Raw genomic sequence first — 144,179 nt, forward strand, 5'->3', positions numbered from 1 at the left:
AGCATACCCACTCTGCCCCTGCCTGAACACTGTGGTCACAGCTCAGTGTGCCTCTGAAAGTCTAACTTCCAGAGTTTGCGGATGGACCCTTTGCAGTGGCCTCTGCTGCTGCTGCTTGCCTCTGCCCTGCGCCAGGCTACAGAGGAAGTGGAGAAGCCTTGCACTTCTGTGTCTCCAACAGCAAAACCCAGCGCTGCTTCTGTGGGAGGAAACTGTGAGTGTACTAGGTACCTCACAGCTGCCACGTTCCATTGCCTCAGCTGAGAGGACCAGCCCTCCCCAGTGAATGGTCCACAGCACAGCTTTTTCTGGGAGCCCAACTGCCACAGGCCTGTGATCTGCCCTTGGGTCCTGACTGCCTGAGCATTCTGCCTGCCTACACCTAAGAGTTCTGTCAGTGACTCAGAGACCAGCCGAACCCACCCCATCACAGCCAGCACCTAAACTCTGGTCTGGCCTGACCCCAGTGCAGCCCCTTCAGAACCGACACACAATACCCAGCAGGCCATCTAAGGGCCTGGGAACTTGGGAAGTACCTAGTCCAGTATGACACTCCTGGCACTGGACCACTTCCCCAAGGGTTTGAGATCAGGCTGAGCCAACCCAACTAGCCAAGATCACCACAACTGATACCCACCTTCACAGGCTGAGAGACAGAACAGCATTATGAACCAGCGACATTGCCACATTAGAGAAGAGGTGAACCTTAAAGCTGTCTCTATTTGGCTAAATAAAGAGATTTCATCTCAAAACAATTCCCATAGAGAGTCACAAGACAGACATTTTCTGTGGCTCTCAGACACACTGTGGCTTGGAAATAGACAACAATGTGCATCTGAATGAGTCACAACCTCTGGTACAGGAGTGTGATAGGCAAACAGATTACATTCCTGCCTATGTAGGACATGGACCCACTGTAGCTTCCTCACCCTACACAGAGACCTCAGAGCATTTCACCAGGAGCTCTCCCAGCCACCTCCATCAACAGGTGCCTGCACTTGTCATTAAGGTATTCATGGGCAAGCCAGGGGGACCAGCTGTGATCAGATGTGTTCCCCCAACCACTGATGAACAGGAAGCTCAGGCAACTAGGCACTCCACTGTCCAGCCAATCACCTGAAACAACAGACAGAACTTCACAGTACAAAAAGATCAAGTATATATCTATCTGCTTGTGCTGCAGCTGGCTCATAACCTAAGTACCATCTACTATTCTGCAGGTCAAACTAAACCCAGCCTGATATAAAACCTGCTGACAGAGTCCGTAGGGATATATAAATAAAGCCAAAGACCCTACATACTCTATAGTCACACCCCTTTGGGAATGGAGGGATGCAAAATAAAAAATAGGGAAAGAAAAATATTCCCATCTAAATGAAAATAATTTCAAAACTAAGAAGTGGTAGCCTCTCCAGATGAGAAATAATTATCATAAGAATTCTGGCACCATGAAAAATGTGAATATTGTGACACCATCAAAGGATCACACTAGCTCTCTATCAATGGACCCTAAGCAAAATGGAAGCCCAGAAACGACATAAAGAATTCAAAGTATGGATTGAAAAGAAATTCAAGGAGATTCAAGAAAAGGTTGAACACCAACACGAATAAACTACAAAAGCAATCCAGGAAATGAAGAAAGAGATAAATATCTTTTTTAAAAAAAGCAAGCAGAATTTACAGAAATGAAAAATACACTCAAGTCATTTCAAAATACAGTTGAAAGCTTTAACAATAGACTGCATCAAGTAGAAGAAAGAATTTCAGAGCTTGAAGACCATTCTTTTGAACTAAGTCAGACAAAAAATAAATAAATGAAACAGAATTTTAAAAAACAAAACCTTCCAGAAATATGTGATTACAAAAAGTGACAAAGCCTATTACTTATTGGCATTCATGATAGAGAAGAAGAAAAAGTAAACAACCTGGAATCATATTTAAGGGAATAACTCTCAAAAATTTTCCTAATCCTGCTGAAGAGGTAGACATCCAGATACAAGAAATTCAGAAAACACTTGTGAGATACTATGCAAGATAAGCATCACCAAGGCATATACTAATGAGACTATCCAAGGTCAACACTAAAAAAAAAAAAAAAAATCTTAAAGGCAGCTAGATAAAAGGGTCATATTATCTATTTAAAAATTGTTCAGACTAACAGCAGATTTCTCAGCAGAAGTTCTATAAGCCAGAATCAATTGGGAGCATGTATTTACCATCTTTAAAGAATAAAAGAATGACAGTCAAAAATTTTATGTCCTGCTAAACTAAACTTCATAAAAAGGGAGAAATAAAGCCTTTCCAAGACAACCAAATGCTAAGAAAATTTGTCACCACTAGACTGACCCTACAAGAAATGTTCAAAGGAGTTCTAAACATGGAAACAAATGAGTGAAACCCATCAATATAAATGACAGATAAGTATAAAACTCACAGATCCTATAAAGCAACTACAAAATCAAAACTGCAAAATGACTGGCTAAGAATACATGACAAACCATGACAGGAACAAAACCTCACGTAAAAATATTAAACTTGATGCAGAAAAAGAATTCAATAAAATCCAACATTACTTTATGATTAAAAAAAAAACTCAACAATCTAGGTGCAGATGGAACATGTCTCAAAATAACAACAGCCATATATGACTAACCCACAGTCAACCTCAGACTGAATAGGCAAAAGTTAAAGGCATTTACCCCAATAACTGAAACAAGAAAAAAATGTATTTTCTCATCATTCCAATTAAACACATTGCTGGAAATCTTAGCCAAAGCAATCAGACAGGAGAAAGAAATAAAAGACATCCAAACTGGAAAAAAGGGAGTTAAATGATGTTTGCTGATGACATGATCATATACCTAGAAAATCTTAAAGATTCCTCCAGAAGAAACCTAGACTTGATAAGTGACTTCACTAAAGCCTCAGGATACAAAATTAACCTACAAAAATCAGTAGCATTTCTATACACCAATAATATTCAAGATGAGAACCAAATTAATAACTCAATCTCATTTACAATAGCCTCATACACACACACACACACACACACACACACACACACACAAAATACCTAGGAATATATTTAACCAAGGAAGTGAAAGATATGTGCAAGAAGAACTATAAAACATTGATGGAAGAAATAGTAGACAACACAAAAAAATAAAAAACATTCCATGCTTATGAATTGGAAGAATCGATATTGTTAAAAATGACCATATTATCCAAAGCAATCTACAGATTCAATGTAATTCCTATCCAATTACCAATGTCATTTTTCACAGAATTAGAAAAAACAATTCTTAAGTTTATATGGAACCAAAAATATAGCCCAAATAGCCAAAGCACTACTTAGCAAAAAGAATAAATCCAGAAATATCACATTACTTGACCTCAAATTAAACTACAAGGCTATAGTAACTAAAACAATATGCTACTGATACAAAAATAGACACATTTATTAATGGAACAAAATAAAGAACCTAGAAATGAAGCCACATCCCTACAACCGCCTGATCTTCAATAAAGTCAATAAAAATAAACAATGGGGAAAGAATACCCTATTCAATAAATGGTGGTGGGAAAACTGTCTAGCTATATGCAGAAGAATGAAACTAGAACTCTATCTCTCACCACATACAAAAATTAACTCAAGATAGATTAAATACCTAAACTTAAGACCTGAAACTAAAAACATACTAGAAGAAAACCTAGAAAAAAATATTCTAGACATTGGCTTAGGCAAAAAATTCATTACAAAGACCCCCCAAAAATGCAACAAAACAAAAACAGACAAATGGGACTCAATTAAACTAAAACCCTTCTGGAAAACAAAAGAAATGATCAAGGGAATAAACAGACAACCTACAGAATGGGATCAGATATTTGCAAATTAGGCCTCCAACCAAGGGCTAATATCAAGAATCTATAAGGAATTCAAACAACTGAACAAGACAAAACAAACAACTCTATTAAAAACTGGGCAATGGGCATGTACAGACATTTCTAAAAAGAAGAAATAAAAATGGGCAACAAACACATAAAAATATGTTCAATATCACTAATCGTTAGAAAAATAAAAATTAAAAGCACATTGAGGTATAATCTTATGCCTGTCATAATGGCTATTATTAAAACGTCAAAAAACAACAAATGTTGACACGGATGTGGAGAAAGGGGAACACTTATATATTGTTGGTGTGGATGTTAGTTAGTTCAACCTCTATGGAAAAAAATGTGGATATATCTCAAAGAACAAAATATAAAACAGTCATTCAATCCAGCAAACCCACTACTGGATCTCTACCCAAAGGAAAAGGATTCATTACATAAAAAAGATGCCTGCACTCATATGTTTATTGCCAGACTAGTCCACCAATGGTTGACTGGATAAAGAAACTGTGATATATAAGTGTATATATACATATATATTATATATGTGTTTGTATATATATCATATATATATATACACACACACACACACATACATACATACACCATGGAATACTATTCCACCATAAAAAAGAATGAAATCAGCCAGGCACGCTGGCTCATGTCTGTAATCCCAGCACTGTAATACAGGGAGGCTGAGGTGGGCGGATCACGAGGTCAGGAGTTTGAGACCAGCCTGACCAACATGGTGAAAATCCGTCTCTACTAAAAATACAAAAATTAGCAGGGCGTGGTGGTGCACGCCTGTAATCCCAGCTACTCAGGAGACTGAGGCAGAAGAATCACTTGAACCCGGGGGGCAGAGGTTGCAGTAAGCCAAGATCCCTGGGTGACAGAGTCTGACTCCATCTCAAAAAAAAAAAAAAAGCAAAAAAAAACAAATGAAATCATGTTCTTTGCAGCAAAATGGATGGAGCTAGAAACATCATTCTAAATGAACTAACTCAGAAGCAGAAAATCCAATATCACGTGTTTTCACTTGTAAGTGGAAGCTAAATAATGGGTAAATATGAACATAAAGATGGAAATAACAGACTGGGGACTCCAAAAGAAGGGAAGGTGGAGGGAGGTGAGGGTTAGACAATTACCGATTGTGTATAATGTTCAATATTTTAGTGATAGGTACACTAGAAGCCCCACCATTACACATCTAATTCCTATGTAACAAACACATGTACTGCCTCAAACTAAAATAATTTTTTTAAAAAAAACAAAGTCAATATTATAAATCTCATGGAAAAATGCCTGCCTCAGAGAAAGCAAAAAATTAGTCACAATCTACATGATTAAAAGAATACTTATAATGATAAATAGCTTTTCAAAAGCATCAATTTAATCAAGCCACTTTTTCATTGTATGGTCTCCTTCTTTAATCTAGTTATATAAGGTTTAGCTTGTCCACATTAATAATGTTTCTAAACAAAAACAAAACAACCCCTGAGTTTTTTTATATATAAAAAGTGATGGACTGAATGCTTAGTACCCTTCACTCCCTCTCAACATCTACAGAAACTCCTAAAAGTGGATTTTTAAAAGAAATTATAAATGCACAATAACAAATTGAATAGAAAATAAGACAGATTTTGATACAAATTTGATGGCTGGAAAGCAGATAGGGGCAGTGACTAATTTGTAAGACAACAGTGTTGAAAGCTGTAAAGCAACCCATTAGTACCATGGAACTCTGAAGAGGATTAGCATCTCTGAAGTAGAACAACTAAAAATAAGAGAACTGATTAAGACTTCAGAAGCTTTTAGACCCCCAGGTAGTCTTCTTACTTTATGTATCTGAAGAAATTCCTCCATTCCATATGGAGAAATAAGGCTGAAAAGTTATTTTCTAAAACAGTTTTAATAGGGGATCTCAACACTGGCAATTATTAGACATAGCTGAGCAAGAACCCAGTACTGAAGACAAAAGGATTAAATGAAAGATTACCAAGGAAATGTAGACAGTTCCAACTTTATTATTGTTAGGGAGAAAACAAAATCCTCTTCTTTGTTAAATTCTGCATGTGGTGGCAAATGAATTAAACTGACAAAAGGCAAATTAATAAGAGGGGAAAAGGTTCATTCATATGCATATGGAAGCCCACAAAAAAAGTAGCGAGCTCAGGAAATAGTTAGAGGCTTATAGACTTTTCTGAAAATAACAAATAGACTTATTTAGGAAAGATGTATAGGTTTTTACGAGAGCAAATGAAGACAAGACTTTTTTATTATATGTGTTTATGTGACTGCAGTGGTTTCTCTGTCTTTGTGATGGCTGCAACATTCTTCTGGAGAGGGCATTTATAGCAGCTTGATTTCTCAGAAGCTGCTGTTTTTCATCAGATAAGTGAAGTTCCAAGTAGATTTTATTATGCATCCGTTGAATCTCAAATATCTTCAGCCAAAAATAATTTTCATACCAACTCTGAGGTTCTGAGCTAGTCCCCATATTATCACACTAGATACCAAGAATTCTGGCCACCAAGTTTGTACCACCCTCCACAGTGAGTTAGAAATGAACATTTGACCACATCAAGATGAGACAGCCATGTAAAAAGGGCTCCCTAGAGAACCCCCAACTGGCCTGCCCACTGGGAGTACAGGGTGCAGCCGCAGGAATTTTGCACCCATTTCAGCGGGGAAGAGTCTGGCCTCTCCTGCTCAGGGTTGGAAACCTAGGATTCAATTTGTGGATGGGGGCCTGTTAACAGGAACCCCTCTCACTTTGCTATGTTGTTTTTCCTTTTCACCCAATAAATTCCGAAACCCCTCACACTTCCAAGTAGCTGTGTGCCTAATCTTTCCTTTTCATGTGACAAGAACACGAATTTACCTACAACAAAGATAACCCCTCACCCTTCAAAGTGTCTGCATGCCTAATCTTTCCTGGTCGTGTGATAAGAACCTGGATTTTCCTACAACAAAGATAGTGGAATCTAAAGATAATGAAATGTTAAGGGATAGCCAAAGAACCATCCAGCCTGATTACCTTTCCAGGAAACCCACTCAGCATGCATACAGGTCTTCCAAACAAGCTTTTCACTGTTCCACTCTTAAATATAAACCAAAATAAAAAATTACCAGATATTTGTAAAAAAATAAAAAACCTGTCACATATAGAGTATATTTAAAAATAAAAGAAAGAATTCAAGAAGCATAAACCAAAAAAGAAGAGAAAAATTTCTTTTAGAAAACCATATATAGTTAATATCTTCAGGAGATGAGAAAAGTTATTGCAGCTACTAAATAAGAAAAGGATGTGATTCAAAACAAACAAAAAAAAGAGCATTCAAAGTACAAGAAAATATTGCCAGGTATTAAAAATGTAATAGCCAAAAAGGAAAATATCAGGCCTCTGAGCCCAAGCCAAGCCATCACATCCCCTGTGACCTGCACGTATACGCCCAGATGGCCTGAAGTAACTGAAGAATCACAAAAGAAGTGAATATGCCCTGCCCCACCTTAACTGATGACATTCCACCACAAAAGAAGTGTAAATGGCTGGTCCTTGACCTAACTGATGACATTACCTTGTGAAAGTCCTTTTCCTGGCTCATCCTGGCTCAAAAAGCACCCCCACTGAGCACCTTGTGACCCCCACTCCTGCCCACCAGAGAACAAACCCCCTTTGACTGTAATTTTCCTTTACCTACCCAAATCCTATAAAATGGCCCCACCCTTATCTCCCTTCACTGACTCTCTTTTCGGACTCAGCCCACCTGCACCCAGGTGAAGTAAACAGCCATGTTGCTCACACAAAGCCTGTTTGGTGGTCTCTTCACACGGACGTGCATGAAATTTGGTGCCATGACTCAGATCGGGGGACCTCCCTTGGGAGATCAATCCTCTGTCCTCCTGCTCTTTGCTCCGTGAAAAGGATCCACCTACAACCTCAGGTCCTCAGACCCACCAGCCCAAGGAACATCTCACCAATTTTAAATTGGGTAAGCGGCCTCTTCTTAGTCTCTTCTCCAACCTCTCTCACTGTCCCTCAACCACTTTCTCCTTTCCACTTTTCAATCTCTCCCTTCTCTTAATTTCAATTCCTTTCATTTTCTGGGAGAGACAAAGGAGACACATTTTATCCGTGGACCCAAAACTCCGGCGCCGGTCACGGACTGGGAAGGCAGCCTTCCCTTGGTGTTTAATCATGGCAGGAATGCCTCTCTGATTATTCACCCATGTTTCAAAGGTGTCAGACCACGCAGGGACACCTGCCTTGGTCCTTCACCCTTAGTGGCAAGTCCTGCTTTTCTGGGGAAGGGGCAAGTACCCCAACCCCTTCTCTCCTTGTCTCTACCCCTTCTCTGCTGGGGTAAGTACCCCTCAACCCCTTCTCCTTCACCCTTAGCGGCAAGTCCCGCTTTTCTAGGGGAGGGGCAAGTACCCCAACCTTGTATCTCTGTGCCCCAATCCCTTATTTCCGTGCCCCAACCTCCTATATCTCTGCTTCCCCAATCCCTTATTTCCATGCCCTGACCTCTTATCTCTGTACCCCAATCCTTATTTCTGTGCCCCAACCTCTTATCTCTGCACCCCAATCCCTTATTTCTGTGCCCCAACCCCTTATTTCTGCACCCCATCCCTTATTTCCATGCCCCGACCTCTTATCTCTGCACCCCAACCCCTTTTCCCACTTTTCTGGAAGGTAAGAACCCCTGAACCCCTTCCCTCCATTTCTCTACTCTCTCTTTTCTCTAGGCTCGCTTCCCTCACTATAGGCAACCTTCCACCCTCCATTCCTCCTTCTACTCCCTTGGCCTGTGTTCTCAAAAACTTCAAACCTCTTCAACTCACACCTGACCTCAAACCTAAATGTCTTATTTTCTTCTGCAATGCCGCTTGACCCCAATACAAACTCGACAGTAGTTCCAAATAGCCAGAAAATGGCACTTTGAATTTTTCCATCCTGCAACATCTAAATAATTCTTGTCATAAAATAGGCACACAGTCTGAGGTGCCTGACATCCAGGCGTTCTTTTACACATCAGTCCCTTCCTAGTGTCTATGCCCAGTGCAACTCATCCCAAATCTTCCTTCTTTTCCTCCCGCCTGTCCCCTCAGTACCAACCCCAAGTGTCACTGAGTCTTTCTAATCTTCCTTTTCTACAGACCCATCTGACCTCTCCCTTCCTCCCCAGGCTGCTCCTCTCCAGGCCGAGCTAGGTCTCAATTCTTCCTCAGCCTCTGCTCCTCCACCCTATAATCTTTTTATCACCTCCCCTCCTCACACCTGGTCTGGCTTACAGTTTCGTTCCGTGACTAGCCCTCCCCCTCCTGCCCAACAATTTACTCTTAAAAAGGTGGCTGGAGCTAAAGGCATAGTCAAGGTTAATGCTCCTTTTGCTTTATCCCAGATCAGATAGTGTTTAGGCTCTTTTTCATCAAATATAAAAATCCAGCCCAGTTCATGACTTGTTTGGCAGCAACCCTGAGACACTTTACAGCCCTAGACCCTAAAATGTCAAAAGGCCATCTTATTCTCAAAATACATTTTATTACCCAATCTGCTCCTGACATTAAATAAAACTCCAAAAATTAAATGCTGGCCCTCAAACCCCACAACAGGATTTAATTAACCTCACCTTCAAGGTGTACAATAATAGAAAAAAGTTGCAATTCCTTGACTCCACTGTGAGACAAACCCCAGCCACATCTCCAGCACACAAGAACTTCCAAACACTTGAACCTCAGTGGCCAGGCATTCCTCCAGAACCTCCTCCCACAGGAGCTTGCTACACATGCCAGAAATCTGGCCACTGGGCCAAGGAATGCCAGCAGCCCAGGATGCCTCCTAAGCCACATCCCATCTGTGTGGGACCCCACTGAAAATTGAACTTTTCAACTCACCTGGCAGCCACTCCCAGAGCCCCTGGAACTCTGGCCCAATGCTCTCTGACTGCCTCCTTCCCAGATCTTCTCAGCTTAGCGACTGAAGACTGACACTGCCCAATCGCCTCAGAAGCCCCCTAGACCATCACGGATGCCTAGCTTCGGGTAACTCTCACAGTGGAGGGTGAGCCCGTCCCCTTCTTAATCAATACGGAGGCTACCCACTCCACATTACCTTCTTTTCAAGGGCCTGTTTCCCTTTCCTCCATAACTGTTGTGGGTATTGACGGCCAGTCTTCTAAACCTCTTAAAACTCCCCAACTCTGCTGCCAACTTAGACAATACTCTTTTAAGCACTCCTTTTTAGTTATCCCCACCTGCCCAGTTCCCTTATTAGGCTGAGACACTTTAACTAAATTATCTGCTTCCCTGACTATTCCTGGACTACAGCTATATCTCATTGCCGCCCTTCTTCCCAATCCAAAGCCTCCTTTGCGTCCTCCTCTTGTATCCCCCACCTTAACCCACAAGTATAAGATACCTCTACTCCCTCCTTGGTGACCGATCATGCACCCCTTACCATCTCATTAAAACCTAATCACCCTTACCCCACTCAACGCCAATATCCCATCCCGCAGCATGCTTTAAAAAGCTTAAAGCCTGTTATCACTCACCTGCTACAGCATAGCCTTTTAAAGCCTATAAACTCTCCTTACAATTCCCCCATTTTACCTGTCCTAAAACCAGACAAGCCTTACAAGTTAGTTCAGGATCTGCGCCTTATCAACCAAATTGTTTTGCCTATCCACCCCATGGTGCCAAACCCATATACTCTCCTACCCTCAATACCTCCCTCCACAACCCATTATTCTGTTCTAGATCTCAAACATGCTTTCTTTACTATTCCTTTGCACCCTTAATCCCAGCCTCTCTTCACTTTCACTTGGACTGACCCTGACACCCGTCAAGCTCAGCAAATTACCAAGGCTGTACTGCAGCAGAGCTTCACAGACAGCCCCCATTACTTCAGTCAAGCCCAAATTTCTTCCTCATCTGTTACCTATCTCAGCATAATTCTCATAAAAACACACGTGCTCTCCCTGCCAATCATGTCTGACTGATCTCTCAAACCCAAGCACCTTCTACAAAACAACTCCTTTCCTTCCTGGGCATGGTTAGCGTGGTCAGAATTCTTACACAAGAGCCAGGACCACACCCTGTAGCCTTTCTGTCCAAGCAACTTGACCTTACTGTTTTAGCCTAGCCCTCATGTCTGCATGCCATGGCTGCTGCTGCTTTAATACTTTTAGAGGCCCTCAAAATCACAAACTATGTTCAACTCACTCCCTACATTTCTCATAACTTCCAAAATCTATTTTCTTCCTCATACCTGATGCATATACTTTCTGCTTCCCGGCTCCTTCAGCTATACTCACTCTTTGTTGAGTCTCCCACAATTACCGTTGTTCCTGGCCCAGACTTCAATCTGGCCTCCCACATTATTCCTGATACCACACCTGACCCCCATGACTGTATCTCTCTGATCCACCTGACATTCACCCCATTTCCCCAAATTTCCTTCTTTCCTGTTCCTCACCCTGATCACGCTTGATTTATTGATGGCAGTTCCACCAGGCCTAATCGCCACACACCAGCAAAGGCAGGTTATGCTATAGTACAAGCCACTAGTCCGCCTCTTAGAACCTCTCATTTCCTTTCCATCATGGAAATCTATCCTCAAGGAAATAACTTCTCAGTGTTCCATCTGCTATTCTACTACTCCTCAGGGATTGATTATTCAGGCCCCCTCCCTTCCCTACACATCAAGCTCGAGGATTTGCCCCACCCAGGACTGGCAAATTAGCTTTACTCAACATGCCCTGAGTCAGATAACTAAAATACCTCTTAGTCTAGGTAGATACTTTCACTGGATAGGTACAGGCCTTTCCTACAGGGTCTGAGAAGACCACCCAAGTCATTTCTTCCCTTCTGTCAGACATAATTCCTCAGTTTAGCCTTCCCACCTCAATACAGTCTGATAACAGATGAGCCTTTATTAGTCAAATCAGCCAAGCAGTTTTTCAGGCTCTTAGTATTCAGTGAAACCTTTGTATCCCTTACGGTCCTCCATCTTCAAGAAAAGTAGAATGGACTAAAGGTCTTTTAAAAACACACCTCACCAAGCTCAGCCACCAACTTAAAAAGGACTGGACAATACTTTTACCACTTTCACTTCTCAGAATTCAGGCCTGTCCTCGGACTGCTACAAGGTACAGCCCATTTGAGCTCCTTTTTATTAGGCCCCAGTCTCATTCCAGACACCGGACCAACTTAGACTGTGCCCCCAAAAAACTTGTCATCCCTACTATTTTCTGTCTAGTCATACTCCTATTCTCCGTTCTCAAATACTCATACATGCCCTGCTCTTGTTTACACTGCCAGTTTACACTGTTTTTCCAAGCCATCACAGCTGATATCTCCTGGTGCTATCCCCAAACTGCCACTCTTAACTCTTGAAGTAAATAAATAATCTTTGCTGGCAGGACTATGCTGAATCTCCTTAGGCACTCTCTAATCAGATATCCTGAGTCGTCCCAATTCTTAGACCTTTTATACCTGTTTTTCTCCTTCTGTTATTCCATTTAGTTTCTCAATTCATCCAAAACCGTATCCAGGCCATCACCAATCATTCTATATGACAAATGTTTCTTCTAACATCCCCACAATATCACCCCTTACCACAAGACCTCCCTTCAGCTTAATCTCTCCCACTGTAGGTTACCACACTGCCCCTAATCCCGCTTGAAGCAGCCCTGAGAAACATCGCCCATTCTCTCTCCATACCACCCCCCAAAAATTTTTGCCGCCCCAACACTTCAACACTATTTTGTTTTATTTTTCTTATTAATATAAGAAGGTAGGAATGTGAGGCCTCTGAGCCCAAGCCAAGCCATCGCATCCCCTGTGACCTGCACGTATACGCCCAGATGGCCTGAAGTAACTGAAGAATCACAAAAGAAGTGAATATGCCCTGCCCCACCTTAACTGATGACATTCCACCACAAAAGAAGGGTAAATGGCCGGTCCTTGCCTTAAATGATGACATTACCTTGTGAAAGTCCTTTTCCTGGCTCATCCTGGCTCAAAAACACCCCCACTGAGCACCTTGCGACCCCCACTCCTGCCCACCAGAGAACAAACCCCCTTTGACTGTAATTTTCCTTTACCTACCCAAATCCTATAAAACAGCCCCACCCTTATCTCCCTTCACTGACTCTCTTTTTGGACTCAGCCCACCTGCACCCAGGTGAAGTAAACAGCCATGTTGCTCACAAAAAGCCTGTTTGGTGGTCTCTTCACACGGACACGCATGAAAGAAAATAATTTTTTAAAACTCAAAAAAAATTCAGAAAATGAAGCTAAGGAAATCTCCCAGAACTATAATAAAAAACACATAGACCAAAAAAAATTAAGGCAGTTTCTTGTAAAAATTGAAGAACATTCTAGGGGGAACCAAAACAGAAGTTCTAAAATAAGATAACAGCAACAATGGAAGAAAATTAATAATAAAATAATACAAGAAACATTTTCAGGACTACTTGAATGTGTACATAGAAAGGGCCCGCTTATGGCCTTGCAGATAGACAAATATAAAACCAAACTAATAAGTACCTCTGCAAATTTTTAAAATATTAGGGTGAAAAGAAATTCTTGAAAATCTCCACAGGAAAGTTTCAGTTTCAGAACAAGACTAAAATTAATAATAGTGTTAAATTTGTTAAGAACAGCAATAAAAACTAGGAGAGAATGGAGTGGTGCATTCAAACTCTAAGAAAAATTTTTTCAAATTAGAATTCTATACTAAGTCACATTATCAATTTAAGGTGAAAGCAGAATGAAAGCATTGGCAGACATGAAAAATCACAACAACAAAAATTCCTTGCATGCAACCTTTCTCAGGAAGCTCTAGGAGAAAACGTTCCATTACAATGGAATAAAATAAGAGAGAAAAATGCCTCAAATCCAGGAAACAAACGAGTCAAGATAAGATAAAGCTAGACATCCCCTAACGCAATGCTAAAGGGAAGCCTAAAATAATACATGTGCCTTAAATCAACTATTCCCAATAACATGGTTAGAGGAAGTAAGGCAATGCAAGGGTTAAATTATGTGTGAAAGACGGGATGCCTAGAAGAAATTCATATCACAAATATTACAGAAAGACAAGTAAACAGGGATTTAATATTCATGGATTTTTCTCCTATTTTATTTAAAATGTCAGACCTGTCTTAATGAGGTTCTACTGACATTTATTCTTTTTAATTTTTCTTAGATCTTAAGAACCAGAAATTGGCATTAGAAGTTCCATTTCCAAATCTAAACAATACTAAATCATTCAACCTCTCTATCGATCTTTTTCTCATCAGTGCATTTCATTGGCAAACAATTCTAATAATTAAAAATCTCTTTTTGTAATGGCGTTAAAACTGCTTTCCTGTGAAGAAAATTAAAATATTTTATCCCAAAATGTATTTAGTTGACATATTTTGAAATGGCTGTCACTTGGTCACCCTGACAGAAGCAGTCTTGCAAAGCTGTCTTAAGTGGGGAAAAATCTGTCATCTGTAGATAATCCCCATTAATGCGGCCATGCTTTCCTCCCCTTTCTATACCTTTCACCTGGATCCAGAAAAGATTGAGTCTGACACCTTTTGAAGTCTGAAAAGCAACATTTTCCATCTGTTCTCCCTGAGGACGGCTTTGTTTACATGATAAGGCCATCTTTACTGACCAAGCTTCTTCCTTTCTTGTCAGTAATCTAATTTACTTGTTTTGGCCATGCTCTGAGTCTGCATTCTTTACTGTGGCCTTAAGATGGTATATAAGCTTCTATATCGTACTGGGAAGTAGGGTCTTCATTCTGAAAGCTCACATGTATACAAGTTAAATAAATTAGCATCCCTTTTCCCTTATTAATCAATATGCCTCATTTCAGTGACTTTTAGTGAACCTTTAGGGGGTCAAGAACCTATGGCCGCCACACCTCTAACTTCAAGCATCTAGTCTTGCCGCCACACCTCTAACTTCAAGCATCTAGTCTTGCCGCCACACCTCTAACTTCAAGCATCTAGTCTTTTTTTCTGTGATTACAGCAGGGATCCCCAACCGCTGGGCTGTGGACCAGTACTGGTCCATAGCCTGATAGGAACTGGGCTGCACAGCAGGAGGTGAGCAGCACCCAAGAGAGCATTACTGCCCTAGCTTCACCTCCGTCAGATCAGCTGCGCATTAGATTCTCACAGGAGTGTGAACCCTATTGTGAACTGTGCGTGTGAGGTTGTGTACTTCTTACAAGAATCTAATGCCTTATGATCTAAGGTGGAACCGTTTTATCTTGAAACCATGCCCTCCCACCCCTATCTCTGGAAACATTGTCTACCATGAAACTGGTTCCTAGTGCCAAAAAGGTTGGAAACTGCTGATCTAAAGCATAATGTCTCTTATATATGGCAATTTTTCAAAACATGGCTGACTTCAAATACATCACTGCCTCTCTTAGTTTTTTAGTGGATGCCTGAGGATCACAATTATTATCGTAATAGAAAATAATCTATTTTAATTGATACTAACTTAATGTTGATATTATACAAAAACTTTTCTCCAATATACTTCTGTTCCCTCCTCCATCCTTTGTGCTATTATATGTTTCTACATTATAAGCATATAAACACAGTTTTGTACTTATTGCCTTATAAATTGTCTTTTAAATCATGTAGGGGAAGAAAAGAGTTACAAAAAAAATTAATATTACTTTTTATATTTACCTATGTAGTTACCTTTATTAGTTCCCTTTATTTCTTCATATGGATTCAGGTTACTATTCAATGTCCTTTTATTTCAGCCTGAAGAACTCTGTTTAGCATTTGTTGTAGGGCAGGTCTGCTAGCAGTGAGTTCTGCCAGATCTTGTTTTATCTGAAAAATACGTTTATTTCTTCTCATAGGAAAGTTTTGCTGAATATACAATTCTTAGCTGCGGGGTTTTTGTTTATTTCCTTCAACACTTTGGAGATGTCATCACTCTTTCTTCTGGCTCTTATGAGAAGTCATCTGTTGAGTTTATTGAAGATTCTTATATGTGATTCTTCATATGTGATAAGCCATTTTACTGCTGCTGCTCTCAGTCTTTGACTTTTGTCAAAATCTTGACTTTTGTCTTAGTCTTTGACTTTTGTCAATTTGACTATGATGTCTCTGGTTATAGATCTTTTTTAGTTTATTCTACTTGGAGTTCATTGAGCTTCTTCGATGTATAGATGCATATTTTTCGTTACATTTGGGAAGTTTTTGGTCATTATTACTTTATATAATATTTTTCCTCTCTCCATTTCTTCTTTCCTTTGAGGACACTCATTATGGCTAAGTTGGTGTGCTTGATAATATCTCACCATTTTCTCTGTTTGTCTTGTAAACCAAAAATAAAATTTTGAGCCCCATCTCCCCGACTCCCCTACCCTCCACTGGCCATCTAAATGGATCCCTCCTCTTGATGAAGAGCATTCCAAAATTAACCTGAAAAATTAGTTCAGGCCATGACAGATGAGGGAGCAGACATGTCTCATTTTACCTTCTTACCTTTTGGAATTCAGGAAAAGTAGACCAGCATTAACATCAACAGAGACCTTAAGTCTGATAAGAGATATTTATGATATATTCTCTCTGAAATCTGCTACCTGGAGGCCTCATTTACATAGTAAAACTTTGGTCTCCACAACCCCTTATCATCATGACCCCAACATTCCTTTCTATTGATTTCAGGCCTTTGGGTAATTACTTAACTCTCAACCAACTGCCAGTCAGAAAAATTTTAAATCTACATGTAACCTGGAAGCCCTCCGTTCAGGTTGCCCTGCCTTTCCAGATTGAACCAATGCACATCTTACAGGTATCAATCGATGCATTATGTCTCCCTAAAAATATGAAAACAAGCTGTACCCCACAATCTTGGTCACATGTCATCAGGACCTCCTGAGGCTGTGTCATGGGCATGTGCTTAACCCTAGCAAAATAAACATTCTAAGTGTATTGAGAACTGTCACAGGTACTTTTGGCTTCACAATCTTTCTTTATTTTTTTCTATTTTTCAGACTAGAAAATCTCTACTGACATTATTAAAGTTAAATAATTGGTTTTTCTGCCACCTCACATCTGTTGCTAATCTTTTCTGATGAATTTTCCATTTGAATTATTATGTTTTCAACTCCACAGTTTCAAATAAAATTTAAAATTTATTTTCAAATATAATTAGATTTTTTATTATTTCTATCTATTGATATTCTGTATTTGGTGAGACATGTTATACTTTCCTTTAATCCTTTAGTTATGGCATCCTTATTTCTTTGAATACATTTATAATAACTTCTTTAAAGTCCTTGTTTACTAAGTACAACATCTGAGCATCCTCAGAGATATTTTCTGTCGGCTGCCTTTTTTTCTATGTGTATGACATATTTTCCTATCTCATAATTTTTGGTTGATAACTGGATATTTTAGATACTACGTTGTAACAACTTTATCATATCTTTTCCCTACCCTGAGTGTTTGTTGTTGTTGCTGTTGTAGTTGCTGTTGCTTTTCTTGTTGCTGCTTATTTTTTAATGATTTTCCTGAACTAATTCTGTCAATTCTGTATTCCCTGCAGCATGTGGCCACTGGGTTCCCTGCTAGCATTGTTTAAGTTCTTGTGTTATTTTTAAGCCTGGCTTCCTCAGGTTCATATCTAGGTCATTATAATTTGGTAGTTAGCCAGTGATCACTCAAAAAACTTTCTTAAGTTTGTCTGAATGTCTACCAATCCTTTCCAAGGGAAACTGTATGAGAAGGCATGTCTTCAAATTTTAGGCAGCCTACAAAAGAGTCATATTTTTTACTTGCTATTTGCACAGCGCCTCAAGTTTAGACGGGTGAGTAAATGAGACCTCTTCCTTTCCCAGGTCTTTCTTGATCATGCACAAAGCCCTTCATGTGAGTGTAGCCATCCTGATCCCAGGACTATTATATTGAACTTTTTCCAAGTTTGCCTATGGTCATTCAGTTCTTTAAGACTTCCTTTTAAATTTTGTATCAGGCTCTTGTTTCTCCAACTGAAATCACAGTCTTAGGCAGCTTGGATGTTTCCAACAAACTGATGTTATTTTCAGATTGCTATTCTCAAGGGATAGGGCTTTTGCACTGTGCTATAAGCTGTAAGTCAAGTCAAATAGCCACAATACTCTGGGAATGGAGATTTTCCAAGAAGTTGCTGGTACAGACAACATATTGACTGTGCTTCGGGGATGGAAATTTTAACGTAACAATAAAAGAAATCATTCCTCACTTTAGACTGCAAGTCTATTGGTTTTTCATAAGCTACCACACCACTGAACTAGAGATGGAGGATTGATAGAACCAGAACCACATTTTAAAATATCACAGGCCCTGCTTTCTTATGAAAGTTCAGTACTTTCTCACAGATAAATGATCTAGTTTTTTTAATGGTTTTGGTTAATTTTCAAAGTTGTGAAGTGGTGAATTTTAATTGTTTGATCATGTTTTTACATTGTTTTTATGGGAGAACAAGCTCATCAAATTCCTCACAGCATCATTCCAGAAGTCCTCTCTTTCTTATGCACCTAGGTCTTCTCTAATCTAAGTACCTCCAGTTGCCTGTAAAATTTACCACCATAAGAATAAAAGTTCAATTTGTTTGGTCAAAATTGTGTCATCAGCAACTAGCACAGTCTCTTCTCTTCTATGTGAAGGAAACAAAATCTCAAACAAACTGAGATTTAGGTAGGAAAGTAGGTAGATGTATAGATTGGTAGAAAGAGGAAGAGAGAGAGAGATAGGACATGTGTGTATAGGTACAGACATCCCCATGTATAATTTACGTAAGAATATGCAAGAAACTGTGTAGCAATTACATCTAGAAAATGGCAAGCTAGTGGAGGACAATATATTGGCTTTCAATTTTTGTTTTTCTACCGCTTTAACTTTTAGAGAAGCATGAATTATATCAATAGAGACAGATTGAGAGTTGGAGGAATAGGATTAAATTATCCTCAAAAAATATTTCTAAGTCTTCTACTCTTATGATTGTTCTCTGTGTAGATTCTTTGTTGTCAGTGTTTCTATAAAAATATGGCTTTCACAATTCAACAAAAATAAAAGATAAAAGAGAATTGGGCTAACACACCAAGTATAGTGTGATGAATTTTCCTTACTCAAGATGTAATAGTTTTATCAATGTTCTTTATGGTTGCATTTGCTTAAATAGCAGTTACTTCTCCTAGAGCATCAAAATAACATTATCAAAAAGTTATTCCTTTGGAGGAAAAGCAAGAATGTTTAGTTCAAAGACTTTATTTTGCAATTAAACAAAATATGGAGGCCTCCACATTTAAAATATTTATCTAAAGACATATTACCAGGTCAAGTTGTCCATCTTGGCTTGTCTTAATCAGGAAGTCCTTTGGGAATATTAGTAACTAAACATCTAAAAGAGTCCCAAGAGATGTGCTCTATAGAAAGCGTTATATTTGTGGTGCCAGTGAAATGCAAAAAGAGTTCAGGACAGATGGGAGTGATTTTTACTTAGACATTAACATTCTAGGGAGATGAAAGATGTTAAGCTCCAATGTATGCTTTTCTAGAACAGCAGTTATTAAAGTGTGGTCTCAGTGGTCCCCAAATCCTTGTAGGCTGTCTGTGATGAAAATTATTTTTGTAATAATAAGATTTTTTTGCTGTTTTGCTCTCATATCTTCTACAAGAGTAATGTGGACTTTTCCAAAGGCTATGTGTTGTGCTATCACGACGGTGTGAATGCAGAAGCAGACATGAGGATCCAAATGTCTTCTATTAAGGCAGATATTTAGGGGATTTATGAATATGTAAAATAATCCCACTCTTCTCACACATTTTTGACCCATAAATTATAGTTATTTTACATAACAATATATTATGTATACATTAAAGTATAATGGGCTTATTATTTAGTAAATATTTTATTTTTTTTCAGTTTTAATTTATAAAATTAATATTTATTTTCTTAACTGTAAAAGGGGTCATGAGACCAAAAATATTGAGAGTCACAGAACTAGATTAGCTAGCTAAAAAAACATATGAACAAAAAGATGTTGTGATTATTGATAGAACTGAATTAGACTCTTTTATCAAATATGAAAGAGAGAAATAAACTACTATACGTTTTTTGTGACATAATCTCAATATTGTGAGATAGTACAAAACCAAGCAATCCATAGCAAAAGATCAAAATTATATTAGTAAAAATGAGACTAAAATCTAAAATGCGAACTCACAAAACACTTCAATTTTCTAACTTGTATATCTCTAAAAAATATAATAAGTACTTTGGATGAAGTGTAAGAATCAGCAATATTAAAAAGAAAACATTTTCAAAATTAATATTTACAAATCTTAGATATTTTCCTTTCAAGAAAGTTTGTGTTTATTTGTAGTTTATCCAGCATAGAAAATTTTTGAAAGATCACAGAAAATAAAATTACATCTGCTCATAAATTGACAAATATCATAATATACAGGAGGTATCTTCTTGGCTAAGGAAATTAAAACCTACATAATGAGAGAGAGAGAGAGACCATATGAGGATAACTTTTACTCAGATCTAAGATGTGAGTTTTTTTGTTTATAAACACACAAAAAATGTCAGACAGCTGCATTTTCTCTAACTGATTTAAAAATAAAAGACAACGCTGAGTTTGTATGGAGGCTTATAATCAATCACATTCTGGGAATCCTGATTATCTTAGTAGGATTAGGAGGAGGTTTCGCTACCTTTTTATTTTAGAAGTAATTATTTTTCTTGGCACAGAGGCAAATGTATTCAAATAGTTACCTGAATAGTGATTATTAATTAATGTAATTTTCACCAAGAAAGGATAATCCATAAGTGCAGAAATACATTGAGATGTTTAAAAGATGCTTTGGATGTATTAAACTGTGTTAAGTCTGGGGTTATAATCTTGTCACCATCAGTGATTCTTAAACTGTAATGTAGAGAAGCCCACGTGGATCTTCCTAAAAACACGGTTTCAAACGAGTGTCACCTTTAACAGTGTCTAATTATATGTATCTTGAGGTGGAAGCCCAGGAATCTACATTTTAGCAGTATCCAAGGTGATTCTGACAAATGTGAGATAAGTTACACACTTTGAGAAAATGTTCCAGTACAATCTAAGTAAAGTCCTTCTGAGGCTTTAAAAGTTTCCATTTAAATTTTTATTTAAGTTTATTAATCTAACAGAATTTATTAAAGTCATTTAAATTTAAATGCAATCATTTTAAGAGACTGGGATAAGGTACATAATGTGCAGTTAAAACCATTTCATCACATGAATCATGATATAGCTGCCCAACTTCGTAAATGTGCACAATGTACACAGATGTGAAGTTAAAAGTAATTTAAACACATTGGTCATAATAAAATTTTTATCACTTTGAAAAATAATTACATTGATGGCTCTAGTTTAAAAATTTTTCAAAGAAGTTTTATTAAATTAACATCTCCTTGTCTCTAAAGATTAAAATAAATCAAAATTGCATGTATGTTCTTTACTTTAGTAGCTGTATTAGTTCTAACTTTAGGTAGTTTTTTTGTATAGCATATTTATATGAATAAAATATTTAATATATTTTTTGATGTTCATACTGTCTATGAAGATACATAAAAGGAAATGTATATTAGGTAACTGTGAACAACCACATAAAGTTTCAGTAGACTCTATCAGAATATTATGTAACCAGAATGACTTATACAATATTAAAAATTCTTTAACATACATTGAAGTATTTCTTTTTGGAGCAGTAATTAATTTTTCCTCCAAACTTATGTATTTTTTAAACAAAATCTCATAATTTATTTAACTGAGACATTGGCTACTAAGTTGATCATTCTGACTGTAGTTTGTATGAAGTTAGTATACTTACCCAACATTTTACTGAATACCTACTATGTGCAAGATGTTGGCTATGCACAGAGATACTATTGTTATGTATTTCAAAATCTAACCTACATATATAGATCAAACTATAATAGAGTGAGTATAGCAAGTGTTTTAACAGAGGCGTAAAGATGATGGTAATAGAGGAAGTAACATAATTATGTCTGGGAGAAGGCATGGAGAGAAGAGTTGGAAAGCTTTGTAGAAGATTACACAAAGAAAAGTAAATTTGACTTGGACTTTGAAGACTGGGATTTCAGTCAACTGAAAAATACGAAGAACAGAGAGAATAACAGGAGCAAATGCATGGAGTCTTGAAATTGTGTCCTATGTTTCAGGCGACACGTGATATATAAGTGACATGGAAGCAAAAGATCAGACTGCCCATGTCAGTCAAGGTCAGATTCAGAATAGGCATTAAAAATATGTTTTGGAGTTAAAATGAGGCTCTAGAAAATCTGAAGCCCTGAAATAGTTTTAAATGCAAACTTGGTATGGTGTGACAACCTAAAAAACAGAAAGAAATTCTGCAAAGATATTGAATTGATTTGGGAATGTGCAGGTGATTGCAAATCCAGGATATGCAGGCTTTGGGGACCATAGGCATGGCTAAAGAAGTTGAGGCAAAGGGAAACTTTTAAAGACAAAAGGGGAAACGATACATATTTTGTTTGTAAACAAAGCAAACATTGGTTACAGAGGCTTATCGCAGGAGTTGACCCCATTCATTAGTGGAGACAGAGTGTCAGGCAAGTGTTCTTGTGCATTCAGCTAACTGCAGTTTAAAAAATCACCGCCAAAAGTTCTTGTTATAAGGCATACGTGTGTAAGAGCCCTTTAGAGAGTCTTTGCAATAGGTCTTATCATTGGCACGTGTATGAGGGCCCTCCACTCCTAACCTCCTGGAGTTTTATTTATTTTTGTTAGGGTTTGACACAAGTGACTCAGTTTTAATTCTGACAACTTTCATAGGTGATATGTGTGCCTTGTTATATTTCTCTGGAGGCAGTTTTCAGAGAGGGGAAAACTTGAGGCAAGGAGATCATTAGAGGAAAAATGCACTAATAGATCCCTCAAGTAGGATAGTAGTGGTGAGCAAAAAAGAAAGGGAGGGAGAGAAAGAAAGGGAAGAATGAAGGAAGAAGAAAGGAAGGAAGAGAGGGAAGAAGAAAACCACAAAAGTGGGCAAATGAAATTAGGATTAAATTAGTGAGGAATTGGATAAATTAAAGAGGAATCAAATATGACCCTAAAGTTTGACTTAAAAGCTCTAGCTTAAACTTTAAGGCTAATTTTTATGCTGTAACCCTTGGTTGAATTCGTTTTGTTTTCTTTTAAAAGTATTTATGACTTTCAGAAAGATTATACATTCTTTCTATTTCTCTACCTGTTAAGATGTAAATGTACTGATTTACTCATTAAAATATATTAAAACAACAAATTCCTATTTGATTAGTTTCTGGCTGTTTATTAGATTTTCTCACTTTGTTTCATTTCCAAATTTTCTTTTAGATGTATTGCCATTTCACTTCACTATCCATTTCAAATTTCTTTTCAGCATTACTTAAAAAGTAATTTAGGTTTATTATAATTAGAACATTTTTGTAACCCCAATTTTTAAATGGCAGCATCTCATATGACTCAATAGCTGAAAAATTACTAGCACTTTATAATGCATTTGTTTATATTACCTAGTGGCCCATTATCCCTTCTGAGAGAAGCTTCCCATCACATGATCCTCACTACAGAGCCAGATAAGGCCGACTTTAGGCAGACATGTTTTCTATTTTGTGACTCACCTGTACCCACTTCCTTCCGCCATGGTAATCATTATCTACAGCCTGACTTAAAAACCTTAACGAAGCCTCCCAGCACTTTGGGGGGCCAAGGTGGGCGGATCACGAGGTCAGGAGTTCGAAACCAGCCTGGCCAACATGGTGAAACACTGTCTGTACTAAAAATACAAAAATTAGCTGGGCGTGGTGGCAGGCACCTGTAATCCCAGCTACTCAGGAGGCTGAGGCAGGAGAATCGTTTGAACTCGGGAGGCTGAAGTTGCAGTGAGCTGAGATCATGCCATTGTACTCCAGCCTGGGCGACAGGGCAAGACTCCGTCTCAAAAAAAAAAAAAAAAAAAAAAAAAGCCTTAACGGAGCCCTACTTCTTCCGCTGGAGTGTGAATTAAGTGATTCCAAGACAATCAATTTGGTTACTAAAGAAAACTGGAGCTGGAAGGGGCTGCAAGGGGCTGGAAGTGTAAGTCCCAAATCAAAGTTATAAGCACAAACGTCGTATGGAACCCCCAGGAATGCGGTCAGAAGGGAGAGAAAAATGGAGCTGACAACAGGGAGGAAATAGCTTGGAAAAAGAATGAGCTTGTGACATATGAGAACAAGAGCTTTCATTAAGACTGACATCTTTCCAACTCGTTTCTGTCTTTGAAATACTCCCTTTTTAGAAGTAAACTCCATGTGTGTTTGGTTTCTTATCAAACTAGCTTATCCCAAGCTTTCTACAAATCTCTTCCAACTCTTCATTTCTGGAAACGAAAATATGCCAAAACCCCATTCTCAGAGGCATATTATCAGGGGGATGAGCAGACACACTTTGATAGAAGGAAAAAGGATAACTTAGCCTCTCTTGTAAAATAAGTATTCTTAAGTTATAGATAGTACTTGTATCTCCTCCCATCCTTGCAACATAAAATTAGTTCAGAATCTCAATCTTCTTTTCTGAAAGGCATGCGGTCTTTCCACGTTCTGTTCATTCTTGTTAACACTTGAAACAGTTTAGCCATTTATTTTTTGAGCAAAAAGACAAAGAAGTTTTCAAAAAACAGAAAAGCAGATATTTTGTAGATACAGCAGCAGTATTTTTGTACTTCACAATAAAATCAGGAAATATCATTAATCCTATCAGCCTAAGAAAACAAGCCAACATCTCCAAGTGGAGGGCCAGCTGCTTGCAGTTGCTTTACATCACGAATTGCCATAGGAAATTATGGACCTCCCTCAGGGAGTTCCAAGAACATTTCTTCGAGGGCAATTTTGACTTGACTGAATCAGCAAACTGAGACCGTCTATGAGGGAAAAAACTGTCATCAGAGGAGGCATTTTAGGAGACTAATTCTGATTCTACTAATTGTAAAATATGTTTTTGTGACAGGAGATCTTTTCGTTAGAACACAAGAGAAGGAAATTAAATGTCAGCAGAACATAACTAATTTTCTCTGACATTTCTGACTTTTAAAAATGAATATACCATAAATTCACTGCTTCAAATCCCATTTGAAAATTGCTGTGGTAAATACCTAAACAAGGAAACCACAAGGTGAAAATCCAATAAACATTCGAAGTATACACATTGTAAGCATTTAGTCCTGTGACTGCCGTTAATCACAACACATTTTAACTAGCATTTATACTTGCTTTGAGCAATTTTCAAGTCATATAATAAAGTGAAACTAACTGTGTTTAGCCACACCTTATTTTTAATCCCACATTGTATTACCTAGCTTGAAAGTTATGCCAGCCTTCATCTAAAAATGACTTTTCACATTTTCCAAAAAGAACCAGTTCTACTCTCAAAAAATGAAGATTAAGACTTCTATTTTTTAAAGTGGTACAAATTCTGAAGGTATTAATTCCAAAAGAAGTTGCAAAAATATTTTGTCTAACAAGTTTCCCTAGGAGATTACTCTAAAAGGGATAATTTGCATGGGAACATAAAAGTCAATGTAGTTATTTTTTCTTTAGAAAATTAGCCACAATAAAGAAAAAACTACTAGGAAAATAAATAGAAAAGAATTTTAAAATTGTTACTGCTATTTTTATTCCTGTTACATTTTTGTGTTGACATAGCCCAATACCCAGGCTTCTCCAAACCTCCTCCCACACACACTTAATTATATTAACAAATATTTTTGAACCCTACTCTGTGGTAGGCACAGTTCCAAGCAGGTCTCGTCTACCCATTATTCACCATATGTACTATCTGGTTAAATTTGAATATGCTTTACTTGCTATATTTATAGCATAAGTATAACAACATTTTTCATTTACTGAGCATCATGTGTATCCACCATAGTTTACTTCCTAGTATGAAGGAATGCTAACATGTATTCCTCCGTAAAGTCCCTATAATCAAGTAAGAAAAATAAATTATGTCCAAAAATGTCTGTGGTATGAAGTGCAAAAATAAAACTGTTATAGGAGAGGTACCAAGAAAGGGAAGGAAGGATAAAAATTAGTTTTACTTTGTCATTTCACCCCAAGGGTGGGGATCATCACCCTTTAGTAGGGGGCAATTAAAGCATCCTTTCACGAGAATGAATTGATATTTATGTTGTTGATGGAAGTAAGTGCTTAAGCAATGTTTAGGTTTATCAAAAACTCCCCCCTATAGTTTATGTACATATTAACAAAACAAGCAATATCATACATAGTCACCCATTGCTTAATGATGGAGATGCATTCAGAGAAATGCATCTTCAGGTGATTTTGTCACTGTGCTAACATCACAGAGTGTACTTTCACAAACCTAGAGGGTGATACAGCCCACTACACATGTGGATTATATGGTATAGCCTGTTGCTCCTAGGCTACAAACCTGTGCAGCATGTTACCATACTGAATTCTGTAGGCAATTGTAGCAAGATGGTATTTGTGTATCTAAACATATCTAAACATAGAAAAGGTAATGCTTTGTGCTACGACTTTATGACTGCTACAAGATCACTAAGGGTTAGGAATTTTTCAGCTCCATTATAGTCTTGTGGGATCAGCATTTTATAGGTGGTTTATTGTTGACCAGAACTACCTTATGTGATGCATGAGACTATCTAGTTCTAAATAATAGTACAGCACATATGTACTACCTACAATTACTCTTGTATAGTCAGATCTTATTTTTCTTTTCTTTTTTCCTTTTTGGTTAACTAAAATTTTATTTAGGGGTTTTAATGTAATTAAGTTCTCTGAAACCTTGAATGTTTAGACAGATAGCCAACCCAAATTTATTTTCCTAAATATACAAATGTTGAAAAAAAGTGAGTCTTTTTGCGTGAATTATCTAGAACACCTAACCTCATTTACCCATATCAGAAATATATACTTTATTTGGCACCATTTTACCCTAGATAAAGAGGATATTATTTAAAGTGTATTTTAAAATAGAAAACACTTGTGCCAAGTGTTGAGGAAAAAAACATACAGAGTATTTGGGACAACTATGAGGAAAAAATGATTATGTCAATGTGGTTCCAACAAACCTATTTCTAGCAAATAAAATCTAATCTAAAATATCAGCCCAGAATTATGCTATTCATTTATTTTCACATATAAAGAGAGGACCAAATACATGCTGCTATTATGTGAGTTAATGTGTGGGGTATGGGGTAGGGAAGAATGTGGAAGAATACAAATATGAGAAAAAAATCATATTTGCCATATTTTTAGAAATATTTTAATTGCAAATATAGAAACCCACCTTAGTCAACTCAGTTTCCTGCAAAGGATTCATTGGCACATGTAACCTAACTTTGTCAAGGTCAGAATGCAGCTGGGACACAAGGCGGCTGAATCAAAGGACTTGCCAGGATGCGCTCCTTTCACTTCTTGCCCTTGGTTTTCTGTGTGCATCCTCTTTATCTAATTAATCTGGTTTTTCCCACTGGCTTAGAAACAAGAATACTAATGGTCTTATTAATATTGCTAATGTTCACTTCCAAGAACTGAAATGCTCTTTGCCCAATGTTAAAGTCTAAAAATTCCCAGAAAGTATTGTAATTGGTCCTAATTGAATACACTGTCCATCTTCGGACAAATAATAGTAGTCAGGGGCATTGGGCATCATAATGGGGACAACTTATGTCTAGTACTGCATCCTAGGTCAATCACTGTAGCCATGGAAACCTCTACCATATCCAAGAATGAAGGAGAAGTCTGAATAGAAAATCAGTAGGTGTCCACTACACTGTCCTTAGAAGTTAAAATAATTAGGTTGCCACATGACAAAACATGCTATTCACTTTTAGATAGAACATCTTAAGCTGTCAATTAGTTTTCCAATATGAAATTTATTTTAAACACAACTAAGTATGTAATATTTCCAGAATGGGAATAAAGTGAATTATAGCCAGCGTTTAGAGACAAACTGAAACTGTGCCATTAGAGAGTCTTCTAAGTGCTGAATTGTTTGTATTCAATAAAATAATTGCCATTTTCTCAAGACACCCAATTTGACAGTTCACAAAGCTCCACAGCACCTACTGTTTATGATCCTAATTATATGAGCATAACATAGAACCACCGTGAACAAAAAGCACATCAGACTATCTCAAAGAACAGACTAACAAAAGGAAAGATTCTTATACAATAAATAATGAAATGCTTACATATTAAGAAGACCAAAGTTGTGATATCTAAAATGGCACAATAATTTTTCCAGAATTATGTTCTAAAAAATAACACTTAAAAAGAAACGTAGCATTGCCTGCAGAGTTTGAAATTGCTGCCTCTGACAGCATTACTTCCTGTTGATACCAATGTTCCCAAGGGGCGAGACGTTTAACTAGCAATCCCTCTCCAACTGAGAACCATCAGTGTCTGTTTATAACCAAGTCTTTGTTGATTTGGGGTCCAGGCCTTGTTCCATAGTCCGGGGGCTGCATTCTGTTTGCAGCAAATGGCCCAGTCACTGAATGAGCAAGCATCCAACATCGTGCTCTTATTCCTCGGCTGATAATGTTTGCGCTAATTCCAACTGCTTCAATATTCCTCACATGAGCCACTTTATTGAATACTTAAAGCAGGACTTAGCAATCTCCAAAGATCAGAATTCATGATCACGGACTTCTGATACACCAGCTACTGGTTTAAGCCATACTCATAGACCCTCAAGAAAACCACAAACATTCTTGTCTCATGTTTTCTGGGTACTTTAATGATGCCATACTATCTACTAGAGAAAAATCCCCAGAGGATAGTACATGTGAATTAGTCATTTTTTTCATCTTGTAAGCTCAACACCTATGGGATAGTAAGCACCTGATAAGAATTTGTTGATTAAATGACTAAGTGACTGACACTTCCAACTAGGAAAAAATAATTCCATTAGAAGTGGAGAGGATGGGCTTCCACAATACAGTGCCAATTGTCTTCATGCTTAAGGTTCAATGTTTATTATATTAAAACATAATAATGGCTGGGCATGGTGGCTCACGCCTGTAATCCCAGCATTTTGGGAGACCGAGGTGGGTGGATCACCTGAAGTCGGGAGTTCAAGACCAGCCTGACCAACATGGAGAAACCCCGTCTCTACTAAAAATACAAAATTAGCTGGGGTGGTGGCGCATGCCTGTAATCCCAGCTACCCAGGAGGCTGAGGCAGGAGAATCACTTGAACCTGGGAGGCGGAGTTGCAGTGAGTCGAGATTGTGCCATTGCACTCCAGCCTGGGCAACAAGAGTGAAACTCCATCTCAAAAAAAAAAAAAAAAAAAAAAAAAAAAAAGAAACATAATAATGATAGCTCCTACCTATCATTTATTCTTTCATTACCTTGACCATTAGTAGAAAAAACCAGCAAAGGGCTCTCTCAGGAGAGCTGTAAGAGGTAACAATAGTTTTCACGTTAAGTGGTAGCCCTTGAAGTGAGAAGAGGGCAAATTCTGAATATATATTCACTGTACGAACAACAAGATGTGTGATGAACTAGATATGTGGCATGAGAGAAAACAGAAAAGTATACATACAGACAGACACAGAGAGACAGAAACAGAGAGAGTGAGAGAGACGGGCATATAGAGACATACACAGACATATAGACTAACAGAGTTTGAGAGAGAACAGAGACACAGAGAGAAAGACAGAGAGATATCAGAAAATGAAATAAGGAAGCAATTAACATATTAACTCTACTGAAGTCATGAGCCCACAAGGGTAGATAGAGGAGAGAAACATCCAATGACAAAGACTTAAAAGTTAGAACATTAAAAGAGGTGACTGGAAAGGAGCTGCCAGTAAGGCAAAAGGAAAACCAAGTAAAGAAAATGTTTTCATCAGGAGAAAGTAATAATATTTGTTAAATATCACTTATAAATCAAGTTAAATCAAGACTAAAAGTTGTCATTATTCTGGTCAGGATCGAAGTCGTTGGTGACCCTGTCAAGAGCGTTTCAGAAGAGAAACAAGCAGGATTGTTTGATTACAGGTCTATTACAGAGAATGGGAGGAAAAAAGAGGGAATGGTGTTTTGAGCAATGCTTATAAAGAGCTTTATTCTAAGAGATTGCAGAACAGGGGTGAAATGGTTGTAGGTACTAGCCGGAGCTTATTTTTAAGGGCAGAGAAGTTTACAGAATGCTTGAATAATACAAACAAGAGAAATGGAGTAATGAAAGACGAAGAAGACAGAGTAATTGCAGGAGTAAATTTTTAGTGAATGCACACAATATTTAAGATACAGCATCAAGCGATTTACTTGTGTCTTATTTAATGATTAAAACAAACTCTGAGGTAAATATTGTTATGCTGTTTTCAGATGTGGAAATCACTTACAGAAGTTTAGACTGCTTGACTAAAGTCACACAGCTGGTAAGAGACAGAGCCAAAAGTTAAACCCAAGACTGTTTCAAATCTCCATGAACTTGACCTAATCATTAGCTATAGGTAATACATTTTGTCAGGCCACTAAAGTACAACCATTAATCTTATTTGAACCCAGGCCCATAAAATTATTTGTACAGCCTTCAAAGTACCCAAGAATTTTCTTCAACACCAAGACAACCTCAAATCATGGTTTTTACAAATCTCAGCTACATAATTTTCCATGGTTGAGCAACATAAAATATATATACATACATATATATTTCTATCAAGCTAAAGATGTTGTTTACATATAAATCTCATGTTCAGTTTTTCAGCAAAAAACAGTAAGTTGCTCAGAAATAAATATACCATAGACCTAGAGAGAAATTCAGATACTTGCTTTTCAGGGTCCTATTTTATGATCGTGTACACCAAGGCAAGGAAAGGTTAAATCACTTACTATTGACAGAGATGGAATTAGAACTGGAGAAAAAAGGTGAAAACTCATGGAGAAATTAAAATAAATACATTTACTTTTCTGTTCTTTTTCAGTATGTCACATACCCTTACTTTGAAACGTGTAGCTAAAGAGATCGAAATTATACCCTAAATCAAATAAAGAGGTAAAAAGTTGCAGAATCAAAACAGGGAATCTGTAAATTACAGAATTTTGCTTTGGCTGTTACAAATAAAAAAAAAATCTTAGCCTACACTCAGATATATCTTTCATTTCTGTAGTAGAATGTGAGGGATTTTGTGTAATCCCTGGAGATGAGCAGGCCTAGTTCTAAATTTTCAGTGAGTGACTTTGGGTATTTTGCCTCCCTAAGACTCAGTTCCTTCACTTGAGAAACAAGGTTAATGACAGTGCCCACCTCAAAGAGTTGTGAGGATTATATGAGATAATTTTGGTGGAGCATACTGCCTAGCCCATGCTGTATACTACATCAGGTTCATTATTTTTATTTCCTTTTCTATTTGATATAAATATTTCTTTTTCTTGAAAGCCACTGAAGTTTAAAATGGATTCCTATCTTCCTTAATTTGTTTTTAAACTAGAGAGGGTAAAAGTAATATCTGAGTAATGGTTCACAAAGATCAAAAGACATAGATTTTGGCATAACAATATTTTAAATCCATGTCCTTAGAAATAAAGACTCTTAGCAAACATGCTAGACTTATCTTCATGAGATTTGCAGAGTTATTTTAAGAATTCTACAGCGGTTAAAAAAAAAGCACATTAAAATAAAAGCCCTACCTCAATGCATTCTCACCACCAAAGATGCTTTTTTATTGTCTTGTTTCAATATTATATATTATATATGTGTGTGTGTGCATATATTAAGTACCTTCTCTATTCTAAGCACTACGCTTCAAATAATTACTCCACTCCTAGTCCCACATTAAATTTTAAAAACCTGAATCCCCAAAAATCTTCATCTGAGAATTTTTTTCTTTCCTTCTTTTCTTTTCTCTTCTTTTTTTTTTTTCTTTATGAGACTGGCTCTTGCTATGTTGCTCCAGCTAGCAAAGAACTCCTGATCTCAAGAAATCCTCCCACCTCAGCTGCTCCAGGACTGGGACTACAAGTACATGCCAACATGCCTGGCCTGAAGCACACTCTTAATACTACTTTCCCTGTATTTTTAGAGGAGAAAGAATCCTTCAACTGCCAGATATGAAAATATGAGTTTCAAATCCCTGAGAAGAAAGTATTCCACAACCACATTATTAGAAATCTGGTAGAGGTTATTTAATTTTGTGTTTCATTTAATGAAAAAAATTTAAATTTTCTCTCTTGTGTCTCCTTGAAATTCATCAGGATATTGTAGCTCACAGTGGTATGTTACTAATTACTATCACACAGCCTAAATTGCTAGTATTTCACAAGTGTTGCATCATTATATGCTTGTACAGCTTACATCCAAATCACTATTAATATTTAACATTGTCTAGTGACTGAAAAATAAAAACAAAGCTAAGCTGATGAGCTATAATTAAAAAACTACGAAAAAAAAAACCTTAAGGAAATACATTTTTATCGAACTAGCTTCCTTATTTTTTCCTTGACTTAGAAAGTTTTTCTGCTTTGCCTCCTAACACCTGATTCAGTTGATCTAAATTGTTTTTCTTCAAAATTATGCTTGACATTAATTTACCGTATCTGTTGAGAATTAATTTCTCACATCTTTCTAGGGTTTTGTGTTTCCAGTAGAGCTTATTTGTCGTACAGTCTAAATTATCTCTAATCCAGCCAAAGGAACTCGATTTTCATACCACTTCTCATTCTAGTAATATAGTGTTTGGTTTGGAAGTGTCTCATTATTCTAATAGGTCTCTGGTTAGAATGTGGTCAACAGCTGTGCTTGTTCATGTTTCTGGATTTGTATACGATACATAAACTCAGGGGTCTACAGGAGAAAAGCACTGTTTCCACACTACAGTACTAATCCCAGCAGAGGTTTTAAGAATTTATTTATGAAAAATCTTCTCAGATAACCTCCTATTCTGCCATCTGGTTTACCAAAATCAAACCTCCTATTCTGCCATCTGGTTTACCATAATCAATCTGCTATCTGGCTTCATATAGTTATTTCATGACCTAAATATAAAGAAGAGAAAATTGTCTCTTTGCTATGTGAAATTCAGTCTAAGAAATTAAAATTAGCAGTGTTACAGTTTTTAATGCTCTTCGTTTCAATAGTCCTTGGAGGCTGAGAAAATAGATTTCTATATTCCAGATTATTTCGGGAGGTTTATTATTAATAAACATACTTTGTTAATATCACCCCTACCTTTTCTGTGCCTTATTTTAAATCTGAAGCCCTAATCCAATAGATATTGTGGCTATGTTTAACCCTTGCCATGTTACTGAGCATAGCAGTGTCATATTGGAATGCAAAGGGTTTCAGTACTCTTCTGCTTTAAGGCCAGCTCAATATCACATATGAAAAAACAAACAAGAAACTGTCTTCTCAGGACAGCTTTACACAGATGCACTGATAGCTATTCTGTAAGTTATTTGGTGCTGAATGTGTGAACTGAAGGAGAATACTGAACTCCAAACATTGAATATCCTGATTTTTATTCACTAATTTCCATTCACTTCAGAAAGTGTTCACTGAAAAATCTATGAGATCTAGCAGTCTTGAGACACTAAGAAGAATAAAAATGTGTGAAACATGACCAGAGTTTTTGAAAACTTGGCAAAAGACGAACCATATTCCCAGTGAAGGAAATATTACCACAAAATGATGAACATAAAAAGACCATGTGCAGTAGAAGGTAACAAGGGAAGATGGTAGATAAAGGTCCTGCTGGAGATTAGTGTGACATACAATGGATTAAGTAAAGTGGGCCAGACTATAAAGGCCTTTTAAATGAGTGAGGCAAGACAACTTGTTAAGATATAAAAGCATATGTTATTTGCACTATTGTGAGCAGGGTTTTTGTTGTTGTTGTTGTTTTGCCAATGAATATCAACAAAAGAAAACCACATTTGTGTGTAATAAAAATTATGGCAACCACCATTGTGTAAGGCTCTACCACCTTAGCTCCTCTTACTCCAACTTCTGACAGCAAAGAAAAACTTGGATTGTTTATTAATCCAGTAGGTGAGGAAAGGAGGTCTCAGTGATGGTGAATATTTAATATTTCACCAGCCACAAGTGTGAGCTCGGAGCAGAACACAGACTTACTGGAATGTAATAATTCTGCTGTTTGATTGCTATGAAGCAAATTTCATATCCACTAGACAAGATGAAATTTGTTTCTTGAGTAAACTTCACTCTCATTTTGGGAGTTATTCAAACAATAATTCAGTAATGTAATCAAATACAATATTTACACAAAACAATAATTTTCCAATCCCTAGCAATAATTAACTTTTAAATATAATAGAAAAAAATTTTTAGTCACAATTTCAACAAAACTATTAAAAATCAATTCCAAAAAATCTACAAGAAGAAACCGTATACTTTAAAATGCTGAAATATATAAAAAACAGAATAGACACCACAAAAGTAAATTTAAATACACCTTTTCCTCCAATTGGTTTACTTCTAAGCATCTATCATCCAAATAGATTGCAGCTATGTTTTCAATAGCAAAAAACTGGAAACATAAATGTGCATCGCTAAGAAAATGGTGAATTGTATGGTAAATTCATACTAGAGAATGTAAGAAAGTGTTTTTTAAATCTCCAAGATACATTATTGCATTAAAATAATTGTAGAATGATATGTATATTATATAATACTATTTGTGTTAAAAATAAATCAGCATCATGCAAAAACTGTGTGTGTGTGTGTGTGTGTGTGTGTGTGTGTGTGTGTGTGTACACTGGTAAGAAAAATTAAAGAAAACCAAAATAAATAGGTTTCTATGGATCCAAATAAAACTAGAGCAGCCTATTTGGCCTTTAGGTGATCAAGAAACAAATTGCAGTTTTCTTTAAGTTAATGCTATGCAGAATTTTCTGTCATTTTCAGACAAACTAAATGACCCATAGAATGGGTTTATTGGAATGATTCCATGAATATCATCAATATCAACTGAATATGTATATTTATAATGAATCTGAAAGCCTCAAATTTCCATCCCTTCTCCTTCTATATCAAGTGGTTTTACCAAAACCTTTCCAATGCCCTTAGGTTGGAAAATTGCCTCAGCCCCAGTATCTGTGACTCATAATTTGCAAAGCCTTTCAAAGAGATAGATGGTCTCCTTCTGTTAATCTTCTAAGTACCAGAATGGATGCTAAAACTAGTTTCTTCATTTTAGCCTTTTATATTGTATCACAGCATGATCTCTGATGAGGGATTTTTGAATTCACATTCACTAATGTTCTCAGCATGAAATTGGAGAGGATATTTTTGTCTTGTTTGTGTAGATTCAATTCTTCCTAAACTAGTAGACATAAGATGCACACTTTTTCCAGGATCACTTTTAGGTATTATTTTATGGAAAAATAGGTATGTGGATTTAAAAAAAATCCAGGTCATCTATCAATCACCATGCTACACCAAAATCATTTTTTTGGTTATAGTTTTGGGGTTCATTCCAAGAAGGATGGGCATGATTGGACAAATTTTCAGGGATATACAGTGCATTTTTGAATATATATTATATATTTCTTCAAATAAAATAAGCATATGTTTTGATTAAGCATAGTTTAGGACTAGTGATTGCTGGCACTACAGAAAAATCAGGAAATTATGTAAACAAGTTGGGAATTTCAATTGGTAGTTTAGTTCCAAGGCTGATTCTTTTGTTAAAAACACAAGAAAGTTAACAGGAAAGTATGTTTGTTCCAGTACCAACCACTGGGCAACAAAACTTATGTACTAACCCTGATACTTTCAGTTGGGTTTTCTTACAGATACTCTAGTAGGAGTTTCTGGATTATCATTTTAAAGTTCATGAAAATTTTCTGTATTGGAGGTGAAAGATTTCCTGGATGGTGATAGTTTGTCATGTCCAACCATTAAGCATCAAGACATGCAAATAATAAATGAGCCAGATTAGTCTCAAGAATTTCTCTTTACGTAAAATAATTTAGTTAATTAATAGATAAAACTTTGGTGATCTCCAGATCATCTGGGACATAATTTAGTCTTTTTCTTCTGTCATATGCTGATGACATTTCCCTCATAATCCCAGGCTGATCATACCAAAGGGTGAAAGTAGGCAGTTTACACTTACTTTGAGTACCCTGGAAAATGATCATATTTGGGTCTTTGAAAATCCCAATTTCCAAAAAGTGGCTCCCCCTTGAGTTCTAATGAGGAATCAACCCCCTTGAAACTCCTTCACCATGAAAATTCCGATTTAAATATCACATTTTATATAACCCTAGCTAAAGTAATGGATCAAATAATAAGAATCTGATCAACAGTGAAAAATTCCAGAATCTTACCTTCCTGGTCACAATGACTGGTATGGGGGTGTGCATGTGCAACATGCTTGGCCAGTCAGGAACCCCTCACTGAAACCTTTAGAATACAAAATAAATAGAATAAAGAGAGGCAGGGTGACAATAGGCAAACTTGAAGTTACCAGTGCCATTTTGCCTACAATGTGGAAACAGTCATTCAAGTCTCTGGTTCCAGTAGGTTCCTAGAATTGCTTCTGTATGACCTCAATATTTTAGTTAGTGTATAGGCTAAACTGCTATAACAAAGAAGAACAAAAATGCCATTGCTCAAACCAGATAGTAGTTTATTTCTTTCTAATGAAATAACCTAGCTGTAGGCAAGCAATGGAGAGGGGAAAGAAGATTCTGTCTTCTAAGTTACACATAAAACAATATTTCCTCTATCATTTGCTCTGCATCCCCTGGAAAAATGCCCTTGTGTGAGGGATAAAATCTGCTACATAACATATTGTCTCCATAATAGAATTTAGCCAAATATCTGCAGCTAGGCAAGGAGGAAAGGTGAGGAGGAAAGGTGGGGTGATGGCTGAGAAATACAGCCTCCAACTGGACATGTCTATGTATACAGTTTAAAATGGGGTTGTTTTAACAGAAGAAAAACAGAATAAATATTTGCAACATTTGTCAGTTTCAACCTGACAGAACACATTTCTTCGATTCTTTCTTGAATTCTGCAAGCTACCCCAATTTTTTGCCTAAGCTACTTTGAGTAGCTTTCTGCAATTTGGTAATCCAGAGAGGTAATGGTACTGTGAGTCACTTGGATTTTTAACAAAAAAAAATCTATTACCAGAATAAAAAATATCCATGAAATTTTGAAACTTCAACTGCCCCAGGCCTTGGTGAAAATTAGGCATTTAATTAAAGAATACTGAAGAGTTCAAAATCCAGATTTGAAAGATTTAACATCAAGTTCTAGAGTGATTAACTTTTCCTGCTTTCCCTGGGAATTTCTTGATTTTGTCACTAAAAGTCCTGTGTTTCAGGAAGTCCTCTTATTCCAGGAAAACTGGGATGGTTAGTAATCCGAAACTATAACCCTATATTTGGGCTCTTAGTTGCTTTTTTCATCCCAGTTCCATTGGCCAGCCTTCACCCTGATGACCTCATTACTTTCAGGTTCTCTAATAATCTTCAAATTAAGTAATCTCAAAATTTCTCTCACACATTCTCATGAGTATAATGATCTTATAAAATCCCAGGCCCCTGGTTGTAACTGCATTCTGGTTCTCGGTGGTAAAAATTGAGTCATCCCATTTGAAATACACACTAGGAAAATATCTTCTGGACTTGTCTTCCAAGAACCTACCACAATCACTGGCATATAAGTATGCCAAAAACAAAATAACAGTTTTATAAATAAATGAGTCAGTCTTCACAGGTTTCCTCTTCCTATACTCCCAATCCCCTTGGTTTATACCCCTGCTCAGATCTCTTCCCTCCACTTTTGGGTGAGTGTCCTAATTGTTAGGGTCCTGCTAGCCTATTGTTACTTGGTAATACAAAATGTCTCTTTGCTTGAGCTACCATTCATCGTACTTAGTAGGCTTAGTCTCCAGGTATCTGTATCACCCCTATGGGTGTGACTAATATGAAATCCCACTAAGTTATTCTCTGGACAATTTATCTATCATTAAAATTCATTGCAAATTTTTTAGTACTTGTAGACTAAATAGCTTAATTCTTTCAAGGAGCTGGGCAATGGATATTTTCTATCATAAGCAAGATTTAACACTCTTTATTTCCTCACAATTCAGCGTTGTTTTTCCTTACAATTTGAGATTTGCTAATCCAGAGAGGTGATGGTACTGTGAGTCACTTGGATTTTTGACAAAAAATTCTATTTCCAGATTAAAAAAGAAAAGAAAAAAATTTTCCAGAGTAAAATAAAAAGATTTAGGCAAATAGTGAGAAAGGCTTTTCTCACTATTTGCCTAAATCTACTAGCTTACTCCAAAATTTCCTTAAAATCTTCAGTGAGCCAAGTACATAGGTTTCAAGTGAATCCTTTTAATTACTGCTGGGCTCACTAAATAATATTTCTAGCTTCACCAACAGGCCACACCAGCATTTCCAATACTACCTGGCAGCATCACACCTTCACCTCTGCACTTCAGCCACACGGCTGCTTTCTGTCCCCCATATGGCCGATGCTGTCCTGGCTCTAGGGCTTTCATAAGGACATTTTGGTTAACACAGAACTACATATATGATGGCGGTCCCATAACTGAAAATTTTTTATCACCTAGTGACGTGATAGCCATAAAAAAGTCACAGTGCAGTGCATTACTCATGTCTTTGTGGTGATGCTGATGTAAACAAACCTACTGCACTGCCAGTCCTATGAAAATATACCACATAAAATTATGTACAGTACACAATCCTCAATAATGATGGCAAATGGCTATGTTACCGGTTTATGAATTTACTCCACTATACTTTTTAATGTTAAAGAGTATTCCCTCTGCTTTAAAAATAAAAATGTGCATTGTAAGACAGTATGCCATGTTAAGCCAGCAGCAGCCTCATACATCTTGTGTTGACTGTGTCTCATTATTGCATCATGGCCTCTTGTGATTGATTTAATCTCAGATTGTTTTGTCCATTGCCATACCTAAACGTACAAAATCTACTGCTAATGTGGCCAGTAAGAGGTCCCTTCCAGTGATTGACCTGGAAACTAAATTAGAAGTTATTACAGACTACAAAGGTGGAAAATCGGTGGTTATTGGTTGCCAGACAGGCATATCCCGTTCCACCATTGCTATGATCAACAACAAGAACAAAATGACAGAAGATGTTAGAGAATATGCTTCTTAGAGACAATAAGTCTAACAAAAATTCAAGAATGGCTTATATCAGATAAGGAGAAACTTCTAGTAACCTGAAATTAAGACCAGACACGGAAGTGTCTCTCAGCACAATGATAATCCATAGGCAAAGCAAAAGTTTGTTTGCAATGTTGAAAGAAAAATCTATACCCAACTACGTGTTGAATTTATTGCTAGTTCTGGGTCGTTTAACTAATAAAGAATGATTATTCATTACATAATGTGAAAGTCAGTAATGAGTCTGTGAGTGGTGATGTGAAGGCAACTGAAGAATTTTTGGAAACTTTGGATAAGATAGACTGAATATGAAGAAAAATTACTCGCCAAAGCAAATCTTCAATATGAACAAAACCACCTTATTCTGGAAATGGAGGCCTGAAAAAAACTTTCAACCATAAGGAGGCCAGTTCAATGCCATGTTTTAAGGCTTTTAAGGAAAGGATAACAATCTTGCTTGGAGGCAGTATTGCAGGCTACAAATTGAACCCCAGGGCCTTCAAGCATATTAATAAGCACACACTGCCAGTGCACTATAGGGCTCATTAGAAGTCATGGATGACCCAGCTCTTCTTTGAAGATGCCCTCCTGAATTGCTATGCCAATAAAAAGGAGAAGTGTTGCTGGAGAATAATATATCTTTCAGGATTTGCTTATTGTTGATAATGCTCCTTCACATTCTTCTTTCATTAATAACCTTCATCCCAATATTAAAGTGGTGCTTCTCCCTCCAAACACCACCTCTTCGATCCAACAAATGGACCAAGGAGTTATAGCAGATTTTAAAGCCTATTACCTAAGGAGGACCAATGCCTAGGCTATTTCTGCAACTGAGAAAGACCCTGAGAAGACACGGATGCAATTCTGGAAAGATTCCAGCATCTGCAATTTTTGAAAAACCTTGCTTGGTATTGGGGTGACGTCACCACGGAGTGTATGGATGGCATCTGGAAGACAACACTGAAGAGTTTATCCATGAATTGAAAGGCTTTGCCAAGGATGAGGAGGTTGAAAAATTCAACAAGGCTGTAGTTGAGATATTAAGCAACTTTAACCTAAATGTGGATGAGGATGGCATTGAGGAGCTTCTAGAGGTGATTCCTAAGGAATTGACTAATTAATGAGAAGTTGTTGGAACTAGAACAGAAATGCATAGCTTAAGAAGAGGCAAGAGAAAAGGAAACTGCAGGAGAAGAAAAAGAAGATCCCCCAAGAAAATTTACATTAATAGTTCTAGCAGAAGCTTTTACAAATCTCAACAAGCTCCTGAAAAACTGAAAACATGGACCACAACACTGAAAGGTTTTTATCAAAAGAGAGGAATATTAGTGGTGCATTATCTTCTTACAAGCAAATCCATGAAGAAACAAAAAAGAAACCAATAAAGCAAATCACCGTGAACATATTTCTGAAAAGAGTGGTGAAAAGAGTGGCACTTCCTCAAGAAAGCTTAAGCAGGTCTTTCAGGGGTTATTCCATCAGAAGGCATTGTTATCAGAAGAGATGTAAGCTCCATGCATGTCGTCTCTGTAGACCTTCCAGCAGGACAAGGCATGGAGGTAGAAGACAGTGATATTGATGGTCCTGACCCTGTAGAGGGCTAGGCTAACACATGTGTTTGTGTCTGAGGTTTTAATGAAAAGGTTTAGAATGTAAAAAAAAAATAAATAATTTTTAAAACGGGAAAAAGTTTACAGAATAAGAATATAAAGAAAGAAAAGATTTTGAACAGCTGTACAATATGTTTATGTTTTAAGTTAAGTGTTGTTACACAAGTCAAATAATTTAAAAAATTAGAAGTTTATAAAGTAAAAAATTAGAGTAAGCTAATTTATTATTAATCAAAGAAAAATATCTATAAACATTTAGTGTAGCCTAAGTGTAGATTGTTTATAAAGTCTATAGGCAGGGTGCGGCGGCTCACTCCTGTAACCCCAGCACTTTGGGAGGCCGAGGCAGGTAGATCACCTGAGTTCGAGAATTGGAGACCAGCCTGACCAACATGAAGAAACCCTGTCTCTACTAAAAATACAAAATTAGCAGGATGTGGTGGTGCATGCCCGTAATCCCAGCTACTCAGGAGGCTGAAGCAGGAGAATCGCTTGAACCCAGGCGGCAGAGATTGTGGTGAGCTGAGATCATGCCTTTGCACTGCAGCCTGGGCAACAGGAGCGAAACTCCATCTCAGAAAATAAATAAATACATAAATACATTAAAATAAAGTTTATAATAGTGTACAGTAAGGTCTTACACTTTCACATTCATTCACCAATCACTCACTGACTCACCTCAAGCAACTTCCAGTCTTGCAACCTCCATCCATGGGAAATGCTCTATAGAGGTGTACTATTTTTATCTTTTATAGCATATTTTTACTTTACTTTTTCTATATTTAGATATGTTTAGATACACACATACTTACAACTGTGTTACAAATACCTACAGTATTCAGTATGGTAACATGCTATACAGGTTTATAGCTCAGGAGCAATAGGCTAGACCATATAGCCCAGATGTATAGTAAGTTGTGCCACCTAGATTTATGTAAGTATACTCTATGATGTTCACACAATGATGAAATTGACTAATGACACATTTCAATTCCCAGTCATTAAGTAACACATGACAATATGTTCATCTTCTTCTTTTTGCCTATGGTAACCTCTCTTTTCTTTTTTACCTGGCTGACTTTCACACATTCTTTACGTTTCAAATTTAAACCCTCCTTCACTAGAGAATTTTCATGATACCTCCATCCCTTACCTGGGATATATATTCTTCTTATGCACCCTCATATTACCTTGTATTTTAACTATTGGGGTGTCCATTATTTTTGCATGTTAAATTGTCTTTATTCTATGCTGAACTATAAATGCTGTAATAGAAATCAGTGTATCTATCTCGATCTAAATCAAATGCATAATGCTAACATATTGCCTGGCATAACAGATTTGTATTGGGAGTAGGAAGAGAAAGAGGGACGGATGGAGGAAAGGAAGGATGGATGAGTGATCTGAATGTGCCTCTTCACACCATGGACTAAGTTGACTGTGCTCACGAGACCTGATTTGCTTTTGTTTCTTGACCCCTCAAATCTTTTTCTTCCTTTGGCTGGTTGTACTTTTCCCCCTTTTAATAAGACTAGTGCATCTTTTACTTCAAGGCTTAGAGAAAATACACACTGCAGCAGAATATTGTTTCTGCCCACCTATCTCAAGTGACCTCCCCTAGTTGTACTCTATGTCATCACACATTTTAATTCTGTTTATAGAATAATCACAATTAATAGCCATTTTCCTTGTGTATTACATGCTTATCGTTTGTCAGTGCCCTTAGCATGTAAGCTGTATGAAGGCAAGGACTTTGTGTATTCAGCACTGAATCTGCTGTTCCTAAATGAGTACCTGGCACATAATCTCCCTTTCTCTTTCTCTTTCACTTAAGTAAATAAATATATTTACTAAATAAAAATGTATCATTTTTACCCTGTAAAATTGTTTCTTTATGTTTATACAGAATTGTACTTCTTAAAAACCCAACATTTAATTACATTAAGTTACATTTCCTATCAACATAGAAAGAAATTGGCATATTTCCTGAATATATGTATAACAAATTTTAAAATGTATCAATTCAAAATGTATTAATAATGTTAATGTGTTGTGAATATGCTTTTATTAGAATTTCCAACTATGTTTCTAGAGCTTTGAAATCCTATGATAGGTATGATAATATTTAAAGAGAAAACTAACAGCAGAATTACAGCAATAAAAACCAAAAAAGCATTAAAGGTCTTGATTGAAGATTGAAATTAGATAGAAAACTAAAAAATAGTGAAGAAAATGTTTGCTCACAATTCTGAAAGGAATTTTTTTAAGCTTTAGTTTATCATGAATAAAAATAACTAGATAACTGGATATTTTCTATAGTATTGTAGAAAAAGGACTAAATTCCCTTCGATGACCTTGAAGCACTATGGGATAAAAAAATTCTATTCAGTATTCTTTTAGTAGTCTAATTTTTTGAAACATTGTAAACCATTTGTGGCATGTCTCACTTTCTATGCTTTATGCTGTAAGTTGTAGAAAACATCCCCCAAGTTTTTATAAATAAGAAAATGTATTATTTCATAACAAGAATAACAAAGCAACGAAATTCCAGAGTGCTTAATTTAGGAGTTTAGCATCTTCTTGTCTATTTTGCCACCTTCTTTGCATCGGATTATTCTTTGGGATTGGCTCTTTGCATACTCTAAAGATGGTTGCCACAGTTTTAGGGATCACATGAAGATAACATTCTTCAGGGCAAAAAAGATAGTATTCCCTGTCATGCATGACTATGTAGCATCACGAACAGCCTTTGGTAGAAACATTCAAACATATTTCCCGACCTGTCTTGTTGGTTAGAATAATGTCACATGGAATTACTAAGGTTGCCTTTACCAAGCAGGGTTTACACACCACAGCAAAATAAAGCTTGTTCCATTGCTTTATGCATCAAGCCAGTTTGCCTTCCTGATTTTTAGCTTTTATTTCTCGTGGCATCTTAATCATAATACCTCAAGTCTGAAACGTACATAGCCATAATTTCATTCTCCTCAGAACACATTCTTTTGTGAAGTTCTCCTTCTCACAGGTATCCTTTTAAGTGCATGGCCCTTGATGGCCTTATCAGGACCACATGATTCTACCCTATTAGGCACAGTGGATTAGACCAAGAGTGGACACATAAAACAATAGGAATTTATTTATATTATTTGTTTAGCCACTCAGATTTTTCCATAATTTTCCACAAAAATGTGAACTACATGTCCCAAAGCTTGAATAAGTCTGGTGATTTGAGATGCTGAAGTCATAAATTTATGTGGATCTGAGGCCAAAATTGGTACTGGGGCAAGCCAGAGTCATAGAAGTCAGATTTACGGAAAATCAGAAGGGTAATCATGGAAAAAAATCCTAGCCTACAAATATAAAATCAAACAGATGGAATTAGAAAGTACATTATGGCCAAGAGAAAAGTAGACAGTGACAGAGACAGAGAGAGAGACAGAGAAACAAAGAAATTTGCACATTGACTTTTTGCAGTTGCAGTAACACATAGTTGCATTTCCAATGGTGGGCTACATGAGATGCCCCTGTAACCTGATTATCAACACTCTTCTTTCTGGAAACTCGTTGAATGTTCTGTTTATTAAAACTAAATGATCTATGTCCTAGAAATTGGTCTTTCTGTTTTTCCCCTTTAAAAATCCAACCACGAGTATCAAGCTGAGGTTCTGAGCACCTAAATTTAGTGTTTCCTATAAACATCATACTGTTGTCCTTTATCTTTAGAGATTAGAGCTCCTGGACAGGAGCTTTCTTTCAGTTACTTCACTCTTTTTATTTTATTTTATTTATTTCATTTTATTTTTCTGAAACAGAGTTTTGCTCTTGTTGCGCAGGCTGGAGTGCAATGGAGCAATCTCAGCTCACTGCAACCTTCACCTCCTGGGTTCAAGCAATTTGCCTGCCTCAGCCTCCCCAGTAGCTGGGACTACAGGCGTGCGCCACTACACTCGGCTAATTTTTTTGTATTTTTAGTAGAGACAGGGTTTAGCCGTGTAGGCCAGGCTGGTCTCAAACTCCTGACCTCAGGTGATCCACATGCCTTGGCCTCCCAAAGTGCTGAGATTACAGGTATGAGCCACCGCACCTGGCCCACTCCTTGCATTTTATAAATGAGTGAACTGAGACGCATATAACTGAAGTGACGCAATGTCAGTGAAAGATGACAGTGTCACAGATAAAACATTTTGATCCTTCAGATTTCTAGCCTAGAATTGTTTTATTCTACCAACCCTGTGATTATGTATATTTGAATTTTTCTGTAAAGCTAAAGTATGCAGGACAATCTCTTCTTTGCCGTTCTTTGGCCATTTACAGGAGCGTGGAGCATGCGGTCACACACCTGCTGTTTGTGATGCGATGCCTGTGTCTGAGTCAGCTCAGTGAGTCGGAATCTCCCAGAGAGCTGTCATCCTATTTGTGATGCTTATGGCTGTCACTTACAAGCCTACTCTGCTTTATTTTGTGCTGTTTTTGATGTATTATTTCTGTTTGTTCTATTCTGTCTTGTTTCCTGTGTAGTTGACCGTTCTACCCCAGCTCACAGCTTCTGCTTCGGTATGTGCTGTTGTCCTCCCTGTCCTCCCTGTGACCAGCCTGGGGAAGATGAAACACATCAGTTCATCTGATCTTATCTTTTATGTTCCTACGATCAGTTAGCAGCGCTGGACTTTGTTATTTCAGATCATTTGTTGAGATTTGTGTTTTGTAAATAGCGACTGCAGTGTCTAAGTATCTTTAGGTAATACAAATGGTACCATAATGCAAAAGGAATGCCTATTAAATTCTCTTGTTTTTCCTTCTATTCATCTTTTCCCACCAAATACATGCATACACATGCATGAACATAAGCGCACATCCGCACAAATGTGAATATACACACACACTCTTCCTCATGCAAAATCTCTACCAAATTTTATTTTGAATCGGCAGCCACCTAAAATATCTATTCCCACCTTCAAGTTTAAGGGAGAAAATGATTCCATGGTGAAAACATGTTTAAAAAGGCACAAATTTAATAGCTTAGGATAAATCTTTTGTGAGTTATACGTACACACCACACTATACCACACACACACAGCCATTGTACATTATGTTATAGGAGAAAATATGTTATGCTCTTGATTTTATATTATAGAATAAGACCTAATAAAATTTTAAGTAATACGGTAATGTTATGTGAACTCCAGAAATCTGAGACAAGTCTCAGTTAATTTAGAAACTTTATTTTGCCAAGGTTGAGGACACACAGCCATGGCACAGCCTCAGGAAGCCCTGATGACATGTGCCCAAGGTGGTTGGGGCACAGCTTGGTTTTATACATTTTAGGGAGACATGAGATATCAATCAATCAATACGTGTTAAGAAGTACATTGATTCCAGAAAGACAGCGACAACTCGAAACAGGGAGGGAGCTTCCAGGTCACAGGTAGATGAGAGACAAATTGTTTCATTATTTTGCGTTTCTGATAAGCTTTTCCACAGGAGGCAGTCAGATGTGTATCTATCTCCCTGAGCAGAGGGATGACTGTGAATAGAATGGGAGGCAGGTTTGCCCTGAGCAGTTCCCAACTTGACTTTTCCCTTTAGCTGAGTAATGTCGGGGCCCCAAGATTTTCCTTTCACAGTTAATACACTTACCTTGACTGTGTGTTTCAGGACATCCAAATAGCGCAGCTCCTCAGACATCACTCACAAATTACATCACCAATGTAGTCACAAAAAAATCATATTGTAATGGTAGGTTGAATTTTGCATGCTTCTGCTTAACAAAAAAGTATAGATAATATTGCTTAAACCACAACATATCCATATTTTAAAATCTAGATATAGAAAATTTTCAAACCAAAATCATTGTAGGATCAAGCCGACTAACCATGGCAAAATAACTGACAATGATTAATGTAATCTGTATTTCACAAGAAATACAGCAACAATTGGAAATAGGTTCTTAGTGGTAATTAATACCCAGAGACCAAAGCATCCCATTCCCAGTGCTCCACCCCCCTCATTATCCAATGGATTGAGACATAGGGCCAGATAAATGGATTCTGAGCCAAGGTTTTGATAGGACTCCAATGACTAGAGGAACACCAGGGTCCTTGGTCTCACGCTGGTTTAGATAAAATGACACGGACACACGTGGAGTCGTTTTAAGGAGCGAAAAGTTTAATAGCCAAGAAAGAAGGAAGGAAGGAAGGAGAAAACAGCTCCCTCTGACAGAGACAGAGGGAGAGGGGATTCAAACAGAGAAAACCCCATGTGCGGTGGAAAAGTGGCTGCTTATATTGGGATGCCAGAGGAGGTGATGCCTGGTTTGCATAGGGCGCAGGGGATTGGTTTGACCAGGTGTGTCATTTACGTAGCCTGTGGAAAACCCAACCCTCCCACCTTAGCCCTTTAATATGCAAATGCAGGTCGCCATAATGTTCTGAACACATGGTGTTATCTGGAGGTGGCCATGACACTTGGTATACCTGGTGACAAGGAAAAGACTGCGGGAATCGCCATATTGAGTGAACCCAGTTTCTAATAGCTGGCATTTGCAGATCAAAGCTTGCCAGCCTGGCCCTTCAGCGGTCTTTTCTGTTAGAAAAGAGATCATTTAGGGTTGTTTCTTATTAAAGGAAGATTTCCACCAAGAACCTTTATCCTTACTACCTGCCTAAAATAATTTCTTAATAACTCCTGTATCAATTTGGCTTACAGTGGTGGTCATTGCCCAGGTCCCTGAATGTATTACTGTGCCACTCCCACATAGGGCATTTGACTTGTAAAGTAAAGGTATATTTTTGTGAAGACTGAATGCAAGCCACTGAAACAGTTCTTCACCCCACCTTGTTGGAAAATTCACACCTACTTCCAGTTATTACCAACATTAAAGGCTTCAAGAGCTAAAGGATGCTAGAATGGTGGTCCCCATCATATCTTAAATTAAGTCACCAGTCTGTCCCCTAAAATAAAAAACCAAATGAATCCTGAGAAATGACTGCAGAGTATGACAGATTCAACTGAATGGAAGCTTAATTGCAGCTGTTTTCCCAGGTGTGGCATTGTTCTAGAGTAGATTCATCTGTCTTCAGGTACTGGCACATTGATTTGACAAATATGTTATTTTCTAGTCAGATCAAACAGATAAGAAACGGTTTGTATTCACATGGAATGGGAAAAATTAGATATGTCTACTTTTCCCTCAGGGTTCTGTTAACTTACACTTCCTCTATAAGAATATAGTTTTAAGAGATCTGAACTGCCTCGACATCCTACAGAATATCACATTGATTCACCACATTTATAACATTATGTGAATTACAGAAATTAAGTTGCTGAGCAAGAATTGTCTCACAAATCAGAAGCTTGGTAAGACATATTTGCCAGAGAGTGATAAATGCCCCTACAAAGAGTAAAGGATCAACTCAACACAGCACTATAATTACTAGCAGTCCAATATTCAGGCATTGCAAGTGTATTGCCTCTAAGTTAAAGGATAGATTATCACACTTTGCATCTCCTACTACAAGGAAGGAAGCAGGGTGGCTGGAAGGCCTCTTTGTGTTTTAGAAAGAGCATAGCCCATACCTGGGTGACAAGGAAACTTGGCAGCTTTGAGCGGGTCCCCACTTAAAGAAGGAAAGCCTTCTGCAGTGAAAGAAAGACCTCTGCAGCAGATGAATGCTTCAGTTAAAGCAATTCTGCCGCTTAAGCCATAGAACCAAGAGGCCTTCTGGTATTGGAGCTACCAGTAGTGACCAACTCTGCCATATGGCACTCTACAAAAGAGAATCACAGCACAAGCATATGGGGTTCTGGAGCAAGACTCTGGCATCTACAATGAAGAATCATATATCCTGGGAAAACAATTGCTGGCATGATACTGGCTGTTGTAGAGATAGAGTGTCTGACAATGGATGTCGTGCATCTGACACCTTCTATCTGGTTTTGCCACACCCACTGAGTCATAAAATTAGGTAAGTCCAGAAGTAACCCATTATTAAGATGAAATGGTATATCCAAAATCAATCAGGACCCAGATAAGAATGCACAAGCAGGCCACATGAGCAGGTAAACCAGACTCACACCTCCCAATGTTGTGTCGGTTCCCTTTGGCTCATACCTATTGCCACATGAGAGATCTAGTATGGCCAGCTGGCAGAAGATAAAAAATCTTGCCCTTGGTTTACAAATGGGTCTACTTGATATGTGGGTATAAATTGAAAATGGCAGCAACCACACAGCAGCCTCACTCAAGATAGTCCTCAAAAGACAGTGGGGACTGAGAAAAATATCCACAGACTAGGCAGAGCTTCAGATGGTAAACCTGGCCATGCACTCTGTGTACCCAGAGGTTGGGATGTGTGATGGTTAACACTGAGTGTCAACTTGATTGGATTGAAGGATACAAAGTATTCATCCTGGATGTGTCTGTGAGGGTGTTCCCAAAAGAGATTAATATTTGAGTCAGTGGGCTGGGGAAGGCAGATCCACCCTTAATCTATTAGACAAAATCTAATCTGCTGCCAGCAAATATAAGGGAGGCAGAAAAACGTGAAAAGGAGAGAGACTGGCCTAGCCTCACAGCCTACATCTTTCTCTGGTGCTGGATGCTTCCTGCCCTCAAACATCAGACTCCAGGTTCTTCAGTTTTGGGACTCAGACTGGCTCTCCTTGCTCCTCAGCTTGCAGACAATTGTGAGACCTCGTGATCATGTAAATTCTTACAAAACTCCCCCATATATATAGGATATATATACATATATATATATATATATATATATATATATACACATATGATCCCTGAATTGATCTCTGGGTGTACAGACACAGGAACACATGGAGATAAACACAAAGTGTGAATATCTTTGTATTATCTATTATCATTCACAAGTGAGTACCTACCAAGGAGCAAGTATATTTTGGGAACTTGACTTCAGCCAATTGATGTCACTGGCCCTGCCAGATAGGCATAATGGGCACATAAATCTAATTAATGCAGTGGCGCCACAGTGAAAACAATGAAGGCTAAGCATGGGCCCCACAGCATGGGCTTCCACTTACCAAAGCTAATGCTACAACTGAATGCTCAACCTGCCAGCAAGAGAGATCAATTCTGGGATCTTAAATGGAATTTATCATCAAGGAGACCAACCAGATATTTGATGACTACACTGGACCCCTTTCAAGCTGAAAAGCATGAAAACTTGCTTTAACAGGAATAGATACATATGTGGGAGAGATTTTACTATTTCTGCCCACAAGAAATTACTAGAACAACTATCCAAGGATAAATGAATTGTTTAATTCTCCAGGAGAGGATCCCACATATCACTGGTCAGATGAAAGTTCCTTCTTTATAGCAAAAAAAAAAAAAGGGTGCAGAAGTGGGTCCATGATAATGCAATGCACTGGTTGTGTCACATATGCACCACTAGAAGCTGTTGATCTGCAAGAGCACTGGGAAGTACAGTTAAGAATCAGCTCAAGAGACAGAGTGTTGTGAACATGGAGATATACCACTGCCCAGATTCTACTTCACGAAAAGAATTGAACTTGTCTCAGCATCTTGGTGGGTCAGTCTTTTCAGAATTTTCCTTGGCTGCAGACAGCTGTATAGCCCAAGGGCATGATCTTCCTGGTTGGCTCACATCCAGTGACTGATAATGACAGTGTCTTACAGGCCTGGCCATTTCCCCTTACTGCGAGACACCAACTTGCCTCATGCAAGGCACAGTTCACAACCTCCCCGCCATGGGAGTAGCTGAGGTTTTGTTGTACCTGCACCTATTTGACTTCTCTCTCTACCCAGTTGTGTTTCCTCCATGTCTACCATAACTATGGAGGCCCTTATGTAGTGTTTCCATTTCCAATGTCTATTTTCCACGTTTCTAATTATACTCTTTAGCACTTCCTCTTTTTATCATCATTTTATATGCAAAAGCCTGAAATTGTCATTGAGCAAAACCCAAATATCAAAATTTGGATCTCTCTTTCTTAGCCCAAGGCTGATGATATGATATAATCAGTGGCTTATCTGAAAAAGAAGAAATAAAATAAATTGAGCACCCTCTACTGAAAAAAAAAAATGTGATCAAGTCAATTAATGGGAAATCTAATTGTTTTCTTCTTGAAATCAGTTTCTTATTTTTAAAACCAAGAAAAAAATACAGTATGTTTCCGGTGGAAATTTTAATTTTCCAGGGAAATATATTTCACTTCTAGTAAATTCAAGACATTATTCAAAGGCAGGCTAGACTGTGATTACCCTCCTGAGAAATCACAAGTCTAACAACAATAGTATTTCTCAAATGGCTGCACTTCAGTCTTCACATATATTTGTTGTTTTCCTCTTTCTGAAAGCATGATAAGGCACATGTTTATTTTGTTTCATAATTAATTTTAGTTTCCAGCAGAATTCATTGATGTATGTATACTGTTTTAACAGAACATACTGAATGTTTACTTAGGTATCAGACTCTTGACCGGTTGTTAAGGGTGCAAACTTAAATAAGATACGGTAATTTCCTTTTTAAAATTGTTTCCCAACAAATGAAGTGCAAATTGTTTCTTAAGTGGGCTTTATTTCTCTGCCATCTTAGTCTGTTAATTCAGTTTGTCAGAGATCCCTTCTTTGTTAATTGACCAAGAATTTACTCTGGTAAATCACAATGATTTGAGGTCATTTTACTTCTAAGAACATTCTCTTTTTAAAGACAATTTCTAGCCCCAATAATATTTTCGGTGTAAAGTCCTCTTTATCACTTCTCTCCACCACAGGTTGCAGAGCAGCAGTAGGCAGACAAGCTGACACATTCCTTCATTTATTCTTCTTCCACCTTCCTCCTCCACTTGCTCTGATTCTTCCTGCTTATTGTGGACTGGGAGCAGAAGAAAGGGGAATGAAACAAGGACAAAATGTCACATTCTCTTCCCATGTCATCCCTGTGGTTGGTGTGCTTTCTCCTGGTACTATGATGGGTAGCATTGCTGGGTTCTTCAGGGAAACTGAGAGACACCTTTGCCCTGAGAACCTCCCACTTTCCTGTCACTGACACTGCTAGCACACTTTCTGCCTGACCCCTTTCCTCCCCACTTTCCTCCCCAGTCAGGCATTCCTCTTGGATGGAGGTGTTTCAAGAAGATCTGGTTTCAGCCATTCTCTACAGTGTCACTCCTCTCAAGCCAACACATACATCCTGAACCCTCTAATGTGTGTAAGCACATGGGTCCCTCAGCTCCCTCTGCTGTCCATCTGCCTCTCATGGGCAACTCCAGGCAGCACCTGCCTTCTTCAGAGCTCACCAGGAGAGAAGCAGGCATGAGGCTCTCTGCTCACACGTGCCTCCAACTTCTGGGAAAACATGTCAGGATCTTACCACCAAGAACCCCTTTTAATGCCAGCTGCAGCCCTAGGCAGGGTTCCCTGACTCTGCTGCCCACCAAGCCTCACCCAAGAAGTGAGATGCAAGCCAGCCCTTCATTACCCAGAACACCAGTCTTAAGTGTCCCCACCCCTTCCTTGCATGACTTCAAGTGGGTAAGTTAACGTCCTTCCCTGTTTCTCTCCATAGGAAAGAGAGAGAATCACCACCATAGCGTTTGTACTCAAATGAATTTTCTTTTTCTTCCTTCTTCTTCTTTTTTTTTTTTTTTTAATGGATGGAATCTTGCTCTGTTGATCAGGCTGGAGTGCAGTGGTATGATCATAGATCACTACAGCCTCCAACTCTTGGACCCAAGTGAACCTCCTGCCTCAGCCTCCCCAGTGGCCATTAGTACAGGTGCTATTTTGGCTGCTTTTTGGCAATATCTGCATAGATAAGTTCAGCACTTCCCTTCAGACTGTGGATGTTGTTAGCCCTTCCCACCACCATTGTTTTCAACCTGTAGGTTTTAGCTAAAATTCTAAGACAGGATGAAAAGTCCCATTTCACATCCTGCTATAAAACAATTTAAGACACCATTATATATTATTTTAATATAAAATTTAGTTCTACTTATAAGTGTAATAATTTATAAGGGAAAATTGCACTTTGTAAACAACTTGAAAGAAGTGAATGAAGAAGAAAAATGAACATATTGAGCTTACAATAATTTCTATGTACCAAAATCTTTCTTTAAAAAAATCAGCAGCTAACATATCAAAGAAATTCTATATAGAACTGTAAATCCTTGTCAAGTAGGCATCTCATAAACTTGTTATTATTTCCTTTACATCATATCTCAAGAGCTCTCCCACTCTTCTTCAATACTTAAAGCAATTGCTTTTCTTCCTTCTCCCAAAGCTCAGCTTTAGCAGGAACTTGGTCTCCCCAAAACCCTTCATTCTTGTTCCTGCTGAAGGCAAGCCCACTGTTCAGTTATGTCTTAACAGAACTTTGCTAATCACTATGTGGAATAAGAAAACGGTTCAATTACAATGATAACAGACAGAATCCTAAGCTCTTCTGACAGCACAAGTCTTAATGTAATGTATTTGAACCAGTCCTTAGAACTCTAGCCTCTGTCTTTATCCCGAAAATGGACCTCATGCAAAATGGCAATGACAAAACAAACAACAAAAGCAAAGCAAACCATAGAAAGACCTCCTTTTTATCCTAAATTATAGCATAGTCCATGTGCAGCCTTCCATGAACTTAGCAGAATGCAGAGGAATAGCTCAAACTTCAGAGTGGGACAGCTCTGTTAATTCCTGATTAGGAAAACTTGGGCAAATTGTCTAACCATCTGAGTCCCTGGCTTCCTTGATCATGAAAATGGGAAGGATATTTATCTCTCAGGTTGTTGTGACAATTAAATCAGATAACAAGTAGAGGTCCTAGATCATAGTATGTTTTGGTTACTGACAAAACTTCCGATAAACATTAGACGGTTCTTCACTTTAAGAGAAATGCAATTAAGGTATGACAAAGATGCCTACTCACAATGTCCATTTCTGAGCACCTCAAAAATAATTGTCCCCTAGTTTCCTATTAGGAAGAACCCTCTTCACATTCCAACAACTGAGGAGAGAATCACAGGTCTGTTCTTGAAGCAGTAGGGGTGGATTTGTAAAGGTGAACCAGAGATATTGAACCAGAGATCTGATTTGGAGCCCCGTCTCTGCCACTTCCCAACATTATGTGGGAAAGTAAGTTGATTCAGCGATTCCTGGTGCACACGAGTGTTCATAGCAATGTTGATCATTGAAACAAAAAATGAAAAAAGCCTACAGTCTATCAACACTGGAATAAACCAATTTTGTTATATTCATATAATGGAGTATGGGACAACAGTGAAATGAAAGAACTAGATCTCCATTATTTATTTGAATTTTGTAAATAAACTATTGAATGAAAGAGGCAAGAAAAAAAAAACTACACAATTGATTCCCTTTAGTAGGTAATATCAAACAGTTTTCATAAAGGGACTACACGAATTTAAACTCCCTTGAGCAGTGGATAAGGAATATCTTGCTCCACACCCTCAAAAGCTGCTTTGTAATATTTGGGACACCAATCATTGTCAGTTGTATATAAAGCAAGTATCTTCTACTTTGAAGCTTGTCATTTCACTCCCTTGTGGTGTCTTTTTGATATACAAAAGTTATTGGGTTTAATGAGCTCATTTATTAATCCTAGCCTTTATGGTCTGTACTTTTGCTCACAAAGAATAGTAGATTTTTCTTTGTTATTTAACACAAAATAATTACTGTCATTATTCTTTTTTGGCACTCCAATTATCAACTTTGTCGAGTGGGAGCACTGCCCAGCAAGGTCTTGTGTTTTTCGTTGTTGTTGTTTGCCAATCTTATATGTGAAAAATGATATCTGTGTAGTTTTAATTTGTGTACTTTTTTATTCAGAGTGAAGCCGAAATTTTTTCATGTTTAAGGGCCATTTGTATATTTTTTTCTGTCATCTGTCTGGTTATGTTTTCTTCCCATTTATTACTTGGTTTAGTCTTTTCATTTTTGATTTTTAAAAATAATATATTACAGAGATTAACCCTCTATCTGTGATATAAGTTTTAAATTGCAACAACAAAAATTCCCATTTTGTCATTTGCTTTTATTTGCCTATGGTTTTGCTTTACTTTGGTTAGTTGTTGCTACTAAACAACTTGTTGTTTAGTTGTTGTTTTTTATAGTTGCATTTAGCAACATTTTAAATATTGCATCTGGCTTTTGAGTTGTTGTTTGAAAGATACTCCATGTATCTAGGTTATTACAAAGTTTATTCTGTATGTTGTATGAGTTATGGGTCCAATTTTCACCTCGTCTCCAAACGGCTACCAATTGTATTAACACCATTTATTTAAAAGTCTATTTCCTGAGGGATTTGAGGTACTTCCTTTATCATGAACTTAGTATCCATGAGTACCTATATTGACTTCTGCTTTCCTATTGATCGCTCTATCCATTTATTTTTATTACACAGTATTTTATTTGTAAAAGTTTTCAGTGTGTTTTCGTAACTGGTCTTAAATATTCTTGCATGTTTGATTTTCCACATGAATTTTAGAATAAAGTTTACTAACTTTAGGGAAAACAGTAACTTGTTGGTTTTATATATACACACACATGCACACATACATAGATACATATCTATACTTGTCTGTATTATACAGATAACTGTCTATATGTGTACACATGCATATGTACATATATATGGATATCTTTACATCTTTCAAACCTACTTTTTTGTTTTTCTTGTGTGTTTTAAAGTACTACTTCAACAAGTTTTGCCACTGTTGAGTTTATTTCTAAGTATTTTGTCCTGTTGTTATTGTAAATACAACATACTCTTCCACTGTATATTTTAACTGGTTACTAAGTATGAAAGCTATTATAAATGTTGGATGTTAATTTCATATCTTGCTCCTTTACTATATTATTTTATTGTTTATATAAGCTTTAACATAGATCCTGTTTAGCTTTTCAGATTTTCTTGATTGGTTTAACTTGTGGTTTGTCCAACTTGCTAAATTTTTTTCAAAGAGCCAATCAGCATTTTTATTCTTCTTGTTTTTACTATTTTGTGTTTCCTTTTTGGTAATTTTCATGTTAATCTTTGATAGTTCCTTTGTTCTGCTCCATTTTAATTTACTCTATTTTTTTTTCTAAATTTTTGTTTGTTATTTTGTTCACTTTTTCACCTTAATCATATTGATATAAATATTTAAGACTATAACATTTTCCCAGATTACTGCATTAGTTATATCCACTGACATGTTTAATATATAAATTCTGGAATTTCAGTTGACATCTGCTCTCTTTTTTCAAAAGCTGTTAAGTAATTGGTTTGTTTTGTTTTCAATTCCCAAATGTTATGTGAAGTAACATTTTGGGAATTATTTCTTATTTTGTAGTAAAGTTACAATTTTATTGAATTTTAATTATTGAGTGTTATATATTACCTCTACTTGGAATTTAACAATTTAGCTTTATTTGTAAACTAATGTCGAATTAAGTTTTCACAAATGTCCTATGGGTATTTGAATAGAAGGTGTATTTTCTATTATTAAAATATAAAATTTACTTATAGGATTTATCGTAGTGATTATTTGCCTTACTCTTAAATTACATAGTTATAACTAATTATAACTTTACTTACTTCTTATCCTCTTGACCTGACTTGGATTAAGAATGCATTGTTGAAATCTAATATTAATGTGTTTCTGTTTATTTCTCTTGCGTTTCTAGTATTTCTGTGTTAAGAAGGCAATCTTCAGTGTTGTTTAGTGTATAGATATTCCTTTTATATATTCATTATTAATTATGGCCTTTAACATGATGAGTGCCCTTCTTGGTCTCATTTTGTTTTTAGGCCTAAATTCAACTATGTTCATATTAACATCGCAACAGCTAGTTTCTTATTGTTTGCATTTGCCTGATAAACTTTTTTCTTTCCCTTTGTATTTCGTTCTTCTGATTCACTTTGTTTAAGTATGTCTTTTATATACTGCATAGAGTAGGATTTGCAATGTAAGCCAACTTAAAAATAATTTCATTTAACATGTGAGATAAGCATATATATAAAACAATTGATATAAATGATGTTTTATTCTCAACTGTTTCATTTATATTATAATGTGTCTTACTCCCACTATAAAATATGTTTCCTCAGGTCTTTCTTTTTTTTTTGAGATGGAGTCTCACTCTGTCGTCCAGGCTGGAGCGCAGTGCCGTGATTTCAGCTCACTGCAAAATCTGCTGCTGGGGTCAAGCAATTCTCCTGCCTCAGCCCCCTGAGTAGCTGGGATTGCAGGCACCTATCACCATGCCCGGCTAATTTTTACAGGTTTTTTTTTTTTTTTTTTTTTTGTAGAGACTGGGTTTCACCATGTTGATCAGGCTGGTCTCTAACTCCTGACTCCGTGATCCACCCACCTTGGCCTCCCAAAGTGCTGGGATTACAGTAGGTGTGAGCAACTGCGCCCAGTCAGGTCTTTTTATTTTTAATTACAGGCATGAGCCACTGCACCCAGCCAGGTCTTTTTATTTTTAATCTATTTTGTTATTGAGTAAGATTTATATTTTTTGTTCTAGGGGTAACATTCACGCAAATAACTTTGTATAATGTTAATAATCCTTTTATTCTTTTATTAGGCTTCTGATATCCTTTGATTCTCAACTATTCTCTCTGCACAGACGTTAATGAGTAGATTTTACTCTCCTCTTTCTCTCTTGTTTTTCCTTGTAAAAAGAACAACAATTTTTTGATGTTTTTTGCCACTCTCTCTCTTAGTCCATAACATTTACATACTATTTTTCTATGTATAATCCTACCATTTTTTAAATCTTATATCTTCTATTAAGTATATTCAGTTTACCATGTCCAATTTTCCTAATTATTTCTTGGGTTGGTAAAGTTTGTCCTTTAATAGAGTCCTTACAAAGGGCTTATAAGTACAATAATCCTTAGTTTTGTTTAGATGTTTACCTGCTTACTATTATCCTTGTATAGTCTTGAAACATCAAGAAGCGCTTGGACAGATTTAAAATCCTTGACTCACACTTACTTTCTTTGGATTTCCAGAATATTTTCTTTCCTTTTGTCTTCCTTTGTTGCTAATGAGAAGTTTCAGTGAAACTGATTTTTCTTTTCTCTCTAAGAAATTTTTTCTTTGGTACCCTGAAAATATTTTATTTATACCTGAAGTCCAAAAGTTCCTCTAGTCTACATTTGAAAGCTGACTTTTCTGGTCAATTTTTCACAAGTGCATGGTGGTAAAATATAGACTTGCATCTTGTTTATTTCTACAAACTTTTCTTGGATTATAGTTTTAAACACTAGTGTCCCTTTTTCTTTTCTTTTTTTTCTTACGTAAAAAAAAAGTTTACTAGGAAAATAAAGGAATAAAGAATGGCTACCCCAGGCAGAGCAGCATTTTTTTTTCCTGAAAAACTCTAATTGTAGGTATTTTTAATCTTTCTTGATAATCTTCTGCATCAATCACATTATTACTAGTAATTTTTATCTTTTAAAAAAGTTTTTTTTGTTCTTACCTATTTTAATTCCCTCTTCAATAGCCCTTATTATACGTATAGTCAAATATATTCTCACCTTATACTTAGATACTCACTTCGGAAATGATTTTTTTTAATTGTGTTTATTCTTAGGCTTATTAAATTTTTATTATATTTTTGAATATCTGAAATTGCATGTTTTAAGGATATTTCATTCATATTGGTAGAGTGTGTTACAGGTTTCATCTGTATTTTGGTTGATTTTGTGCATAATATTTTATCAACTGAAAATACTCTATTTTTACCATTAAAAATTTTAGGTGAAGAAATACCTATATTGATACTTTATTATTATAAGTTCTGGGATACATGTGCAGAAGATGCAGGTTTGTTACATAGGTATACATGTGCCATGGTGGTTTGCTTCACCCATCAACCCATCGTCTACATTAGGTGATTCTAATGCTATCCCTCCCCTAGCCCCCACCCCCATCTTGCCCTGGCATGTGATGTTCCCCTCCCTGTGTCCATATGTTCTCATTGTTCAACTCCAGCTTATGAGTGAGAACATGTGGTTTTGGTTTCCTCTTCCTGTGTTAGTTTGCTGAGAATTATGGTTTCCAGCTTCATCCATGTCCCTGCAAAGGACATGAACTCTTCCTTTTTTATGGCTGCATAGTATTCCATGGTGTATTTGTGCCACATTTTCTTTATCCAGTCTATAGTTGATAGGCATTTGGGTTGGTTCCAAGTCTTTGCTATTGTGAACAGTGCTGCAATCAACATACATGTGCATGTGTCTTTAGAGTAGAATAATTTATAATCCTTCGGGTATATACCCAGTAATGGGATTGCTGGGTCAAATGGTATTTCTGATTCTAGAGCCTTGAGGTATCACCACACTGTCTTCTACAATGGTTGAACTAATTTACACTCCCACCAACAGTGTGAAAGCATTATTATTCCTCCACATCCTCTCCAGCATCTGTTGTTTCCTGACTTTTTAATGATCGCCATTCTAATTGGGGTGAGATGGTATCTCATTGTGGTTTTGGTTTGCATTTCTCTAATGACCAGTGATGATGAGCTTTTTTTCATATGTGTTTGTTGGCCGCATAAATGTCTTCTTTTGAGAAGTGTCTATGCATATCTTTCATCCACTTTTTGATGGGTTTTTTTTTTTTTTTGTAAATTTGTTTAAGTTCCTTGTAGATTCTGGATATTAGCCTTTTGTCAGCCTATCTATTTTGATAATCTTTTCAATAAACCAGTTCCTGGATTCATTGATTTTTTTTTTTTGAAGGGTTTTTCATGTCTCTATCTCTTCAGTTCTGCTCTGATCTTAGTTATTCCTTGTCTTCTGCTAACCTTTGAATTTATTTTCTCTTGCTTCTCCAGTTCTTTTAACTGTGATGTTAGGGTGTCGATTTTAGATGTTTCCCATTTTCTCCTGTGGGCATTTAGTGATATAAGTTTACCTCTAAACAATGCTTTAGCAGGTGTCCCAGAGATTCTGGTACATTGTGTCCTTGTTCTCATTGGTTTCAAATAACTTATTTATTTCTGCCTTAATTTCATTATGTACCCAGTAGTCATTCTGGAGCACGTTGTCCAGTTTCCATGTTGTGCAGTTTTTAGTGAGTTTCTTAATCCTGAGTTCTAATTTGATTGCACTGTGGTCTGAGACACTGTTTGTTATGATTTCTGGTTTTTTTAGCATTTGCTGAGGAGTGTTTTACTTCCAATTATGTAGTCAATTTTAGAATAACTGCAATGTGGTGCTGAGAAGAATGTATATTCTGTTGATTTGGGGTGGAGAGTTCTGTAGATGTCTATTAGGCCTGCTTGGTCCAGAGCTGAGTTCAAGTCCTGAATATCCTTATTAATTTTCTGTCTCATTGATCTGTCTAATATTGACAGTGGGGTGTTAAAGTTTCTCACTATTATTGTGTGAGATTCAAAGCCTCTTTGTTGGTTTCTAAGAACTACTTGCTTTATGAATCTGGGTGCTCCTGCATTGAGTGCACACATATTTAGGATAGTTAGCTCTTCTTGTTGCATTGATCCCTTTACTCTTATGGAAAGCCCTTCTTTGTCTTTTTTGATCTTCGTTGGTTTAAAGTCTGTTTTATCAGAGACTAGGATTGCAACCTCTGCTTTTTTTTTTTTTTTTCTTTTTTTTGCTTTCTATTTGCTTGGTAAATCTTCCTCCATCCCTTTATTTTAGCCTATGTGTGTCTTTGCACGTGAGATGGGCCTTCTGAATACAGCACACTGATGGGTCTTGACTCTTTATTCAATTTTCCAGTCTGTGCCTTTCAACTGGGGCATTTAGCTTGTTTACATTTAAGGTTAATATTGTTATGTGTGAATTTGATTCTATCATTATGATGCTAGCTGGTAATTTTGCCCATTAGTTGATGCAGTTCCTTCATAGTGTTGATGGTTTTTGCAATTTGGTATGTTTTTGCAGTGGTTGGTACCAGTTTTCCTTTCCATATTTAGTGCTTCTTTCAGGAGCTCTTGTAAGGCAGGCTTGGAGGTGACAAAATCTCTCAGAATTTATTTGTCTGTAAGGGATTTTATTTCTCCTTTGCTTATGAAGCTAAGTTGGGCTGGATATGAAATTCTGGGTTCAAAATTCTTTCCTTTAAGAATGTCGAATATTGGCCCCCACAGTCTTCTGGTTTGTAGGCTTTCTGCAGAGAGATCTGCTGTCAGTTTGATGGGTTTTCCTTTGTAGGTAATCCTACTTTTCTCTCTGGCTGTCCTTAACATTTTTTCCTTTATTTCAACCTTGGTGAATCTGACAATTATGTGTCCTAGGGTTGCTCTTCTCGAGGGGTATCTTTGTGGTCGTGTCTGTATTTCCTGAATTTGAATGTTGGCCTGTCTTGCTAGTCTGGGAAAGTTCTCCTGGATAATATCCTGAAGAGTGTTTTCCAACTTGGTTCCATTCTCCCCGTCACTTTGAGATACACCAAGCAAACATATGTTTGGTTTTTTCACATACCCCATATTTCTTGGTGGCTTTGTTTCTTTTCATTCTTTTTCTCTAATCTTGTCTTCATGCTTCATTTCATTAAGCTAATCTTCAATCTTTGATATCCTTTCTTCCGCTTGATCAATTCGACTATTGATACTTTTATATGCTTCATGAAGTTCTTGTGCTGTGTTCTTCAGCTCCATCAGGTCATTTATGCTCTTCTCTAAATTGGTTATTCTACTGAGCAATTCCTCTAATCTTTTTTCAAGGTTCTTAGCTTCTTTGCATTGAGTTAGAACGTGACCCTTTAGCTCAGAGAAATTTTTTTATTACCCACCTTCTGAAGCCTACTTCTGTCAATTCGTCAAACTCATTCTCTGTCCAGTTTTGTTCCCTTGCTGGTGAGGAGTTGTGATCCTTTGGAGAATAAGAGGTGTTCTGGTTTTTGGAATTTTCAGCCTTTTTGTGCTGGTTTTCCCTCATCTTTGGGTATTTATTTACCTTTGGTTTTTGCTGTTGGTGACCTTCAGATGGAGGTTTTGCATTGTCATCCTTTCCGTTGATGTTGATGCTATTGCTTTCTGTTTGTTGGTTTTCCTTCTAACACTCAGGGCCCTCTGCTGCAGGTCTGCTGGAGTTGGCAGGGGGTCCAATCCAGACCCTGTTTGCCTGGATATCACCAGGGGAGGATACTGAACTGCAAAGATTGCTGCCTGCTCCTTCCTTTGGAAGCTTTGTCCCAGACAGGCACCTGCCAGATGCCACCTGGAGCTCTCTTGTATGAGGTATCAGTCGACCCCTGCTGGGAGGTGAAACCCTATCCGGAGGCACGGGGGTCAGGGACCCACTTTTTGAGGCACTCTGTCCCTAAGCAGAGCTTGAGCGCTGTGCTGGGAGATCCGCTGCTCTCTTCAGATCCGGCATGCAGAAACGTTTGTCTGCTGAAGCTGCACCCATAGCCACCCCTTCCCCCAGGTGCTCTGTCCCAGGGAGATGGAAGTTTTATCTATAAGCCCCTGACTGGGGCTGCTTCCTTTCCTTCAGAGATGCCCTGCCCCAAGGGGAGGAGTCAGAGAGGTAGTCCAGCTACAGCGGCTTTGCTGAGCTGCGGTGGGCTCTGCCCAGTCCCAACTTCCTGGTGGCTTTGTTTACACTGTGAGGGGAAAACCTCCTAATCAAGCCTTAGTAATGGGGGACGCCCCTCCCGCCACCAAGCTTGAGTGTCCCTGGTCAACTTCAGACTGCTGTGCCGGCAGCGAGAATTTCAAGAATTTCAAGCCAGTTGACCTTAGCTTGCTGGGCTTTGTAGGAGTGGGATCTGCTGAGCTAGACCACTTGGCTCCCTGGCTTCAGCCCCCTTTCCCAGGAAGTGAACAGTTCTGTCTCACTGATGTTTCAGGTGTCACTAGGGTATGAAAATAAACTCCTGCAGCTAGTTCTGTGTCTGCCCAAATGGCTGCCCAGTTTTGTGCTTGAAACCCAGGGGCCTGGTGGTGTAGGCACCCGAGGGAATCTCCCGGTCTGTGGGTTGCAAAGACCGTGGGAAAAGCATAGTATCTGGGCGGGAATGCACCATTCCTCATGGCACAGCCCCTCAAGGCTTTCCTTGGGTAGAGGAGGGAGTTCCCCAACCCCTTGCACTTCCCAGGTGAGCCAACAGCCCACCCTGCTTCTGCTGGCCCTCCATGGGCTGCACTCACTGTCTAACCAGTCCCAATGAGATGAGCTGAGTACCTCAGTTGGAAATGCAGAAATCACTTGCCTTCTGCATTGATCTCTCTGGGAGCTGCAGACTGGAGCTGTTGCTATTCGGCCATCTTGCCAGCCACCAATACTTTTATAATATTTTTAAATTTACATTATTTCTAACATATTAAATTTATTATTATTGTAATTGAGACCAAATTATAATTTACCCCGTGAAAAACTTATTTTTTCTTCTTGTTTTTTTATCATTATAAAAGTTTAAAATAAAGTAAATTATACCTTATCTGGGTCTTATTTGTAAATGTCAAAAAGAAATTCTGTTTTATTTCTTAGCAAATAATTTTCTATGCGTTTCTTTAGATTCTTACAATTTCATTAAATGTGCATGATTTAAAAATAATGGAGATCCCTAACTCACATTTTTATTTGCATTATTGAGTTTATATATTTTATAATCTTAACACTAGTCTGATATAGCTAATTGTTTAAGTTGGTAACAATTGGTTTCACAGGCTTCTCTACCCTTTAATTATAATCACAATGAAAGCTGCATAGCTTTTACCTCCAAAATGAGTTTTTATCTCATCATAGAGAATTGTCGGGAAGCCATTATGCTTAGAATATAATTATTCTCAAATGAATAAGATTCCAACAGTCAATTATGATTGTGAGGCTTGAAGTAACTATGCTAATGAAACTTTTAGCCTTTTTCAGAAGCATAAAAGCTTCCAAGAGATTCGTCTGAATTTTTTTCTCTTTTAATTATCTCCATTTATAAATAAAGGACTGACAGAATATAAAAGAAAGTTTGTATTTTTAAAGACAATCAAAATAAAGCACCTTCTCTTCTCACTGAACTAAGTTTTAAAGCAAAATAAGCTATTCTCTGGTAATTACCAAAAGAGCAGGGGACAAATAATAAATCTTGGAATCAGGAAGGTTTTTGAAGCATTTGATTAATTCAGATTCTTTTAGAAAGAGTAAGATAATAGTCCATGAATTTACATGAGTATTACTCTCTTATATATCATCAGTAGACAAGATGAGAGCTATTTGGAGATATATATATATATATATATATATATATATACACACATATATATAACAATCTGAATAGGGACAGGTGAAGAGAATATCTGATCTTCACAAGCATGAGAATGTAAACCCATTCATGTGAATGTGACTCTAATATGTATTTAAAATCTAATTTAAATTATAATTTTAGAGAGTTTGATAGATAAGAGTGAGTTATCAATCATTAATTTTAGGAAACAGAACTACAATAGACTTTCTCATTGATCCTAAACTTGTATGTCATTTTAGAGCCATTATGAAAGCTGTATAATTAAAATATCTGAAGAATAACTAATACCACACATTAATAGCTAATAACCATACATTTAAAAATTCTGTAAGTTTTCTAAGCAGTAATATAAAAACACAAATAAAAAAACAAACTATGAAATAAGAATAACTTTCAATACGAGAAATTTTAAAACTAGTTAGTTTTAACAAATGTTTTCAAAGGGGTGTCTATATCCGTCTTATTGTTTTTATAACAATGTTTATATAAGTGTTTACATAAGTTTTATTGGTTTAACCAAGGCCCAATTAAACAAATGTATTTTTAAAAAGGGAAGATTTTAAATTATTCTAGATGTTTCTATGTAAATAATCTGAGGCCTATTAGAAGAAAATTACATATTTAATCTATTTCAGTCATCTTTACACAAAAGGAACTCATATGATTGAAATTACCATTTATAATAATTGCTTGTAGGTTGTTTATTTTAGAATCAAAAACAAGAAACCTGATCTTTGGGAGAACATTTTCTGTTAAGTAGCCCCATATCTCTCTGTCTCCAAAATGGGAATTAGTTAATGTTGCTGTTTCCACAAACATCCTTTCTAGTAATGAATCAACCATTTCAATAATTTTACTTAAGTATTCTTTCCTATTGCCTACATTTTTCCATAAGTTGTTTCAATGTTCTATATTTTTAAAAGGTTTTTATTTAATTGATCTATGCTGGTAGTTACTGTATTACTAAAACCATTTTTCATGTGTTGATGAAAATTGTATTTTCAGATAATCTTCTCAAAGTCAAACAAATTCTCTAATTTAATAGAAAAAAAAACAAGCATGAGCAGAAGAAGAGGAAGAAGAGAGACAAAAAAGAAAATAAATCCTACTTCTTTGAAGTTTATGTTATTCGACTAAATTGATTCATATCTTCCCCTCTACAATTACTCAAGTCATCGAGCCATTGCTTTTGGTGATTACTGTATCCATGCTAATAACTCATTCCACACCTTGCCCTCTTGGTTTCTGGCCTTTTTCACTTCCTCCAATATTTCCTCCACTCCAATACAGCTACCTACTCTCATGACTATATCCTAGACCATATTGTCACAAACAACATTATCACTTCTAAAATCTTTTTGAACATTGTATTCTAAAAACATCTCCTATATTTCTGGTTCGTAGCTCTGCTTTTTCTCTGCTTTAAATCTTTGACCTCATTATGTCAGAGGTGTTTGAACCAGAGCGACTCCATCTTAACTAGTGGCTGGATAAAACAAGGCTGAGACCTACTGGGCTGCATTCCCAGGAGGATAGGGAATTCTTAGTCGCAGGATGAGATAGGAGGTCAGCACAAGATACAGTTCACAAAGACCTTGCTGATAAAACAGGTTGCTGTAAAGAAGCCAGCCAAAACCCACCAAAAAACCAAGATAGCAGCAAGAGTGACCTCTGGTCCTTGCTGCTCATTATATGCTAATTATAATGCATTAGTATGATAAAAGACACTCCCACCGGCACCTTGACAAATTGCAAATGCCATGGAAACATTGGGAAGTTACTGTATATAGTCTAAAAAGGGGAGGAACCCTATTGCTCACCCTTTTCTGGAAATCTCATGAATAATCTATCCCTTGTTTAGCATATAATTAAGAAATAACCATAAAAATAGGCAGCCAGCAGCCCTCAGGGCTGCTGCGTCTATGGAGTAGCCATTCTTTTATTCCTTTACCTTCCTAATAAACTTGCTTTCACTTTCACAAATTACAAATTTTGCTCATACTTACCCTGTAATCCTACCACACTTCTTTAGTGAGATCAGTTTTTTGCGTTTAAAAATGTTTACTTCATATGGTATTCTCTCATACTATCAATATCTACTAATGCATTTTCAAACTCGATTACTCCATTTCCTTAAGAAAATAAGTCATCAAACAAAAACTCAATTATCTTCGTGCAGCAAATCTATAATGTATCTGTATTTTTATTCATCTTTTGTATTGTCAAGTAAAAAAAATCAACTTAGGTAAAGATAGGTTTTATTCAAAAGGGATTATTATGATAAGTGAAGGGAGACTATTGTAATAGGGAGAAGGTTCAGGCCATGAGATCTGCAAGACTCTAAAAGGTCAGGGAGAATAGAATTTTATTTTATAAAGGTTAGAAAAAAGCTTGGAAATAACTAGGTGGGAGGGAATGGGTGTGATTGCAATGAGACAGTTGATCAAGGAAGGTCTTCCCTTTTAGTCAGCTAATTCTCAGGAGTAGCCAATACAGAAGGGTTGTTTGATGGCTCAGGGTGAGGATAGGTCAAAATCAGGGTCCTGGGGAAGGAGAAAAGCAAATTTAGTCAAATCAGCTAATAAGCAGTTTATTTTAACTGATCAGGAGAGACAAACAGTTCAACTAATCTTTTATGAGGCAAATAGAAATTCAGATGGTCTGTGTCTGGCCTTATCACAGGTAAACAAGAGGGACATGATGAGTCTCATCTAAGTCATAAGGGGATGGGTTGTTTCTTGCAGTATGCCATCTCCCAAAATGCAAAAGCATGAAGGATTTTTGTAACCATCGTTGTTTTCCAGTAGCATAGGACTCCGGTAAAGTTCAATAGTGTCAGTTATATTTGCATCTAATAGTATAGAAGTGTCTTAAACTCATTTGCTTGTGCTCTTATCTACATTCTCTTTCTATCTACTAAAGATTCCATTATCCTTTCTCTCCTTCTTCATAAAGATCGCCTTCTCTACTAGATTATTTCTGTAAACTCACAGTCATGCCCACATATATCCAATCTGAAAACAAGTCAAGGCAAACAAACAAACTCCTCATCTGTCTTTGGCTATGTCCATATTTCTCTTCTCCCCTGACCATGCAGGCTACCTGCGTCAACTCGTATTCAATTTTGGACACTCTAAGATATGGAGTTCATCCTTCTCCTTCTCTTGAAATAAATACTGACCTCCACATTACCATTTCTAATGGATATTTTTATTTCCTCATCTTTCTGTAACTCTCAGCAGGATTGGACACAGGTGACCACTCCTTTTATCTTGAAATACTGTTTATCTTACTTTACAGTTTATCACACTTCCATATATTTTCTCCAGCACCTCACTGGAAGTTCTTTTTCACTTTCCACAGTCAACTCCTTCTCTTCTACACAATTTCCAAATACTACAATCTTCAGGAATTTTTCTAGGCCCTTTTCACTATCTAATTGCTCCTTCTGTGACCTCATCCATTCCCAAGGTTTTAAGCGCCTTCTGTATCCCATTGATTTCAAATTTGTACTTCAATCAAGATGTCTTCTTCTGAGAGCTCTAGACTCATAAACACAACTTTCAAATTGACATCTCTATTTAGATACCACAGGTTAAGAGAACTTCTTCAACAATGTGACCCAGTTCTGCTGCTTCTGCTAAGACCTTTCAGATATCTTGACTACCATTGTGCCACCACAGGCTCCAAAGATTGAGATTGTTTTCAAGATCATTCTAATGCTTAATTTATAAAATATTGTTGATGACCATAAGTGAAAGGTCATCATAGGCATCCCTGATGCTACTTTTTTAACCCTCATTTGAGAGAACCATGCTACATACTCTGCCACAGGATGCCTGCTGTGTGATTCTATTCATCCAGTCAAGTAGGGTGTCCTAAAAAAAGAATCTAGTGTGAGAACTAAAAGTTCTCAGAAAATTAATGATTTGAGACTCTCTCCACTAAATTGTGGCAGTACCCAAATTGTTATCACAAATGACACTTTTTCTTTTTCCTAATTACATCATCATAGACATGAGAGTGAGTGTGTTTGTTTGTTTATCTGAGACTGAAGACTTCTAATTTTAGGATTTGTAGATTGTAGACATTGTGAACCCTGAAAATCTGAGACAGGCCTCTGTTAATTTAGAAAGTTTATTTTGCCAAAGTTGAGAATGTGTGCCCATGACACAGCCTTAGGTGGTCCTGACAACATGTGTCCAAGGTGGTCAGAGCACAGTTTGGTTTTATATATTCTAGGGAGACATGAGATATCAATCAACATATGCAAGATGAACACTGATTCCATCCGGAAGGGTGGGACAACTTGAAGCAAAGGCAGGAAGACTTGAAGCCAGAAGGGGGCTTCCAGGTCATAGGTAGATAAGAGACCAATGGTTTCATTCTTTTGAATTTCTGATAAGCCTCTCCAAAGAAGGCAATCAGATATGCATTTATCTCAGTGAGCAGAGGGATGACTTTGAATAGAATGGGAGGCAAGTTGGCCCTAAGCAATTCCTAGCTTGACTTTTCCCTTTAGTTTATGGATTTGGTGGCCCCAAGATTTATTTTCCTTTCACACTATGTGTTCCTAGATGTAACTTTGTTTGATATTATTGTCTAATATCTAATAAGCATCACAAGCCTAAATGGGTGTAAAGAAAGAAAATTCTCAATTTCCTGTTACCAATATGGTCCCTCTCACAGTTTTCTCAGTCTCAATAATTATTACAACTATCTAATTCATCTACTGAATTAATAAATATCAATATGTGGAGGTCATTCTCAATAAATTAATTTCTCTTTTCACATCCAGTTCATCAGCAACTCATGTCATCTTTATCTAAAAAATACATCTCTACCTCTCTTTGTAATTGCTCTCCTAAAAATGATTACCTTAGTGGTCCTGTAAGGCCATCTTTTTGATGTTTTTCATTGTTGTTGTTTGTTGTTTTCTTTTCTTTTTCTTTTTTTTTTTTTTTTTTTTTCTGAGACAGTCTTGCTCTGTCACCCAGGCTGGATTGCAGTGGGGCAATCTCAGCTCACTGCAACCTCTGCTTCCCTGGTTCAAGCGATTCTCCTGCCTCAGCCTCCCAAGTAGCTGGGATTACGGGTGCCCACCACCACACCTGGCCAATTTTTGTATTTTTAGTAGAGACGGGGTTTCACTATGTTGGCCAGGCTGGAATCAAACTCCTGACCTCAGGTGATCCACCTATCTCGGCCTCCCAAAGTACTGGGATTACAGTGTCTGGCCCTTTTGATGTTCAGACAGACACCTTCTCTTCCTCTATAACATTCCCCACACAACATACAGAGAAACTTTTAAACATAAATTAGATATGTCAAAAATATTCAATTGCCTAGAAAAAACTCAAATTTATCTGTAAGGACCAATCTGGCCACTGCTTAATATTTCAATTACATCTCATGTCATTCATTTATTTTAATTATGTTCTAACTGTATTTATTTAACAATAATTACTGAGCCGCTGCTTGGTACTTGGAACTGCTCTATCACAGTAAAAATATATACTCTATTAACGCTTACATATTATTCCAGAAGACAGTACACAAAATCAGTTAAGTAAATCATAGAAGATATTAGAAAATGATAATTTCTATAAAGGGAAAGTAAAGAAGAGAAGAATGACAGAGAGTCTGTGGAATGGGGTGGTAAGTTCCAAGTTCACATCACTCTTGTGCCTTTAGGATGGAAAGCTTGTTATCTTCTTCAACATAGGATCTCCAGTCCCAACACAGTGACTGACTCATAGGAGCTTCTTCCTAAAAACCTGGTGCTTAATAAGAACTTGTTATAAGAAGAAAATGCCCATGATCACTACAAATTATTGATTCTCCCTGAAAAAAAAAAATTTAATAGTATAGAATATTCCACTTTTATAAGCAGGTAATATTTTAAATGGCAAGAGGATAAACTTTTAAAACACCATAGTGATATTTTGTTTGCTCGTTTGTTTTTTTCTGAATGCTTAGAGTTTTAACCACATTTGACCTATTTTTAAGAAAAAAATCAAATCAGGTCAATGACATTTATACTAGAAATCCAAAATATGTATTTTGTTCATATATGAAAAATAGAAATGCGTTTCTTCAAAATTAAATAACTGATTCTATTATGAGATTCTTAAATGTTTTTTATTTTTAAGCCATGTTTATGTTCTATTACTTGAAGGGAACATTTTGTGTTCAAATGGGGAAAGAGTAAAAATTTATAATCACATACTATATTATACTTTAATTTGTCTTTACTTATGAGATTAACAAATCAATCTTTAATAAGAAAAATTAATTTCTTGGCTGTCATGAACTTTATATTCTCAAGTGTTAAATCTCTGGGAGCTCAAAGTTGTGTCTGTATAATGATAAATGCAGTCAATTAGGTTGTCAATTCTTACCAATGAACCACTACATTTAAAAAAATCAACTGAACAAGTTGTTAATAAAATGTAATGAATCTCTCATCATTTGGTTTAATTGTCTCATTTAGTAAAAAAACATTAAAATTAGGAAGCATTTGAATTTCTCTTTTTGAAATATCTATATTAATTTTTAACATATTATGAATGATATAATAGTATTTTCAGTAATGTCTTCATAATACCGTGAATCAGCTATAGCAATATAGGATGTGTTCTACTCATGGTTGAATCGACTGAGCTGTACCCACATGGCACCCAGTCAAAACGATTTCTGACTCAATTTTCAAATGTGTACAAATATATTTTCCTCAGAAAGTATAGCTAAATTGGGAGGGTTTGGGCATGCATTCAACTGACAAAGTTTGCACATAGTTGCAAGCAAAATTTCAAAAAAATGACTGAAGCCCCAATCAAAATGCCAAGGTAGAAAGCTAGCAATGAAACTTTTTGAAAGTGTTGAATAAGTGAACATGATTTTTTTAAGACAGAAAATGAACAATTTATATTTGTAGCTTAGAAGCTTGGGTTCAGCAAAATCTAGAATTTACACATTTGAAGAATCATCTGTGGTTTTCTTATGATTCAGCAGTGTTGACATTTATATCATTTGCCTTACTTCTGTCTATTGGTTCATTGGTCTAGCCCTTCTTACTCCCTCCCAATTTTGTGTAAATTCCTCCCCTTTAGGTTTTACTTTAACAAGCTTATAACCTTTTTCCTATTTTTATATAGTAAGGCGTAGCTGCTGAAAATTGATGAAGTTAAATAGCACTGCTCACTTTGAAGTCTAGCATCTTATTAGAGCTGTTACAGAGACTGTATCAGCTTCCCTGAGGTTTGACAAAGACAATGCCTTGATGGCCACTGCTCTACTGATTACGCAGCTGGATCCATTCATTATCTGCTCTCTTTCCTTTTCTGAAATTAGTCCCTAGAGAATGTGACTGGAAGACACAGACACAGTAAGTACAAGTTATTTGTCTCATTACTGGAACCCACAGAAAATGTGAAAATCCTTTGGGACTTTTTCAGTCCCAAAACTGACATGAGAAATCCTGACCTCACTGGCCTTAGACATGTTTTACTGTTTAGTTATTTACATAGTTTTTCATTGCTTACAGAGTAAAACTCAAACTCTTTAAGCCTAGTACAGAAGGCTCTCTATTTACCAGCCTTTCCTTCCATTTTCTTACATGAACCTTTGATCCTTATAGGCTGCTGGAACCCTCCCTCCCTTTCATAATTTGCACCTGCCGTTCAGTGATTCAAAATATCATTTGAAAAGTAGAACATGTTGTTAATGATTTATTGTTCCAGGTCACCCTTTTCATTATTGCCTCTGGAATACAAATTAGATATACCTTTTCCTCTGGTATCCCAAACCATGACATCAGAATAATCATCCTCTAATTAGACAAAACATAAGAAAACAGGAATATTGCTTCTCCTTCAATTTCTGATTAGCCAGAAACATAGACCGTGTACTCTAAATTCTATGCATTAATGTCTCTCACATGTCATTACCAAAGAGACCTTCATTTTCTTTTTACAGTGCTTATATCCCTGAAGGCAAATATCTATATCCCCTGCAATAGCAAAATATTTGACACACCTAAGAGTTCTGTAAATGCTTGTAGAACAAGTGAATGAACAAAATGAATGCCAGTACTCACTGTTGCAAGTAACTAATGGAAAAACTAGAATTTACTGGAGGGACATCAAGTAATTTATAGAACCTATGGAAGGAATGAAGCAAGGCCTTAGGCTAGAACTGGAACTGAGACTGCTCAGGAAGTCGTCTTTTTGCTTAGTCTCTACTTATTTCTTCCAGTATGCTTCATTTTTCTTTGTCCCTGATTCTTTCTTTCCCTTTCTTCCTCCTCCGGCTCTCCTTCTTCTAGCACAGGTTTTTTTTTTTTTTTTTTTTGAGACGGAGTCTCACTCTGTCACCCAGGCTGGAGTGCACTGGCGTGATCTCGGCTCACTGCAAGCTCCGCCTCCTGGGTTCACGCCATTCTCCTGCCTCAGCCTCCCAAGTAGCTGGGACTACAGGCGCCTGCCACCACGCCCAGCTAATTTTTTGTATTTTTAGTAGAGGTAGGGTTTCACCGTGTTAGCCAGGATGGTCTCGATCTCCTGACCTCGTGATCTGCCCACCTCGGCCTCCCAAAGTGCTGGGATTACAGGCATGAAGATTTTTTTGCTTATCTCATGGACGTGCCCGTAACTCTGTAACTGACCTTTCACAACCTACATTGACAAATATAGAAACTGATTTGTCCATGTTAGGTCAAGTTTTCATCCCAGAAATAAACAGCTATGGTCAAAGATTCAGATGTACATGATACAAATATATTTGTAGTTATGTGGCTGGGGGAAGTACACAAAGCTTCCATAGCTCTCTGAGCAGCTACCCTCCCAATATCTTGATGTTTTCATCCAGAAGCTCTCCAATCCCACCCTTCAGAGATTTTTATGGATATTCCATTCTATAAGCATAATTGATTAAATCATTGGCCATTGATGATTAATTCAATCTCTAGCCCCTCCTCCCTCCTCAGAGGTAGGCAGGGATAGGGAGGGAGGATAGAGTTGAACGTTCCAACCTTCTAATCTTACATTTGGTTCCTCTGGCAACAAGCCCCCATCCTGAAGCTATTTAAGGGCTCACAAAAAGTCACCTTATTAGCATAAACTCAGATACAAGCGTTTTAGAAATTCTATATCAGGAATGAGGACAGAGTAAGATAATTATTTAATATTTAATATTTGGTTTATTAAATCAATTTATTTTTTTAATCCAAGAAAAACAGCAGAAAACAGGAGGCTGCTCTTGTTTATAAAATTCCTTAAGGAGGAAAGCATCTGCTGAAGCTAGAAGAAAGAAATGTAGGAGATAAATGAAGAAACAAGTTATAAAAATACAATTTACAATGCTAACAAACGAAAGTTAACTGGACACCTACTATGGCCCACTACTCTATACACTTTATGGACATGATGTCTATTCTTCCCAATGACAGTATCATGTAATTAGAAATCTCCTTAATTTAAGGGAGGGAAATTGAGGCTCAAGTAACTTCCTTAAGGTCACATAGCCAGTAAGTGAAGAAAATGATATTCAAACATAGATCTGGGTCACACCAAAGCCTGTACAGTGTCCAGTACAACAATACATATCACTGGATTGTTGCCTACCCATTGGTGATTTACATATTCATATATGCCCTGTTCTTCAGTTTCCTAAGTCATCTATTATTCTGATTTTCCAGCAAATAAGTAACACTATAAGCATACACAGATACAAAATCTGCCACAATAAGCACATATAGATACAAAATGCCCCATTTTTTCCTCAACAACGAGTATATTAGTTTCAAATTGCTACTATAACAAGTAGCCACAAACTTAGTGTCTCAAAACAATAAAAAAATTATCTAACAGTTCTGAAGGTCAGAAGTTCAAAAATGAGTCTCTGAGCTAAAATCAAGGTATCAGCAGAGGACTACGTTCCTTCTGTAGGCTCTCAGGGAGAATTGATTTCTTTGTCTTTTCTAGCATTTAGAGGCCACCCGCCTCGGCTTGTGGCTTTGCCTCACTCTGACCTTTCTTTCCTCTTCACATCTCCTTCTATGATTCTGACTCTCCTGCCTCCCTCTTTCTAATAGAAACCCTTGTGATTACACTGGGCCCACCTGGATAACCCAGGATAACCTCCCCATCTCAATGTCCTTAACTTAATCACATCTCCAAAGTCCCTTGTGTCATGGAAAGTAGTATATTCACACAGTCTGAAGATTAGAGCATCACTGGTAGGCCATTATTCTGCCTACTGAAATGATATGAGTGCTTTTCGTAATTAAAGCAAAAATGTTATAATAAGCCCTAGTCTTTAAGAATGTGAGTAATATGCATGATGATGAAGTATACTTATTTTAGCTTGATAGTAAGAAAGAAGTAGAAAAAAAAGATGGTTAAGTAATCTCTTATACTTCTACATGCTTTTATAGTGAAAAAAAGTAATTGTTCTTTATTTTATGCTCTTCCTTGTTCATCTCTTTTCAAACTTTTTATGATCATTTTTACTTGAAAACATTGTCAGTTGAATGTGTCATTTAGTTTTGCCCCCTCCTCTTCAAGATTCAATAAAGATAAAAATATAAATTTTAGTAGCAGTAAAGCTGTGGAAAGACAGAGAAAAGTTCTGCTTACTCTTTCCCAAACATTCACAGGTATAGCCGCTGAACAAATGGAAATCACCAGAAAAGTAGAAGCAGCACTTGCTCCAATAGACTGACCCTGTGGCAGAAGCAGGAACAGCGAAGAGTAAGGATGATTACAGGCAGTCCGGTCCCAGGGGGAAGCAATGATCCTGGGCCACACACACACTTGTTCATCAACTAAAAAGAGAAAATAGGGGGTAAATTAGAGCAGTTATCTCCCCAATATCCTCAAGAGGATTTGAATGCCAATTTCGGGAATCATCAAAGCCATAGAGAAGGCGGAAAAGATTCTCCCTATAAATAATATCGCTTCTATGTCCTTCTGCCCACATGTGCTTCTACTCTGAAACTGTGATAAAAGGACAGAAAGCCAAAACTCTAAAGTAAGAGGATCACAACTAACTTCGAAAGCATTTGTTGTACACTCTTCCCTGCATTGTGAAATGCACAGAAATATTGGGATAAGTGGTTTGCACCAAGAAGGGTAAACCAAATGGAGCTATAAGAGCACTGTCTTCATCTGTTCTTGCGACTATAACTAAGTACCATAGACCAGGTGGCTTACAAACAATAGGAATTTGTTACTCAGAGTTCTGGAGGCCAGAAGTCTGAGATCAGGTGTGGTTGGGTTCTGGTGAGGTCCCTCTTCCAGATTGCAGACTTCTATCTTCTGTTTACACATGGCAGAAAGAGAGAGAGAAAAATTGGGTCTCTTTTATAAGGGCACTAGTTCTATTCATGAGGGCTCCATCCTTATGACCTAATCACCTCCCAGAGGCCCCACTTCCTAGTATCATCACAATGGGGAATAGGATTTCAATGTAGGAATTAGGGGAGAACACAAACATTCAGTCCATGGCAAGCACCAAGAGTAGCTAGGATATTCAACTTTGTCTGTACTCAGGAAGAGCCCACAGGAGTGGTATGCAAAAGGAGGTGAAGAAGATGATGAGGAATACAAATAATCTTGCCTTGGGATAGAGAGTCTCTGATTCAGAGAACAGGAGTAGAAGAAGGAAATTGAAGAAGTGAATGAATGAAAATTACATTAATGAAGAAATTATACAAAAATCCGTTCTTTAGACAAAGTTTCCTTAATTCTTTAAACAGATTAAAAATTGCTGATTTATTTTTTTTCCTAGTAAGTACAACACCTGGGCTTCCTTCGAGATGATTTTTATTGATTTTTTTTCTATATATGGGCCATACTTTCTTGTTTCTTTGTATGTTTTTTCCTTTTTCTTGAAGATAGGAAATTGTAGATAATATAATGTAACAATGCTGGAGATCAGAGTCCTGGGCCTCTGCTGTTTTGTTGTTGCTGTGTATTGTTGTTGTTGCTTAATCGGTGACTTTCCTGAAGTTAATTCTGTTAAGTCTACAGATTTTGTTGTGTGTGGCTGCTGGAGTCCCAAATGTTTAGCTGAGTGGTCAACTAATCATTGGATATAAATTGTTTTCAGATGCCTGAAACCAGTGTCTCCTAACCTGTGCTTAAAGATTCTGTGCACGTGTTGGGACTTACCTTAACTACCAAGCCACACAGTTGACAACACTGTCTTAACCTTCATTTTCTGCTTGCACAGAGCCTCAGAATTAGCAAAAATTGAGGTGCCGGGACCTTCTCAGGTCTTTCCTGAGAATTCACACCACCCTATCATACACATAACCCTACCCCTGCATATGACCTTCCAGAGTTTTTAGAGATGTTTCCTTTCCTATGGACATTTTCTTCCCCAACTTTTAAGCTTCTGGTTAGCCTGGTTTTTTCCCTGTTATTCACCTTTTCAGTGAATGTGAAGTTACAGAATTGCCTCCAAACAATTTAACAAATGTCCCCAAGAAAAAGGCTTTTCACACTGGGCAAGCTCCATGTCAGGACAAAAAACACACAAAAAAACATGCACAGCTCTGTAAGTGGAGTCTTCCAGAGAACCACCAGACAGTTCCAACACTGACAATTCTCCAAGAATGAGGTTGTGAATGAGTTCCAACTCTGTTCTGGTCCCTCCAGTAGCTGCCAAGTGGCTAGTTTTTACTGTGATTGTGGGCTATTGGTTTTCAAAGATGAGATTAAGAGAAGATGGACATAGGGCAAGTTAAAACACCACAAATCTCCCTGCTTTTACTGAGATTCAGCCATTTTGTTGAATAAATACTCCCAGAAACCTTTGGTTAATTTGTAGAATTCAGAGAAAGTTGATTCTGATAAATTATCCAGTTTTCTCATTGTTTAATAATGGGATGAGTTTTTGGAGATTCTTCTCGGCCATTTTCACTGATATCATACCTAGAGGTAAGTATTAAAAGACTGAGCTTTGGATGAATTATTAAAGAGAAAAATTGTTGTGTATATTTTAAAGCCTATTCATTTACACATGAAGCAGTCTACATCCAAAGGAAAAGGATAGAAACAAGTAGTAGGGCAACAGTGGCATGAAAAAGTCAACTTTGCATGTAATTTCCTTGTTCAGGTGAGAAATAATGGCGGCTGGGTCTAGGATGTTGGTGGGGTAGTATGCAACAGAAGTGGAACCATTTGAAAAATATTTGGAATAAAAAATTATGAAATCTTAACATTGAACATTAGAGAGTGTGCAGAATTTTGGTCCCCATAGCCTCAACCTTTGGTGCTATGTCCGGAATTGGTGGGTTCTTGGTCTCACTGACTTCAAGAATGAAGCCGCGGACCCTTGCGGTGAGTGTTACAGCTCTTAAGGTGGCGCGTCTGCAGTTTGTTCTTTCTGATGTTTGGATGTGTTCAGAGTTTCTTCCTTCTGGTGGGTTCGTAGTCTCGCTGGCTCAGGAGTGAAGCTGCAGACCTCTGTGGTGAGTGTTACAGCTCTTAAGGCAGCGTGTCTGGAGTTGTTCATTCCTCCTGGTGGGCTCGTGGTCTCGCTGGGTTCAGGAGTGAAGCTGCAGATCTTCGCGGTGAGTGTTACAGCTCATAAAAGTAGCGTGGACCCAAAGAGTGAGCAGTAGCAAGATTTATTGCAAAGAGCGAAAGAACAAAGCTTCCACAGTGTGGAAGGGTACCGGAGCGGGTTGCCACTGCTGGCTTCGGGCAGCCTGCTTTTATTCTCTTATCTGGCCCCACCCACATCATGCTGATTGGTAGAGCCAAGTGGCCTGTTTTGACAGGGCGCTGATTGGTGTGCTTACAATCCCTGAGCTAGATACAAAGGTTCTCCATGTCCTCATCAGATTAATTAGATACAGAGTTTCGACACACTGGTTCTCTAAGGCCCCACCAGAGCAGCTAGCTACAGAGTGTCGACTGGTGCACTCACAAACCTTGAGCTAAACACAGGGTGCTGATTGGTGTGTTTACAAACCTTGAGCTAGATACAGAGTGCCAATTGGTGTGTTTACAATCCCTGAGCTAGACATAAATGTTCTCCAAGGCCCCACCAGAGAGACCAGCTAGCTACAGAGTGTCGAGTGGTGCACTCACAAACCTTGAGCTAAACACAGGGTGCTGATTGGTGAGTTTACAATCCTTGAGCTAGATACAGAGTGCCGATTGGTGTGTTTACAATCCTTGAGTTAGACATAAAGGTTCTCCAAGGCCCCACCAGAGCAGCTAGCTACAGAGTGTCCATTGGTGCACTCACAAACCTTGAGCTAAACACAGGGTGCTGATTGGTGTGTTTACAAACCTTGAGCTAGATACAGAGTGCCAATTGGTGTGTTTACAATCCCTGAGCTAGACATAAATGTTCTCCAAGGCCCCACCAGAGCAGCTAGCTACAGAGTGTCGAGTGGTGCACTCACAAACCTTGAGCTAAACACAGGGTGCTGATTGGTGTGTTTACAATCCTTGAGCTAGATACAGAGTGCCGATTGGTGTGTTTACAATCCTTGAGCTAGACATAAAGGTTCTCCAAGGCCCCACCAGAGCAGCTAGCTACAGAGTGTCGAGTGGTGCACTCACAAACCTTGAGCTAAACACAGGGTGCTGATTGGTGTGTTTACAATCCTTGAGCTATATACAGAGTGCCGATTGGTGTGTTTACAATCCTTGAGCTAGACATAAAGGTTCTCCAAGGCCCCACCAGAGCAGCTAGCTACAGAGTGTCGACTGGTGCACTCACAAACCTTGAGCTAAACACAGGGTGCTGATTGGTGTGTTTACAAACCTTGAGCTAGATACAGAGTGCCAGTTGGTGTGTTTACAATCCCTGAGCTAGACATAAATGTTCTCCAAGGCCCCACCAGAGAGAAGCTAGCTACAGAGTGTTGAGTGGTGCACTCACAAACCTTGAGCTAAACACAGGGTGCTGATTGGTGTGTTTACAAACCTTGAGCTAGATACAGAGTGCCGATTGGTGTGTTTACAATCCCTGAGCTAGACATAAAGGTTCTCCAAGGCCCCACCAGAGCAGCTAGATACAGAGTGTCGATTGGTGCACTCACAGACCTTGAGCTAAATATAGAGTGCCGATTGGTGTGTTTACAATCCCTGAGCTAGATATAAAGACTCTCCACGTCCTCACCAGACTCAGGAGCCCAGCTGGCTTCACCTAGTGGATCCCGCACTGGGGCTGCAGGTGGAGTTGCCTGCCAGTCCCGCACCGTGCCCTCGCACTCCTCAGCCCTTGGGTGGTCCATGGGACTGGGTGCCCTGGAACAGGGGGCGGCGCTCGTAGGCGAGGCTTGGGCTGCACAGGAACCCACGGAGGTGGGGGAAGGCTCAGGCATGGCAGGCTACAGTCCCCAGGCCTGCCCCGCGGAAAAGCAGCTAAGGCCCAGCGAGAAATCGAGCGCAGCGCCAGTGGGCTGGCACTGCTGGGGGACCCAGTATACCCTCCACAGCCGCTGGCCCGGGTGCTAAGTCCCTCATTAGCAGGGCCGGCCGGCTGCTCCAAGTGCCGGGCCCGCCAAGCTCACGCCCACCCGGAACTCCAGCTGGCCCGCAAGCGCGGCACACAGCCCCGGTTCCTGGTCGCCCCTCTCCCTCCACACCTCCCTGCAAGCTGAGGGAGTGGGCTCTGGCCTTGGCCAGCCCAGAAAGGGGCTCCCACAGTGCAGCGGTGGGCTGAAGGCCTCCTCAAGTGCGGCCAAAATCGAAGCCCAGGCAGAGGAGGCGCCAAGAGCGAGCGAGGGCTGTGAGGACTGCCAGCACGGTGTCACCTCTCAGTGCTACTCTGGTGGATATGTTACTTCACCTGGCAAAAGGGATTTACAGATGTAATTAAGATGGCTTTGTTACATAACTGCTGAAGCAGCAGGGCTGGTTGATACTTTGATTTTAGTTCGATGACACCTTAAGCAATAAACCCAGCCCTCCGCCTAGCTCCTGCCGGCCTTCGGGTTTGCAGTGGTGCTGTTCCGAGCAGCGCTAGCGGCAGCACGGCCATCCCCAAGCTGTTTCCCACGCTCCTGCAACTACAGCAGCCAGAAGGGATGCCATTCGAGGTGCTCAGTAATCTCACCAAGCGGCCCTAATGCTTCCACTCCGAGTTTCTGAGGAATCCGAAGGCAGTTCACCTTGAGGCTTGGCTGGTGGAAGCAATCTTCGGAAGCCGAGTGTACGTCGCACATCCTGCTTTTAGTGAATCGGTGGGACTCCGAGAGCGAGGCTGAGATCTTGATATGTGGGAGGCCTTATTGCCAGGAGGACACATTCAAGATGATCATGAACGCTTGATTGACTATCACCACCAGCTCCAGGTGCAAGGCTCGGAAAAGGCCCTCACCCAGGATGTCGACACTCAGAAGGCGAGACCCACCAGTTTCCCAAAGCTGACCAGGAGGCCAGGACCCAGCCATCTCTGGAGGCTGCTGGGGAGACCGGGACTCAGTGGTCTTCAATCACAGTCCGGGAGGCCGGGACCCAGCAGCCTCTGGTCGAGGTCAGGGAGGCCAGGACCCAGCAGTCTCTCAAGGCTGCCACCGAGTGGGGGACCCAATGTTCTTCCGAAGCTGCCAGCAAGGCAGGGAGCCAGTGATTTCACTTGGCAGGTGGTGAGGCTACCAAGGACCAGGTTACCAAATTACGAAGCCATCTCAAACCCTGGAGCAGAGCCAGTCAGGGGTTGAAGTGGAAGCCCTCGGAACAGCCAGATTCTTCTACGGTGTGTATGGTGTGGATTGTTTTTGTTTTCCCCTTCTGTTAAATGTTTGCAAATACAAACTTAAAGTTCTAATAAATAATTGCATTTGAAAAAAAAAAAAATCCGGCCACATAGTAACAGACTTCTATCTACAGAACTGTAAGATAATAGTGTTACTTCAAGCCACTAAGTTTGTGGTAAGAGCGTTATGGTTGCAATAGAAAACTGATACAGATGGTAAAGGAGAGGGAGAAAGCAAGGATGCAATCTTGCTTGTGGCACTTACTGTTGAATGGAAACCGGTCCAATTTTTTGAGATAGAAACCCCAGAGGAGGAACAGGCTGAGGTGTAGCAACAGAGAGGCCAACATCAATGTTGCATATGTTCAGTTTGGGGTACTTTTGGAAGTTCAAGTAAAAAACAAAAGTTAATAATTCATTGCCTGTAGAGATCTGGAGTTCAGAGAATAAATCAAGGCTAAAAATATAAGTCCATTAGCATGTAGTTGTTAATTGAAGTCGAGTAAATGGATTAAATTGCCTAGGGATGGAGTATAAAATGAGAAGTGACAAATGATCGTCTGAAGCTGTGTTGTCTCAGATTGTAACCAAAATGTGGGTTAGTTGCTTGCTGCATGCGGAGTCCAGTTAACAAGAGCAAAGTCTGGTACAAAGCAAGTGAATTTATTACAAAACCAGCTTGGGAAAGAGGCACAGTTGTCCTGCCCCACCACTTCACTTTTTGAGCAGAAAGCAGGCACTTTTAAGGGAGTAAATGAGCAAGAGCAGGGGACCCCCTGCTAGGCTGGTGCCTTATCTATGGGCAGATGAGTTGGTGCCCTCCTGGGCAGAAGTAAGTTGTAAAAATGGCCAAATGGGCATATTTTCCACATGCCCTCCTGAGGCAACACCCTGGAGGTGAGAGTTTCTTGGGGGCATGCTTTGGTCTGCAAATTGACTGTCTATTCTCAAGGAGAGATTCATCTTGCCCTGTAGGAGATGTTTGGTGAGGGGGAGGTGAAAGGTTGTATTTTCATTTCTAAAGGACTAAGTAGGAAGTGGGAAACTGGGGAAACAAGAAGAGAGAGGGGGAATAAATTAAACTACCTCTTAGAAAAATGAGGATAATCAGTTACAAGACTGCTGGGTACAGGCTAAAACAGGATTCCTTCAACTAAACCTATATACTTGGTTTGTGTTTTCCAATCCACTTTAATAAAGTTTGTCTTTCTCAAAGCAATTCAAGGGGCAAGAGGAGCCAACATATCCCAACATTTTCCCATATCCCAACATTTTCCCATATCCCGACATTTTCCTAGAATATCTCTTAAAAAGTTTCTAACAGTTTAAACAGCAGCTTCACTAACCAAGATCAATACTTGCTAATTTATCAGAATGGAATAATGAAACTCACAGTCTCCCACCTTCCTTTAGCTCAACCAATTCCACATTTTATAATCAGCTTTGAAATATCCTGCTTCTAAGTATTTAATGTTTGAATTTTTCAGGAGTTCTTCATTTGAAAGATATAGAAACTTACTAGCTTAGTCAAAAATGGAAAAATATATTGAATGGATTCACTCAATAAACAAGTATTTATTATTTTTTAGTAATTAAATATCATAGACACTGTGCTAAGTGTCATATATTCAGAAGTAAACAATAAGTCTGTGGTTCTCTGCACTTTTAGCAAAAATCTAGTGGGGATATGAAGACACCAGGGTAACTTATGCAACAGAAGGAGGAGTTGAATAATCAGGCTGGAAAAGGGCAAGAATGCAACTGAGCTTTAGGAACAGCTGAGGCCCCAATAACAAATCACTCCAGAAATAACGACTGCTAAGTGCCTTTATTGTATGTGGCCTGTTTATATACATAGCCTTATGTCATTTTTACAACAGATATATAATTTAAATAGTACTGGCTCCATCTTCCAGATAAGAAAACTAATGCTCAGAAACATTAACAAATTATCTAAGGTAATCTAGGTAATAAAATCAAATGCTGAAATATAAATGCCAAAGTGAAAACCTCAATATTCACACTCTTTTTATTATATCATTTTGCTTCCAAATCAAAATCCAGGAAAATGAGGAAATGACATTTATGTCTAGTTTTCTTTAAAAAAAAAATACAAAATATGTGACAACTTTCTAATTCATTCATGCCAGTGGTTTGTAATTCTGTGACTTCTACTTTTCTGTTTTTGACAATTTCTCTCCCCAACTGACTCCACAGCTTTGAATACATCCGACATTTATGTAATTCATCCCATAGCATAAGAATAATACATGTTCCATCTAAAGTAGGATATCGGAACTGAAGTAATCGGTGTTGCTTCACTTTATCAATACAATTAATGAAGGTAGCCACATTTTTAGGTCTGAAAGCAGCAAGAAAATACAAGAAATGTTAATAGATTTTTAAAGGGTAAATTAAAAGTAGAGTATCATATTTAGAGTTAGCATACTACAATGCTGATACAAGTTAAATAAGTGTTATTAGACATGAATACATTAAAAGAAGTTCAACCTGACAGATTTTGAACTGTTTTGATAGCAACCCACTTACTGGTATTTCTGAAAACAAAGCCATTTGAAATGGCTCAGCAGTCACAAGTGTAAACCACGATGCCTGAATACTGTTATCAAATACTTCCGTGAAGTGAAGAGTGTCCCCTAAAACTATTACTTTGGAGAAAACTCCTGGTAGACACATAGCTCAGTAATAAAATTTTAAAAAATTGAAAACAGATCAATTTATAAATACAAAAATGTTAGTGCCCATGTTGATCTATGTCTTTCATTTTCTTTTGACAGCAGTGCCAAGCACTGAAATCCCAGAATCCGTCATGAATAATGCATAAGCAACACAGAGATTCATTTAGGGATCTTAAAAATCCCTGGCTGCAGGTTGACATTTCATCTGTTATATGGGGACAGAGGAACCTTTATTTTCCATTTCAGTGGCCCAATTTAACTTCTTCCTTCCTAAGACAAAGAGCACACACCCTCACTGAAACACAGGCATGTGCCCTTGCCTGCACGCACAGGCACAACAAACACAATTATTTCAAGCTATAAACTTCAAATCTCATTTTGTGAGCTATTAGCTATAATGTTTGATGAATCATGGATACAGGATTTATGTAACTTCACAAGAAGTTACCCAAAGTCAATATGTCTTTCTGAATATATTGCATTTACCTAAGTTTATTCTCTTAGATGATTTGCATTGTGTTTGCTTATCTAAGCTTAACAAATAACTCTATCAAACATGAGACCTGAGCCTGAGAGATCCTACGTACCGTAGGCACTAGAGAGAAAGTGTTACCCATAAGGCTTTGAGCCCTTTAATATCTAAGATTCCTTCTTTTATGGAAAATAAAGTGGTCTAATTCCTTTTCATCCCACCTACTCAGGGAAGTTTATTATTGCCCCAGTTATTTCTGAAATTCTTGGGAGGAGGTGCTTAAGTTCCTTTTGTGACCCTTTATGTTCAGTTTTAAATTTCAATTATTACTGAATGGTTTGTTCTTTAGTTGTGATCTCACCCTTTGCAGCTTTTTATTTTTTTTCTTTCTATCCCTGAGTGAACCTCATACTTCATCCCTTCTCTTACATGTTCATTAGAATCCTTTTTGGGTAACCAACTTTTCCTGGAGGTTTGGACATAAAGAAGAGAAGCTTTAGCAAAGTACATGAAACAACACAATTTTAAATTGATCGCTAAGTATCAGTGTCACTAATGACATTAGACATCACCACCACAGAAAACTTCCTGCCAGCTGCCCTTTCTCTATGCCTCTGTTTGTTTCTTTAATTTTTGTGTTTTTATCTTCCCTAACCAGAACTTTCTCCCCATCACATCCTCCTCCCATTATGGCCTCCCTTCCTTCCCTTCATATGTTCCAGCAAAAAGCTCAAAAATCAAAATTTCTATTATTTTATTAAACTATTAAGTAGAAGAAATTAATTCTCTCGATTTCCTTGTCTTTTCTACCAAAAGGGTCATTAAACAAAGGGTCCTCCTAAATTCAGTAAGAGGCTCTTGCAGTCCCTTCAACCTGTATTAACAGCCAGCCCTTTCTGAATTATTCTCAGGATCACCCAAACATAACGTTTTTTCTTTTTTTTCTTTAAGAAATTGCCTTATTTTTCTTTAGCAGAAGTAAAGCAAATTCCTCAGAAGAAAATAGCTTCATTCTACAAAATACATAGCAGTGATAGAGACGTTGGAGCATATGAGAACAGCGTCTTTTTCCGTACTTTCTACCACTTCTTGATGGGGTGCACATGGTAAGGATGACACTCCAATCTGTTCTAAGTAGCACCTCTCAGGGCTAGAACAGAAAGCTGATATCTGTGTATTAGATCCTACCTCTTCTTCCTAGGTTATGTGAAATTACACTCCAGGAAAGGGTCCTGCACAGGGTTTTTGCAGAGCACTGGAAGCATGGTTTTACCTGAGTAAAAAGGCAGAGACACCAAGTGTCAGAAGCATTTTAATCAGAACGACTCCATCTTGAGTGAGGGCTAGGAAAAATAGGGCAGGCACTTGCTGGACCTCGTTCCCAGGAAATTAGATATTTCTACTCTCTAAATGTTTACAATTAAGGGAACAGATTGATAATGTTTACTAAACAGACCCAGAATCAGTAATGTCCTGATATCCCGATATCTTGAGTCTTAAGAACAAAAGCACTCTTAATTTTTGCTTTAAAGGTAATAATATTGATTCTTGCAAAATATAGTAATTAAGAAAGTTAATCCTTTATCACAAACCCTTGTAGCAGAGTACATCTCCCCATGATTTTGTTGTCGTTGTTATCCTATGTATAAGCAAACATTGTATCTGGGGTGGGCGCATTCCTCCTCTTACTTTCGGCAACGCCCTACTCGTCTATGGACTAGCTCTTCTTTTGCCAGTTTATTTCCTTAACACACTTGCTTTCACTTACACTGTGGACTCGGCCCGAATCTCTCTTGTGCGACATCCAAAAACCCTCTCTTGGAGTCTGGATCGGGACCATCTTCTGGTAACACGAGTACATGACTGCACCTCACCATTCTTTTAACAAATGTTTGGGCCTTTGAAATAGCTAGGACTGGATTTCCTCCTTAGTGCCTTTGATTATTCTTCTTTATTTGCACAGTTCATTATTACTTTTCTATCAATTTACAATCTATTTTCATTTTTCTCTTGCAGTTGCTAACATGAAAAGCAAAGTATTTGGGACTTAATCCATTGTAACTTTAAAAGTTCAGGTTATTTTGGTTACTATTACATTGGAAATTTTTAATTTTTAAAATTTGGCATAGGTTCGTTGAACTCTTCATTTCACAGAATAGGAAATTAAAACCTAAAGAGATTAAACAAGACTTAATCTCATCTAGAAATTCTCAGTTAGATTTTGGCAAAACAGGAGCCCAGGTCTCTGGCTTCCCTGGCAAGGGCTTCTTACAATATGCCGTCCTGCCCTCTCTTCTTGTGGAGCATTTGGTTCATTCCACTAAGTAACAATTATCTTTTATGCTGTATTGCTTGTTATTATTTTATTATTATTATTGTCTAAACTGCTTAATTATAAATCCCTTGAAGGTAAAGATTATGCTTGATTCTAAAATATCTGTAGAAGCTAGTATATTTATAGTGCTGAGCACATTTTTTGGCAATTGACATTTGCTGGGGCAATTTTATTATACCCACTTTTTTTCCCAGCACTTTTGCAAGTCTTTTTTTTTTTTCTTTAATTGAGTGACTGATGTGAAAACTAAGATCAAATTATTTTCAGGAATAAATCATAAGGTTTTTTTTTTTCTGTCTTCCATTAATGGCAATGTAAGAAAATATTGCGAGGTCAAATGAAATCTTAAGGGAGGAACTATAGTTTTTCCTCTACTAATGTTTCCATATGGAGGGAACTCCATTAGGGTGACACTCTGGCTTCTTTATCCTGGTACTTTTCCCTCAAAACTCACATTTCCCCAGAGAAAGATAGGGGAATGTTTGACACAAGCCAGGCCTGCTGTTTTCACAATTCCATGGGAGTACCATACATACCATAGTCTATTGGGTGGCTCTTCTCTCTAGTGGATCTGATTGTCTGCATAAATATTTATAGGATAAATTTAATTGTAGAGAGCAACATTAGCAAAACAATTTACTTGCATCCAAATCTAGGCTACATTCTCCATTCTCCAAATAGCTTTCTCAGTAATGAAGCTGATAGTTTTTGTTTTTGTGTTTTTAACTTTGTGTCATTTGGTTATAAATGTAGGTACTAAGAAAAGGGTGCTGTTATTTATTTGGTAACCCCCCCCCCTCCGAAATGTCAACAACAGTGCCTCTTTTTATAAATTGCTTTAATAACCTCATAAGAGGAAAGCAGATATTTCTTACTACAAACTGTCAGAATGTATCAAAAAGTAATTGTGGATGCCCAAGATTGTGGGAAGAGAAACAGAGTAGTTAACTGTCTTCTATCTCATTTCCTCCTAGAGCCAGAGGCAGTAACTTTAACTCTTGTATTTCTGGCATTTCTGTATTTCTGACATTACTAGGACCATTGCACAAAACATTGTGGTGACTGATTTTATCCAAGTTAACATTCTGACAGTGCTGTATGCTGCAGCTTTTTCACACACATTCTTTAAGCAGAAAGTCATTTTAAAAGTATCATCTACTTGGGACAGTGCTGAGCTAATGTGATACAGTGTGACAAGCTTCACCAAGTTTGTCACCTTCTACTTATTGCATTGGAAAATCATTAGATTAATTAATTAGTAGACATAATTAATTAGAAACACTTGATAATGAATTAATTGGTGTACTTTTGGTAAGAATAGAATGAGTATGACGTATCTTCTAAGAGAAATACAAAAATAAACTATAATGTTAAATAAGTTAGTCAAAATAACATTACTGATACATCAGGTAACTTCTCAGTTGCCATCTCAGTGAGGCCTTTCCTGACCATGCTTTCTAAAATTTCAACTTGATACTCTGACATTTTATATTTTTTCCTCTGCTTTTTTTTAATACTTACCACTGATTCATATACTCTATATTCTATTATTATTATTTGTCTCCCCCCAGATATACACTCCATGAGGAGAAGAATCTTTTGTTGATTGCTATATCTCCAGCCCCTAGAACAATGCCCAACACATAATTGTCTCTCAGTAAGTACTTGGTAAATGAATGAATGGGTACATGAATGTTAAACTTCTGAAAAATGCACTTAATTTTTCTTCCTTGCAATGAAGAAAATTGCCTTTCTCTGTAGAGGAGAAAATTGCTTTTCTTTGCCCTATCCTTGTCCCTGCAGAATCTTTTAATTCCCCTCCATCATGCTTCTCTACATTCTTTCCAATAAAAACAATACAGACACTTGAAAAAAATGATATTTAGTACCTAAAGACATAGATTTGTTTTATCTCTGTCACTTATGAGCTGTTTAATCCGAATCTGTTATCTCATTTGTGAAACGGGAGTACAAAAAAAAAATCATTCACAAAGATGTAGAAAAGATTAAATGAGCTTTGGAAACTGCTTTGTAACCCTCAAAAATCTATAGAAATATTTACAATTACAGGTCAGCTGTCATCACTACAATAGCTTTTTCTTCTTCTTTCTGCCAAGTAATATTTATCCTTCAGTCCCTTTCTCTCTCTCTCTCTTTAAGTTGGGTATTGAAACTATTCCATGAACTCTTTTTTTGGGGAGGAACAGACTGTCAGTCCAGTGACTTCTGTACTGTCAGTCACAGAGGGAGGGATAACCTCCCTTTCATCATTTTGTGACTGTGACCACTTAATGACCTATGACAACCAGACTTGAGTCAATGAGCCAATAGAGAAGATCATCACTCATTTAAGTGTGTAACTACTAGAGACAGAAACCTCAGACAAAGCAAACAAAGCACATGCATGGTAAATGAGATCAGAAGCAGAGTAGCTAATGTAATTAGAGGGTGCTAGAAAGAGCTTTTCTAATTTTCTGTGGACTCTGAAATTATACAATGAGATATTGATTTCTTTGTTCTACAATATTTCTCTTCAGAAGTTTTCTATTAGAGAGCAATTGCCACCTGAGAGAAAAACATGAAAACTAGCATCCATCTTCAATATCTCGGCATAAATTAGATCTAAGGTAGCTAGCTCTCACCTTGGAAGGCAGAGAACAAAAGCCCGATAGAATAGGACTCATATTAAGTAAGTTGTAATGCTAGGAAATGAAACTTCCAGAATAATTCTTCAGAAGAATATATTAACCTAGAGCAAGGTTCAGCAAACTTTTTCTGGAAAAGATCAGATAGTAAATACTTCAGGCTTCCGGTCTCTATTGCAACTACATATTTCTGACATTGTAATGCAAAAAGAGTCATATAATACATAAGTGAATAGGGGTGGTTGTGTTCCAATAAAGTTTTATTGGAAAATAATGTTTTTAATTTTTGATAGATTTAAAAAATCTTCTGGCCTAGAGGTAGAAGATTTTTAAAATCTATATGAAATTAAAACCATTGAATGATAATATTAAGATAAATATATATGGTATATAACTGCTAAATAAAATTACACTGAAGAATATAACAAAAAGTTAATCTTTGTATTACATTAAAAGGCCTGCTTAAATATTGACAAGGAAAAGAATAGAAAATAGAAAAATGGAAATGTATTGAATAATTAGTTCATAATTTAGCATTATAATGTCTAATAGATGTAATGATACTCAATTAACTAGTAGTTATAGAAATTAAATCACAATATATTAATAAAATTCCTTTGCATAAATTGAACTGATAAAAATTAAAAGCTCTCTGAAAGGTTAGGTCACCTACAGAGGAAAGCCCATCAGACTAACAGCAGACCTCCCAGCTGAAACCCTACAAGCCAGAAGAGATTGAGGGCCAATATTCAATATTCTTAAAGAAAATAAAATCCAGTGAATAATTTTTATACACAGTCAAATTAAGCATCATAAGCAAATGAGGAATAAAATCTAAAGAGATTCTACAGAGTAAGAGAAACTATCAACAGAGTAAACAGACAACCTACAGAATGTGAGAAAATTTTTGCAAACTATGCATTCAGAAAAGGTCTAATATTTAGCATCTATAAGGAACTTAAATACATTTACAAGAAAAAAAACAAACAACCCCATAAAAAAAGTGGGAAAGTACATGAACAGATATTTTTCAGAAGAACACATACATGTGGAAAACAATCATATGAAAAAAAGCTGAACATCACTGATCATTAGAGAAATGCAAATCAAAACCACAATGAGATACCATCTAATACCAGTCAGAATGGCTATTATTAAAAAGTCAAAAAATAACAGACGCTGGGGACGTTGTGGAGAAAAAAAGGAATGCTTATACACTGTTGGTAGGAGTGTAAATCAGTTCAGCTATTGTGGAAGGCAGTGTGCCAATTCCTCAAAGACCTAAAGTCAGAAATACCACTGGACCCAGCAATCTCATCACTGGATATTTACCCAAAGGAATATAAATCATTCTATTGGCCAAGTGTGGTGGCTTACGCCTGTAATCCCAACACTTTGGGAGGCCGAGATGGGTGGATCATCTGAAGTCAGGAGTTTGAGACCAGCCTGGTCAACATGGTAAAACCCCATCTTTACTAAAAATACAAAAATTAGCCAGGCGTGGTGGTTCATGCCTATAATCCCAGCTACTCAGGACGCTGAGGCAGGAGAATGGCTCAAACCCGGGAGGCGGAGGTTGCAGTGAGCCAAGATCGCACCATTGCACTCCAGCCTGGGTGACAGAGCAAGACTCTGTCTCAAATTTAAAAAAATCATTCTATTATAATGACACATGCACACATATGTTCATTGCAGCACTATTCACAATAGCAAAGACATGAAATCAACCTAAATGCCTATCAATGATAGATTGGGTAAAAAATTATGGTATATATACACCATGGAATACTATGCAGCCATTAAAAAGGACAAAATTATGTTCTTTGCAGGGGCATGGATGGAGCTGGAGTCCATTATCCTTAGCAAACTAACACAGGGACATAAAACTGAATACCACATGTTCTCACTTCTAAGTGTGAGCTAAATTATGAGAGCATATGGACACCTAGATGGGTACAAGACATACTGGGGCTTTTCAGAGGACAGAGAGTAGCAGGAAGGAGAGAATCAAGAAAAATAACTAATGGGTACTAGGCTTAATACCTGGGTGATACAATAATCTGTTCAACAAACCCCCATGACATAAGTATACCCATGTAACAAAGCAGTACTTGTATCCCTGAACTCAAAATAAAAGTTTAAAAAACAAAAAGCTCTCTAACATCTACTGCTGTTTGGAAATGTCAGCAGAAGGATATTCTCATGTATAGCTCTGGAAATATAACTTGTTGCTGACTTTGTGGAATGCAATTTGGTATTGTCACTTCAAATTAAATATGCCTATATTATTGAACCTAATTCCAGGATTTGGGAATAATTCCCAATCCTAAAATCTAACTCCAAGATACAAAACTATAAAAACTGCAAAACCTTTTAGTAAAGTTATGTGTGTATGTGTGTATCTCAGTAGATGATCAGAAAAGCATGGAAAAATATATTGAGGAAGTATCATAAATGGTTAACATGGGTTACCTGCCTGGAGTGGTTTGATGGGGCAACTGAAAAAGGTGAAGGGATCAAGTAGAGAAGAAGGAGAGAGTCAACCAAAAAGTGAAAAGGAAAAAGTCTTTTAAAAAAAGCATTGTTTGTGTATAATATATTTACATTTATGTACAATTTTATGGCTTGTATATTAATAAAGATTTTATTTTAAGAATTATATTTTTTAAAGAAGAGAAAAGATATTATGGTCTCTAGTCTAAACTCCCGAGAAAATTTAAGGAAAACAAGTTTGCCAGTGCCTTTGTACTAATTCCCTTGCGACCTTTCATTTGCAGGCAAAAAGATTGGCCTTTCCTTTCAGCCTGGGCTTGAAATATCAAACACATTGCTATATCAAACACATTTCTGTGCCAGGCAGGTAACATAACTTCTTTCTTAAATTGCTTTTTTTTTTTTTTTTTTTTGTAAAGCATACTCTGTTTTTAGATTAAGTATATAAAAATAGTCTTAACTCTACAACAATAAAAAATTTCTGTCTCCCTTTTGTTTCAGGACAAGTCACACTACTACCAGTCCGTCCCCAACAAACACACACACAGATACACACTTCTATACTATATATGTGTGTGTGTATCTATACATACATATAGATAGATACACATATATATATATAGATATATAGCAAGTAGCAACTGATATGTAATTGTTCCATATTCCATAGCATGGTGAACTGTAGCAAACTGGAAAATACAATTATCATTCAAAGTATGTAGTCCCTATTCAAATCCAGTAAATTGTTGACCCACAGACCCACAGGATATTAGTATATTGTCTTCAGGCTTAACTTTTCAAGAGAAGGGAGAAATCCAGATTTTTATGTACAATCTTCCCATTTAAAACATAGAATAGGGCCAGGTGCGGTGGTTTACACCTGTAATTGCAGCACTTTGGAAGGCCGAGGTGGGTGGATCGCTTGAGGTCAGGAGTTCAAGACCAGCCTGGCTGACAGGGAAAAACCTCATCTCTACTAAAAATACAAAAATTGCCCAGGTGTAGTGGCACACGCCTGTAGTCCCAGCTGCCCAGGAGGCTAAGGCACCAGAATCACTTGAACCTGGGAGGCAGCGGTTGCAGTGAGCCAAGACTGTGCCATTGCACTCCAGCCTGGGTGACGGAGTGAGATTCTGTCTCTAAATTAATTGATTAATTATTTAAAATATAGAATAGGCCAATCAGATACCATCGTGGGCTGAATCCTACCCATGACCCAGCATTTCTCCTATTGATTTAGGCATGAGACTATTCCAATACAACTTGGAAATGGAGAGAGATTCTCCAAAGTTTACCATAGCTGGTGAATTACTTTTTAGAAATCTCCAAGTTTGTTAACATTGCATGTGTAAACTTGAGTAGTAGATTACATTTAAAGTAAATGATTTGCCCTATATAAAACACTGTTCTAGTTTGGATCTTTGGTTTAAAGTGGAGACTTACACTACATTAAAGGGGCCTATCAAAATTTGCCTAGAAACTGGAACTACAGTCACAAAGGCCAACTTCATGAGTGATTTTAATGATGTTATCTCTCTCTCTTTCTCTTCCACACATTATTTCTCGAAGACACTGCTTCAACAAGTGTGTCTGTTTTATTTCTTTCTGTACACTATCTTCTAATGCTTACTCATCATAATTTTCCTCATAACTTGGGCTGTACACAAACTTTATAGATTTCTTCATACAATGTGGTCAACTTGTGTCCCTGCTTCTAACTGATTCAATTTTTTTGGAATTCTTTGTGCAAATTATCTCAAAAGGTAACTTGATACATTCAGATAATCTTTCTATGACTCTTCATACAACATATTTCATAGGCTAATCTATAAGCAGGTTGCCCCTGTATCAAGTCATCATATGACTGTTCTTGGTCCAGTCACCTTATAGGTAAAGAAAGAGCACACATAAAACATGTGCCTGGATAGTAAAAATTATAGTAGGAAAATTGTGTAAAGCAATATTTGGGCACATGTGTTAATATAAAAAGTCTTCCTAGATTTATAGGGGTCACTGTTCTTAATAATTTAGAAGTTTTGTTAGACTCTTGGTTGAGGTCCTGGAAAAATCAATTGATACTTATTTGAGCACACATTATTTATGAAGTCTTTTTCTTTAGAGACTGTAGTTACAGAATCCCCTGGGCTCTCACCTAAGGAATGTATCATATTGAATCCTCTTGCAAGAAGAATTATTTGTAAAAGGGTGTGAAGGGTATGATAAATCAAGTGAGAGCACAGGAGATTCTTCAACTACAATCTCTGAAGAATGACTATAGTTGAATCTAGGGCTACAAAAGGGGTTTGGTTAAAGAAGAGTTTAGCTATATCCAACAGCAATGTCTGTCTTGGAATATGAGATCTCTAAGCATGTTTTAGTCTTTCATATGCACTTTTTTTAAAGCTTATTCTTTTTTATTATTATTATACTTTAAGTTCTGGGATACACGTGCAGAACGTGCAGGCTTGTTACGTAGGTATACATGTGCTGTGGTGGTTTGCTGCATCCATCAACCCATCATCTATATTAGATATTTCTCCTAATGCTATCTCTCCCCTTGCCGCCCACCCTTCCCTGTGCCATACATTCCCATTGTCCAACTCCCAATTATGAGTTAGAAGCATGCGGTGTTTGGTTTTCTCTTCCTGTGTTAGTTTGCTGAGAATGATGGTTTCCAGCTTCATCCATGTCCCTGCAAAGGACATGAACTCATCCTTTTTTATGGCTGCATAGTATTCCATGGTGTATATGTGCCACATTTTCTTTATCCAGTCTAACCCTGATGGGAATTTGGGTTGGTTCCAAGTCTTTGCTATTGTGAATAGTGCTGCAATGAACATACCTGTGCATGTGTCTTTATAGTAGAATGATTTATAATCCTTTGGGTATATACCCAGTAATGGGATTGCTGTGTCAAATTGTATTTCTGATACTAGAGCCATGAGGAATTGCCACACTGTCTTCCACAATGGTTAAATTAATTTACACTCCCACCAACAGAGAAAAAGCATTCCTATTTCTCCAAATCCTCTCCAGCATCTGTTGTTTCCTGACTTTTTAATGATAGCCATTCTAATTGGGGTGAGATGGTATCTCATTGTGGTTTTGATTTGCATTTCTCCAATGGCCAGTGATGATGAACTTTTTTTCATATGTTTGTTGGCAGCATAAATATCTTCTTTTGAAAAGTGTCTATTCATATCATTCATCCACTTTTTGATGGGGTTGTTTGGTTTTTTCTTCTAAATTTGTTTAACTTCCTTGTAGATTCTGGATATTAGCCCTTTGTCAGATGGATAGATGACAAAAATTTTCTACCATTCTGTAGTTTGCCTGCTCACTCTGCTGATAGTTTCTTTTGCTGTGCAGAAGCTCCTTAGTTTAATTAGATCCCATTTGCCAAATTTAGCTTTTGTTGCCATTACTTTTGGTGTTTTAGTCATGAAGTCTTTGCCCATGCCTATGTACTGAATGGTATTACCTAGGTTTTCTTCTAGGGTTTTTATGGTTTTAGGTCTTATGTTTAAATCTTTAATCCATCTTGAGTTAATAGTTTTATAAGGTGTAAGGAAAAGATCCAGTTTCAGTTTTCTGCATATGGCTAGCCAGTTTTCCCAGCACCATTTATTAAATAGGGGATCCTTTCCCCATGGCTTGTATTTGTCATATTTGTCATGTTTGTCAAAGAGCAGATGGTTGTAGATGTGTGGTGTTATTTCTGAGGCCTCTGTTCTGTTCCATTGGTCTATATCTCTGTTTTGGTACCAGTACCATGCTGTTTTAGTTACTGTAGCCTTGTAGTATAGTTTGAAGTCAGGTAGCGTGATGCCTCCAGCTTTGTTCTTTTTGCTTAGGATTTTCATGGCTATATGGGTTCGTTTTTGGTTCCACATGAAATTTAAAGTAGTTTGTTTTCTAAATCTGTGAAGAAGGTCAATGGTAGCTTGATGGGAACAGCATTGAATGTATATATTACTTTGGGCAGCATGGGCATTTTTACAATATTGATTCTTCCTATCCATGAGCATGGAATGTTTTTCCATTTGTTTGTGTCCTCTCTTATTTCCTTGAGCAGTGGTTTGTAGTTCTCCTTGAAGAGGTCTTCACATCCCTTGTGAGTTGTATTCATAGGTATTTTGTTCTCTTTGTAGCAATTGTGAATGGGAGGTTGCTCATGATTTGGCTCTCTGTCTATTATTGGTATATAGGAATGCTTGTGATTTTTGCACACTGATATTGTATTCTGAGACTTTGCTGAAGTTGCTTATCAACTTAAGGAGTTTTTAGGCTGAGACAATAGGGTTTTCTAAATATACAATCATGTCATCTGTAAACAGAGATAATTTGACTTCCTCTCTTCCTATTTGAATACCTTTATGTTTTTCTCTTGCCTGATTGCCCTGGCCAGAACTTCCAATACTATGTTGAACAGGAGTGGTGAGAAAGGGCAATTTTTCTTATGCTGGTTTTCAAAGGGAATGCTTCCAACTTTTGCCCATTCAGTATGAATGGCAAAATTGGCTTTGGGTTTGTCATCAATAGCTCTTATTATTTTCAGATATGTTCCATCAATACTTAGTTCATTGAGTGTTTTTAGCATGAAGGGATGTTGGATTTTATCAAAGGCCTTTTCTGCATCTATGAGATAATCATGTGGTTTTTTTCATTGGTTCTGTTTATGTGATGAATTGTTTATTGATTTGCATATGTTGAACCACCCTTGCATCCCAAGGATAAAGCCAACTTGATCGTGGTGGATAAGCTTTTTAATGTACTGCTGGATTTGATTTGCCAGTATTTTATTGAGGATTTTTGCATCAGTGTTCACCAGGGATATTGGCCTGAAATTCTCTTTTTTTGTTGTGTCTCTACCAGGTTTTGGTATCAGGATAATGCTGGCCTCATAAAATGAGTTAGGGAGGATTCCCTCTTTTTCTATTGTTTGGAATAGTTTCAGAAGAAATGGTACCTGCTGGGAGGTGATGCCCTAACAGGAGGTACAGGGGTCAGGGACCCACTTGAGGAGGCAGTCTGTCCCTTAGCAGAGCTCTAGTGCTGTGCTGGGAGATCTGCTGCTCTCTTCAGAGCTGTCAGGCAGGAATGTTTAAGTCTGCTGAAGCTGCACCCATAGCCGCCTCTTCCCCCAGGTGCTTTGTCCAAGGGAGATGGGAGTTTTATCTATAAGCCCCTGAGTGGGGCTGTTGCCTTTCTTTCAGAGATGCCCTGCCCTGAGAGGAGGAATCTAGAGAGGTAGTCTGGCTACAGTGGCTTTGTTGAGCTGCGGTGGGCTCTGCCCAGTCCCAACTTCCTGGCAGCTTTGTTTACACAGTGAGGGGAAAACCTCCCACTCAAGCCCCAGTAATGGCTAATGCCCCTCCCCCTACCAAGCTCAAGCATCCCAGGTCAACGTCAGGCTGCTGTGCTGGCAGCTAGAAATTCAAGGTAGTGGATCTTTCCTTGCTGGGCTCCGTGGGCATGGGATCTGCTGAGCTAGACCACTTGGCTACCTGGCTTGAGCCCCCTTTCCAGGGGAGTGAACAGTTCTGTCTCACTGGGGTTTCAGGTGCCACTAGAGTATGAAAAAAAACTCCTGCAGCTAGCTCGGTGTCTGCCCAAACTGCAGCCCAGTTTTGTGCTTGAAACTCAGGGCCCTTGTGGTACAGGCACCCAAGGGAATCTCCTGGTCTGCGGGTTGCAAAGACCATGGGAAAAGTGCAGTATCTGGGCTGGATAGCACCGTCCCCTCACAGCACAGTCCCTCATGGTTTCCCTTGGCTAGGGGAGGGAGTTCCCTGACCCCTTGCACTTCCCAGGTGAGACAGTGCCCCATCCTGTTTCGGCTTGCCCTCCGAGGGCTGCACCCACTCTCTAACCAGTACAGATGAGATGAACCGGCTACCTGAGTTGGAAATGCAGAAATCACCCACCTTCTGTGTTGGTCTCGCTGGGAGCTGCATACCGGAGCTGTTCCTATTCAGCCATCTTGCCCAGGAGTCCCCTGAAATGCACTTTTAAGAACCACTTTCAAGTTACTTGTATTAGTTTCTTAGGGCTGCTGTAACAAAGTACCATAAACTGTGTGGCTTAAAACAACAGAAATTTATTCTCTCACAGTTCTGGAAGCTAGAAATCTGAAATCAAGAAATCTGAAATCAAGGTGTTGGCAGGCCCATGCTCCTTCCAAAGCCTCTTGAGAAGGATCCACTCTTGCCTCTTTCAGCTTCTAGGAGCCCCAGACATTCATTTCTCAGTTTGTGAGAATATAACATCATTATTTCTGACTTCACATGTTCCTCTTCATTTTCTCTCTCTCTCTTCCTCCCTCTCTCTCTTTCTGAGCATGTGTGTCTGTGTATGCAGCCCACATGTGTGTGTGTTCTCTTATAAAGACACCGGTCATATTGAATTACCTACGCTAATGGCCTCATCTTAACTTGATTACATCTGCAAAAAAACTATTTCCAAATAAGGTCACATTCATAGGTACCAGGGATTAGGACTTCTACATATCATTTGCGGGGACACAGTTCAACCTATAACATCTGGAAGCAATAAACACGTATCAGTTCCAATCTGCTGCATGGGTTTGGAAAATAATAATTAACACCCTTTTCACATAGGCAACCATGGCTGATTACTAGACACACCTGGGGAGCTTTTAAACATCCCAGTTCTCAAACCTGCACCACAGAATAATTAAATCAGAATCTCTAGAGATGGACTCACATACTAATGTATCTGAAAGCTCTGTTTCCAATGTGTATTTTAGTTTGAGAACTTCTACAGTAAGTACGGAAGACAACTAAGGATAAAAAATAATCTGCATCTTTACTGAAGAACCTAGTTTCACCCACGAGGTCAAAATAATCTTCCATTTCTTTGCACATGAATTGAACTTAACTCCTCAGTCACAGGCAGAGCAGCTGGACAATTGCAGGCTACTCCCTGCAGGGCCAAAGCTTTGCCCAGCTGGCTTCTCACATTTGGCCTGGCAGCACTCAAGTACTGTGAGGGAGAGAAGAAAAACTAAACCAGCATACCCAAGGCCTTCCCAAACTCATCAATCAGACCAGTTTCCCATGGAGAATAGTGAGAGGTGGAAAAAATAATGGAAAGTTACTGCTGCTTCCGAGTATCAGATATTTGTTTGGTTTTCTTCTCCAAGAGAGGTAAATATAATTTCAATTTATAATTGCAAAAACACAATTAGTTGGTTGCTTTTGTTCTCACAAAATCTTGTTGACATAAATTTACTAATTTAACTCCTAATGACTTCCTATTTTTCTGTCCAAAGAAATCATCCTTTGATAATACTTCCTACATGACATAGAACATGCTATTTATTTTTACATTTTAAGTATGACTATCCATCTGAGAGAGTAAAGGTTTCTTTATTCATACATGCAGCACCTATTTCTCAAGTGCCATGCTCTGAGCAAACAGACATTTTTCTAGTTCTAGTTCTAGTTCTTGTCTTAAACTCTAGATTCTATTAGAAAAGACAGAAAATAACAAGCAAATGAATAAATATTTTATATGGTGATAAGTACCTTAGAGAAAAATAAAGCAGAGTGGAAACTAAACTATGCCAGTACCCGGGGGATCTTGTGTAGTCTTCTGGCACTCTGCACCTGGCCCATCTGTGCTATGTCCTCTAGTTGGGTTAGGATTGGAAGAAGAAAGAATACATTTCCCAGGCTCTTTTCCAGCTAGCTTACTAGGCGAGCTTTAGGTTCTATCAGTCATAAAGTGTGGAAGATTCATGGAGCTTGAGGCCATTTTCCTGCACTGGTGGCAACCAACTGGCAGACTTCAGCAGACGTAAGCATGTGTCCATTGTCTAATACCTGCTTCATGGGTATGAGGTAGTCATGGGAGCAGCCAGGGAGGTCACGGTGCCATCGGGAATTTTCTGAACTCTACAGTGGTATGACCCAAAACCAGGGATCCAGTGGTGATACCCTGATTTTCCTTCCTCCTAATAATTTTATAAGCTCCTAATATTTAAATTAAATTCTTATCTACTTATATATACCTACAGTTATTTCTATTTCTTGCACTGAATCAGGGAAGATGCCCAAAAAATCTTGGCCAAAAAAGTCTCTCAAGCCTAGGCAACAGGGTGAGACCCCATCTCTACAAAAAAAGTGAAAATAAAAATGTATTTTTAACTAGCTGTTTGTGGTGGTATGCACCCATAGTTCCAGCTACTCAAGAAGCCTAGATGGGAGGATTGCTTAAGCCCAGGAGGTCAAGACTGCAGTGAGATATTTTCACAGTGTTGCATTGCAGCCTGGACAATAGATGCTCTCTCTCAAAAATAAAAATAAATAAATAAATAAAAATAAAAATAAAGTCTCTTAGATGAGTTGACCTTTGAGTGGAGATATACCTGAATAAAGTCAGGGCTTTACATACAAAGGCCAGGGGCAGAGAGTTCTAGGTAGGGAGAATAAAAGCTACAAAGATGGGAGTGAGTTCAATATGTCTGCAAAACAACAAGAACTCTAATGCAGCTGAAGAGGAAGAGGGTTAGCATACAATTATGGAAAGAAAAAAGGTAGAGTCACTTCTAGCCTTATAATGCATTGTGAGGTGTTCAGATTTCTCAGATGATAAATTATTGAAATGTTGTAGGAGGAAGTGACACAAGCTTGCTCCTGGGTAAATAGACTATAGTGAAGCAATCGTAGAAGCAGAAAAACCAGCTTGAAGGCTGCTGCCATGCTCCAAGTGAGAGAGAGTAATAATTTGCATCATGACGATTTGTTGGAAATGGGGAGGAGTGAGTGGATACTGGATATATTTTGAAGGTGGTGCCAATAGGATTTTTGATGCATTGTATAGAAGGCTCCATGGAATAAGAATTAAATGAACATGAACATATAATTTATTACCCAAACCAGAACAATTTAAGAATGAAGGAGGACTCCATTAATATTTATGCTGGAGAAACAGACATAAACTGGGAATGTCCCAGGCAGACCAGATTTGTTGGTACCCTAAGTATAAGGAAAAAAATGTAAGAATGACACAAAATTTTAAAACCTTGAACCACTGGATAGATAAAGTAACCATCTTGAGAGAAGAAGGACTGAAAGAAAAACAAGAAGAGATAGCTTAAATCAAGAATACTACCACAGCCAGACAGCTTCATGGACATGAGTCCTGTGCAGTTGTGCAGTGCTCAGATGGGTATCTCTAAGTGTCCTTGGAAGTCTACTAAACCAAGACAAAGCAACAGACAATGAAGAGAGAAAGCCAGAGCTCGAGGCAAGATGTAAAGTATGAAATAAACTCACAATTACAATTATTAGACTAACTAGCAATCAGAGTGGTTTGACCAAGTTTCAGAAGGTTGAGCAAGAGAGTCCCTTCTTGTCTGAACTCAGAATTAGTCTTAGATTTTGAAAGGCATCTAAGCCTACAGGTGATAGTGACTTGTCTTCATTAGTGGGACAGGCAAAAGGATGGTTTGAAAAATCAGCAGGACTTAATGCAGATATAAAAATGAATATTGACATTGAAATATTCTCTGCTATTACACACACAAGCACACATAAGCACACACACATACATGCTGGAGAGGAAAGGCAAAGATTTGAGAACCCTAAATATATACTAGACGCAACAGGTCACTAAAAGTTTCCCACGTAATTCTATTTTGGTGAATGTAGAGATTAGCTTCAAAATTGTGATTGGAGGAACTACAAGTAACTGGATTTTTAAAAATTACCTAAGTTTATCATAATATTAGTAATTTGTATTTTTTCATCTTTTTCATTTTTACTATTTCTTGCTTCCTTTCACTTTTATTCATACTGTTTTCAACTTGGTGTCTTTTCTCTTTGTAAAAATGCATGTGACATTCAGTTATTGACAAGCCAATATGATCATTAATATTAAAAAAGAATATGAAAACCACAATTTCTACTTAATGATTTTACTAATTTTATAGACAGTCTGTTTTTAAATGAAGTGTCAGAATCTACATACAAATAATAAACAGAAGAATCTATTATATCAATAATTTATGTTTAAGTAAACCCTGGTTTCTATAACTGTGATTTCAAGATGAATTATAAAGGAAAAATATAAATAATCTGTTGAATCATGTGTCACATCATGTAAAATAAAAAAGTCTTATTTAATTCTTCTGCCAAACGTTCCCTATCTTGATATTTTTGTCATGAATTATATAATTTCATTATAATTAATACATATTAGCTATAAATTATAACTAGCCACATGTTCAGAAACAAGAAATGTCACATTTCATTGATTCTTCTAAATCAATTTAACACGTTCTCACACCCTTTCCTGCCAAATAGGTAAAAAAAAAAAAAAATGTGCTCAGTATTTATTGGGATCCTACCTCTTCTCCAGTGTCTTACAAAACGAAGGCCATTCTGATGCATTAGTCTACACTGGTGAAACCTCATGGCCTCCTAAGGGTGGGAGGCTCTAATACTTCCCCATCACACTTGAGCACAAGGGATATGTGTGTGTTGCAAGGAGGATTGGCCACACCTGGGAGTCAGCCTCCAAGGCTCTGCAAACTCTGTGGGTGGAAGCGGGTATTCTAAAGGGAGCAGAATTCTGGACCTTAACACCTGAATTACCACGGGCCCCTGAAAAACTACACAGCTCATAAAGGAACCAATTCACTTTGATACACAAGTCATCTTGAACAATGTCGGAACCCTTTGAAAAATGCTACTCATGTCCAAATGTTCACTCTATTGAAAGAAGACAATGTTCTAAGTATCCGAAATTAATAAGTAGCTGAATTTAAAAAGAGTGCAGTAGAATATAATGCAATTTCCAAAACTGAGTGGATCACATAGGCCTGAATTTATAAAGAGATATGAGTGCTGGTTTTCTGAATTCTAACTCACTCCACATGAAAAGCCTACGAAATAACTATGCTACTGCATCTCCCAAGAAGATTCTGTAAGCCTCCCTGGTACAACTTCACCTTAGAACATGGAATGTCCTGTTAGTACTCTTCAAATGATTCATAATACTGTAGCCTCTCGGCCACTTATAAAGCTAAGATTTAAAATAAGGAGAGTGTATTAGTTTGTTCTCATGCTACAAATAAAGACATAGCTGAGACTAGGCAATTTATAAAAGAAAGGAGTTTAATGGACTAACAGTTCCACATGGCTGGGGAGGCCTCACGATCATGGCGGAAGGCAAGGGAAGAAGAAAGGCATGCCTTACATGGCAGCAGGCAAGAGAGTATGTACAGGGAAACTGCTCTTTATAAAACCATCAGGTCTCAACCATCTATCTCCCACTGGGTCCCTCCCAAGACACATGGAAATTGTGGGAGCTACAATTCAAGATGAAATTTTGGTGGGAACACAGCCAAACCATATCATTCCATCCCTGGCCCCTCCCAAATCTCAAGTCTTCACATTTCAAAACAAATCATGCCTTCCCAACAGTCCCCCAGAGTCTTAACTCATTTCAGCCTTAACTCAAAAGTTCGTATACCAAAGTCTCATCTGAGACAAGGTAAGTCCCTTCTGCCTATGAGCCTGTAAAATCAAAAGCAAGTTAGTCACTTCCTGGATACAATGGGGGAACATTTGGTAAATACACCTTTTCCAAATGGGAGGAATTAGTCAAAACAAAGGGGCTACAGGCCCCATACAAGTCTGAAATCCAATAGGGCAGTCATTAAACCTTAAACCTCCAAAATGATCTCCTGTGACTCCATGTCTCACATTCAGGTCATGATGATGCAAGAAGTGGGCTCCCATGACCTTGGGCAACTCTACTCCTGTGGCTTTGCAAGGTACAGACCCCCTCCTTATTGCTTTTATGGGCTGGCATTGAGTGTCTGTGGCTTTTCCAGGGCATGGTGAAAGCTGTTGGTGGATCTACCATTCTAGGGTCGGTCTGGAGGACTGTGGCCCTCTTCTCACAGCTCCACTAGGCAGTGCCCCAGTAGGGACTCTGTGTGGGGGATCCAACCCCACATTTTCCTTCTGTACTGCCCTAGCAGAGATTCTCCATGAGAGCTCAGCCACTGCAGCACATCTCTGCCTAAGCATGCAGGCATTTCCATACATCCTCTGACATCTAGGAGGAGGTTCCCAAACCTAAATTCTTGACTTCTGTGCACCCACAGGCTCAACACCATGTGGAAGCCACCAAGGCTTGGGGCTTGCACCCTCTGAAGGAATAGCCTGAGCTGTACGTTGGCCCCTTTTAGCCACAGCTTGGACACAGGGCACCAAGTCTTGAGACTGCACAAAGCAGCAAGGCCCCAGGCCTAGCCCATTAAATCATTTTTTCCTCCTAGGCCTCCCGCCTTGTAATGGGAGGGGCTGCCATGAAGGCCTCTGACATGCCCTGAAGACATTTTCCCCATTGTCTTGGCAACTAACATTTGGGTCCTTGTTACTTATGCAAATTTCTGCAGCTGGCTTAAATTTCTCCCCAGAAAATTGGTTCTTCCTTTCTATTGCATAGTCAGGCTGCAAATTTTCTGAACTTTTATAAAAAGCTCTGCTTCTCTTTTAAACATAAGTTCCAATTCAAATCCGTATCACTGTGAATGAATAAAACTGAATGCTTTTAAGAGCACCCAAGTCACCTCTTGAATGCTTTGATGCTTAGAAATTTATTCTACCACATACCCTAAATCACTAAATCATCTCTCTCAGGTTCAAAGTTCAACAAATCTCTAGCACAGAGGTGAAATGCCACCAGTCTCTTTGGTAAAGCATAGCAAGTGTGACATTCATTCCAGTTCCCAACAAGTTCGTCATCTCTATCTGAGACCACCTCAGCCTGGCCTTTATTGTTCTTATCACTATTAGTATTTTGGTCGAAGCCATTCAACAAGTGTCCAGGAAGCTCCAAACTTTCTCATATTTTTCTGTCTTCTTCTGAGCCCTCCAAACTGTTCCAACCTCTGCCTGTTACCCAGTTTTAAAGTCGCTTCCACTTTTTCAGGTATCTTTACAGCAGCACACCACTCTGCCACTACCAATTTACTGTATTAGTCTGTTCTCATGCTGTCAATAAAGACATACCCAAGACTGGGCAATTTATAAAGGAAAGGAGGTTTAATAGACTCACAGTTCCACGTGGTTCAGAAGGCCTCACAATCATGGTGGAAGGTCAAGGAGGAGCAAAGTCACGTCTTTTGTGGTGGCAGGCAAGAGAGCGTGTGCAATGGAACTACCCTTTATAAAACCATCAGATTTTGTGAGACTTATTCACTATCATGAAAAGAGCACAAGAAAACCCACCCCCTTGATTCAATTACCTCCCACCAGGTCTCTCCCATGACACATGGGGATTATGGCTATAATTCATGATGACATTTGAGTGGGGACACAGCCAAACCATATCAGAAAGTAATGTCATCTGAAAAAAATAGCTTCTCATGTAATGTGACTACAGTGTGTATATGTCAATCAGACATGCAGAAGCCATCCACATCTTTAATGATTACTTGTTTTAACAGTCTGTTACAGTCTTTTACAGGCAAAATGACCTAGGTATTTAACAGCTTCTCTTTCTGTGAAAAAGAGGTTATTTGAAGGTTAAACTGAATACATTCCAAATTCTAACCAATTGAAAATTCAGTCATCTATGAGGGCTGTCTTTTGAATATTGTAATATGCTGGAAAAGCATTTGCAGTTTTTAGTGCCATAAAAAAGCAATAAAATGTCATAAAATGAAGCAAATGCCATAAAAAAAGTGAGAGAGATTGGGACAAGATTTAGAAATGTCTCTTCTATTAGGCAGAATTTCTTATTTATAGCTGTGACTCCTAATTGCCTCACTGCAATGTTTTGTGTCTCCAAAAACAAAAAAGTGTATTGTCTTTTCAATCCTTAGTTGGCAGTTTTCTTCAGCTAAACATGAGCATATTTGAGGGATAAGAGAAGGGGTGAAGGGCAAGCTGATTATTTTTATGATTTGCTGGAATACAAGTTCAACTGAGAAAAATTTGTTCTATCCACTTCATCACTATATTCATGACCTACCACATGCTAGCAAAGAATAGACCCTGGAAATATTTGTTGAATAAATTAACTAATTAATTAGTGAATTCGCTGAGAGATGAAGGAGAGCTGTGGATAGATGAGCTTCAATTTTTCTTTTTTCAGTGGCATTTGAAAGTTTCACTTCTGCTCTATCTCCTTTTGCAGTTTCTCTGCATCTTGCAGCAGGCTAAGAAAAGACCCTCCATTTTGAACACCACTCTGAATTGCAAAGATTCAGCCCCACTTGAGAGACAGCTTTGCTTTCTGCTTACAAGAACAGCTCTCTCTCTCTCTCTCTCTCTGATGACTTAGTGAAGACCACAGCACAGGCTTCTTGCAGTCCCCAGCTGAAGCCAGTCTTTCTAAATTAGCCCTAGAACCTGCCACTAGAGTGTGTCTTGGACTGAGGCATTTTACAGCTGTAATGTTTTATTGATCACATTTAATCCCTATCTTTTTAATTAATGAATGTTTATGTAATTACAGCAGATAAAACAGGATTTCATTCAAAGTCCTTTCTGCAATGTTAAGCTAGAGTTTGAAATCAAGGGAATAAATGTGGCAACAACTGAACCCAATTTTCCTGTGATTGCTTTTTTCCTACCATTCAGTTTTAAAAACTAAACCTAATATGAAGGACCCTTCCTTGGGCCCTTTTCTAACAGTCTGGCTCCACACAGTTATGTTACCTGCCTCCCCATCCTCCTCTGCAGCTTGTGGTGATAAGAGATGTGATTTATAATGCACCCCTGATTCCTGAACACTGCACAATCCCAGACTATGTTATCTTGGAAAGGTTTACCTGTTATTTTTCAAGCAATACAAAACATGCAATAACAAAATATATATTCAGAACAGTTGAGTCTTTTATATGTACACACTTTAATCAAGCTCTGTGTCCCAGAGCTTCCATCAAGAAGTTGACCTCTCTTTGATGGTCAACTCTCTCGTCCAAAAAGGCTTCTCCACCCGCTGCCCCAGCAATGTTAGGCTGTATGTTTTTGTGGACATATTTTCTTTCCCTTCTAACCATGTAGTATTTCAAATAACTGGGGGACAGTCAGTGTCAGAGTATTCCTGTATACACTGACTTAGAAAACTTAGAGCAGTGTATTCGTGTTCTAGGGCTAATAACAAAATACCAAAAACTGGGTGGCTTAGTTTGACAGAAATGTATTGTCTCATAGTTCTGGAAGCCAGCAATCTGAAATCACATTGTCAGCATGACCATGTCATCTATGAAGGCCCTAGAAGAGTATCTTTCCTGGCTTCTAGTTTCTGCTGCTTGCTGGCAAGTCTTGCTGGGACATTCCTGGCTTATAGAGGCATCACTCCAGTCACAGGGCCATCTTCTCCTTGTGTGATTTCAAATCTTTCATTTACGTGTGTCTGTCTCTATGTCCAAATATCTCTGTTTTTTTTTTTTTCCATAAAGAACCCAGTTATATTGGATTAGGACCCATCCTAATGACTTCACTTTAGCTTGATACCTTTGTGGAGAACTTATTTTCAAATAAGGTCACATTCTGAGATACTTGGGATTAGTGATTCAACAGCCTTTTCAGGGGGATATAATTCAACCCATAATAAACCAGAAAGATGAAGAGTGGACTGAGCATAGAGAAAGATAATGAGAGTCAGTTCTCTTTTCTTTCTCACTGCTCTCAGGTTTAACTAAGGATCAGGGCAGGTGGAAGCAGGTGCCAGATGAGCTTCACTTAGGGGCCACTTACAACACCCATTCCCATTTCATGTACGTTCTGTGTCATAGGAAAGGAAGGGAGCTACCTGTGACTTACCAGGAGTCTATGTTACAAACACTTGTGTTCTCAGAATTGCTGCTTCTGTTTCCCCATTTGCTCGGCATGGTGAATCACTTGCGGGCTGCCACAGCTTTCATGCAGTGTTTCTAAACTTCCATGTGCATCAGAATTACCTGTAGAGGAGTCTGGGCCCCAACCTTAGGGGCTAATGCAGCTAGCGACTTTAAGTTGAAGCCTATGCTCATTGACCATTTCAAAAATCTTTGGCCCTTAAGAATTATGCTAAATCGACTCTGCCTGTGCTGTATAAATGGAATAACAAAGCTTGGAGGACAGCACCTCTGTTTACAGCATGATTTATTGCATATTTTAAGTCTATTGTTCAAAAAAAGATTTCTTTCAAAGTATTATGGCTCATTGACCATGCACCTCGTCACCCAAGAGCTCTGATGGAGATATACAAAGAAATTAATGTTGTTCTCATGCCTGTTAACACAACATTTATTCTGCAGCTTATAGGCCAATGAATAATTTTGGCTTTTAAGTTTTATTATTTAAGACATATTTTGTGTAAGACTATATAGCTGCCATAGATAGTAAATTGAAAAACTACTGGAAATAATTCACTATTCTAGATGTTATTAAGAACATTTGTGGTTCATTAGAGGAGGTCAAAATATCAACATTAACAGAAGTTTAAAAGAAGTTGAGTCAGCCTTCATGGATGTCCTTGAGAGGTTCAAAACTTCAGTGAAGAAAGTGACTGCAGATGTGGTGGAAATAGCAAGATGACGAATTAGAATTGGAGCCTGACAGTGTGACTGAAGTGCTGCAATCTCATGATCAAACTTGAACAGATGAGAAGTTGCTCCTTATGGATGAGCAAAGAAAATGGTTTATTGAGATGTAATCTATGATGCTATGAAATTACAAGAAAATATTTAGAATATTACATAAATGTAGTTGATAAAGGAGTGGCAGAGTTTGAAAGAATTGACTCCAATTTTTGAAAGTTCTACTGTGGTTAAATGCTATCAAATAGCATTGCATGCTACAGAAGAATATTTTATGAAAGAAAGAATTAACCGTTGCTGCTAACTTTACTGTTTTATTTCAAGAAATTGCCACAGCCCTCTCAACCTTTAGCAACCATCACCCTGATCAATCAGCAACCATTAACACTGAAGCAAGACCTTCCACCAGCACTGGGATTATTACTCACTGGATATTCAGATAAGCATTATTACTTTTTAGCAACAAAGTATTTTTAAGTAAGGTATGTAAAATTTTTTAGACATAATACTATTGCACATTTAATAGACTACAGTATAGTGTAAACATAAATTTTATATGCATTGGGAAACCAAAAAAAAGTGTGACTCTCTTTATTGTGATATTTGCTTTACTGCAGTAGTCTAGAACCATGCTTGCAATAACTATGAAGTGTGCCTGTATATCATCTCCAACATTATCTTTAACTTTACTTAAACAGCATGTTGAGACTTCTTTGTCATAGTATCCCACAACCATCTAGAACAGTTTTTAACACCAAAAAAAAGGAGAAGAATTTTAGTAGGATTTTTAATCAAAAAGCAAGGAGACACCTTTCTTCTTCTCTGAGCAAAGAAACTGAAAAATTGGCAAATTTGTAAGCAATATATAAAAGGTTGGGAAGTCTGAGAAAAAGCTTCCATAAAAAGAGCTCTTTTAACAATATATTTTTACTTTCTACTCATGATGACAATAAGGGATAATCAGTTGTCCTCTCCTTTATTATCTCAGGCTTTTGAAATGGGTTATTTCACTTCATGGTCAAGTATTTTAAAGGTCTGAGTAGAGATTTAGGAAATGTTCCACAGGGGCAGGCAAAAAGAGTTTTGTCCATCAGTGGGCATCATAGAAAAAAACTTAGTCACAGCTATTATCCTTTGAGTTAGCCTTTCTTTTTTCTTTTTATGCAGTATGGTTGACAGTAATGATATAATCAAACCTTTTCTTTCTCATTTTTGACCTTTGAGAGCATGCTTCCTCTGTCCTATAAAAGAGATATCATAAGCTACAAGCATGCAAAAATATCACATGACAAATGAGGATACAGAAAATAAAGGATCTTTTTTTGCTAATTTTTTTGGTTTTTAAACTTAAATTAATTATCTTGTGAGAATAAGATGAACAAGCCTTCCTTGCTCTACCATGCTCAACTACTGACAATTCTTTCAATTCCTTATGTTCAGAGATGCAGAGCTGTGCACATATGATACATATGCAGTTATCATCACATATGATACATATGCATTTATCATCACATATGATACATATGCATTTATTGTATAATAAATGTTCAAAGTACCCCTGGCATGTGGGGGAAAAAAATGCTGACCTAAGTCATTTTGGAAATGAGTGGCTTAACAATTCTGATACCACTATACATGTATACTGGAATTGAACAATTAAGTAATGGATAGTGAATGGTAAAAGCCAGGTTCCTCACTTTTGGAGTGGCAGATGACCAACAAGCAAGGGGAGAGGATGAATAATCCATGTGGTAATGGATTTGAGTTGTAGACAACAGTATAAATTCATGTTTAGTTTAACATAGATACAGATGGTTATATATAAAATATTTACGGATATATGTATATACGTAGGTTAGCATATACACATATACTTCTTTGCTCTGTTAGCTGAGACAGCCTAGAAGCAATGACATCCCAGTAGCAATGAGCACACTTAATGTCTACATCTTGGTTTTTAATACCATTCTCCAATGAAAGAAACCAGGGCTTATTGGAGACATGGCTGATCACAGATGGGGGGAGGAAATATGCAAGATGAATCTTAAAACTGTCATAGTGCTAGAAAAAAAGAATGTGCTCAGAAAATAACTGCACAGTGATGATAATATGGCAAAATGACACAGGAGCCAATTGAAAGAGCTCCCAGTGGCCAAAGCTGGTACACTTTGAGCAGCAAAATACATAAAGTAGCATCGGGCTATAAGCCAAAGTGTAAAATAAGTATGTGTAAATACTGATATAAATAAATGACTGATTAAGTGAAGGAGAAAGAAGAAACAAACTTCCCATGCAGAAGAACTTCAAATAATTTATGTAAAATCTACCCTTAAGGGAGAGGAGCATAACTTTTCAATCATAAAGTGTGGATTACACAGAAGTGATTTCTTTCCAGAAAATACAGAACAAAAAGGGAAAAAAGAGTAACTTTAAGTGAAGAAACCTGACTGTGTATGCCAAATGATAATTGTCAACATCAACAGTGATAAGTCTTGTCAATAGTAAATACTCTTTATATTATGTGATAAAAATGGAATTCTGCATCTGTCATCTTCATCCTAAAAGCCCATAATCCCAATCTAATTATGAGTAAAACATCAGAGAAATCTCAATTGAGAGACAGTCTACAAAATACCTAACCAGTACTCTTCAAAACTTTACTCTTGGTGATGTCAATATCATCAAGAACAGTCTGAAAAACTGTTACAGCCAAGAGAAGCCTAAGTGGACATGACAGCTAACTGTAATGTGGTAGCCTGGATAGGATCCTGGAAGGAAAAAAAAAAACTAGGTAAAAATTAGGAATAGCTAAATAAAGTATAGACTTAGTTAATAATACTGTATCAATATTGATTAATAAATTATAATAAATATACTGTACTCATATTACGTATTCATAACAGAGGAAACTGGAGGCTGGGTGCAGGAATACGGAAACTTTCTGTACTATTTTCATATTTGTCTTGTAAATTTCAAGCTATTGTAAAATAAACTAATTTTTTTTAATGTCTTGGCCTATTTGTGCAGAACTGCATAAATATTGCTGGCTCATTCTATCCTCAATTACACCTAAATGTTATTAACATGAATACAATTATTTTTAAGGCATCATAAATCTTTGTGTTTCACCATCATCCAATACAAAATAAAGGAAGGGGAAATAATGTCCATGTGAACAAGTAAATCCTACAGTTCTAGTAGATAAGCATACTTAGACAAATCACAAGAAGTCCAAGGCTGCCAGATTTAGTCACTTTACCCCGATACTTGTAGGCTGCTCTCATAAGATCGTCCAATGTCAAATCAGCAATGTCCTCTGTCTTCTCTAAACTCTCATCTGTGTCACAGGGGAGTCTGCTGCCATCAGAATCTCTCGCTAGCTGAGTCTCAATTTACAAACTATAGCTGAGTCTCAATTTGCAAAGTATCGGTGAGAAGCACTGGCAGGAGATTAAGAAAACAAACAAGAGGATGACATTGTCATTCTTTTTCCACAGTGACAATCATTAGCAAGGATAAATGGCAGATGTAAGCATCACCTTCTGAGTGCTTCTTCAGTTCTGCAGACAATTGAGATTATAGGCAGTGGTTTCCTATGCGTTACATAGTTTCCTGATCTCTTGAATATTAGTGGTAGCTTTCCCTAAACTTCACTCCCTTCGTCCTTCCAAAGATTGTATACGTATCCAATTTTTTTACATTGATTTCTTCCTGGTTGAACTATCTTGAGTGGTCTCTGTTTTACTAACAAAACTAACCAACTGACTCAATTTGTTAGTAATTTGGTCAGTGCAATGGCTGTCTTGTCAGAGTCATTGAATTTTTAAATACACTGCCTCACAATCTAGTAGTAATTTATTATATTTCCATACCAGAAAAAATTATTTAGTCTGATATACAGGAAACTGATATACACAAGAAGATATTACTCAATTCACCTTATTCTTTGGCTCCAAGAATTAAAACTCTGGTCCACATAAATTTTAACCCAGTCTTTTTATAGTCACTCAGAGGTGCATCTTTTATTTTAGTAGTTAAGATTTTTGATATATAATAAAATAGTAAGATCTCAAACTAATAATAGAATTGTTCAGTATTTTCCTACTGTCAAGTGTATCTAACATGACATTCACTGTCCTGTGGAGTAAAACCAGGTATTTCTACAAAATCGTCAGTGAATATATCCCAGAGTTCTTAAATTAAATGAGAAAATAAACTCTGTGTAGATAAAACACAAATATTATAAGAACAAAATCATTTACAATAGGAAAAAAGGATGTAAAATATCTAAATAATAATTTTTATATTGATTTCATGTGGAAATGATAATATTTTGGATGTATTAGGCTAAATAACATATTAACTTTTTTTTAAAAAAAAGAACAAAAAATTAAATCAGTCCATGGCAAGGCATTCTTTAAAACCACCTCTTTATGGCAGATCAAGGCATATTTAGTTTTTCCCCAGACATTGGTGTAAGGAAATAAGTCGTGTTCACAAATTCCAATTCTGAAGCATACAAGTGAAATAAAGTAGTATTTAGTCCTTAAACAATAAGAGCCGTCATCTGAAAAAAGGAAGAGGGTAAAGAGAGAAAAAAAAAGGATAGGGATTAAAGTAAAAAAGACCAGAATGGGAATGATGAGAGAGGAGGAGAAAAAATTATAATACAGAAAGAAAAAATATTTTCATTTTCTTTGGCAGTGGTTGTGACACACAGTTAAAAGCAGCTACTGTGAAAAAACACTCAGGTATTCACTACGGAATTCACTCCTTGCCCAGAGCTCTTCCATTTTGGAGTGTATCTTACAAGAAACATGCTCTAAACAAGATAGGAACAGTGGCCCTATCTCAGTGAAAAAGAAGGTAGATACAGGGTCTTTTAAGCAGACATAGAAATTTATTTTTATTTCTCCATCTGTTTGTTAGAGCTTAACAAAAAGTTAGGAATGCTTATCTGTAACCAGAAAGAAATATGTGGTTTCACATAAATAAAGCTAATTGTTTGATTTTTAAATTTTATTTTGGAAAAAAATGCAAGGTCTTACACTTCTGTTGAAGGAATATAGAAGAAGAGAAATGTGATAGTTAACACTGAATGTCAACTTGATTGGATTGAAGGATGCAAAGTATGTGTCTATGAGGATGTTGCCAAAGGAGATTCACATTTGAGTCAGTGGGCTGGGAAAGGTAGACCCACCCTTAATCTGGGCAGGCACCATCTAATCAGCTGCCAGCGTGGCTAGAATATAAAGCAGACAAAAAAAAAAAAAAAAAAAACCATGGAAATACTAGACTGGTTTAGCCTAACAGCCTACGTCTTTCTCCTCTGTTGGATGCTTCCTGCCCTCGAACACTGGACTCCAAGTTCTTTGGTTTTGGGACTCGGACTGTCTTTCCTTGCTCCTTAGCTTGCAGATGGCCTATTGTGACACCTTGGGATCGTGTGAGTTAATACTTAACTCCCCTATATATATCTATCTATCTTATTAGTTCTGTCCCTCTAGAGAACCTTGACTAATACAAGAACTAACAAAAACAAACATTTTACTGACAAATGGTATGCAGCTATTTTTAACAGATAACAAAATAAATAACAATTATAGAACCATTAATCACTCTTGAATAGTAATGGTTTTCTCTTGAGTTATTTAGTCAAGCCAAGACTCTCTTACTCTACCTAAGACAATTATTGACTTTGCTTCTACAGTATTACATGAATTTCCCCAGAAAGATTTGCTTTCATTTAAAATTCTAGCATACAAAATTATTTACTATTCTTTGGCATGAAAATTATACATTATATATCAATTATAATTAGTGAGATCAGACAACTGAGAATATACCAGGTAAGTTTTACAATATCAGTGTCTACAAAGCAGGCACTCAAATATTTAAATGTTAATGAACCCCTCTAATTGTGATTAGAATAGTTATTATCTATTAGAATAACTAATAGATAATTAGTTAACATACCTAAATTCATGATATGTTTATTATAGCAGAGGTGTTTTAGAATCATTATCTTGTTTAAGTCTCAAAGCTATCATATAAGGTAAATTGTTTATTACTTCCATTACACAAGTATGGAAACATACACAGGGAAGTTAAATAACAAAAACACACAATCCTCCCTGCTCTTTGGCCAAAGACTAAGACTTTTCTTCTCTAAGATAATGATAATACTCTAGAACAGATGTTTGAAGAGATGCAGAGATAGGTCTGGTACCAAACTGTGCAGTCTTCAAAGATGGTTTCAAAATGAGATGAAATTCCATTAAATTATGTTAAATCACTAACATGCTTTTTACACCACTGCTCTATGAAGAATTTACTTCTAGAATTCTAGTGGATCAAGGAGTTAAACAGTGAATCAGTTAATTTACAACTAAAAAAAAAAAAAAACTGAACCTCCAGATAGAAAAATTTGATGTTATTACCCTTATTTTTAAAATTTGTTCGAAATGGTACAAATAAATTATATTTTATAGAAACAAGCAAAATCTTCCTCACGTTCTCTTCTCTATTTTCCCTAAAAAGGGAGCTCTGGCTGGTCATTTGGGAGAATTAAAACTTATTTCCCGTTTTTAATAAGTTACTACACCTTAAAACTTACTACACATATCTTTGAGTTACTACGCCTTAAAACTTACTACACATATCTTAGAATGCACAGATATAATCCACACTTACCTAAAAGTACTTTATCTTTTACCTCTCTTGTGTTTTTCCAAGGCTCCTTTTCCAGGAAATAATTATTTGTAGTAGCAAATCTGAAGCACCAAATCTTCTGTCTCATGCTAATCGTTTTGATCATTTGCCACTATTTATTCAGATGACAAGATGAATAATGTTTTATAAATGTTTGTGTGTGTGTTTGTGTATGAATTAAGTATGAATTAGTGTCCCAGATTTCCTAGGGAAGAGAAAATATCCTGAGATTGTCAACCCATCTGGTAACACACTGAATGTTAATTTGATATGTCAAAAATACTATGCTATTCTAGTCAGGCATTCCTAAAATATTCCATTATCACCATTAAATTTCTCTCAAATTAAATAACTAGATTAATTGCATGGCTTCTATTGGCCAACCTAACCTACTTGTAGGGGAACATACGCTTGAATCTGAAAGGCTATGTAAATGAGGTTTGAATAGATGGGCCTGCAGTTCAACTTACTGGAGAAAAATGTATTATTCTCATCACCAACTTGGAAAAAGAAAGTCTCAATGTCTGTTCTGGGTTCAGAAACTCCCTAGAGCAGAACTCCTGCTGCTTTTAGAAAGATGTTTCTAATAGATTTTGATACCTTCTGAATAAAAACTTCAGCGTTTCATTCAGAGACTAAATAATTGTCATTATTCTTCATTCATACAGGCGGGATGGACATTTAGGTTAGGCAATATAGTTTGAGGAAAGCGTAAGATGAATAAATCCTTTCTTGTTTCATATAAACTCTGAACTTATATTTCATTTTAATCAACAAACTCTTTGTCCTTCATTATCTCTCCTAGATATCTTCTTTTTTCCTTCTTTTCTTCTCTTTTTGATAGACAGTAGGGTTAGTGTTAGCATTTTCACTTCTTAAAAAGAGACATTCCTTTTTATTGGTTTTTAAAATGTAAAGCATTAACCTTTAGATGTTTGCCTGATAAGACATAATAATAAGTCCTTTGCCCTCTAGAGGCCCAGAACTAATTTGAGAATCTTTTCATCTCTGACATAAATCTTGGCTACTTCAGTTTCCCAGAGAATTTGGGAACCAAAAATGGTTTGGAAAAGAAAGAAAACACTACGCCACTGCTCTGCACTGAAAATGCACTTTTAAATTCTCACAGGGTTATTTCTAACAGGCTAAGGTTTGACAAAAGCAATATTTTCTGAGCAGTTAGAAATAGGAAATAAGATATATTTAGAATTATTTAGGCCTAAGTTGGCAATTTAATTGTGGGGACTATAAACAGTGTCTCCTTTCTTAAAGTGAGTTAGCAATTATAAAAATCAAAATATGATCAATATTGATGGAAAGTACAAGCATATCTGATTTATTAAATCTTGTTTTCCAGAGATGTCTACTTTGTTTCCATCCTACAGGAGGGGTTACTTTAATTCTAAGAATAAGCAAGAAAAAAGCATCCACAGCAAGAATGGTAAGGACATGTTAAGTTTCCAAAGGTTTGAGGAACCTTAGGGAGGAAATTGACTTAGACATCTCCTATCCTAATTTCTACTCTGCCCAATTTTAACAAGACTGTACGGAACACCATCAGCCAAGCATTGCCAGAACAGTGGGTGTCACACATGTGATTCTCACTGTTCCCCAAGGGTCTTTGGAATTGTTCTATTTTTTTGAAAGGAGAGAAAGTACTATACCTCTTTGCCTTTTTATTGTTTTACAATAGCCTTAAGAGAAAGACAAAGTTATCCCATGTGTTTCTTTGACAAAAAAATGAAAATTAATGATTAATATTGATTCTATGTCAGGTATTTTTGCATTAGATTATAGTATATGCAATTTATACCACTCAACCATTCACTTACAATAAAATTTTCCTTCTTTTCTATTTATAATTTTTAAAAATTATATTTGCCTTAATAAATGTAACTTTTCAGACATTCTATCCTACAAGCCATTTTTATACCAATTTACAGTTGATAAAACTAAAATGAAAAGGAGTTAAATGCCTTGTCCCCAAAGAATAGCAAGCTAGCTACAGTGGCAGAAATAGAAACCAAGCTCCTGACCCTCAATCCAGTATTCCAGTTCACACTGAAATTCTGAATTATTAAAAACAGTTATAGGGAAGAAGTACTCTTATGGGACTATGCAGTTGAAATAGGACAATTGCCTTTGGGTAAATCTACAGTTGGAAAAGAACTTGATTCTCATTCAAGTTATATTATAATTAAAAAGTAAAGAGATGTATGTCTTCTACAGAAGGATATTATAAAATTATTTAAATATTAGCTACAGCAGGACACAATAGTTTTTTTAATATCAAAATAGCAATCTAAGTCAAAGCAGCAATGGATACTAGCTGCAATGATGATAAATCACCCTAGTGTGTTAAAACATACAAAATGTATAATTTATTAGCATGAGATCACTAATATTTTACAAATGAGGAAAATAAAGCCTGAAAAATTATTAAATTAATTCATTAGCATCATGCTGATGAAGAATGACATACTTGTAACCTGAACATGTTCTTTTGATTTTAAATCTGGTGCTGTTATTGAGTAGAATACTCATTTATTTGCTTTATACTTAATATCATAAGATCAATAGTAACACTTATAAATTACACATAAATAATTAAGGCAATTCATATGTAGAGATAATGCTTGGAAGTTGCCAATGTTGGTTTAATCTGTAATAGGAAGGGGAAACAAGGAAAAAACTAATTCATACAATGACTTAAGATCTGAAGGAAAATTATAGAAATAATCATATTTCCAAAGAAAAATGAATTATGAGCAGAACCACTGCCCAGCTGGGACATTTAGGGACATTTATTTCAACCAACATTTATTGAGCACTGTTAGATGCCAGGTTCTGGGAGACTCTTTGCTTCACATGGCCCTCCAGCCCTATCTGCTTTGTCTTAGAAGACACAATCCTCATTAAGGCTTAGGTCTGTTTTATCTGCGGTGATGGGTGGGGATACACCTAGGCCTGTCACATTCACACAAATTATCACTAATGAAGCATCAAGTCTTAATGGGACAAGCAATTACTGAGTCAAAAATCTAAGGTAAGGGTCTCGGCAGGCTGGCAAGGGAAGATTCAGCAAATCTGGGCAACACCACAAAGCCTTCTTACCCAGTGAGATAGAAGCATGAAGTGGATTGGTTAATAGAAAATTATTTAAAATAACTATCCACAAAAGAGGTATACACATGTGCTTTTATTTTTTATTACATTTATTTACAATCTTTTGGTTGTCAGGTCCAAGACTTTTCTTTGGGTAAACATCCAAGAGCAGGCTCTCTGTCTTTCTTGCATCAACCACACTCAGAATGTATTATCTAAGATTTCTAGTTTGTGGCTTCTAAAAGTAGAATAAGGACATAGAGACCTTAAAGGCAACTTGACCTCACAGAATCTCCCTTTGGATTTCAAGTTTTTCATGACTTTCCTTCTGTTATTTCAGAGTCATCTAGTGCACACCTATTTTGAAAGTGTTTTTAAGTCTTCGAAAATATTGAACTAATTTTCATGTTTTTTCCCTAGTTCATATTTTACCATTTTTGGAAAGAGGTAAATTACATAATTATAAGAGCAATTCAACCAGCATAGCAGGTTTAATTGCTAACAGGGTTGACTTGTGGTAAGGCTTGTAAGAGCAGAAGTGCGTGGTTATGCAGAAGTTGTATACTAGTGGCAAGCATTCAGTAAGTTGTGGGTATCAGTCAGTATTAAACAAAGGGAAAGGAAAACATCAATTAGTCCAAATGAAGGACTCAACTCATGATGTCCAATGCAAGATGCCACAATGCAGTTACTTCAATAGAGAAACTCAGTAGTCTGCAGTCTTCTATCAAGGTCAACTCTTAGAGCTAGCTCAGCTTTCCTGGGTCATATGAGTTAGAGTTTGCTTATAGGAGCTCTGATTTCCCTGAAAGAAAAATATTATCATCTTTATTTAGGCTGAAATCTTCAGCGTAACAAAATAATCTTCTGGGTGCCTCAGAAATATGCTTGGGGAGCTTTTGCAGTTTATTGCTGAATGTTTGTCCTCAAAACACATGTTCATTTCATAATTATTGTATTCAGACTGTGTCCATAAGAGATAACACTGTTGACCCTAAATTTAGAAATATTTAGTGTTTGGAAACACCAGAATAGCAATATAAATATAAAGTATTTGCAGAAATATTGTTCATAATATCTTTCTAGACCATAAAAGCCATTGTTATGTTTTCCAGTTCAGTAAATTAAATACTAATAACCTTTTCTACCATGCTTCCTGAAAGCTTTTCAACATGACAAAATTCCAAATTGCGGAAGCTTTTAGGCAGCAAATTGTTAAACAAAATATTCAGTATTTATCATGAAGTAAATTCTCTAAGAACCGAGCATGATGATGTGTGCCTGTAATCCCAACTACTCACAAGGCTGAGGCAGAAGAATGGCTTGAGCCCAGGAGTTTGACAGCAGCCTGAGCAACATAGCAAAGCCCCATCTAAAAAAAAGTATGGAAATTCCCTAAAGAACCCAGCAGCCATAAAAGTTTCCTGATGAAAATATGCTTCATCCATGATATGATTCATAAAAGCTTGTGAATCTCTGGTTCCCAGAAGGTAATCAATCAAAGCCCATTATATACAAAGTGTTCCAGTTTTTCCTTAGTGCTCTAAAGGAGCTTATGTTTGTTTTTACATTCCAATAAGCTAAAAGAGCACATACATATACTTTCAATGCTGTCAACAAGATTTACTGGTCATTTTTAAATGGTCTTTTAAAAGATTTGTCTAAGTGAGTGAAATCTTCCAATTTAGAGACATTTTTTAAATTGAAATAAAAGCCAAAAGATATATTTTCTCTTTAAGCATTAAATTTCCTTAAACATCATTGAGTTTAATGTCTAACATATAGTTTTAATAAGTCATTATTTTATAGAATTAAAAGTAAAGCAGTAATTTTTTGAGGCACACAATAATGTTTTGGGTTCACATAATATAGAAGTTTAACTGTAATAAATGCTGAATAAATGCCAGGATTGTTTCTGTGTGTAAATGTAGTGAACAAATACATTCATTTAATAGCTAAATGATGTGGGGCTTAATGCCTAGGTGATGGGTTGATAGGTGCAGCAAACCACCATGGCACACGTTTACCTATGTAACAAATCTGCGTGTTCTGCACATGTATCCTGGAATCTAAAATAAAATGAAATTTTAAAAAATTCACTCAACAAACACTAATAAAACAAGCATTAATAAATGTACAGACGGTATTAAGTCTATTGGAAATGGTATCACAATGTGTGACTTTTAGCAATGTGTTCTAATTTCTGTTATACAAAGTATTATTTTCAGCATTTTTTACCTCAACTTTTTGTGATGTTTAATATCGCTCACAATACCCTCCTTGAGATACTGCCATTCCTTTATTTTCATTACGTAGCATTTTCTTTTCTTTTCCTTTTTTTTACTTTTCCTTTTTTTTTTTTTTTAGACAGAGTCTCGCTTTGTTGCCCAGGCTGGAGTGCACTGGTGCAATCTCGGCTCACTGCAACCTCCGCCTCCCGGGTTCAAGCGATTCTCCTGCCTCAGCCTCTTGAGTAGCTGGGACTACAGGCTCCCATCACCACACCCAGCTAATTTTTGTATTTTTGAGTAGAGATAGGATTTCGCCGTGTTGGCCAGGCTGGTCTTGAACTCCTGACCTCATGATCTGCCTGCCTCGGCCTCCCAAAGTGCTGGGATTACAGGCGTGAGCCACCACCCCAGTCCATACATTGCATTTTCATGATTCTTTTCTTAAACAATGACTATCCATTCCCATTCTCCAATCTGAACCATGTTCCCAGCTCACACTTCAATTGTTGTTGCTCTTAGGGTTCCTTGCATCCTTGGAATTCTTCTCTTCTCTGGTTTACCTTAGTCATCTTATTCATGTTAACAACCTTTAACTGCTACAACACCAAAAGCTGTATCTTCAGCTTCTTCTTCTCCAGGATAGTATTCCCAGCTCTCTTTTAGATGCTTCAACTATCTTATTCCAAATAGGTCAATTTTTTTTTTCTGTAATAACACTGCATAACTCACATAACTTACAAGGACAAATATTTATTTCCTGTTCATGTGATCTGAGGGTCAGCTGTGGCAGCTCTTCTCCAGATTATTTTGAGATATAATAACTATGGGGATGATGGAAGAAGTAGTTCCTGGGTCACGATGATGTCCTTATGTTAGAGAGTAAGAGCACTTATGCGGAGTGGTTTCCATTAACACCTCTGCTTGAAACTGGAACACTGAAGTTCCTGTCCTCATTTCACTGGTCCAAGAAAAACCACATGGTCAAGCCCCAAATCAATGGAGCAAAGAAGTATACTCTACCCACATTAACACAGGGCAAAAAATAGGAAAGAATAAAAAATTATAAACAAATTAAACAATCTTCCAAACAGGTACAACTAACAGCAGTAGGTTCATATTGATACTTATCTTTCCAAAATACCTTATATCACCCAGTGATTCCCGTTACCACTTTATCATATTTCCAGTTGCCCAAGATGAAAAGTTAGAAGTAATCTTCTGTTCTTCTGTTCACTCCACGTTAAATCAGTCAGCATTCCTTCCATACTTCCATCTCCTAAACATCTAATGTCAATGACCATTTCTTTCTGTCATCGCAACCACTGTAGTATTTCAGGATCTTGTCATCCCTCACAAAACTATAATAATAATATGTTGTATTTAAAGGAATCTGCTATATGAGATTGACCTCAAAATCTCAGTGGCTTGACACAACAGAAATTTACTTTTCACCCACAAAATGTCCAAATAGGTTTTGTAATGTCACAGGTGGTTCTCCTTCAAATAATGACTAAGCGACCCAGGCAACATCCATCTAGTGGTTCTATCATATCACATAATGCTTCCTGCAAGTAAAGAACATGCAGAATTACATGTCGATGGGTTTTGTGCAGCAGGCCTGGACATAACACATTTCACTTCTATCTACTTCCCTTTGGCTGGAACTCATTTATATGGTTTTATCCACCTTAAAAAGAGGCTAGAATATAATCTAGTGTGTGTTTGAGAGAAAGAGAAAATGGGTTTGGTGAACTTCTAACAGTCTCTGTTTCAATCTTTTAGCTGATCTTTTTGCTAGCAGGAATGGCCACTGATATCAGAATAATCTATCTAAGGTACAAATTCAATCTATTGCCTTGCATAAAACCTTTTCATTACTTTGCAATGATTGAAAATAAAACCGAAGTTTTTCACAAGATGGACAAATTATTTCATGTGGAGACAACCTATTCTTCAGTCACACTGTGTTACTTTCAGTTCCATGAAAATAACAGTCTCTCGCCTGTTCTGTTGCCATAGCCAGCCCTGTACTATTGTTCCTTCATTGACTACTTACTTATCTTTAAAGCTTAATTCAAGCAGCAGCTTGTCTATGAATTTCTTCATTTCTGTTTTAGTAGTCATTTAGAAGTGCCCAGTCTTCCTTTTATTCCATTTATTCTGCACATTCATTTGCCATGTCAACTACAACATTTTACATACCTACAACCTCTCCTTTCCTATTACTATTTTATTAACTAGAAATAAGTACAGGGTTGGCATTAATACATAAGATTATTATTTATCAATCCAGCAATAAGGAATACAACCAAGCTGATACTATAATATTGTAGTGACAAAATTCAGCTAATCTTCTAGATGGAACCAACTGACAGAAACCTTCAAAGACCACATGTAATCCACAATTTTACCAGGCTATTCAGAAAGGTATCGGCTACTTGACTTTCTAGATTCTTACTCTTTATTCATGGAAGTTTGGAAAGGGTGGTACAATAATTCTAGTCATTTCACATAAATTGAACTCTTTTCATTTCATCAGTGAAAATCATTGACATGTGTTGATCCTAATCACCAGTGTGATGGTATCAGTTGGTAAGACCTTTTGGCAGTGATAAATTTGAGATCAGTGTAAGAGTTAAAGAAAGAGGAAAGAAAAACGAAATGCGGCTTAACAGTCAAATACTTTTAGAGACAAAACCCAAGAGGGGCTTCTGATTGATTTCAATCAGGAGGGCTTTCTTTTACAGGCTAAGAGTATATATTGGTTTTAGGGTGAGGGAGCTTATTACAAGTTTGGAATGTTTCTGTGTGGGGGAGAAGTTTTATGGTGGGGTTGGAATGTCTCTGGGCAGAGGGGAGGTTATCTTGGGGCTGACATCTTTCTGGCCAGATGGGGGTTATCTCAGGGCTAGCATGTCTCTGGTCCAGGAGGAGTTTGGAATGTTTATGGTTGGAGCTGTTATATGTGGTTTATGGTCATGCTGACCTTAGCCATTAGGCTGATGCCCTTTGGATTTAGGCGGTATTTGATTAAGGTGAATTTTAAAATGACAGTGCTTGTCCAAGATGGTGATACTCCTGCTCTGTCAATCAGTGCCCTTATAAGAGCCTGAAAATACCAGAGTTCCCTGCTTCTGCCAAGTGAGGACACGGCAAGAAAACAGCCGTCTATGAATCAGGAGCAGGTCCTCATCAGACATCAAATCTGTTGGTGCTTCGATCTTAGACTTCCCAACCTCTAGAACTGTGAGAAATAAATTTCAGTTGTTTGTAAGCCACCCAGTCCATGGTATTTTTTATAGCATCCCCAAATGGACTGAGACAATTTTCTTAAGCATTTACTGTGCTAATTAACAACCAACTAGGGTTAATTACAGGTAGTTACATTAAAGCTTTTGGAGTGAGAGCTTCTGACTAGTGTTCAAAGGCTATCAAACCACCCCTAGATTGTCTCTGATTAGGACACTTTAGATAATCCAAATGTCAACTAACTTCCCCTAAGGTAAGGCCTAAGAAGAGTTTTCTTCAAGAATGTGAACGAAAATTTTGGTTATAAGAAAATATATCAGTAAACATTTACACTGCTAAAATAACCAAGCAGTAGCAAAGATTATCTAAAAAAAATTCAGAGAGGGATTCCAGGTTTTGCTTTGCCCAGTCATGATGTGAACACATTCAACCTAGTTAGCTATCTCACTGAAAGCATCAGCGAAACCTCACATGCTGACCTAAAAAACATGAGATCATTTTAAACTGTTTTTAGTTCTTAATGATTCTTTTCATGTTTTGGAAAAGAGCAATAGGTTTGCAAAGTCACTTTTGTAACTTGCCTTAAATGAGGAAATACACAATTATTGGTGCCTTAATATTCTTTCAATGAGGATTACATTCTGATTTATTATTTATTTCCCATAAACATAAAAGGTACCAACAGTAGAGACAGAACACCACTTTTCTGATAAAACTTCTTTTCCTTATATGAAAGAATGTCTTCTGGCCAGGAGCAGTGGCTCAGATCTGTAATCCAAGCACTTTGGGAGGCCGAGGTGGGCAGATTGTTTGAGCACAGGAGTCCAAGACCAGCCTGGGAAACATGGAGAAATCCCATCTCTATAAAAATACAAAAATTAGCCAGGCGTGGTGGTGCATGCCTGTAGTCCTAGCAACTCAGGAGGCTAAGGTGGGAGGATCACTTGAATCCAGGGTGTTGAGGCTGCAGTAAGCCATGATCACACCAGTGCACTCCAACCTGGGCAACAGAGTGAGACCCTGTCTCAAAAAAGAGAAGAAGAGAGGAGAGGGGAGGGGAAAGGGTGGGGAGGGGAAACAAAGAGAAAAGAAAAGAAGAGAAAAGAAAAAAAAAGAAAAGAAAGAAAAGAAAGGAAAAGAAATTCTTCTGCTTCCAGTTGTTAGGATGTGAAAACAGAATAATAAGAGAAACCTGGACAAAATAAGAACCATACTTTTCTATGGAGCTAATGAAAAGCAACAAACACAAAAAAACACTTAAAGAATAACATTCTAGAAAGAAGTAAGGTTTTCCAGAGATGAGTAGAGAGCCACAGCAGTTCCCATGCCTCTAGGCAGCTGCCTCCTCTGAGTACAAACAGAATAGTAGAGCTATCATAGGTGAAGAATCCAGGCAATGAAGGAAGCAGCCTTGCCTCAGATAAGAGTGTGAGCTGGCGAAATAGACCAAATCTACAAGATCCCTAAATGCAAAATTAAATTGTTTGACCTGACAATTTCAAACTCTAACTCTCCCTTTCAATTTTGTCATATATATATGGCAATAAAAAAGGGGAAGGTAGCATAATCCTCCACATTCTTATTATGATTGGATTTGACAGCCTAAGTTGAGAAAAAATTAATTACATAATATTTGACAGTGCAGCCCAACTTTCAAAATGCAGCCAAGATCAAAAGTGCAATGGTACACAACAGTGGGGCTTGGGCTAAACATAAAGCACTGAGAAATTCCATCTAGTCAAATGGAGGACCACCCTTCAGGACTAATGCCCAAACTATGGATTTAGCCCTTTTCCCTTCCTATCCTGTCATGGGGCCTATTGTAAAGGGTCATGCAATGAAATAACACTGAGATATTAAAGACTTGTGATCAACTAATGTGTTAAGTCTCTGAAGTGCATTTGCCATAGTATCACATCCTGGAAAAATAAACTCTAGTTATTAAACTGAAGACACTACTGCAGGACTGAACGGGAGATTGATGTGAATGAAGGGATGGAGATAATTTCTTTAAATACCCCAGAAATCTCATTATAAAGCTTACACAGAAGTCCGAACAAGGAACAAAAGTTGGGGAACACAGATAGTTGGTTTTCAACTTGTTATAAGAAAGAGCTTTCTAGTAACATCAAAACCAAATTAATGATAAGAACTATCATTTAATGCATGCTACTATGTGCCTATTACATTCTGTATATAATTTCATTAAATCTTCATAATGAATCTTTGTAAATTGCCTCACATCACCCCTGAAATCCAAAGCCAGACAGTCTGATGCTGGAACCACTGTTCTGATAACCACGTCATACTGTCTATACCTCTAATAAACAGGATTAGTCAGCAGTAGGACCAGATGCTTCATGAAACTGTATTATTAAATCTCACTCAAATTAATAAATCAGTTCTCTATACCTGCCATGTACAAAGGATATAATACATTTCAACTGATTAAATTCTTTGTCCTTAAAAACAAATGGATTTAAAAGTATCTGTTAATATTTTATTCTGTAACAATCTTTATTTCATGTAGTATTAAATTGACTTTTTTTAAATTTGGTGTGATTGTTCCCGTTTTTAAAAATAATTTATTAGAGAAAAAAGATTCATCTTTTAAATTAACAAATGCAATATGATACTATGCAATGTATTTTTAACCATGGAAATAGATTATAAATACACTTTGAGAGAGAAAATTCAGATTGAGAATTGTGTAACCTAATACTATTTTCTTATAAAATAAAAACTGTTAAATGTTATATCTAGAAGAATACCATTAGCATGAATTTGTTACCTTCTCAATAAATTGGTATGACCTGAATGTCAGAATATATTATGTAGCATTCACTGTACCCTATCCTGTAATTAAGAATGGAAATCAGTATGTGCTTTAATGGATCGTCTGTAAACATGAGATCAAAGAGAACCAATGAAAGTAAAACTAAGATCCTCGGAAAGAGCCTCAGATTCTCAAGGCTGCCGTGAAGTGTGCGACTCACTATTTCATCGAGGATCCTTAGCCTTTGGGTTTTCGTGAACAGCACCAAGGAAATGCTGAAAAATCTAAAAAGTGTGGATCAAATGAAAAAGGACTTGTGGGAAATGAAGAGATAAGTGATGAGGCTGCTTCTCCATCTAAAATCTTAGCATATGATTTTCCGTATAATTTTATTTTAAAAAATGTATTTGCCACTTAGATAATCAAAAATATGTTCTTTTAAGGTGGTCTAGATTTTTGCTGAGCTATCATGAGTAACTGAGTAATTGTTAAAAGTAGACACAGACTAAGTGAACAAGAAATTTTAGATATTTTATCCATCCTCCATTACACAAATGTACAGTATAATACGCTATGTTATTTAGATAAGATAACTCTTACTGGCTTCTTTCTTCCCGTAAAGTTATATAAGAAAAAAAACCCTTTTTTTTGGCTCATTAGGAGCACTCTCCAAGTAAATCAAAGAATTCCGTTCTGAGAGCCATTCTTCTGCCGTGCTCTCACTGCTAGTTGGCAGTGCTAGGTCATGTCAAGATTCAGGAATAACCTCACAATGCCTGTTTCTGGGGCAGCCACAGAATTTAACCTGCCAGGTTATGGGCAGGATTCCCCGAATTCACAGCCTTAAAACGGAAGGATGACCAGGATTTAAAGATGGTGTTTGTGGGTGTAAAAGCTAAAGAAAATATTCTTTACCAACTCTATCCCTTTTTTATCTTTTTTATATTAAAAGATATAATTTATACCCCATAAGTTCAAAAAATTATAGCATTTAATCCTGATATTTATTTATGGGTAAATAGTATATATTATATACTACCTATAGTAAGATACACATTATAAATGTTAAATGTACATTTTAGAAGACTCTAATAAAGATGAATAATAAATACCCTTTAATTTCAATTGTTAATGCTATAATGCATTTCCTTTCACTAACATTCATTATGTTATTACTATGTTTAATGACAGTAATGTGATTAAATATGCTTCCTTATATTTTAAATATGTATTTAATATTTTGTGATGCAGAGATATACAAGTCAGTTTCTAAGGTTAGCTTACATAAATATTGGGCTGAAATGACTGAAAATGTATTTCAAAAGATTCACATCCAGAAGGAGGCGGAGCACGGCCAAATGAAACCCTCCTGTGATCCTCCCCCTACAGGAACACCAAATTGAACAACTATCTATGCAAGAAAGCACCCTTATAAGAACCAAAATACAGGTGAGCAATGACAGCACCTGGTTTTAATGGCATATTAAGGAAAGAGGCACCACAGAGGGTGAGAAAGACAGTCTTACATTGCCTACACCACCCTTCTCCCATCTCCTGGAAGCACAGCACAGAGAGAACATCTGTGTACTTGGGGGATGGTGAGTAATTGTGGGACTCTGCATTGGAACCGACTGCTACCTTGTCACAGTGGAGAGCAACACAAGGCAGAATTCTACTGATGCCCACAGAGGAAGCATTTAGACCATTTCTGGGCCAGAGAGGAATCCTCCACCCCAGCAGTAGGAACCAGATTTCCAGTTAGCTCCACCAATTGACTAAAGTGGCCTAGGGCCTAAAATAAATCTGAAAGGCAGTCGAGCCACAAGAAAACTGGGGGCAAGTCCTGGTGCTGCACTGGGACCACAGCCAGTGGATTTGGGGTGAACGTGACCCAGTGAGATGTCAGCTCTAGTGGCCATGGGAGTGCTTGTGTCACCCATCCCCCAACCGTAGGCAGCCCAGCACAGACAAAGCGACTCCTTCTGTTTGGGGGAAAGTGAGGGAAGAGAATGAGAAACTTTGCCTAGTAATCTAGGGAGTTCTCTTGGATCTTACACAAGCCCACCAAAGCTGTACCTCTACCAGGCTACCAAAATTACAGCGTTACTGGGCTTGGAGTGCCCCCTAGTGCAATTATGGCTACAGTGACCAATGGCTTAAATCACCATACTCAATTTTTTTTTTTTTTTTTTTTTGGAGACGGAGTTTCGCTCTTGTTGCCCAGGCTGAAGCGCAATGGCGCGCATTCTCGGCCCACCACAACCTCCGCCTCCGGAGTTCAAGCGATTCTCCTGCCTCAGCCTCCTGAGTAGCTGGGACTACAGGCATGCGCCACCACACCTGGCTAATTTTGTATTTTTAGTAGAGACAGGGTGTCTCCGTGTTGGTCAGGCTGGTCTCAAACTCCCGACCTCAGGTGATCCGCCCTCCTCGGCCTCCCAAAGTGCTGGGATTACAGGCGTGAGCCACTGCGCAAGGCCCACAATACTCAATTATTTGAATACCTAGAAATCCTTCTCAAGAAGGACAGGCACAAACAAGTCCAGACTGTTAATATTAGAATACCTGACTCTTTAATGTCCAGAAATTGATGAATATCTACAAGTATCAAGAACATCCAGGAAAATATGACTTCACCAAATGAACTAAATAAAGAATCAGCTACCAATCCTGGAGTGGCAGAAATGTGTGACCTTTCCAGCAGAGAATTCAACATAGCTGTTTAGAGGAAGTTCAATGAACTTCAAGATAACACACAGAGAGGGAAATCAGAATACTACTAAAGAAATTTGACAAAGAGATTGAAATATCTTAATAAAAATCAAGCAAAAATTCTAAGGCTGAAAAATTCAATTGACAAACTGAAAAATGCAACAGATCTCTCGACAGCAGAGTTGATAAAGCAGAAGAAAGAATAAGTGAGCTTGAAGACAGGCTATTTGAAAATATACAGGCAGAGAAAAAAAGTAAAAAGAATAAGAAAGAATAAAGTACACCTATAAAATTTAGAAAATGGCTTCAAAGGGGCGAATATAAGAGTTATTGGCCTTAAAGAGGAGGTAGAGAGAGAGAGATTGGGATAGAAAGTTTATTCAAAGAAATAAAAGAAATCTTCCAAACCTAGAGAATGATATCAGTATTCAGGTACAAAAAGGTCATAGAATACCAGAGTCTTATTTAACTCAAATAATTTAATAACCAACCTCCCAAAAATCAAGGATACAGCAGGGATTCTAAAAGTGGTAAAAGAAAAATAATAATACACAAAGGAGCTCTGATATGTCTGGCAGCAGGCTTCTCAGTGGAAACTTTATAGGCTGGGAAGGACTGGGATGACATATTCAAAGTGCTGAAGGAAAAATAACTTTCATTCTAGAATATTAAATCCAGCAAAAAATATCCTTCAAACCTAAAAGAGAAATAAAGACTTTCCCAGGCAAACAAAAGCTGAGAGATTTCATCAACAACAGATCTGTCCTACAAGAAATGCTGAAGGAAGTTCTTCAGTCTGAAAGAAAAGGATGTTAACAAACAATAAGAAATCACTTGAATGTATAAAACTCATTAATAATGGTAAGTACACAGAATACTCTAACACTGTAATTGCAGTGTGTAAACTACTGATATGTCGAGTAGAAAGACTAAAAGATAAACATCAAAAATAACAAATGCAACTTTTCAAAAGGTAGTATAAAAAGATATAAATAGAGACAACAATAAGTCAACGGCAGGAAGGGAATGGAGTTACAGTAGTTAAAGTATAGAGTTCTTCAGTTTTCTCTTTACTTGTTTGTTTGTTGTGTTTTTTTTTCTTGTAACCAGAGTTAAGTTGTCATTCTTTTAAAATAATTCGTTATAAAATATTATTTGCAAGTCTAATGGTAACATCAAATCAAGAAACCTACAATAGATACACAAAAAATAAAAATCAAGAAACTATAACATGCTACCAGAGAAAATCACCTTTATGTAAAGGAAGGAAGGAAGGGAGGGAGGGAGGGAAGGGGAAGAAGGGCCATAAAATAACAAGAAAACAACAAAATGGCAGTAGTAGGCCCTTAAATATCAATAATACCACTAAATATAAATGGACTAAACTTTACAATCAAAAGACTGACTGCATGGATAAATAACAAGACCCAACTATTTGTCACCAACAAGAATGTCACTTTACTTATAAAGACACTTGGCCGGGTGCGGTGGCTCAGCTCTTTGGGAAGCCGAGGCAGGCGGATCACGATGTCAGAAGATCGAGACCATCCTGGCTAACATGGTGAAACCCCATCTCTACTAAAAATACAAAAAATTAGCCAGGCGTGATGGCAGGCACCTGTACTCCCAGCTACTTGGGAGGCTGAGGCAGGAGAATGGTGTGAATGCGGGAGGCGGAGTTTGCAGTGAGCCAAGATTGCGCCACTGCACCTCCAGCCTAAGCGACAGAGCGAGACTCCGTCTCAAAAAAAAAAAAAAGACACTCACAGACTGAAAATAAAGGGGTGACAAAAAATATTCCATGAAAATGGAAACCAAAAAAGAGCAGATGTAGTTATATTAGATAAAATAGACTTCAAGACAAAAACTGTAAAAAGAGACAAAAATGTCATTATGTAATGATAAAGTGGTCAATTCAGCTAGAGGAAATCACAATTGTAAATATACGTGTACCCAACACTGGAGCACCCAAGTATATAAAGCAAATATTACTAGATCTAAAAAGAAAGATAGATGCCAATGCAATAGTAGCTGGAGATCGTGACAACCCGATATCAGCGCTGGACAGATCATCCTGATAGAAAATCAAAAAAGAAGCATTAGACTTAATCTGCACTACAGACCACATTGACTTAATAGACACTTAAAGAACATTGAATCCAATAGCTGCAGAATACACATTCTTCTCTTTAGCATGTGGATCATTCTCAAGGATAGACTATATGTTAAGCCATAAGACAATTCTTAAAAAACATCAAAAAATTTGAAATCATATCACATATCTTCTGTTACCACAATTGAGTGAAACTAGAAATCACTAACAAGAGGAACTTTGGAAACTATATAAACATATGGAAATTAAACAGTGTGCTTCTAAATGACCAGTGAGCTGATGAAGAAATGAAGATAGATATTTTAAAAAATTGTTTAAACAAATGAAAATGGAAACACAACCTACCAAAACCTGTGGGATACAGCAAAAGCAGTACTAAAGGGAAAGTTTATAATAAGTGACTACATCAAAAAAGTTGAAAAACTTCAAATAAATACCCTAAGATGCATCTTAAAAAAAAAATAGAAAAGCAAAAGCAAACCAAACTCAAAATTAGTAGAAGGAAAGAAATAATAAAGATCAGAGCAGAAATAAATGAAACTGTAACAAAAAATACAAAAGATCAATGAAAGAAAAGTAAGTGTATGGCTTGGGAGGGTCAAACCCCCGGATCTGTTTATTCACAAGATTAAAATACACAGCTGTGAGCCATTTGAAAACTGCTTATTGCTTATTTATTAAACTCTGGAGTGTTGATTTGTGTGTCATGTTTGACTTTGAAGGCTGAAATTAAATACATAATCCTAAAAGTGTAATGGTGAAATAAATAACTTCAATTATTGGAATCATTAATTCCATTTCCTTAGAGAGCATAGGTTTCACATGTGGAGCTTGTAAAACAAAAACGTACACCCCGAGCCCTATTCTCCTATTCTCGAGAGATTTTGATTTAGTGAGTCTAGGAAGGAGGATAGCAGTATGCATTTTTACCACTTTAATACTCTGATAAAAATCAATGCCAAGCCCAGAAGTGACCACTCTTCAATGAACCTTTATTTACTCTCAGGACAATTCCAGAGGCCAAAGGCAGCAAAGGATATTTTTTGGGGAAATTTCTCTAGACTTGTCTTCCTTCTGTCTTTGCAAGAACTCTTTTTGTTGGTTCCCAAGCTCCAAGCCTTCACATTTGCCTTCTTTCTTTTTTTCTTTGTTTATATTGCCTCATTTGGATTCAGAATGCTTTTTGGAATGTTGATTTTGGTTTTGACCTAGCAATCTATAAGATGCTCTTTCTAAAATACCTCCAAGCACACATACTACAAAAGAGCCCCATAAAGCTAGACTTTCTTCCCCTATTCCAACTCCATTCCAAGGAGGGAATTCAGACAAATGCTTCTCTCTAAGGCATCTGAAAATAATATGTAGACACAAGGGAAGATTTTTCTAACTGATGTAGATGTATCCTTTGGATGTTCTGCCAGAAAGTTCTTCAGCGGCTACATATCTCTCAGGCAATAACTAGTTTTCCAGTACCCCGTCACTCTGAGTTAAACTCTTATAGACTTTTTAGTGAGCAAAAATTTCAGGTTTCTTTGGAGCCCACTGAAGACTGACAAAAGCAAAACTGTCAATGCGGTGGTGTATTTTTAAATTTTCCTCAATCATTCACTTATTAAGTTTCGGTTCACAAATATGTATTTAGTACTAAGTGTCAAGCATAAATAATTAACGTGACATAGAGGGGAAAAGTGAGATAAATAATAATTATGCAACATGACAAGAACTGTATTAGAGAAATAGGCAAACTGTGATGTGAGGTGACCTTTTTCTTAAATTACATGTGTTTCTTTCAGGTATCATTGAGATGAAAAGAGATGGTGGTGATTATTTGTACTATTTACCTCTGTTTCTGAAGGATTTTGTGACTGTGTAATTTACTACTCATCAACTTTATTTCTATTCTATTATTTTAGTAACACAGTAATATGCTTGATCATTAATTTCTGTTCTGCCATACCTGATACAAAGTAGCATAAAGCTCTTTAGTTTTTATCCTCAGAGCTGTTATTTTAGGATTTTTAGATTCCACAAATAATTCATTGTATTATTCTTCTCTTTGGTTTTGCTCTTAGAACTGCCATAGAGTATGATCTATATATTTCTTTTTTAATTCCTCTGTAGAGCACAGAGTCATTTATGTTGCTAAGAAAAGACATTTCATTTGGAATACAGTCCCAGATCCACTTACTTGAACTTTTAACCATAAATAGCAGTATATTGGTGACTTTCTGGACCTGAGAACTGGCACAAATAATTTGAATTTTTCTTCAAATTAAAAAAAAAAAAAGAGCGAGACAAACTCCTTTTCCAATTTTACCTTCTGATATATACAAGTAGAATCCTAGGAGCTTGTATTGAACAGGCCTTAAAAGGACATTTATTTCATTTAGCTATGAGAGTATCAGGAAAGTAGATTCTACAAATCACAAGACCAAAGTGATTGACTGGTTGCTAAAAGCATTGCCACTTTCACTGGAAAATGCTTAAGTTCCTATTTCCTATATTCTAGTTATAAGAATGTGCCTCAGATAGAATTGACATTGAAGGATATACCAATAAAAAGAAAAATTTCTGATAATTTGATTTATATGTGAGCTTGCACTTAGTGAACTAGGAAAGAGATATAAGTAACTTGCGTTATTTTCTGAAAATCAGTCACTAGATTTCACTGTTGTCTAAAACGAATGAAAAGAGCAAACTAACCAACACAAATTCTGTTTTCAGTGTAAAGTAGATGATAGAAACAGTTTCTTCTAAATGTTGGTAGGAAACATCTGATTATAGAGAGAAAGAATGAAATTGATGTGGATACAAATGAAAATTGTATTACACAGAGCCATGTTGATGTAACTATCCATTCCTAAAATCACTCCTTTTCACTTGTAGATTGCCATGTCAAGGCAAAGAATGACTGCTTAGTGAAAAATCTATTAAAGTATAAAATCAAGACAAAATTATAGTATTACAAGTATAGATCTTTGATTGCTCAGAATTATAAATATCACCAAAAGCTGTGGTTAAATTAAATCAGGCATTACCAAGCATTTAGGTCAATCACTTCATTTTATAGGGAAAAGACAAGTGAAAGCTTTGAGTTATTGACTGTAGGGAAGATGTATTACAATAAGAAATATTTTCACATATTCTGCCAACTGTTGGTTGGTTGCTGTGATGGTTAATACTGAGTGTCAACTTGATTGGATGGAAGGATGCAAAGCATTGTACCTGGGTGTGTCTGTGAGGGTGTTGCCAAAGGAGATTAACATTTGAGTCAGTGGGCTGGGAAAGGCAGACCCACCCTCAATGTGTGTGGGCACCATCTAATCAGCTGCCAGGGCAGCTAGGATAAAAGCAGGCAGAGGAATGCGGAAGGATTAGACTGGCTGAATCTTCCGGCTTCCATCTTTCTCCCATGCTGGATGTTTCCTGCCCTCGAACATCAGACTCCACGTTCTTCAACTTTTGGACTCTTAGACCTACACCAGTGGTTTGCCAGGGTCTCTCAGGCATTCAGCCACAGACTGAAGGCTGCACTGTCGGTTTCCTTACTTTTGAGATTTGGGGACTCGGACCGGCTTCCTTGCTCCTCAGCTTGCAGAGGGCCGATTGTGGGACTTCACCTTGTGATCATGTGAGTCAATTCTCCTTAATAAACTCCCTTTCATATATACATCTATCCTACTAGTCCTGTCCCTCTAGAGAACCCTGACTAATACAGTTACATTCTTTCAAAATATTATTAAAATTCTAATAGTATGAATTAAAAATTCTTAAGATATTTTATAATGCAAATAATTAAATTCTCTTGAATAAGAAAAATTTTAAAAATATAAGATGTAAATATTAAAAACTGTAAAAGTATTTTTAAATATGTCACTGCTCAAAAATGTTATTTATATTGTAGTGAGATATTTATTGCTTTCAAATCACTGTCTACCAGTGTTCTAAAAACTGCTAAGAGTTAGTTCATAAAAAATAACATAGACTCAAAGTTCCTTATTACTGCCAAGTTTCCAAAACTTTAATTTTGGTATATGACTCCTCTGCTTAAAAATTTTTATTATTCCCTATTTCCAACAGAGTAAAATCCATATTCTTTATCCTAACATATAAAATTGTACATAATCTGAAGTCACATTACCAGCAGTTTTCAATGTTTATTTAAATGGTTGCAGACTCCACTTTATTTCTACTTCTCACCAAATCCACTTCACCACGTTGGTTTTGCAGAAATGTCACATAACAAATCCTGTTTCCATACCGTTTCTATGGTTGCACTGCTCACCTCATCAGGACCCTGATCTTCTTCAGCCAAGAGAACGTTGGGTATTTATGTAAATGCTCTGCTTCCTGGAAGACCCTCCTGACCACATTACTGGATTATTGTAACGATGTTATCAATAATATTGTTATTTTAGCCACCATATATTCCTATCTTGCTAGATATTACACCCAATTGGGACAAGAACTATATTTATTCTACTCAGTGTCTCAGAGGAATAAATTAATCTTTCCAATTGTTGACTCTGCAATTCAAATCAGCATTTATTTTCTGAGTTGTAAATTGTAAGTCTTCATCTCCCCATACGAAGGACTATAAAACAAAATATGCTAAACCAGGGAAAAGACCAAGAACAAGAGATGTTCTGATACGCATATAAGCTAGACCTGAATCTAAAACTAAGACGCTGGGGAGAAAAATCCCCTGTTTCTAATACTTAATCTAGAGAAAATAGGCAAATTGTAAAATAGCAGATTGGAGGCACAAGAAACACAGTAAGGAGACACAAACATAGAGCTCATCTATGGATTTTTCAGATCTCTGCAAATTGTGCTTACCAGGAGAAGTAACTAAACACCTTCTGATCTACAAATACTGAACCATCTTAAAAGTTTTACATATAAAACTTGAATTCAGTTTTTAAATCAACACAATGTAAGCAAATATTTTGAAACATTGAATAATACAAAGGAGGAGTCACCTTTTCCGCACCTCTCACTTCCATCCTGCGCCCATGTGCAATCACTTCTTACCATTTCTGTTTATTTTTTTATTGTTATCCCCAAAATTCTGAGCTTCTTTCCTATTTCTTCATACACAAACTTTCAACTTCATTTAGTAGCATCCTAATAAAATAAATGGTTTTTTTTTTCACTTATAAGATGTCTCACCTTCCCTCCACCTTTTCCAAATATGATAATAGCTGGAAAATTGTAAAATCTATTTAATTTATATTTCTTGTTCTATTAGCCGTAGACATTTTGTCTTGACTACTTATCTGCTTTATAAGCTGAGATTATTAGCTTCAGCTTATTTCTATGTGTGCTTAAAAAAAGAAATTAACACTGGCACATGGAAACATGCCTTAAGATGAAGTAAAAATAGAAAACAAAGTCAAAAACTTCTTGTGCTCCTTCATAATAGTAGGTTTTTTATTTCTGATTTTGCAAATTGGCTGTTAACGGAATGCAATGAAGAAAATTTATTTACCTAATACGATAATGTCTGCAAAAAATTATAATTTTTATGTCTACAAGAGAATGAGATAGAAATAGTAAAACAACTCATTCCTTCCTAATTTTTATTTGTACTTTCAATGTGAAAAACTGTGTTATCTTTCTCTTTGTATATTTCATCAGCAACAGCGATTTCATATGCAAAATACACTCAATATTTATATTACTCTGTCTTCTTTCAAATATAGCTACTCTGGAATTCATGAGAAGAAATACATATAAAAACACAAAGAAAAACATGTTAAGCCTATGCAATTGAGGGGATAGATGTGTTTTGTGGAGGAAAATATGATGCTGGGTCAATAATTGAGGAGAAATTATATTACAAATATTACAAAAGAAAGAAAACAGTGAGAGAATTATCTACATTTTCACCTCATCAGTCACTGCCTACAACTTGTGGCTAAATTTGAGTGAAAAGTTACTATCTAATCAATTCCAAAGCTTCTAAAAGTAGAAGACCTACTGTTATGTAAATCATCACCTGATTTCACAGTTAAATGTGTAAAAGTGAACAGTCTTTCACCAATTTTCTAGGCGACTGTGCTAAAGCTATCTTTAGAGAAATGAAATGTGACAGCAGTATAATTTCATTAGATATGTGGCCTATTTTAAAACCTGAATGGGGGTAGGGGAGGGAAATAAAAGGGCTATTGTAAAATTTTATGCAGATTATAATAAAGGCAAACAGAGTAGTAGAGAAGTAGTATGTAACTGTCATAGCTGGCTTCCCAGGAGGCGAACTCTGAGATGTAGAATAGTGCTCAAGAAGTGTATTACAACTTCATACATATTCTCAGAATCAACTTCTGGGATGAGAAGGGAAGGAGAGGAAGATGTATTTGCAGAGGAAAAAGTTTTACTGATGTGCATTTGTAACAAGGAACACTCTACAGCTGGAATCACCCTTCAGAGACTTCCTGAGTTGAGACAAAGACATCAAACTTTTTTCTCCTCAGGCTTCTCAGGGATGACTGAGACAGCAAACTTTTATAATCCTCTCCCCAGCCCCCACTTCCACATCAACCATGGGTTGGATTCAGGCTGCCCTGGGGAAGGGAGTTGTTGAGGTAAGTTAACAAGAGAAGGCCAATAATTGATCACTATCAGCAGGCATCATTCCCAGCAGCTGGGAGAGTAAGTCCTTCAGTTCTGAAAGGGGAACTGGACAGTGCATCACAGCATCTAATGCCACCTACTCTTTGGTCACTCAGATCCACTTCATGTAAGTTCAGGGAACAGCTCCTCCAGGATTCTGACAGTCCTCTTTTCTTGGGAAGAAACAGAACGGGGAGGTTTGTGGGATGAACTCTAGTGCGCACAGAGTCTCACGACTATTACTCATCTTTTCCTTTCCCTGCTATCCATTCTAGATCCTGCTTGCCTTCAGCTGGTGCCAAGGCTGGACGAGGTGGCTCACCTGATGGGCATGAGCCAAATCCTCATCCATGCAGGCTCTCAGCCTCTGGCCACCAGTTCTTTCTCAGGCAATGATTAGTATACCCATTTACCCCGAAAACTGGGCAAGAGAGTACCAAGAGACAACCAAGTGGATAGCTAGATGCCAAAGAGATGCCTCCATTCCCCCACTGTGTAATGACACCATGACTTCCTCCTAATAATCTGAGTGTATTATTTCTGCCAGGATGATAAATGCTCTTTAAAGTTGGCAACTTTTCATGTAACTCTTTTAGAAGCTTTTCCTTCTCTGGGAACCAGGATCTCTAAATCTGCAGAAGCCATGATTGTGGCGCTAGAAAGTACAGATGATAGTTAGCAGGAGAATGCTTACTTCTGCCCCTTAGCTCCCAGACCCATGTATTCTAACAACTGAAGACACAGCATCACACACTAGTCCTTGATTTAACCTGCATATTGCATCCTGGAGGATGGCAGCTCATCTTGCAGTGCATCATATCGGGTTTGTGCTTCAGTTGAGCCTCCCATGAACTATGCCATTGCTCTATGATCCCTGCAGGTCCTGGGTGGTATAGTATATGACAGAACCTGTAGACCTTTTGGTTCATATGTTCACTGCTAAACCTCCTTTCCTGTTATGTAGGCTCTCTGACGTGATGTTGCATGGGTTACCATATCAATGGATCAGACGCATGTCAGCCCTTGAATATGGGTTCTGGCTAAAGCCCCAAGAGTAGGAAAGGCAAACCTGGAGCTGAAAAATGTAACATATTTCCATCAAAATTAATTGTTTCTCCTCAGTGTAGAAAAAGAGCAATGATGCCCACTTGCCACTAGGTGGCTGCTTCATCTTCTGAAGACCAAGGTCCTCCCCATCAGTTACCACTGTAGGCAGTTGGGACTTTTGGCAGCGGCAATGGCTAGATCAGATGTGCAGCAGTTGTCCCTTAAGTGCAAGTTTGCTTTCCAGGGTCTTCGTGGCCTGTGGTACAGAGAGAGGGAGACTACATTCCCATAACTTTCCTTACAGTATATTGTCATAATTGTTCTATTTTCTTAGTGCTGTTTTTAATATCTTACTGTGCCTAATTTACAGACAAATCTTTATCATAGATATGTGTGTATATGAGAAAAACAGAGTATATACAGGGTTAAGTACTATTCATAGTTTTAGGTATCCACTGGGGGCCTTGGAACATAGCCCTCACAGATAAGGGGGGACTGCTATAGTTAGGGGGTACCTGTGCTGTTGGACTTTATATATATGGTCTCCATCTCTGCCAACAAGGTCACTGTTTCTGTGCCCACTGGGCCAGTGCTGGTGTGGCCAATCACCCAGGCTAGTAGGGTCAACTGGCTGAGCCATTCATTCTCTTGGTTGTTCAGTGCTTCTTCCATCATGGGTGCTCTCTGGTTGGTGTTGACATGAGATACAAAGATCTTGCCATGGCTGTATCATTTCATTGTCCTCACTATGTACTACTACCAGATCCATTTTCCTCAAACACTGCTTTATTTAAGTTATCCTCCTCATTTAAAAGCATCAAAAGTGTTCCCCTTTTTCCTAAAGAAAAAATGAAACCAAAATTGTAAAACCTTCTCTAACCTTCTTCTAACTAACCTCTCTACTCCATACACAAAATATCTATGCAAATCGGAATGGTCTACATATCATCCCCCACAAATACACAATTGGAATTGCTTCTTTTGTGCTTTGCCCATACCATTTTACCCTTTTGAAAAGCTCTTCCTTCTCCTATTCATCTTTCAAAATGATCTAGATAAAAATCTACATGGTAATCTAAGATCCAACAGTGACCACTCTCCCCTCTAGATTTTATCTTGAGAATACTATGGTGCATAGAGCAACCTATTAAAAATTCTTTGCATATAATCTCTCAGCCACTCTCATATCATTGTTCTGCTTTGTAATTTACCTTCCCACACAATTAGGTCATTTTTCTAGTCTGTCTAAAGTGTAAATAATTTGAGGGAAGGTAGTATGTTGGTGCTGTATGCACTATAGTGCCCAGTAAATCCTGAATCAATGAATGTGAAAAAATACCTGCTGGAAGGTAAACATTTGTGCCACTTTCTCATTGAGAAAGAAGCCCTCCTAAATGCAGGATTTGTACCATCCTAGAAATGGCAGCACTTAACATAATGCCAAATTATATTCCATTCTAGGCCTATTTTTACCAACAGGGGGTCTCAGTACATTCACTGTGTAAAAAAGAAAGCTAATTTTTACAGTGTGGGATTCGTGCAGGTCTTTTGTGTAAAAAAGAAAGTAAAAGCTAATATGATACACATATAATAGCAATGAAAGCCTGGGTAGCACATTACCAGCTAGAATCACCAGGTAAAACACCCCCAGTGGTTAAGTAATTATTCAGTGACCACCAAGCATTGAAGGCAGCATGCTAATGAAATTTTCTAATTATAGCCATATTCAAGTTAAGCACCAAATGCCTGAAGATCAAGTAATTCATATGAAAGCATCTTCCCGTCTTGGTTGCCAAAATAATTGTGAATTTTACTTTTTTTAAAATTATCTTTTGTTTCTAAATTTTTCAAGAGTTGAAGCTATTAAGTTTATTACAGTTCACCCCTCAGTCACATCCTTTTAATGCTGCTAGGAATTCAGATCACATGACTCCACAAAATAACATTATAGGACCAGAATCTAGAGCAGTGACTCAACTAGGAGTGATTTTGCTGCACACACCACCACTCCACTGCAGCCAGAAGACATTTGGGAATGTCCAAAGACATTTTAGTTGTCACAACCTGATGGGGGAGATGCTTCTGGCATCTAGTGGGCAGAGGCTGATATGCTGCTAAATATTTAACATTGTACAGGACAGCCTCCCACAACAAAATATTTTCCTGCCTAAATATCCATATTGCTGAGGTGTAGAAAACCTAATCTAAAATGAGGCCCTTTTTTTTTTTTTTTTGAGATGGAGTTTCACTCTTGTTCCCCAGGCTGAAGTGCAGTGTCCCAATCTCAGCTCACTGCAACCTCCGCCTCCCGGGTTCAAGCGATTCTCCTGCCTCAGCCTCCCAAGTAGCTGTGATTACAGGGGTCCACCACCACACCCAGCTAATTTTTGTATTTTTAGTAGAGATGAGGTTTCGCCATATTGGCCAGGCTGGTCACAAGACGTGCTTTTTTTTTTTTAGGTTGTTTTAGTCAAACAACCTAACAAAAGGAAGTCCATCTTTCCTCTAGAAGTAAGAGATTAAACTGTGGCTTCAGTTTAAAATTAATTTATTGTATATAAAGACAAGAATAGATTTAAGAGGCAGTGATAACAAAGTATCATCTAAAATTTTGTCTAGAAATTTTGTATTGTAGCCAAGGTAGATCATACCATAAAGCAATGTGGAATTCAAACCACAGCGAATTCTGCTTCAGTTTCTTTTACTCTATGGACTTTAAGAGTTGCAAAATGACTTTTATTACCACAGTTGAAATGACATGGCATATTTTGAAGTTATCTGCTTCCCCAGAGCTGGATATTAGGCAAGACATTGTTACCATTGCCATGTGGATCCTTTAACTGTATTCCAACCAAATGGTTTCCAGAACCTGCTGTACTGTAACTCTTTCTGTATTTACAGCCTTTTCATCTCTGCTTGCCTCTTCCATTCATCAAGTGCTCTTAGCCTGACTTTATGCTTTCAGTGTGTTTGAAGTACACAGATGTAGACCCAGCATCTGTCTGCTCTATTCTGTAATAGAAAGTGGTCTCTGCTGAAGTGACAACCCACAGAGTAACTACCATGAGTTAGTTTCCCAACAATTCACTAGGGCCTTTCAATAAAAATAGTTACATATTGTTCTCAAAATAAGAAGTGATATTTCTTCTAATAACTGAACAGAAAGGGACAGGTGGAGTCACTAGTTTCCATTAGTAGCAAATTTTGTTTCATTAGTAGCAAATTTTCTCAAGGTTCATAGCACTAAGATATTTAAAGAGAAAACAGAAGGAGAAACACACCAAAAAAATTGTGTAGTGTGGCTCACTGTACACACAATGCCCATTTAGTAGTAGTAGTAGTAGCAGCAGCATTAAGACAGGAGCTCGCTCTGTCTCCCATTACTATTAATAATAATTAATGACAGGTAAGAAAACATTTCATGATATGGGGAAATTACATTGCTTTATATATGAGAAATTTGTATCAGATATGAAAATAAATGAGTTGTGTTTCTCCAGTGAAAACAATAATAAAGTAATATCCAAACTAAAAACACATTCATTTTTATCCAAGTTTGTCATGCATTCTTTTTTCTTTTTTTTTTTTTTTGAGACGGAGACTCACTCTGTCACCTAGGCCAGAGTGCAGTGACGCGATCTTGGCTCACTGCAACCTCTGCCTCCTGGATTCAAGTGATTATCCTGCCTCAGCCTCCCAAGTAGCTGGGATTACAGGTGCCCACCACCACGCCCAGCTAATTTTTGTATTTTTAGTAGGGATGGGGTTTCACTGTGTTGGCCAGGCTGGTCTCTAATTCCTGACCTCAGGTGATCCACCCACCTTGGCCTCCCAAAGTGCTGGGATTACAGGCGTGAGCCACCGCCCCCAGCCTGTCATGCGTTCTTATGCTAAATGGGGAGTAACGGTAGAATGTGCTGTATTTATTCATCTAGAATTGGTGGATGTACAGTGCATGAAACTGATAGGGAAGGCATCACCATGAAGAAGTATGAAGCAATTTTATTTTAACATAACAAATGGCAAAATAACCAGATAAAGAAAAGAGCAAAAAGAGGTAATTTTTCAAAACTCGAGATAATACCAACTTTTAGTCCTATAGTTTGATGAATCTCTAGATGCTGATGATAACTAAAATGGAAAATGGAATATCTTAGCAGGCCAGCACCTGAACTCTGTCAAAGGTATGCTTGTGAATATTTGTAAGATGTTTTTATTAATGCTTGCCTCCATTATAATGGTTGAAATTGCTAAAGGAACTTCAGCAAAATCAGAGAACATAAAATTTCCTATGGAAAGGACTCCTAGGATCCTAACTGTACTGTAGGTTTTAGGTGGTCACACAAAATACCTTAGAATTTCACCTATAATGGAAAAGGATTATTTTTAAGTCAATAGACAAACTTATAATCCTTAATCCATTACTAACCAGATAAATTGCCTTGAGGAACTCAGATAATGTGTCTTGTTTCTGATTTCTTCACATGTAAAATTCAACTATATTTAACAAATATTTATTGAACTTGTCCTAGGAAGTGGATGTCAGCAACATGAGAGGAAAGAAGACACAGTTTGTCTTTCTTGCTCTTCAATTATGACAAACCCTATTTGTCTTTTGAGTATTGTGAAGTGAGATAGTTGATTAAAAAAATCATGCTAAAAGTATCAAAAGGAAGAGATAAGAGTTGAAACAAAGAGAGGTGCTGTCCTGTTATCAGAGTGAGAGCCACCTGTGTCATTTATTATCAACTCAAACTTAGACATTCCTATTGGCTTATCGTTGGCCAGGTTCCAGGTATCATGAATGTTCTGTACCGCTGTTTTTAATGTAAGCCTCACTCAAGTATATAACAGAGCAACTAGGAAAAGAAAACTAAATGAACATTGTCCCACTGACTGCAATATGAACTAATCTTCATATTGGGACCAAGGATAAGAGTAAATAAGGGATGCTGGGGAACAAGTGGTTGCTGACTCCTATTCCTCACATTGATCTACTGGTCTTTTAGATAAAGTTGATAAATCCCTGTTTGACTATTTACCCAGGTAATTGATTTACTGAGAATTGATTGCTGTCTAGAAAGTTTAAGCAGTCTCTTAGACTCTTAATTATACGTTCCTCAAGATTCTGTAAGTTTATCTGGACACATCATGAGAAATTAAACATTAAATGATACTACCTTTGCTTTCCAAAAGAGTTCCATCCATGAGTTAAAATATGATACATTCTAAATACATACATGATACATATTAATATAGGAAAGGTAATTTAGAAGCTTTCTTCTCTATAACTTTTGCAATCATTCAACTAAACTTCTTTCGCCAACCTTAAACCTTGGATTCTTGCTAACCTTGGATATTTAGCTGGGTTTCAGAAGATGTATGAACTCTCCCAAATTTAATGCAAAAAAAAAAAAAAAAAGTCTTTTCTTTCTGGGCCAGATTGGAGATAGATCTGGTGCTTTTATCATCTTCTCAAAGGAGTCAGGAGTCTGTCATCTTTCAGAAATAAGGCCACATATCTACAACTATCTGATCTTTGACAAACCTGAGAAAAACAAGCAATGGGGAAAGGATTCCCTATTTAATAAATGGTGCTGGGAAAACTGGCTAGCCATATGTAGAAAGCTCAAACTGGATCCCTTCCTTACACCTTATACAAAAATTAATTCAAGATGGATTAAAGACTTAAACGTTAGATATAA

This window comes from Pongo abelii, chromosome 3 (genome assembly GCF_028885655.2).
Source record: "Pongo abelii isolate AG06213 chromosome 3, NHGRI_mPonAbe1-v2.0_pri, whole genome shotgun sequence".
Taxonomy (NCBI): domain Eukaryota; kingdom Metazoa; phylum Chordata; class Mammalia; order Primates; family Hominidae; genus Pongo; species Pongo abelii.